The 144179-nt window shown below is 34.3% G+C and overlaps 6 protein-coding genes and 2 pseudogenes across 11 annotated transcripts; 5 read left to right on the top strand and 3 right to left on the bottom strand.

Annotated features, from left to right (window-relative positions):
• The first annotated feature begins 27083 nt into the window (after window positions 1–27083).
• On the top strand, window positions 27084–29673 carry LOC137839115 (uncharacterized; annotated as a pseudogene).
• A 3021-nt stretch (window positions 29674–32694) lies between these two features.
• LOC137806664 (elongation factor 1-gamma) lies at window positions 32695–35457 on the top strand. The gene is made up of 8 exons (XM_068606889.2): window positions 32695–32827; window positions 32922–32995; window positions 33122–33271; window positions 33358–33418; window positions 33611–33663; window positions 33818–33919; window positions 34240–34744; window positions 34903–35457. The coding sequence occupies exons 2-8, from the start codon at window positions 32984–32986 to the stop codon at window positions 35280–35282; spliced, it is 1263 nt and encodes a 420-aa protein (XP_068462990.1). The 5' UTR covers window positions 32695–32827; window positions 32922–32983; the 3' UTR covers window positions 35283–35457.
• Window positions 35458–40670: 5213 nt separating this feature from the next.
• Window positions 40671–43568, top strand: LOC137806663 (FAD/NAD(P)-binding oxidoreductase family protein). 3 transcript variants are annotated; one of them, XM_068606888.1, is made up of 7 exons: window positions 40671–41255; window positions 41346–41399; window positions 41477–41764; window positions 41925–42116; window positions 42214–42372; window positions 42710–42946; window positions 43031–43568. In XM_068606888.1, exons 1-7 carry the CDS (start codon window positions 40821–40823, stop codon window positions 43343–43345), a joined length of 1680 nt encoding a protein of 559 aa, XP_068462989.1. In that variant the 5' UTR covers window positions 40671–40820; the 3' UTR covers window positions 43346–43568. The 3 variants fall into 3 exon arrangements, 2 of the variants coding, with proteins under 2 accessions (XP_068462989.1, XP_090156313.1); XM_090300187.1 differs by having other exon boundaries at window positions 40711–41255; window positions 41502–41764; XR_016519434.1 differs by having other exon boundaries at window positions 40720–41255; window positions 42214–42594.
• Window positions 43569–44779: 1211 nt separating this feature from the next.
• On the top strand, window positions 44780–45814 carry LOC137839114 (uncharacterized). Its single transcript, XM_068648243.1, has one exon. It carries the CDS (start codon window positions 44780–44782, stop codon window positions 45812–45814), a length of 1035 nt encoding a protein of 344 aa, XP_068504344.1.
• Window positions 45815–57761: 11947 nt separating this feature from the next.
• LOC137806667 (RNA helicase family protein) lies at window positions 57762–111523 on the bottom strand. Of its 4 annotated transcripts, none has more exons than XM_068606894.2 (34): window positions 111176–111519; window positions 110978–111080; window positions 110682–110872; window positions 110465–110521; window positions 107795–107945; window positions 107312–107712; window positions 106494–106712; window positions 104529–104640; window positions 104157–104348; window positions 101917–101996; window positions 93106–93228; window positions 92905–92991; window positions 92438–92538; window positions 92062–92119; window positions 90052–90117; window positions 86266–86348; window positions 85971–86154; window positions 85653–85808; window positions 85470–85571; window positions 85225–85377; window positions 83086–83190; window positions 82853–82993; window positions 81369–81458; window positions 81232–81288; window positions 77000–77083; window positions 74216–74314; window positions 73993–74133; window positions 73534–73604; window positions 69066–69135; window positions 62152–62244; window positions 61077–61289; window positions 60520–60612; window positions 59548–59670; window positions 57762–58268 (listed from the first exon to the last, which is right to left on the bottom strand). In XM_068606894.2, the coding sequence occupies exons 1-34, from the start codon at window positions 111431–111433 to the stop codon at window positions 58191–58193; spliced, it is 4335 nt and encodes a 1444-aa protein (XP_068462995.1). In that variant the 5' UTR covers window positions 111434–111519; the 3' UTR covers window positions 57762–58190. The 4 variants fall into 4 exon arrangements, with proteins under 4 accessions (XP_068462995.1, XP_090156312.1, XP_090156310.1 ...); XM_090300186.1 differs by having other exon boundaries at window positions 93106–93191; window positions 111176–111509; XM_090300184.1 differs by lacking the exons at window positions 57762–58268; window positions 59548–59670; window positions 60520–60612; ... (1 more) ...; window positions 62152–62244; window positions 69066–69135 and adding an exon at window positions 72880–73057 and having other exon boundaries at window positions 111176–111521.
• Window positions 109035–109294, top strand: LOC137806668 (small ribosomal subunit protein eS27y pseudogene; annotated as a pseudogene).
• Window positions 111524–126371: 14848 nt separating the features above from the next.
• LOC137806662 (Cox19 family protein (CHCH motif)) lies at window positions 126372–133280 on the bottom strand. Its single transcript, XM_068606887.2, has 2 exons — window positions 133162–133280; window positions 126372–126803 (listed from the first exon to the last, which is right to left on the bottom strand). Exons 1-2 carry the CDS (start codon window positions 133245–133247, stop codon window positions 126695–126697), a joined length of 195 nt encoding a protein of 64 aa, XP_068462988.1. The 5' UTR covers window positions 133248–133280; the 3' UTR covers window positions 126372–126694.
• Window positions 133281–138730: 5450 nt separating this feature from the next.
• Window positions 138731–142862, bottom strand: LOC137806660 (uncharacterized). Its single transcript, XM_068606881.2, has 6 exons — window positions 142550–142862; window positions 141979–142173; window positions 141480–141596; window positions 141195–141344; window positions 139828–139886; window positions 138731–139231 (listed from the first exon to the last, which is right to left on the bottom strand). The coding sequence occupies exons 1-6, from the start codon at window positions 142724–142726 to the stop codon at window positions 139096–139098; spliced, it is 834 nt and encodes a 277-aa protein (XP_068462982.1). The 5' UTR covers window positions 142727–142862; the 3' UTR covers window positions 138731–139095.
• Between the last annotated feature and the right edge of the window lie 1317 nt (window positions 142863–144179).

The following is a 144179-nucleotide window of genomic DNA, read 5'->3' as shown; positions in this document are numbered from 1 at the left end:
ATATATTTCTAAATTCTTTTATATTAAATTATTTTATATTTTTTAAAAAAATTATTATTTATCAAATTTGTAAACTTATATTTTATACATTTAAAAAATCTTTCATAATATCACATCAATTAGAAACTTTTATAAATTTTCCTCACAAAATCTACTCTAAGATATTCTAATCCAAACAACTTCACTTTTCTCTCAAATCATTTCAAATCCACTTCCTCAAATCCCCTTCCCAATCCAAACACACCCTAAGTAAGTAGGAACTAGATAAATTTTAGAGTGTTGATATTTGAGTATCAAATGAAAAGATTAAGTAAATAATTTCTATAAAATAATATGTATTTATAGATTTTTGAGTAAAGATTAAAATATCCAAAAATAAGCTTTGTTACTGAATATTGTTAATCAATCAATTATAATAAAATTAGTTATTATGTATATATGGATATTCAAGTTGTTGGGATCGTAGATAAATATCTCTGCATATCTTGAAAGCAGGTAACATACCTCCAAATATTTTATAGTAGAATAGTATGGATAAAAAAAAGTTAGTATATGTAAACATCTAATTATAAGAAAAAATATAGTTATTTTCTTTAAAATTAGGTTGTTTAAAAAAAATATAATAAAACATACCATTAACATTAAAATATATAATTATTACTTTTATTATGTACGAGATAATATATTAAAATAAATAAATAATAACATATAAATATAATCATATTTAAGTTAATATATAATCATCACCTATTTTTAAATAAAATAAGAAAAACAAATATTACTTTATTAAAAAAAATAAGTTGTAAATCTCATTTATTAACCTTCAACACACCAGAGCAATGTTAAAAAAATATCAAATTATATATTTACCTTTTTTCATTACATTAAATTATATATTTATTATTGTTAAAAAATATACTTATACTTTATTAATAACATTATTTAAATTAATAAATATAATTATATATGATTATATTAATTAATTTTTTAATATAAAATAAATTTGTACGCGTATTTATTTTGCGCTCTTAGATATATGTGAGTTTGAGATATTTAGAGATGGATTTTAGTCTCAAAACATCCTTAAAGGTTGTAGTTGGTTGTTAAATCATTATTATACATTCATTTACACTATCAAAAGTCTTTTTCTATGTCACTTTCCCCTATTCATTCACACTCACCTCAACCTACTCATTCTTCATTATGTCTAAGTGTGTGCGTTGGAGATCTCACATTGATTAGAGATTAGAGGCTTTCATTGTATATAAGTGGGTGCAAACCTCAACCCTATGAGCCGGTTTTATGGGGTTGAGTTAGGTTTAAAGTCCTCTTCGTATTTGAGGGAGTGAATGTGTGAGGAAAGTTTATGGGAGTTTGTGAGTGATGTAATTGTTGTGAGGTTTATTTAATTTTTTTTAAAAGTGTAAAATATAAGTTTACAAATTTACTCTTTATTTATAAATTATTTTATGTACAATTGAATAATTTATTTCGATACTATTAAATAATTATTTAAAAAAATACGAGTTATTTAATATTATCAAAACATGAAAAAAAATCATAAAAATAAAATTATCTAAGCATATACAAATTTATTGTTATATTTATTTATACATTTTGAAAATTTTTTATATTCATTGATTTTGATTTAGATTGTATGTAGATACATAACCATGTAGATATTTTAGAGGACATTTTATAATAAAAAAAATATTATATATAGAGTGAATTGTACAACAAATTTATTTATAAAGAAGAAAAAATATATATAATAAAGTATGAAATATTATAATATGAAACCATGGATATCCACTCACATCATTCCTCTTGAACACTACAACCCTTGAAACAAACAAAGTCTAAATGTTCAACAGAAAGCACCTTCGTCCAATACCCCTCGCATCATTGTGTTACTATTATAATCAAAATGCTGTGAAAATTAAGATTTTAATCCATTTATAGTTAAGGGTGATCTTTCTTTGATTTTGTTTTTTATTTGATTTTTTTGAATTTAGTTTTAAAATGTTTGGGTTGGTTTGTGTGGCGACTAAAAACGTGTTTAATAGCATTCTGCAGGACAATTGAGAAGGTTGTTGATTGTGATTAGTTAGGAAACTATTATAGTTTGTCGCAACAATATGATAATTGGTGAGTGGTGAGTAACTCATTTGAAAACAAATGAGTTTCAAATGCAAGAAAAAAAATTCTTTTTTTTTTCAATTTTAGCTTTCAATTACTATTTTCTTGTTTTTGTTTTTTATTTATGAAGTTATTACATGTTTTGTTTCTAATTCATTTCATTTTCTGGTTTACATTACTATTTTCTTGTTTTTGTTTTTTATTTATGAAGTTAATACATGTTTTGTTTCTAATTCATTTCATTTTCTGGTTTACTTGATCTTCAATTTCTGTTTTCTTAATTCTTGCTATTAGATACAGTTGCATGTTTTGTTTTATTAATTCTTTCTATTAAATACAGTTTTTGCATCTTTTATTAATTTTTTTCTATTAGATACAATTTTTGTTTAATGTTTTTGAATTGAATTGAGAAATTGTTTATCCGACTTCATTGTATTTTGCTTAACCATTGATAGTGAAGGTCCTCTCATAGTTTTATGTTTTGAGTTGACAACTTTAATTTGATTGTATATTCTAAAAAATGTTATGAGCTTCATAATGACTTTATGAGCTTCTATGTAAGGTATAACTTCATATGTGTTGTTCAATATTTACAAATATGCTTGGAAGACTTCTGATTGATATTTGCTTACAATATTCACATCACGTAAACATTTACTTACAGAATGCCTGTGGTGCCATGAATTAGCTGGAAGACCTATTGGATTTGCTTTCGACATGTACTCTGAACAAAATTTAATACTTTATTCAGCTATGTATCTTTCAATCATTGAAGCTTCTGGACGATAATGATTTTTCACATAACCTTTCAAAATTTTCATATACCGCTCAACATGATACATTCATCTTAAGTACACTGGTCCACACAATCTAACCTCTCTTATTAGATGCACAACTAGATGAAACATGATGTCAAAAAAAGTTGGAGGAAAAAACATCTCCAATTCACACAAGATAACAACAATTTCATCTTCAAGTTCATCTAGTTTTAATGGATCAATGACTTTACAACAGATGGAAGAGAAGAATGAGCACAAACGGGTTATGGTATGTCTAACATTTTTTGGTAAGATCCCCCGAATAGCTATCGACAACAACTGTTGCATCAAGATGTGACAATCATGAGACTTCAACCCAATTAACTTAAAATCTTGCATTGACACTAGGCTTTTCACACTTGAGGAATGTCCTTGTGGCACTTTCACACCCTTTAGACATTGACAAAACTTACTTTTTCATCTTTTAACATGGTGTAACAGACTGGGGGCAAATATGTACGCTTACCCATTTCTATCGGTGCCAACTCACCTCGTATGTTCATCTCAATCAAATTCTCAACATGCATTACATCTATACAATGTTTGACTTCTAACCTCAACCAGTACACAAGTTCAAAGAAGATTGATTTTTTCTTCTAAATGTTTGTCACAAATGACTTTTTTTTTTACTTATCGAAGATGTGGACTATGTTATTTGCCTTTTCATAAACCTCAACACCAGTTAATGGAGTTGGTGGACCACTAGTCTCTTGATGTCCATTATGTTGAAGACTGAAGACTCTTCACATCTTGGCAAAGAGTGTGTTTGATGAAGAAAATAGTTTTAAAGATTGTTGTATTGTTATTCAAGGTTTATTGTAGACTAGAGGTTGTTTAAATATGCCTTTTGCACTATGATCTACCTCATATCTCAGAACCAAGGTGATGAGCTTAAGCACAAGGGTATCCTACAAAGTTTTCTCAAAATCTGTTTTAAGTTTTTCAAAACTAGTTTATTGCACAAAAAATAAATATGTTGTTTTAAAAAACAATAGATTCTTTTTGTAGGTGCAAATCTGATAAGCTTTTTCAAAGTTCTGTTTTGGGACCAAAATCAGTTGAGCTCTTTGTTACCGTTATAAACTAATCTGAAAGTGGTTATGTAACCACTAGCTGTATTTTAAAAAAATAATCTGTTTATTTAGACTTCAATCTGTTAATTTTATAACAGCTTTTAACTATTTTTTGAAAAACCGTTTTGATTTGAAAGCTATAAAAGGAGAAGTGTATTTCATATCAGAAGTGACTTATAAATCACATTTTCGAACACAGTTTAAAGTGTTTCCAGTGAAAGTTTGGAATCCTTTTTGTTTTTGAAAGTTTTTCTCAAAAACCTCAAGTGTGCATGTGTTATCAACTCTTGGTTTGAGATTCCAGGTTCTGTCACGAAGGTGTTGCAGAAAGTCAATTATGTTTTGGTTTCTTGAATTTGCAAATCAAGTGTTTTCATTCCTATAACTTTATTTTGTAAGGGTGTTTTGTAATTGCACTTCTTGATAGGGTTTCTTGAAGTGTGGGTGTTGTTGAAATAGTGTTTTTCAGCATTGTGTTCTTTGTTCTTGGAGGATTCAAGAACCAAGAATGTTTTGTAAAAGATTGATTTGTTTTTAGTGGAATTCACCTTGAGGTAAGGTGAAATTGGATGTAGTTCTTATTGAGTGAACTAGTAGAAAACTGTGTGTCTCTCTCTCTTTTAATCTCTAAAAGCAATTCTGGAAAATTTTATATACTGTGATAAAATCAATCTGTTGATTTTAAATTGAATATATTATTTTTCATATTTGGGTTGATTTGAAGATTGTTCATCAAGATTCTGGAAAGTTTCTTGTTTAAAAGATCATTGAATCTGTGAATACTAACATGATAATACAAGTAATAAGATATTCTAAATAATTGATCTCTGGATTCAGTTTCTTTTCAATACAAATTTTAAAGATTTGAAGTTGGAATTCTTGGTTTAGAATCTTTATAACTACTCCTACTTCTATTGCTGATTGAATTGCACATGATTTGATTTTGTAAAGTTGACAATTAAATCCATTGATTCTAGAATCAATATGTTTAAGTTTCTGAAAGTGCTTGTATAATCAGAAAATTAAATATGTTTTTCTCTGAATCAATATGTTCTTTTTGTCATGACTTCTGAAAAAACAGTATTCATTGCAAAAAAATTATAAGCTCAATTCACCCCCCCTCTTGAACTTATACACTAATAAACCCAACACATTAAAGGTTGTTTTCAACCTCCGGTAAGGATGATGACTTCTAAGAAACCTTTGAGTCGAAGATATACTCTTTTCCTTTCATGTTTCAATTGTTGAGAAGCGGTATCTTCTTCGCATATTGGACATGCTTTATGACCCTTAACATTATACCTTGATAAGTTACCATATGTCGGAAAGTCATTGATGGTGCAAAATAACATGACATGCATCTTGAAAGTTACATTGGAAAATTCGTCAAATACTTCAACACCTGATCCCACATTAACTTCAAATCTTCAATTAAAGGACTTAGATAAACATTTATGTCATTCCCTGACTGTTTCCGACCGGATATCATCATAGACAACATCATGTATTTTCACTTCATGCACAATCCAAGAGGTAAGTTGTAAATAACTAGTAAAACAGGCCATGAACTGTGATTCGTACTCATATTACCAAACGAATTCATTCCGTTTGTAGCTAAACCAAGTCAGATATTTCTTGATTCTTTACCAAACTCTGGAAACTCATCATCAAATTTCTTCCATTGAATAGAATCAGCTGGATGTCGGTACATGCCATCACATTTCCTCTCATCTGCGTGCCATCTAAGATTCTTAGCATCGTTTAGGTTTGCAAACAAACACTTCATCCTTGGAATGATGGGAAGATACCACATAACCTTCATTGGGGGTCCATGCTTTTCTATCTCTTCAATAGTATTATCATATTTTTGTTTCAACTTATAATGTGATAACCCATACCTCGGATAAATTTTCAACAATTCAAAATCTTTCCTGTATAATATACAATAATTAGGACATACATGAATCTTTTTATACTCCATACCCATTGGACAAAGAATCTTTTTGGCCTCATAATTACGATTAGGTAGAGTATTTCCCTCTAGAAGCATATCCTTCAACAATTGAAGCAATTATGTTAAGCTTTTATCAGTCCATCCATTTATTGCCTTCAAATTCATCAATCTTAACACCCCCGACAACCGTGTGAAGTTAGTTGATACAAGATACAATGGAGTCTCTGCATCGCTTAACATACTTCCATATCCATGCGCTTCTACAAAAGACTCAGCTCCCACATCACGAATCATGTCCTCCAATCGATCATCATCTACATCATCATGTATTGCATCATCCAGGGTGGACCCCACATATTCTTCAGTTACGAACACACGTGGTAAATTTAATAATTCACTATGTCATGTCCAAGTTGTATAAGAACGAAGAAACCCATCACATAGAAGGTGCTCCCTAATTATCTTAACATCCAGTATCCTTCCATTCAACCAGTTAACGCACGGACACCTGATCTTTGCTCCATCATGACAACTATTATTACGTTGTGCAAATTGTATAAATTCTTCTACTCCTCTCTCGTACTCATCACTTATGCGAACAAAATTAATCCAATTTTGATCCGTTATATTCTGGAATAGTCATTCAGGTGTTTTCTAATGAGTGTTCTATCTCACGCGTTTGTTGAGGGTCGAACACCCCCGGACTCAATGCCAGCATGTATCAATTGCCGAGGGTCGAACACCCTTGGAGTCAATACCAACACGATAATTTTATTATAAACTAACAACTAACATAGTATTATTTGAAGAAAAAGTTGTAGTTAAAGACGTTGTTGTTGTGTAATCTCTCATTCAATTTTCCTTTTCTTAGTACTATATTCAGTTGTTGTTAGATTTAAACTGAAACCAAACATATGTATGTAACTGAATATACTCTACGTGCATGTTGTTGAATCTTATTAAATACTAATGTGATTCAAGTCTTGAAAATGATTTAGAGTTACGGTAAACTGAACTAAAAGAAACAAGTGAAAAACTTTGTACTCAACTTGTCAAAATTTGACTCTCTTATAATTCAAAGTGAATTGCACTCTTAACAACAATTAACGGAAGATCAACAACTTCCTATAAAAGTTCAACATGACCAAATGAAACAAAATATTGAAAGGAAAATACGTCAAATGACACTTCATTAGAAGATTTATTACCTAGCAGTTCAAAGGTTCTACTAAATATAAGTTGTGTTATTATTTAAATTTTTTATTAATATGCATAATTACATCTTTATATTTCTAAAATATTATTAATTAATTTTTTTATTGATATTAATGTTTTATTTTATTTGTTTCCAGATCAAAATTCTTGAAGATACCCTTTATTGTTATTTTTTAAATAATTGTATAGTTTTTCAAGTAAAATTAAGTCCCATTTGGAATTGTTGTTTGAATATTTTAGTTTCTGACATTTTGAATGTAATGAATTTTATGTTTATTTATTTTAATTAATATTTTTTGAAATTTTAAATATGAATTACGTATTAATTATGACATCATATTTAACTGTCACAACTACACACTATAAAATTTTTAATATCATAATTTCTAATAATGATGATAAAATATTAATAATTAAGAACTAATTGTCATATAAAATTTGAAATTAAAATGATATTAATTAATATTATAAATTAATAATAGTGATAACTAATTTATCTTCATTCTCTTATATATTTGTGTTAAACATTATTATCACTCTTATATAGAATATGTAAGTGATAATTAATGAGATTATTGTCTTATATATTTATAATATTGTATTCTTGTTATTATTACTTAGAATTATTAGTGATAATTATTTTTGTCACAATAGAACTTAATTTTTGTAAGATTTAAAATTATTGTCATAAGTAAAATGGTGACAAGAGTACTAGTGACAATTTAATTATTGTCACAAGATATTAATAGAGACATATTTATAATATTTAGCAATATTTAATGAATATTTATATCACTAAAACTATTTTTTCTTGTATCTCCAAGCTCGTAAGGTAATAATCTTCAAAATGTTTTGGTGGTCGGTATTTCAAATCATGTTGCGTCTAGGGTCATGTTAACTTTGACATGTGATCGAGGGTAAGCTTACAGTGGGTTTCGAAACGTTCCATGTATAATTGGTGGGAATTTCTAATTTAAACTTATATAAGGGTTCGAGCGTTTTGTTTTGTGGTCGTTGGATATGACATGATCTAACAGTTACAAAACGTAATTATGTTTGAGTTCCCCACGGTTCCTTGCCTATAAATAAGAGTGCATTTGAAGTGAGGGACCAATCTTTTTCTCCGCATCCCAAATAGTGACTAGGTGTCGAGAATTCCCCTTTCCTCCAGGTTAGTGATTTCTTCCCTTAATAGTTTCTTTTCTTCCTTGGATGGGCATACCTCGACAGAGTCCGAGAAATCTTCAGCAATGAAGAGTAGTGAAGTCTCTGCAACGGGATCATGCCACGTAGGTGCTTCTGATAGGGTGTTGGATTTGGTTGTAAAATAGGTCGCGAGCCTGTTACCCTTATGATTTGGGTACTCGTGGGTGGATACACTACAAGAAAATAACAATTTAGTCATCGAATTCAGCAACCGGAAATAAGTGGTCGCAATTTGCGATCGAAATAGCCACCAAATACCCATAGTGTTAAATCTGAGACTGAAATAAAAACCAACTAAATTATTAATAATGTTAGTTAGTTTTGCGACCAAATCAATGGCGAAACATGAGAGTGACAAAATCATCGGTCGCTAAAGTGGTGGCTGTTTTGAATAAATTGGGGAAAATATATCTGCAACCGAATTAGCGACCGAATATATTTATTTTTTAGCCACCAATTTTTTTTTGGAGGCTAAACATAATTGTTTATTTTTGTCATCGAATGAGCCACTAAATTTGTTTATTTTTTTAGCAACCGATTTTTTTTTTGTCGCTAAATATAATTATTTATTTTTGCCACCGAATCAGCCACCAAATACGTTTATTTTTTAGCCACCAAATTTCTTTTGGTCGCTAAATGTAATTGTTTATTTTGCTACTACTACCACAATAAGAAAATCATGAAATAGAAACCAATTTTTAGAGACCAAAATAATTAGTTGCAATAATAACTAAATTAGAGACCATTTTAGAAATTAAAAAAAAAATTGGTTTATAAATTAATTTCTATTGTTGTTAAATAGTTTCTAAATTGGTATCTAATTAGCAACCAAGGTTTTAACTACCAACTATTTAGTTGCTAAATTTGGTAGCAAAAACCTTGGTTGCTAATTAAATACCAGTTTAGAAACTATTTAACAATAATAGAAACTAATTTAGAAACTGTTCTAGAACTAGTTTGGGGACTGGGAGAATGATTGACTCCGGGTGCTATTCGGTCGGTCTTCACGCCTTTAACACTCTAATTGTTTTGTGGTCTTCCTTGCCGAGTGGCTCCTCAGACGGGTGGGGTACTTGTAGATGGCACTCCAACGCTCAAGTCAGCGGGGTAGTAGTGTTCGATTGTCAGAGTACTATAGATAATGACATACCTTTCTCCTTGGAATGCGTGATATTTATATTACCTTGATGGGCCCTTGTTGTTGGGCCGAATTAGGGGGTTGGTTTGCGATTAGGGTTGAGTTAGGTCATTTCTTAACCATGGATTAGTCTTGCTAATCTGGTCAACCTTGACTTAAGCGCCGCATGTCGGTCGGCCACATGTGCCACGTGGTCGACCTTGTCGTTTGGGTTAGGGTTTGGTTTGCTGAGTCGGCCGAGCCGAGTACAACGGTCGGCCATCCCAGTACAGTTGCCTCCCAGGCTCGAGAGGTGGTACAACCGAAGAGTTTGAAGAGTGGGCTTCAGGCGGTTCATGCAATGATGAATGAAGTGACAGTAAGGGGCGTCTGATCGACTGATGTGACGCCCATTTATGAGGGGGTTTTTGGGCGCCAAGCGATATGGACCATTGGATCAAGCACATCCAATGGCTGAGATTTTGTGACGTTTGGGTTTCCGAGGTCCTTTCGGGCTATAAATAGGGACTAGGAACAGTTGTGTTCTACGCGTTATCTTTGGTTGAGCTCCGACACCTCGAACGAATCCAACCGATCTTGGTTACTTCCTTTGTTCGCCTAAAGGTTAGTCATGTCTGCTCATTTGGGTCCAACTTCTTCTTCTAAATCTCCTCCCGAACCTCCCTCCTGTTCGTCATCCTCTTCGTCCTCCTCTTCGTCTAACAAGGTTGCTCCGGCCGGGGAAGTTGGGAATGCTGTTACCCCGTCGGAGAGGGTGAGGGACGATGCTGGTAATGTGCCGGATAGGTCGGTCCCTTTGGAACGACCGCGTCCTCATGTGGGGCCTGCCTGGGTTGACCCCAAGGTGTGTGAGATGTCGTCCTTTTTTTACACGGACACCTCTGTGGCCGAGTTCTTGAACGACGTTCCTGTTTTAAAGGCTTCGGTCGAGGAGTCCTTGTTGGCATTTGGCCCTTGTTCTCTGGAGGACCGTGTATATAGGGAGTGGTCATCCACCGAGCCCCCCTTCTTTTTCATGTATAGTTGTCTTTTTGCGGACCTCCATGTGTCCCTTCCCTTTGATGCCTTTACGGCCGGAGTCCTTAGGGAACTCAATGTGGCCCCGACCCAGTTGCATCCCAACTCGTGGGCGTCTATGCAAGCCTTTCGCATAGTGTGTCGGACGTTTGGGGTGCGTCCTCTTCCTTCGTGTTTTTTGCATTTCTACGCGTCCCATCTGGCCAAGGTGGTCGGTTGGCATTCCATAGTAAGTCGGGTCGGTAGCGTGTTATTCAAGGCCTTTACGACCTCTTATAAGAATTTCAAAGAGAAGTTCTTTAAGGTGTACATGGAGTCGGCCGGTACACGCTACTTTTTTGACGAGGTTGGCCAGTCTCGGTTTCCTTTGTTCTGGACGAGGAAACCTACAAAGATCACAAACTGGCCACGACCGGTCTATCCGAGTGAGCATGAGCGATTGATCTTTTCTTTGTTCGATAGTCTCCCCAAGAAGCTCCCCGCTCGGCCGCTCATGTTGCTGTACACGGTGACCGATCGCGCGACGACTTTCGAGGGTATGTGGTCTACCGTTCGTTGGTTTTGTTTTTTCTTCTCTATCTGATTGATTTTTTCTGTTTCAGAAATTGCCAAGAGAGGAATACCGCAAGCGATCGGTATGTTGAACTCCTTCAAAAGCAAACTGAACGAGAAGAGGGGGGTTGCTGGTGCCAAGGCCCCCACCGAGGAGGCTGCCCGGGCGGGCCTCTCTAAGAGCTCCAAGAAACGTGGCCGAGAGGGGAGTAATATCGCCCGTACCGTGAGGGCAGCGGGGCAGTTGCCGACCCCCCTCCTAGCCGAACGGTGAGGGCTATGTCGCCGCGTACTGATGACTTCAATCGCCCAATTCCAACTGCGGTGGCCGTGCCCGTGACTACTTCGGGTGGCTCATCCCTGGTGTTGCTTGGGGGCGATCGGTCCTTCTCTTGGGCCGTTAGCTTTGACCTGCCTCCCGACCTCGAGGGGGTGATCGGGTCGGTCCCCGAGGAAAACCTTCTCGACAACGGCGTCGAGATGATCTGCCGCGGGTTGGTGCTGGTGCGCCGAGGCGTCGACGCTCGGAGGGGCTGAGTGGAGGATGTGTCGCGCCTCGAGCATGACCTTCAGAAGGCGGCGCACAATCTGAAGCAGGCCATGGAGGCCAACACAACTTATAAAAAGAAGTTGTGCATGCAAGCCGCGGAGCTAGAGCTGCGCAAGAATAGGCTGGCCGAGGTGGAGAAGGCCGATGTCGACAAGGCCGCGAAGATTGTGTTACTCCGGAAGGCTTTGGAGGCGGCCGATCGCCGGGCGGCTCTATTGGAGGAGGAAGCTACCGCCGAGCGTGAGGGGAAGGAGGCGACCGATGCCGAGGTTCTGAAGACATGTAAGATACCATGGTTTTGATCAACCAGAGCTTCGATCTGGTCGTTCGCCAAGCCGAGGTGCGCCCTCCACCTTCAGGTCGATTCGACTAAGAGATGGAGTTTGTCAACGACCGCTTGGTCCCTGCAGGTGACGGTCAGGCTGTTTAAGAGGCCGATCCTTCCACCGCCATTCTGAATGTTGAAAATTAGGGCGACGGCTCTTTGTAATTTTTTGGTTGTCCCCTTGGGGCTAGGGTGTTGTCCCCACTTTTGAACTTTTTAATGGAATATGCTGCTTTTCCTTTTTCTTTGATGCTTGCAAGTACGTTAGATCGGTCAGTGTGAGTGAGTTTGGACGAACGAACTTTAACGAGCCAATATCGCGAAATAACTAAAATGGGTTAAATACCGGTCGACAGGAATGCACCTTTAATGAATTAGTTTTAATCGAAGTAATGTCAGCGAAGTAACTGGAATGAACTAACGCCGGTCGGCTTGAGTGACCTTTTAATGAACAGCTTTAATCGAAGTAATATCAGCAGAGTAACTGGAATGAACTAGCATCGGTCGGCTTAAGTGACCTTTAATGAACGAGTTTTAATCGAAGTGATATCAGCAAAGTAACTGGAATTAACTAACGTCGGTCGGCTTAAGTGACCTTTAATGAACGAGTTTTAATCGAAGTAATGTCAGCGAAGTTGTTTGGGGCGTCGGAGGATATGCCGAGTGAGGCTTTATTCTGGCTGACGGATAATTGTAGGCGTCGGAAGGGCATGTTGGTTAGGGTTGCGTCCTGACCGAGCCTTGTGTAGTGTGTTTAGGTGTCGGGAGGGAATGTCGTGTGAGGCCTCATCTTGGCCGAACCATGAGGTGAGATGTTGAGGAGGGTGTGCCGTTTGAGGCTTTGCCCTGGCCACCATGTGTGGGCTTTGGGAGGGTATGCCGGTTAGGGCTACATCCTAGCCGAGGCGTGTGTGAGCTTCAGGAGGGTATGCCGGTTAGGGCTACATCCTGACCGAGCTGTGTGTGTCGTTCGCAGCCTGCACAATTCTTTGTAGAAAAAGCCTCGTTAAAACCTCTCCGAGCAGTGGTGTAGTCGGGCGAGGAAATAGTGCGTATATTTTATTCATGTTTATTGAAATAAAATTTTAGGTGCGTGGCATTCCACGTCCTTGGTACAATTTTTCCTGATAGTTGTCTAGATGATAGGCTCCTCCTTCTCCTACTTCTCGGATTCGGAATGGCCCTTCCCAATTTGATGAGAACTTGTCGTCCGACTTCCTAGCGTTGCTGCGCATTCTCCAGACGAGGTCGCCCTGGTGGAAGCTTTTGGGCCGAACCTTTGAGTTATACCTTCTTGACGCTCGGAGCTTGCACGCTGCTTCTCGTATCTTGCTTTTGTTGCGAAGCTCATTTAAAAGGTCGAGACCGACCGCTAGGCTTTCCTTGTTGAGGGATAGGTCGAAGAGGGTGCGTCTAATAGACGGTTCGCCGACCTCTACTGGTATCATAGCCTCAGTGTCGTATGTGAGACCGTAGGGGGTTTCTTGTGTGGTGGATTGTGAGGTACAGCGATATGCCCATAGTGTTAGTATATATGGCCTTAAACGAGAGGGGGGGGGGGGGTGAATTGGTTAAGAAAGATTTTCGTAAACTTTTAAGCCTAGAATACTTCAAGAAAACCTTGATTAAGAAATCAGTTTTTCAAAACATAAAGCAAAGGCACAATACTGGAAAAACAATCGGTTGTGTTACCGAAACAATCGGTTGTTTATACTAGTTATCAAATAACAAAACTTAATTTAAAGAGATAGGGATAGAAAGATTGCACACTGATGTTTATACTGGTTCACTCCAAACCCAGAGCTACATCCAGTCTTCTCAGAAACCCTGAGGAAATCCACTAAGCAATCACAACTTGATCTCTTACACAACAACCAAGAGAATGACCTTGAACACCTCAAGACACACACTCTCCTTGGCCAACACACCAACATTAAGATTGCTGATCTTGATCCCCTCAAGAACACACAACCAATCTCAGCAAACACAGAAACGAAACTTGTTTTTACAGAGTACAAGGATTAAACTTGTTGCAGAAGATAATCTGAAATCAATACAAGCATAATCCTATTCCACAACTTTGATCAATCACTCACTTTCAGCAATCTCAGCTCTTTGAAAAACTCAAAAACTCTTAGCAAAAACTAGTCAAAGATTTATTGTCAAATCTGTTTTTCTGAATTTATTCAAAGATGTAGTTTTTTTTATCAAATCTTAACAAACTCTTAAATTGCATTAAAAGATTGGTCAAAGCATTTAATGACTGGAGCGTAAGCAGTTAAATCATTTAATGCTCAGTCAAAGATAAAACAGTTTTTTTGTTATGGTCCCAAAACAAACAATCGGTTGTTTCTTCGAATCAATCGGTTGTTTTGGTTCTTAACAGTTCAACCATTTTAAAAATAGTTTTCAATCTTTTTCTCAAAACATCTAAGTATAAACAATCGGTTGTTTCGACAAAACAATCGGTTGTTTTAACTTAGTTTGAAAACATTTTACTTTCACAAAGATTGAGATGCTTATGCTTTAGATTCGATCAAGGGGTGGATTACAATATTCAAACTACCCCAGAACTATACTAAACCAGCACAGCAACACCAAGCACATCAAAGGCTTCAACATCCTTCATAGGGTTTGGATTCTTCAAATCTTGAACACCACTTGGTTCAACAATCTCTCCCTATTTGTTGAAGACAAATCCCTGGTGTTTGTGTTTGTTCTTATTGAATCTGAAGCAGTACCTGCAAAAAAATAGCATTTATACTACCCAATGCTTCTTACAGCGGCAAGTTAGATTTTTACATATTCCAAGCATAAAGCATGATAAATAATCGGTTGTTTACACGAAACAATTGGTTGTTTTAATCAGCAGCAACAGAAAACACTTTCATATTAGAGATTTTTAACAGATTATACAATATCAGAAAAAGATATACAAGAACCAATTAATTCTCCCCCTATTTGTCTTCACAAATAGACTTTAGCATGTATCAAAAAACAGATTTAGGAGAGATTATTAAGATCAAGAATACCTAACTCATTTCTTAAGAAGAAAAACCTCTATTTTGGTAATGGTTTTGTGAAGATGTTAGCTAACTGCAGTTTGGTCTCCACAAACTTCACTTCACAGTTCCCATTTTGTACATGATCCCTGATGAAATGATGCCTTATCTCAATATGTTTGGTCCTTGAGTGCTGAATCTGATTTTTGGTAAGATTGATGGCACTTGTGTTATCACACATCAAAGGAACCTTGTTGATTTGTAATCCAAAGTCTGCAAGTTGTTGTTTGAGCCACAAAATTTGTGCACAACAGCTTCTAGCAGCAATATACTCAGCCTCAGCAGTAGAGAGAACAACACATGCTTGCTTCTTGCTATGCCATGAGATTAGGCTTGAGCCAAGAAGGTGACAAATGCCACTTGTGCTCTTTCTATCTAGCTTGCAACCTTTCATTGCAACCACAAATTCTTCACACAATCTATCTTGTGTAGCACCAAAGATGATATCATCAACATAGATTTGCACAAGAATTATTTCTGCATTTGACTTCTTGATGAAGAGAGTCTTGTCTACCATTCCTCTTTCATATCCATGAGATAGCATAAAGTAGCTAAGCCTTTCATACCACTGCCTTGGAGCTTGTTTCAGTCCATACAAAGCTTTCTTCAACTTGAAGACATGGTTGGGATACTTATGATCTTCAAAGCCCGGTAGTTGATCTACATAAACTTCCTTATTGATGTAGCCATTCTAGAAGGCACTTTTGACATCCATTTGGAAGAGTTTAAAACCACTCATACATGCAAAGGCCAGCAGCAGCCTCACAACCTCCAATCTAGCAACAGGAGCAAAGGTCTCACCATAATCTATGCCCTCTTCTTGATTGTAGCCTTTGGCAACTAGCCTTGCTTTGTTCTTTGTGATCACACCATCCTCATCTAGCTTGTTCCTGAAAACCCATTTCGAACCAATAATATTCATTTCATTAGTTTTAGGGACAAGAAACCATACCTCATTCCTTGCAAATTGATTCAGCTCTTCATGCATAGCTTCAACCCACTTCTCATCCTTGAGAGCTTCCTCAATTGACTTTGGTTCAATTTGAGAGACAAAAGCTGTGTGCCTAAAGAAGTTTGAGATGGAGCTACGTGTGGAGACACCTTCTTTTATCTGTCCTATGATGTTATCCACTGACAGATCTCTAGGAATCCTCCACTCCTTGGGCATCTCACTCTGTTGCAGAATTTCAATCGGTTGTTTCTGCGAATCAACCGGTTGTTTTTCTGCACAGATTTCCAGCTTCTCAAAAGTGATGCTCTGTTCATCTTCCTCAACACTGGTCTTTGGGATCTGATTAATTCTGCGATCTACCTCATCAAAGACAAGGTGAACTGATTCTTCTACAGTTATCAACCTTTTGTTGTAGACTCTATATGCATGACTTGTGAGTGAATAACCTATGAAGATACCAAGGTCCGCTTTCTCATCAAACTTTCCCAAGTTTTCCTTTCCATTGTTGAGGATGAAACAGCTGCAGCCAAATACTTTGAGATGACTGATGTTAGGCTTCCTTCCATTGAAAAGTTCATACGAAGTTTTCTTCAAAATAGGCCTTATAAGCACCCTATTCATCACATATCATGAGGTGCTCACTGCATCTGCCCAAAAGTACTTAGGAAGTGATGATTCACTAAGCATTGTCCTTGCAAGCTCTTCAAGAGACCTGTTCTTCCTTTCTACCACTCCATTCTGCTGTGGTGTTCTTGGAGCAGAGAAATTATGCAGAATTCCCAACTTCTCACAGAATTTGCTAAACTTCTCATTCTGAAATTCTCCTCCATGATCACTTCTAATAGAACCTATGTTGCTGTTCTTTGTATTTTGTAGCCTTCTTGCTAGCTTTTTGAATACAGAAAAGGCATCACTCTTTGATTCCAAGAAAAGAGTCCAAGTGTACCTAGAAAAGTCATCAACAATAACAAGAGCATAATAATTTCCACCAAGACTCATAGTTCTTGAGGGTCCAAAGAGATCCATGTGAAAAAGTTCAAGAGGTCTCAAAGATGAAACAACATTTTTAATTTTGAAAGAACTTTTCACTTGTTTCCCTTTTTGGCATGCTTCACAAATGTGATCCCTCTCAAACTTGAGTTTTGGCAACCCAATCACAAGATCTTTTGAAATTGTTCAAATGATTCATGTGAATATGAGCAATTCTTTTATGCCAAAGCCAAGATTCATCTTGCTTGGATAGAAGACATCCAATTGAACATAGTGAAGAGATATCTAGAAGATACACATTATTAACTCTCTTACCTACCAACATTACCTATTTGGTGTTGGGTAGACAGATTTCACATGTATTTGTCTCGAACATCACTTGATATCCCTTGTCACAAAGTTGGCTAATGCTCAGCAGATTATGCTTTAGGCCTTCTACATAAAGCACATCATGGATTACCAAGATCTTTTTGTCTCCTATGGATGCTCTCCCAAGAATCCTTCCTTTGTTGTTGTCTCCATAGGTGACATGACCTTCTTGCTTAAAGGAGATATTCAGGAACTTTGATTTGTCTCCTGTCATGTGCTTGTAGCATCCACTATCCAAGTACCATAGTTGCTTGCTCTCCTCCAAGATTTCCTACAAAAGAGATTTTCAAGTACAAAGATTTGGTCTCCTTATGAATGTGGGTCCATCTGGTTTATACTCATAAATTAAAGCTTTATTTCCCTTAGGAATCCACTTCATAAGACCTTTAGGGACAACATGTTTTCTGATTTTACAAAACCTCACAAAATGATCTCTTTTCATGCAATAGAAGCATGTAACAATCAGTTGTTTTGATGGTCCAATCGATTTTTTTTCTGGCATTTTCGAAAATGATTTTGAAAATCTATCTTGTTTGTTTTGTGGATTAAAACCCAATCCAGCTTTTCCAAAAACACAATTTTGAGATGCTAGAACACTCTCAAAGTTGGATTGGCCTTTAGAAAGCTTATTCACTATTTTAACAAGATAGTGGACCTTCTTTTCAAGATTTTCGCAATTTTCACAAACTAGAGTATCACACTTGCACGAGGAGTTTTTGTAAATGATTTCTAGATTTTCAAAATCTGTTTTTGAATTTCCTAAATCCTCTTCCAGTGCCTTTACTCTGTTTTCAAGCCAGTTGTTCTTTTCTTTTAACCGATTGTTCAAGAGAGCCAATCGGTTTGCTTCTTCATGTGTTTCTTGAAAGGCTTGAAGCAATTGAGCATAATCTTCAGAGTTTGAGGAGTTTGATGAACTTACACTACTTGAGTCATCTTCCCTTCTGGCCATGAAGCAAAGATTGAGGCTTTTCTTATTTTTCCTTCTTTTCCTTCTTGCTTGACTCTTTGTCATTGCTTCCTTTGGTTCATGAGCAACCTTGAGTGTGTCCCACATATCCTTAGCAGTTTTGCACTTTGATATCCTGAAAAATTCATTAGTATCTAGTGCAGAAGCTATAATGTTTTGAGCAGACCGATCAAGCTGGGCCATCTTACATTCATCATTTTTCCATTTAGACAAAGGTTTTGCAATAAAAGAATTATCCTTTTTGAACTTTGGAATGTAAGGACCATTCTCAATTGAATCCCAAATTCTTTGATCAATAGATTCAATAAAGATTTTCATTCTTGCTTCCCAAAACTTATAATTCAATCCACAAAATAAAGGTGGTTTGTAGATTGAAGCACCTTCCTCAAAAGATAGTTTTCCAGCCATAGAAAAAGGTTTTTAGATCAACTTGAATAACTTTTAAAAACCAAGGTCTTGATGCCAATTGTTAGAATATATTGCCTTAAACGAGAGGGGGGGGGGGTGAATTGTTTAAGAAAGATTTTCGTAAACTTTTAAGCCTATAATGAAAATACTTCAAGAAAACCTTGATTAAGAAATCAGTTTTTCAAAACATAAAGCAAAGGCACAATACTGGAAAAACAATCGGTTGTTTATACCAGATATCAAATAACAAAACTGAATTTAAAAAGATAGGGATAGAGAGATTGCACACTGATGTTTATACTGGTTCACTCCAAACCCAGAGCTACATCCAGTCTTCTCAGAAACCCTGAGGAATTCCACTAAGCAATCACAACTTGATCACTTACACAACAACCAAGAGAATGACCTTGAACACCTCAAGACACACACTCTCCTTGGCCAACACACCAACACTAAGATTTTTTGGAAGTATGGGCGTATCCTTCTTGTTGTTAGTACTAGGGCCAACGCAACTTTCTCTATCATCTGGTATCTTGTTTAAGCTACGTGGAGCGTTCGACTAACGAAGTATACGGGGTGTTCCTTGTTGCTTACTTCTTGGACCAGTACCGAGCTGACCGCTTCCTCAGATACGGCCAGGTACACTATGATGGGTAGGTCTAGTCTCGATTTTTTTATGACGGCTGGTGATGACAAGAATGCTTTGAGCTTACCGAAGATTTCCTCGCATTCCTCTTTCCAACTAAACTTGGATGTTTTGTGGAGCATTTGGGCTATAGGCCTGATTCGCTCGGCGAGGCGGGGGACGAGCCTGGATAGTGCTATTAGTCGACCGAGCAGCTGTTGAATTTCTTTCAAGTTTTTCGGGTTTCTCATTTCCGTTATAGCCTTGCATTTGTCGGGGTTTGCCTCGACTCCTCTGTGGGATAACATGAAGTCGAGGAACTTACCGCCCTCTACGTTGAATGCGCACTTTTTGGGGTTGAGGCGCATATTGACCCTTCTTAGGGCGTCGAAGACTTCTTGCAAGTCTTTGATGTGCTGGCTGCACGACTCAGATTTTACCACAGTGTCGTCAACATAGACCTCCACGCTTCTGCCGATCATCTCCTTGAAGATCTTGTCCATGAGCCTTTGGTAAGTGGCTCCGGCGTTTTTCAGGTCGAACGACATTACCTTGTAGAAGTAGTTCGTGTCGTCGGTTGTAAAGGCTGTTTTTTCCCTGTCCTTGTGCTGCATGGTTATCTGGTTGTAACTGGAGTAGGCATCTAGAAAGCTCAGTATTTTGTGGTCGGCCGCTCCGTCTACAAGTCGGTCAATGTTGGGGAGGGGGTATGAATCTTTGGGGCACGCCTTGTTCAGATCTTTATAATCTACGCACATTCACCACTTGCCACTCGCCATCTTGACTATAACCACATTGCCCAGCCAGGTGGAGTATCGCGCCTCGGCGATGAAGGCAGCCTTAAGGAGTTTTTCGGCCTCGGCTCTAGCTGCCAGCCTCTTGTCCTCCCCATGGTTTCTTTTCTTTTGTGCCACCGGCCGTGCTTCCTTGTACATTGAGAGACGATGGGTGATAATTTTTGGGTGGATGCCCGGGACGTCGGCCGCCGTCCAGGCGAAAAGGTCTGCGTTTTTCTTGAGGGTGAGGTGGATGAACTCAGCGTCGGTGACCGCCATTGCTGTACCGATGCTTGTGTATCGCTCCTCCCCACTAAGTGCCGCTCGGCGCAACTCGTCTTTGGCTTTGAGCCTTGGCTCGATTTCTCTTGGGTCCAGGTCCGTCATGGCAACGACGTGCTTGAGTGGGGGGGAGTGTCTCCGAGGGCTTCTCCCTCGGCCAACTATCTTTTGTTTGGGTGAGTGGCTGCCTACGGCCTTCTTCCGGGTTGGCTCCACTCGCAGGCTTTCTGCATAACATTCCCTCGTGATCTTTTGGTCCACGTGGATCGTCAGAATGTCGCCCGACAGGGAGGGGAATTTCATTGCAAGGTGGTGTGTGGAGACGATCGCCCCAAGCTTGTTGAGGGACGACCGTCCCAGGAGGATGTTGTAGGAAGTGTTAACGTCTATGACCAGATATCTTATTCTCAAGGTCTTGCTCGCTTCTTTTAGGCCGAAGGTCGTGTATAGCTCGATGTAACCTTTCGTGCCTACCCACTCCCCAGAAAAGTCGATCACATGGTCGTTGTAGGGCATCATCTCCTCTACTGGAATTCTCATTGCTTTGAAGCTCTTCCAGTATAGGATGTCGACCGAGCTTCCTTGGTCTACGAGGGCCTTCTTAATGGTGAATTTGTCGAGGTCGACCGATATCACCATTGGATTGTCCTGGGAGGGGTCTATCCCTTTAAAGTCTTTGTCCGTGAATGTAATGGGTGGCATTCTTGGTCAGACAGAGACAAGGTTTACTTGATGGACGACGCGTAGGTGCTTCTTCCGCGCGCTATTGGAGCTGCTGCCTCCAGCAAATTCACCTGCGATGGTGTTGATGACTTCGCGGCCTCTACGGGTGTCATTTTTGGGGGGATCATCCCTCCTTCCTCGCCGGTCGCCGCGTCGGTCACCCTCCCGCGGCCCTAGCGGTGTGCGATCTCTTCTCCTTGGAGTTTCTTCTTTGCACGGGGAACGACGTGTCTCTCGGCTGCTCCGCACGAAGCGGTGCAAGTGCCCTACTTGGATGAGTTCTTCTATCTTGTCTTTTAGAGCTTGACACTCTTCGGTTGAGTGACCGGTGTTCTTATGGTATCGGCATTTTTTGTTGCGGTCAGCATTTTCAGAGCTTAGGGCTCTCCGGGGTGGTGGTATCAGCTCAGCGCTGAGGGCTTCTTGTAGTATTTTACCCTTGTCGACGTTGAGAGGTGTGTACCGCAAAAAAACGAGGTCCCCGGTTGTCCCGCTTGGGATCAGTTCGGCCAGTCCTGAGCCTTTCTTGTCGTTTTCTGTCGTCCTTCTTTTCCCCGTTTGCCTCAGTGCGGGCGATGTTTCTGAACTCGCGAAGTTCCTCCAGCTGCATGAACTTGGCTGCTCGGCGTCGGAGGTCGTCGAGACTAGCCGCGGGCTGCATGCACAAACTATTGGCGAATAGCCCGGGCCGCAGGGCGGTCAGCATGTGGTGCATTGCCACCTCAGGGATGAGGTTGCGAATGCTCATGGCGGTTTTGCCGAACCAGTCGATGAACATCCTTAGGGATTCCCCTTTCTCTTGGCGAATACCAACCAATGTTATGGACGTTAGGTGGTGGGGGCAGCTTGTCGCGAACTGGACGTCGAACTTGGTAATCAAGGTCTTGAAGCAGTCTATTGAGTTTGCGGAGAGTTTAGTGAACCAGCTTAGGGCTCCTCCCTTTAGTGAAGTAGGAAAGACTCGGCACAAGACCGCGTCGTCCGTTGTGTACAAACTCATGTGGATCGTGTATGCATCTATGTGCTCATCGGGGTCGGTCGTCCCGTCGTACCGGTCCCTGTTGAAGCCCTTCCATTTGTCTGGCAGGGGGTGTCCATGATGAGATCAGTGAAGGGGTGGTGCCGCTCGGGGCCCATAGTACCGGTAGTGTTCGTTGTCTTGTTGGGGTGAGATTCCCGATCCATCTCTAGGGTGAAGTCGTTCTTTACCTCCCTCTCGACCTGGGGGCCGACAATTGTAGCGTAGGACTTTCTGGCTTGATTCGTCATTATGAGGGATGGCACCCCCTCCACCAGCCTTTTCATACGTCTGTTCTCTTCCTGGAGGTTTTTTATTTCCTCCTCATTCTTCTTAGCAGCCTCCTCATGGGCTTTCTTTATCTCAACTAGCTTCTTCTGAAGAGTCATCATCATTGTTGTTGCTTGATCTGCCTCGGACATGCTTGTCATGCTGCGGGTTGATACCATCTACTGCTGTGATTTCTTCCTGCTCTCCTCGGCCCCACGGTGGGCGCCAATTGTTCTCGAACTAGTTTGGGGACTAGGAGAACGATTGACTTCGGGTGTTATTCGGTCGATCTTCACGACTTCAACACACTCCAATTGTTCTCTGGTCTTCCTTGCCGAGTGGCTCCTCAGACGGGTGGGGTACCTGCAGATGGCACTCCAACGCTCAAGTCAGCGGGGTAGTAGTGTTCAGCTGTCAGAGTACTGTAGATAATGACGTACCTTTCTCCTTGAAATGCGTGATATTTATATTACCTTGATGGGCCCTTGTTGTTGGGCCGGATTAGGGGGTTGGTTTGCGATTAGGGTTGAGTTAGGTTATTTCTTAACCATGGATTAGTCTTGCTAATCTGGTCAACCTTTGACTTGAGCGCCGCATGTCGGTCGACCACATGTGCCACGTGGTCGACCTTGTCGTTTGGGTTAGGGTTTGGTTTCCTGAGTCGGTCGAGCCGGGTACAACGTTCGGCCATCCCAGTACAGAAACCAATTTTTTTTTAGTTTTTAAAATGGTCTCTAATTTAGTTACTATTGCAACTAATTATTTTGGTCTCTAAAAATTGGTTTCTATTTCATGATTTTCTTGTAGTGTACTACTACTAATAATAATAATAATATTTTATTTTTATTTTAAAAAACTATAAAAAGATCACACTTTAGATATTCATGAGTAGTCATCCGTTTAAAAAATAATTAGTTGTATTACTGGTTTCCTTTTCTATTTAAAAAATATGTTTCAATTATATTTTTAATTTCTTAAATTTAAATAAAATTAATTAAATAGTTTTTTTTAAATATCAACTAAAATAAAAATTCTAAAAACATTACATAAAAAATATTATTATTAATAAAATTAATCCTTTTAAAAAAAAATTTATTTAACAATAATAGAAACTAATTTAGAAACCAATTTTTTTTAGTTTTTAAAATGGTCTCTAATTTAGTTACTATTGTAACTAATTATTTTGGTCTCTAAAAATTGGTTTCTATTTCATGATTTTCTTGTAGTGTACTACTACTAATAATAATAATATTTAATTTTTATTTTAAAAAATTATAAAAGGATCACACTTTAGATATTCATGAGTAGTCATCCGTTTAAAAAATAATTAGTTGTATTACTGGTTTTTTTTTCTATTTAAAAAATATGTTTCAATTATATTTTTAATTTCTTAAATTTAAATAAAATTAATTAAATAGTTTTTTAAAATATCAGCTAAAATAAAAATTCTAAAAAAAGTACATATAATTAAATTTAAATAAAATTATCTATTTAGAATAACTTTAATTTTATAAAAATAAATACATTTTCAGAATTAAATTGTAAATAATTATTAATATTTTTTTATTAATAGCACTTTTATCACTTGTTTCTAAAAAAAATTTGTTTAAATAAAAATTATTAACATAGGTAATAAGTATCTGCAAGTTAAAGACCATGAAATTTGTATTAGTATTAGTATGAAAAATAATTAACTAATTAAAATATTCATATTTATTGTCATGGGTATTGAAATACTTATCTAATATTCATTTTTAAATTTTATAGAAATGTGTTTGGCTATAGTTTTATTCACTCCTAATAATAAAAAATGTAATTAGATAAAACATTGAGATTGGGATGTTGATTCTAAATCAATTTTAGGACATTGAAGATGGTAAGTTTTACAGAGCCATTGGAGGTGAGGAGGAAGCTGCAGGTGGTGGTCGTGGTACGAACGGAGGCGAACGGAAGTGCGAGTGGAGGTGTTAATGGAGGTGAACAGAGGTGCGAGCGGAGGTGCAAGTGAAGGTGTGAGCGGAGGTGCAAACAGAGGTACTTTGATTCAACAATAAAAGAAGTTGTCCTTGCTAGTTCCCCTAGAAGTAAAGCACTAAAGCATCTTGCGCAAACACTAAACCATCTTGCACAAACACTAAACCATCATTTTTAGCAATTAAAGCTGCAAAAGAAGGTAATTTCTAGTTAATGTTGATTACCATCATTTTTTTCCTTTGCAAATGTAATTTATGTAGTGTTGTTACACAGGGACAACCATAATCTTCTTTTCTCCTTCCTCTCTCAATTTAATAACTTTGAACCCCAAAAACATTAAACTCTTTAAAATACTAAGAGAAATTAATTCCCCTACAATTTTCTGGTTTTTTAATCTATTAAGTTTTAAAATAATCAATTAAACTTATAACACTTGATATGGTTATTTGCACAAATAATTTGTTATTCCCGAACCTCTGAAATATCTTATAATTGATTGTTTCAAAGCAAACAAACACCCTATTTCAAACAAAATACCATCTATATGTTACAATTTGCTAATTATTTGCTTTTTGTGTTGTCTTCGAGTATTTAAGTATTTATTACTAAAAGATGAAAGTGTTGGTGTTTTACTTGACTCAGATTCTTGAGTGTTACAAGCAATGGGTAAGTACAAGAGAATGCTATTTCAAAAATTATTTTCATTCGTTTCCTACACTTCCTTTTGTACTTACTAACACAAACATGTGTTTTATACTGGTATCTTGCTATTGAATCAACAATTGATGTGAGTTTCTTTTTTTTTTCTTTCTTGCACTATTCATTTTCTGCAAGTGAGATTCCTCTGCATTTTTCTTTTCTATAATGTGTGTACGTCCTCTTCTTTTTGTCTCTACCATGCTCCTCTTATCTTCTTTCTCTTCCCTCTCTTCCACTACTTCACCTCATACATTATCTATTTCTTTAATTCACACTCATCTTTTTTAAAATTGCATAATGCATGAGGAGATGAAAATCACATGCTCTCAATAATTTGTGTTAGACAAATTTAGTTCTTTTCTTTACACTTGCTGAGAACAATATATTCCATATGTTAATAAATGATCCTTATTCCCCTTGCTGAGAAAATTGAATGTCAGACTCAACATTTAAGCCTAATAATGTAAGGCCAAGGTCATTGTGTTCTATTCAATATTCCACTATGAACATGCTAATTACATAAACCCAAAGTTCTGAACTATGCTTTAAACTATTGGAGATAATTATCTTCACTAGCCATTTTCCGAACTTTCTTTCAGTATGTTGCCTCAATAAATATCAGTCAAACCTGATGGAACATTCTTAAAATATTTTAACTTCATAATTGTTTCCATTTCCCTCTTTACTACCACTAACATGTTTTAGGGCATCATTGGAATGTAATTGTTACAAGTTTTGGCATTATACAAGTTTTAACTGTTTATTTTATTTAGTTATCTTTTTTTAAGAAGTCACTTCTGAATCCCATCCTAATTTGTAAATAATTAATATTGAGTTTTTGTATATTTATTTTATGAAAAAAAATGATAGATCAGTAAAAGTTTAATTGCTGAAAAATAATATATATCAATATATCTCATGTAGATTACCATCAAATGGAGCTCCTGTTATCAATAAATTAAGGTTTGTCGAAATTTCCTTTTAAATTTATAAGATAAAATTGTCTCTTTTACATTTCTATATATCATAATTTTATGTAAACTAAAAATTAAAAAAAAATTCCTTAAACTATAACTTCATGTAAAAACAAGTTTTGTCATTTGGTCCTCACAGACTAAAAATCTCCAATTGTGTTTATTGTTTAATTCTTTTGAGTATGTATTCATGTGATGATGGGCATTGGGTACAAGGCATTCACTAATCTTTGCCTCTTTCCATTACAAGCATGTTCATGTACACTAAGGAATAACTTGCAACTTTGGTACACCATTTAACTACTAACCTGATAATGCTTGTGGTTTGGGGATAACCATTTAGGTTCCAAACTTAATTGAACAGACATGGCATGAAATTCTTTTCTGGTCCAAACTTAATTGAACACCCTTCTCTCTCTTGGTGGGCTTGACAAGACTTTTTTGTGTTGTATAAATAAACGAATTAAACTTCTAGCCCAACAATAATAATCATATGTTTAGTAAAAGTTATTTTTATTAGTTTATTTTATTTTATATGGTTTATGTATTCGCAGTATTCAATTGTAAACTTAATAATGCTTCTTTTCTGTACTCTGTCTCTTGAACCCACAACTCATACGATTGATGATTGTCATAAATTTACCGTTGAAGTCACTTAAATACAATAAATATTTAAATGTCTATTTTTTAGTGACTATATGGTGACTAAACTTTTATGATTAGGCTGAAGCCAATTTTACTTATTTTAATGATCTTTTGATTCAATATGAATTTCTTCATCTCTCTTGTTTACAAGAAAAATATATAAATAGCAACATCTCTATATAAATAGTAGCACCTCCTCCCAAGATTAGTTACAAAGTGAACCAACAAAGGTATGCTTCTCTTCCTGTCAACCCAATACTTTCGTATTTGCATTTTTTACTTTTTCCATTCAGTGTCCTGTTTTCTCTTTCTTAAAACAAGTGTATACATTAGGAATTTTTTGTAGTCATATTGCATTAATGGAAATCCCCAAAGGTAGAAAGTGGATGTATAAAAGATTAGACAAAAACTAATATCTGACAGAGGAATTTAGAGAAGGAGTGTATGAGTTCCTACAATATGTTATTAGTCAAGAAAAGTTTCAAGAACAAGGTGAAATGTTAAGATGTCCTTGTATTAAATGTAGTTGTAAAGTTTTCAAGTATGTGGATCAAGTTGGATGAAATCTTTATTAAGAGGGATTCATGCCTAATTATTATTGGTGGACAAATCATGGTGAAGAATTGCCACAATCCCCCCAGTGGATGTTGTAGTTCATGTTATGGAACTTGTGAACAAAGAGAAGAATTAGGTCATTTCCATCAAATCATAATGGATCATGCGGGGCCCTCAAATGCACATTGCATGTAACCAGAGAGTGTTATTGGATCTAAGTACATGGAGGAAAATCCTGATCTTGAAACCAAATTTTTTTTAACATGCTTGCTACTGCACAAGCACCCTTGTGGGAAGGATGTGAGAATCACTCAGAATTGTCAACTTCTTTGGAAGCTCTAAGCTTGAAATCTGATTATAATATGTTTGAAGGATGTTTCAATAGAACGATCCCACTTATAGGGGAGACTATGCCCAAAGATCATCAAATGGTTAATAATTTTTTCCAAGCTAAGAAGTCAGTGGAAAAATTGGGTTTGGGTTGTAAAAAAATTGATTGTTGTCCAAAAAGATGCATGTTGTATTATAGGGAAAAATATCATAAAAGTATAACTAATTGCTTTTTTTGTGGAATGGAGCGATATAAGACAGTTACTAGGAGGGGAATTGAAAAGAAAATTGTTGTTAAGAAAATGTGGTACTTTCCCATCATTCCTAGACTTAGAAGGTTATACTTTTCAATGGCAAATGCACCTCACATGAGATGACATTGTGAGAATCAAAGGGACCCATCTATTTTGTCTCATCCATCTGATGGAAAAGCTTGGAAGATTTTGATAGAATGCATTCAGATTTTAGTCAATACCCAAGAAATGTCAGGTTAGGTTTATTTGCAAATGGGTTTAATCCTTTTGATTAATATGGAAAAAGTTATTCTTGTTGACCAGTTATCCTAACCCAATACAACCTTTTGCCTTCCATGTGCATGAAGAGGGAGTTTATGTTTTTAACAATGCAACCACTTATATATGACTTATGCATCTTGTGGACTGAAGGGATATTGACTTATGACGTGTCACTAAGGAAAAATTTTATGATGAAAGTTGTTTTGATGTGGACAATTAATGACTTTCCAGCTTACGAAATGTTATCGGGTTGTATGACTTCTGGTAGACTTGCTTGCCCTATATGTATGGAAATAACAAAGGCATTCTATCTTAGTCATAGCCACAAGATATCCTTTTTCGACTGTCATTATTAGTTTCTTTCACTTGATCATCAATTTAGAAAGAATAAAAAGGCATTCAAGAAGAAGTTTGTTGAGACTGTTCCCCCTCCTCCACGTTTGTCTAGTCTTGACATTTGGAATAGGGTTGCACACTTACCAGTTTGCACTGAATTTGAAGAACAATAAAATATTCCTGAATATGGTATTAAACATAATTGGAAGAAACAAAGTATATTTTGGAGGTTGCCATATTGGAAAACTAAACTTTTACGTCACAATATTGATGTTATGCACACAGAGAGAAATGTGTTCATGAATGTGTTTGACATTGTGATGGATATCAAAGGAAAAACTAAGGACACAAACAAGGCTTGATTGGATGTAGCACAAATATGCAATCGAAAAGAGCTTGAGTTGAAGGACACAAATATGCACAAATATTGCCAAGGCGAATCGGGCTGTTGAGAAGGGAGCCTCAGCCTATTGTGGTGGTTCCACATCTACCGCAACTCACTTTGAGAAAATGGTAATATTATTATATTTTTTCTATTTCTATATTTAATTTAAATACAATCTATTATATCTTTTTAATAAATTTATGTAGACTAAGGAGCTTGAACGACAACCAATTGCTTGAACGACAACCAATTGCTTGGGAGGTTGTAGAAAGAACGAAGAAATTGGAGACTGGACAATGGGTCAATGACAAGACTTGCGACCTTGCAATATGTTTGAAATTTAAGTTATAATTTAATTTTTACTATATGTTTTCTTCACAATAATCAATTTGACTTCATTTTCAGGAGAAATATAAGAAACGCCGAGAAGAAGCCCAACAACAGCAAATGCTTGAAAGCGCATCTTTGCAAAACTCTCATGTTGCCTCTATTGATGAAAATGAAATATACATTGATGTTGTTGGAGGTGGAATTAAAAAAGGGAATGTCTATGGTCTTGGTGTATTGAGCAAAAGGTTTAATAGTTCAACAAGTGCTCACTCTGCAGAAAGCCAAGGTCCAGTATTCCATCAAATAGAAGAAATGTGTGAGATTATTCAAAAGCTAAATGATGAACTTATGACAAAACATGTCAAGAAGCGAACACTTGAAGAAAAGATGGAGTTATTGATGAAAACTCATGAAGAGCAAAGTGAACGCATGCACAAACAAGATGAGCTAATGCGCAAACAAAATGAGCAGATGCAACTCATCATACAACACATTTAAATGAATAATCCCATATCAGGTTCTTTAGATCCTACTACCACTGGACATCATAAAGAAGACCACATTAGTGATGACAGTTCAGAAGAAGATTAGTTGTATGTCAAATTATATAATAGATTTGACTCTTTTAACTAGTTTTTAATAGTTTTCGTTGTGTAATATAATTTACTTTTAATTTGAGTACAACTTCTTAAACTATGTATTTGAAGTTAATTTCTATTTAGCTTGATTGAATTTTGAGTAACTATAAGCAGGTTTGAAATGTTTTTATAAAATGGTTAAAATACCATTTTAAATAGGTATTAATAATACATATAAAAATAGTCACCAAAACTGATTTGGTGACTATATTTACAAAGTTATTGTTTAGCGATCGAAATGGAAATCGTCGCTGTAATTAAAAAAATATTTAGCCACCGAAATCAAATCAATCCCTATAAAGGTCTCCATTTAGTCACTGAATTAGCCACCAAAATCAAATCAGTCGTTATAAGGGTCTCCATTTAGCCACCGAATTAGATACCAAAAGTTTTTTTTTAATTAATTATTTTAATTCATTAGCGACAAAAAATGGTGGTCGCTACACCTTTAATTTCAACTATCGATTTAGTCACCGATTTTTTTTTAAAAAGTTTGGTCGCTAATTTGGTTTATGAATTTTGGTGACGAAATTTTCTGTAACCGATTTAGCCATCAAAATTGCGGTTGCTAATTTGGTCTCTGAATTTTTGTGACCAAATTTTCGATTGCAAATTAGCGACCACTTTATAATTCGGTCGCTAAAGGCTTTGCGACTAAGATTTTCGCTTCCATCTTTATTTGGTGACTGTTTCGGTCGTAAATATGTTTAGCGACCGATTATAGTACTTTTAGCGACCGAATTGGGTGATCGCTAAAAGTGATTTTTTTTGTAGTGATAAGAGTGACCGAATACTTCTCATGGTATTAGTGGATGTCGACGGTGGACTCCTTCGTCGCCAACGTTCCATGTTGAGTAAGGATGCTAAGGTCGACATAATCTTGTTGAGCGATGTTGCACCATTGACAACGTTTGTCATGGCCAAGAGGGGTCATCCCAATACTTCTTTTTTGCTTACTCATGTTTCTTTACCGACCTCTATATTTCCTTTCTTTTCGATGAGTTTGTTATAGGTGTAGTTCAAATTTTGGATGTCACCCCGACACAACATCATCCAAACTCGTGGACGTAGCTAGAGTCTATGTGCTCTATACTACAATTAATAAAGAAATTTTTTTTATAACTGTTTTTTTATGACACATTTGGTTACCAATTATATCCTTATCAATATAATTTATTTTATTATTTTAACCTTTACATTATGTAACTATTTTAAATTTAATTAATTATTTACAATTTTTTTCCTATAATAAAATTATTAAAATTATCCATAACAATATAAAGAAAAATCCCCTTTTCTTTATAAATATATAATGATATTTATAAACCTATAATAAATTAATTAAAAAAATATTATAAATTTATAGTATAATAATGCTATATAAAAATATTTTAAAAATTGCAACTTCGTCCTAGTTTATAATAATGAATTATATTTACTGCGAGATTAATATATTTTAATTATTTTTACCTTTTATAATTATTTATACACACAATATAATAAATCCACGTTAGATACTTTAACCAAATAATTTTCAAATAATAACTTTGATTATCCTTTTAAAAAAATACAGTATAATAAATAATTTTTGCAATTAAACACGCACATTTAAAAAAAAAAGGAACTGAAAATATTTATAATATTTAATTCTTATTGTTTGTCTTAATCGTAAAATTTTAATGAGAAATCGCAAGCCAATTAGTAATTTCACTTTTAGAATAGGAGTGTAGGAAGAAAAGAGGTGAAAGTCAACTGAAGGGGCATATACTTCAATTCCAAATGGCATATACTTCAATTTTATCATTGCTTTGCCCAACTTGCACTGCAAACTCAACACCCATTATTCCTAAACCTACCATTAGAAACCTATGCAACTACTTCTGTAATTTTTTTTATGATAATAACAAATATATTTTAAAAAATTAAATTGTATGATAATTCTTAAAATAAAAATGTCACTAAAGATTAAAAAACATGAATACAGAAAAATTATTATAAAATAGATATTTTTATGAATTTTTTCATAGGATAATAATTAAAATAAAAATGTTATTTTAAATGTTGTTAATAAAACATAAATACAGATTTTTTATATAATAATAATGATTAAAACACCAACTTCTTATAACATTATTTTTTATAATGTTATAATTACTTAACACGACACTCCAGAATAATTATTATTTATTACTAGTAACATTTTTTTACAGATAATGAAATCAATACAATTAATTATATTCATAAAGTCAAAATTTGTAACAGAAGAATATGTAAACAAAATTAAAAAAAATCTTTATTATTGATAGTTTTTAATAATAAAATACTTGTAGTTATGAAGATAAAATCAGTTATAAAATATGTATCCAGAAAATTCTCACAAAAATAATAATAATAATAATAATAATTATTAATTCCTAGCGGAACACAGGGGAGCATCACATTTGTTTAATTTTACTATTATTATATATATATATTTATTTAAATATAAATTCATATATATTTGTATGTATGAGAAATATGTTGTATGTATGAGAAATATGTTACTGGGTTCAAAAGATTTGAAAAAGGAAAAAAGAGATAAAATAAAAGAGAAAAAATTAAAAAATTGTTCTACATTTAAAACTGTTTTGATAACTGTTTTAAAGAGAAGAATCAATCTCTCCTATTAGTTAAGTGATAACCAATAAAATAAAATATTTTTTTTATTAACTTTTAAAATTATAAAATATTCAAATAATCAAAATAAATTAATAAAAACCAAAATATTAATACTAGATTTAATTTCACTAATATCAAAAAATCAAATTTTTATTTATTTATTTATATATAAGAATACTAATAATTCTATTAATAAAAGTAGATTGATAATATTAGTGTGTGTGTGGAATGGGCCGACCCGGTGAGGCAATTACACAAAACCCTAATAAGAAGAAAGAAGGGAAAACAGTTGCATTGGATTGGAGTGGAGTCTTGTATTGGATCTCACACTCTCTCACCTGCACTAACCCTGCACTGTAAGATTTCATCTTCCTCTTCCTTCTCTTCTCTTCTCTTCTTTCATTTCTCTCAGATTTCATCTTCATTTCCGCTTTTCTTCTCGATCACCAGGTCCAGATCGCAACTCTACACCAGAAGAGGGGTCACTTTTTTCCTTCAACTGTTTCAAAGCCATGGCGCCGCTGGTGAGTCTAAATCTCCCTGTTCAATCAGTATCGATCTTGCTTTCAGATTTTTACTCAGTGATCGCCGAACTTGCACTCACTCACTCACTAGTCCACTCCATTTCTTTCTATTTGGACTCTTTCTAGATCCTGCATGGTGGCAAAACAAACAAAAATTCCTACAAGACGCTCATTGCAGCGCAGTATGCCGGCGTCCAAGTTGAACTTGCTCCGAATTTTGAGATGGGTGTCTCCAATAAAACTCCTCAATTTCTCCAGATGAATCCTATTGGCAAGGTCTCGTCTTTATCCGCATCTCTGTGCTTAAATCTAATTGAAACCCCACTTTCGTTCATCTCATCTTTGCTTCATTATTCTTCCAGGTTCCTGTCTTGGAAACACCCGATGGTCCAGTGTTTGAGAGCAATTCCATTGCTCGCTATGGTAAGCAATATCATGTATAAATGAATAAATAAATAGCCTGTCTTGTTCTGCTTTTCGAAATCCCTATACCATGGTTTAAGGGTTTGCATGTATTAATTCAATTATGTTCATTTTTCTTTTAATTCTCATCATGGATTCGATATATCTGAGTATGGGGATTGTTTATTCTGATGTTGAGGTGCTTTTCTGCAGTTGCCCGGCTGAGTGGTGATAACACTTTGTACGGTTCATCTTTTTTTGAATACGTAAGTCTATTTGCGTCCTAAAATTATCTCTAATGTTTATTGTTCTAGAGTATTCACACTGTGTATATGACTTCTACAAATTGCTGCTTTTATTGCTATTAGTTTATTATGTGTTCGTATTTTTTATTTATACTTCATTATCTTAACGTTTCAGGCCCAGATTGAACAATGGATTGATTTTTCATCACTTGAGATTGATGCCAACATTATTAAGTGGTATGCCCCAAGATTTGGACGAGGACCATACCTTCCTCCGGTCAGTTGTTTACTTTGGATTTTTAAATACCGAAGAAGTTTGTAATTTAGAAAATTGATTCGACAATTCCATGCTGTTTTCCTATGCAAAATGTCAGTTGGGTTCTTTTGTCCGGATGGCAAAATTATAGTGATGATTTGTTTTAGTTCAATAGGAAAATAGATAGTTATGGTGAAATTGAACGGTGGATTGAAAATGGGGATGTGTTTAATACATCTGCCCACAGTTTGTGTTATTTGTTCTTCAATATTTTTGGTCCTTTTTAAACATTATATTATCCTGATATTTTGGCCTGATCTTAATTATGTGTCTGAATGAAGGCCGAGGAGGCTGCAATTTCTGCACTAAAGAGAGCTTTGGATGCTTTGAACACTCATCTTGCCTCCAATACTTACCTGGTTGGGCATTCTGTGACCTTGGCTGACATCATATTGACATGCAATTTGTATTTGGGGTTCGCAAACATCCTTGTTAAGAGCTTCACCTCTGAGTTTCCTCATGTTGAGAGATACTTTTGGACCTTGGTCAATCAACCAAACTTCCGAAAGATACTTGGGCAGGTCAAGCAGACTGAGGCTGTTCCACCTGTTCAATCTGCAAAGAAGCCTTCCCAGCCAAAAGAAACTAAGGCCAAGGCTAAAGATGAACCAAAGAAAGAGGCCAAAAAGGAGCCAGAAAAGCCCAAAGAAGAAGCAGAAGAAGAGGCACCTAAGCCCAAACCCAAGAATCCCCTTGACCTTCTCCCTCCAAGTCCAATGATACTGGATGAGTGGAAAAGGCTGTACTCCAACACTAAATCAAACTTCAGGGAGGTTGCTATCAAAGGTATCGTTTCTGTATTCCCTTTGGAATCATTGTTTTGAATTTTTCCCAAGGATAATGATAATAGTTTATGATCATTACAAAGTGATTATGAATAGATTTTAATTCGTTTTATGTCATTCAGAGGCAGGTCATTTTAAATCCTTCTTTTTACCTTGCAGGATTTTGGGACATGTATGATCCTGAGGGATACTCTCTCTGGTTTTGTAATTACAAATACAATGATGAGAATACTGTATCTTTTGTGACAATGAACAAGGTTGGTGGATTTCTTCAGCGAATGGATTTGGCTCGCAAGTATGCATTTGGAAAGATGCTAGTGATTGGATCAAATCCACCGTTTAAGGTGAAGGGGCTGTGGCTTTTCCGTGGGCAAGAAATCCCAAAGTTTGTGATCGATGAATGCTATGACATGGAGCTTTACGAGTGGACGAAGGTTGACATATCCGATGAAGCTCAAAAGGAGCGTGTCAGTCAGATGATAGAAGATTATGAACCTTTTGAGGGCGAGGCTCTTCTGGATGCCAAGTGCTTTAAGTGAAATTTATTCCTTGTAAGAGTCTGTTGCTTTTGTCATGTGTCTTCGTTTTTGGTAGGGTTCGGTTTCTTTCATATGTCTTTTACAGTGAAGAAGTTTTAGCCGTACGATATTTGAGCCACATCGAAACTTTATTATATTTAGTTTTTCTTCCTTAATTTTAATGATAGCAAGACAATCCAAAGTGCCATATTTTTTATGTTGGGTCTAGAGGGGTTGGTGTTTTTCTCCTTCCCCCTCAACAAAAGAGCCAAAACAACGTGATGTTGATAATGTCAATGCTATTTTCTCCCACCAACTGCTATTCACACCCGTTGCCCTTGAAACAGGGGTAGTACAAGGAGGAAAGGTAAAGAGGGATTTTGTGATTTAATTAATTACTTGGAATCTTTTTAGAAATGTGTTGAATTATTCTCTTCATATTTTGGGATTGTAAGTCCAGATTTTGGTGCACCACATCTCGTATGTTATGGTGGTCACCACAGAATCCATCTATTTTTTTAGCAATGCTTTAGTTATTTATTTTATCTACCTCTTCTCAAACTAAGAATAGATTTATAAAATTATATTGAGCTATAAAAGAATAGAAAAACTCTCAATTGTTGCATGTTGAAGCCTTTGTAAATGCCTCGCATGCTTGAGCTAAGACCATGAAGTAGAAGATGAGAATCTCGCTTCTTATTCCTTTGGTCTTTAAAAACATTTGAAAATAATTTTGAAGACTTAATGACAGACGTAGGTTATATAGCTTTTCGAGGTCTCAGAATTATTTTCTATTAACTTTGATCTAATGTGATGCGACTTGGGGTTACTTGTGAGAAAGTAAGTTGTCACACAGTGTTTAGTCGAATTTTGTGTGACTCAGCCCAAGGGTGTGTTAATTTGTAATTTTCACTTCATTAGAATCACTTACGATATTTTTTTAATATATTTTAATTTTAATGTAGATGGAGACCAAATTATGCGTAAAGTTTAATCTTGAGTCAATTAAGGCCTGTTTCTGTTGTTTTGTTAAGTAAAAAAAAACAATGCAGCTCATAGAATATATTGAAATTGATCTTTTTTTAATCTCACTATTTCTCCTATATTTTGATGTACCTCTTTAAAATGCATATTTTCAATTTATTTCTATCAATTTCATTGGCAATTCGATTAATGTTTAAATTTACTTTTTTGTGTTTATAGTTTGGTAAATGTGTGTAATTTTAATTCTTATTAAATTCACAGTTTTGTTAAAAATTAAATAAATTTAATTTATCAATAATATATATTGTTTGATTTAAAAAAAATATGTTAAATTATCATCATAGTAGTGTAATGTGTATCTAAGTTACTAAACGGTAGAAAATAGAAGAAAAACAATAATAGAATATGGTTAATCATGTTTCAAAAAATTTAAAGAACTTATTTTGATATTGTGTGAGACGATAACTTATGTGATAAATATTTGTCATTAAGATTTTAAAAATATTGTTTTTGCAAAAACTCTTATTCTTTATTTAACACAAACTAAATAACATACACACAAGTTAAGAAGGATTATTCAGTATTTTTATATTGATTTATTTAATAATATAAATTATGTTAAGTTTTTCATCAATTAATCAAGTTTTACAAGATAAACTATTACTGTGAAATACAATGAAATATTATTCAGAGTCACTTTAATCTTGCAAAATTTTCTTTAACACTTAGTCACTCATGAATACAAATTCTGATTATTCTTTCGGTTCAGAATCAGTCATGATCAACTTTATTTAAATATTATTTCAACAAATTATTTTTTATTTAATTCAAATATTCTTTCAACAAAGATTTGTAAAAATATTCTTACTCTTGACTTCACTCAAAATTATTTTAAAATAGTAAATAGTTAACCTATGTAAGTTTCTCTTAAAATATTTAGAAGGAGAGTTGTCCTAATAGAGTACGTGACACCTCTAAATTATTTTGTATAGTAAGTAGCTTTTATTGACACTAAAAATATTATAAGGTAGAAATGCTATTTCATGGCAAGAGTGAGATCCCTATATTAACTTGTATTCAATAGTTTTGTATGCTATTCTATTTATATCTATTATAAATATGCAAATTGAATCTGTTGCTCACAATAGATTGGATATACTCGATAATGTACCTAATTATATTTATGTGGATAATTGAGTGAATTTTGTAACCCTTTTCTACTATCAGTGATGAATACAGAAGTTACTTGTTGATTGACAGTTGCTAGTTCACATATTGCCTTTTCGTACAAATTTGATGAGTTGGACAATGTTTGCTACTGTGAAATTAATTCTTATATTTGCAGCAGACTAAAATGGTGTATGTTGATATTTTTTTATTCGATGGAAGAGAGGTGTATACTGATATAAAATACTTGAGTTTGAGTTTTACATATAAGATGATAAACAATAATTAATGTAAATAAAATAATGTTTGTTGTGTACAAGACCTATTTAGATTAAAGCACCTGACCATTGTTTAAAAACCTTAAATCATAGATCATTCATGTTTTTGGTCATATGAAAAAACTCAAATCAGTAGATTTAAAGGTTTTGGTTTTGGTGTCGTTCATTTGAAGGTTCATAATTAACCTTGTTAGTGTTGTTCGGAAGTATTGATGATTGTGAATAAAATAAAATTGAGAGATTTTCTTTTTAGCATTGTGGCTAAATCATTTTTATTTTATTGTTCTGTAGGATGGAAAGTATGGACTCATTGGTTCAATCAATTCTCATGGAAGGGATTTTTCGAATTGCCTTTGCGGATTCTTTCTCCATTTCCATTGGTTCTTCCTGCACTTTGTATAATTTTAAAATTCAAAGGCTGCTAGTTGATTATGGTGATTGTTTAGGGTTTTGATTTTGTGGGTGACTTTATTTTGAATTTGAAGGGTGTTGGTTCGTGGTTTTTGGGTGTTTTGTTTGTTAGTGGTGGTGAATGTTGGTAGTTGAAGTGATTTTTTTTTTGTCTTTTTTCACATATCTTTTTATTTATTTTGTTTGTGTATATCGGATTGCACAATATAGAACATCTCCATTGTGTAATATACATATTGGATTGTACAATTCGAAAGTTAAATCCAAATTTATGATGAACTTTTGGATTATACAATTCAGTTTGTGATTTAAATTTACAAATCAAATTCTACAATCTGGATGATCTTCCAAATTCAGACTTAGTTTTTGAATTTTATAATCTGACATGTAATTTAAACTATATTGCATTCTAGATTGTACAATCCTGTATGTATTTAAATTATATTACATTATGGATTGTACAATCTAATATGTAAGTCTGAATCCGGTGTGGACATTCAAATTGTACAATCCGGTATGCAATATAATTTAAATTACTTTTGTTTTTTTTTAAAATTAAAATTAAATTTTTTTTTTTATAAATTTGAATGTTGTAGGCCAGTCATTTGTTCAATTATGGTCAGGGAATCAGAAATGTGGATAAATATATTTAAAGAAGTAGAAAAAAAACTCTAATATGAACCAGTTAATAAATTATAAAGTTAGTGAAGATGAATTGGTTCCAACAGATTATGGTAGTCATTTTACAACTAATGAGGTAAATTATATTTTCATTGATTTTGTTATAAGTTTGAGGTGTGATTTATTGGTGTTGACATATTTTTAGGTTTTTATTCTCGAGATGACTTACTGGAATGGGTGCATAGGGTGACATTTTGACTTAATTGATTGTTAGATCTAACACCAGAAATGTAAGACAAGGTAGAAAGAAATCTATGTTGTTAGGTTGTGGGAAGGATGGTAAGTATAGAAAATACAAGCCTGATGTGGAGATGAGTGTTACAAGTACACGAGAATGCAAAAATGTAACTCTCCTTTTAAATTGTGGGGTAAACTTGTTGGGAAAGGTGAATGTTGGGTATTGAAGGTATTGCATGATACTTTGACTTTCTCATTAGTTGGTCATCTATATACTAGTAGATTGGAATCCTATGAACATATCATGCTTGTTGATATGATAAAAATTTTAGTGAAACTGATCAAAATATTACTTCCTTTGAAAGAGAATAATGAGTACAATGTGACAACAATTAAACAAGTGTATAATGCTAGATATGCATATAGAATATTAATTAGAGGTCCTAGAACTAAATTGCAACAATCAATGATGTTGCTTGACTATGAATACTACATTCACTAGAGTAGGTGTCCTGAGTCTTATATGGTTGAGTGATATTTTTTTGACCCATCCCGATTCAGTTAAATTATTGAATGCATTTAACATTGTGTTATTGATGACTGACATTTACAAAACCAAAAAAAATATAGGTTGTTTTTGCTTGAGATTGTTGTGTGACATGCCAAACAAACAACTATAACATGAGTACAAGAAAAAAAGAGAATTTGAAACTCCTCACGATCACACTGAGAATCATCTAGTCTGATTGTGTATGACATGGATCAGTGTCGAATAAAATTTAAATGACTTTTGTCAATAATTTTTTAAAGATTTACAAATTCACGAATTCTTAAATTTATATACTTTTAACTTTTAAATTTTAGGATTAAAGATTTATCTTAGAGTTTGGTTTTTAAGGTGTACCATTTAGGATTCTAAAATCGTTTATAATTAAATTAATTTTACACTTTAAAGAATATATTACGAAGTAAACTTTAAGCCTAACTCAACCCCATAAAATCGACTCATGAGGTGAGGTTTGCACTCACTTATATACAATGAAATGTTCTAATCTCTAGTCGATGTGTGATCTCCAACACCCCCTCACGCCGAGAGTGACAACTCGTGCGTGAGATAACATATTATGGGTGGTCCGATAACGGGTGACCTGATAAGCCCAACAAATACTCGTTAAGATAGACTCGAAAATAGCTCTGATACCATATTAAGAAATGAACTTTAAGCCTAACTCAACTTCATAAAACCGACTCATGAGGTGAGATTTGCACCCACTTATATACAATGAAATGTCCTAGTCTCTAGTCGATGTAATCTTTAGTAGAATTACTCAAAATTTATTTAAATTATTTCAATATTATTATTGATTTTAACTATTTACTAATTATTTCATCATTCAAAATAGTAAAAATAAAATAATTTTATCTATTAGAAAAATAAAAAAAAACTTCAAAAATTAAAGTTGTGGTTACCATACACTAAACACGATTATCAAGTACTCTGCTCATTAAGACTTCAAGTACTTTTGTTCATAAAAATCGTTTACATGTCTCACGACTTCACTATTACATGTACTCTACTCGTGCTCAACATTCACGATTTCTTTGCAAATTTATTTATATTGAAGTCGAGTAATTTCGCCTACACATTACACAATATGTTAAAAATATAAAAAAATATTGATTATAAGATTATATATTGATGTGGATATTAATTTATTTGAAGTTTATTTACGAGGAGAAGAAAAGAAAAAGGAAGGGGAGGAAGTTGTGCGTGACGTGGCTAATTTAAGAACAAGAAAAAAAAAAATGAGGTGAGGTAAGATGAGAAAGGAGAAGGGAGAAGTGAAAAATTGAAGTGAGGATGTCCATGATGATGGCTGCACCTAATCTGGTGAGATGTTACAGTTCATTCAGAAATGGTGTGAGGCGTGAGAGTCATAAGTCTAAGTGGAGGTGTAAGGCAGATGGTGAAGCTGATGTGATTGTCATTGGGAGTGGCATCGGTGGACTGTGTTGTGGAGCACTGTTGGCAAGGTACGAGGAAGATGTGTTGGTGGTAGAAAGCCATGACCAACCCGGTGGTGCTGCCCATTCTTTTGACGTCAAAGGTTTCAAATTTGATTCTGGGCCATCTTTGTTCTCCGGCTTGCAATCACGGGGTCCTCAGGCTAATCCTCTTGCTCAGGTTTTGGATGCCTTGGGCGAGACCCTTCCATGTGTCACTTATGATTCATGGATGGTTCACATACCTGAAGGTCAATTCTTGTCACGCATTGGCCCTACCGAATTTTTCAAGGTTTCTTCTGCTCTCCCATGCTCCACATGCATCCATTTTTTCTCTCTAAACACACCTTAGTATTGTATAAATTGTCTTCACTTCATGCAGGACCTTCAACAGTACGCAGGTCCAAATGCTGTTGATGAGTGGCGCAAACTTTTAGTGAGTTATCTTGTCTTTCTCCCATCCTAATATTGTTCAAACAGCCCCCAGTTATCGTAATTTTTTTGACATCACAGGATGCTGTGCTTCCATTATCTGCAGCTGCAATGGCTCTTCCCCCTCTATCTATTCGAGGAGACTGGGGTGTGGTTTCCACTGCTGCAGCTCGATATGCTCCTTCTCTCTTAAAATCCTTTATTCAGATGGGACCTCGGACTGCTCTTGGGGCCACAAAACTTCTCAGACCTTTCTCCGAAATACTTGATGATTTGCAGCTCAAAGACCCTTTCATACGGAATTGGATTGACCTCCTCGCATTCTTGCTTGCTGGGGTCAAAGCTAATGCTGTGCTTTCAGCAGAGATGGTTGGTAACTACTCTTCTTTTCATTTCTTAACATCTTCTTAAGCAATGGGATAGGAAGTTAGTGATTCACTGCTGGTTGAAGCCTTAGTGTACTAATTAGTGAAACCTTTGTAAATTGTTACTGAAGTTTCAGTTTATGAATGTCCAAACAAATTTTCAGGTTTACATGTTTGCAGAATGGTACAAACCAGGATGCTGTCTTGAGTACCCCCTTCATGGAAGTGCAGCTATTGTGGATGCTCTTGTGCGAGGACTAGAGAAATTTGGGGGAAGAATTTCCCTCCAAAGTCACGTGGAAAAAATTGTTGTTGAAAATGATAGAGCCATTGGAGTTAAGCTGAGGAGTGGTCAAGTGAGTATGTTTTTGATTGATAAAAGGCACAAAGATAAACTTTTATTGGTTAGCATCTGCGTTTTAGTTTTTAATTGAATATTTATGTATTCTGCAGTTCCTACGTGCTAAAAAGGCTGTTGTCAGCAATGCATCGATGTGGGACACCTTAAAATTGCTACCTAAAGAAGTTGTTGCAAAGTCTTTTTCAGATAGGATTAACACGACTCCTCAATGTGATTCATTCATGCATCTCCATTTAGGATTTGATGCTGAGGTTTGCCATTTTGGTGACTGGTTTATTTGTTTGTAATGTCTTTCTCTTGAAGCAATTGATAAATAAAAGGGGAAGGTCCATGTTACAGCCAAAGTTTTCATGTCTTTGGTCTCTTCCCTAACAGCATTCCAAGTAGTTGGTAGTTCACAAAACACTGTTTCATCTGTGATTTCTTCACTGAGAATTGGTATATTTCCTCAAAGTTGTAGCAGCACAACACAAGTAATGTCACTCATGCTGGTTGCATCTTCAAGTTTCAAGTAGCTGTCTGTCATCATCCGCCGTTTAAACTACTTAAACTGAAGTTGATAACATGTTCCAATATCTGATTGACCAGGATATACGCAGTGATCTGGGGATTCATCATATAGTTGTAAATGACTGGAAAAGAGGAGTTGATGCAGACCAGAATGTTGTGCTGATATCAATACCTAGTGCACTCAGTCCTCATCTGGCCCCACCTGGGAAACACGTGCTACATGCTTATATGCCAGGAACTGAGCCATTTGACTTGTGGGAAGGACTTGATCGTAGGAGTGCTGAATACAGAAATCTGAAAGCTGAAAGATCAGAGGTATGCATATGATATGTGGAGAATGATATCTATGTATGGTTAGCAGTAACATAGCATATATGTGTGTTTGTTGAGTTGAATCAGGTAATGTGGAAAGCTGTGGAGAGAGCAGTGGGGGAAGGTTTCAGCAGGGAGAAATGTGAAGTGAAGTTGGTTGGAAGTCCACTGACACATCAAAGGTTTCTTCGGAGGAACAGAGGAACATACGGGCCAGCTGTGCAAGCTGGCACAGATACCTTTCCTGGACATTCAACTCCCATCCCACAGCTTTATTGCTGTGGAGACTCCACCTTTCCTGGCATTGGAGTCCCAGCAGTTGCTGCCAGTGGTGCAATTGTAGCTAACTCATTAGTCTCAGTATCTCAACATTCCAACCTGCTTGATGCAATTGGCATATGAGACCAAGAAACAAACTTTTCTGTGGCTTTCGAAGTTCCAACCTACCTCTCTCTTCTCACTCTTCACTTGTAAGTTGTAATTGGAGTTCTTACTAGACTAAATCTCAATTTTTAAGGCTTCACAGAAATTTCATCTGTTGGAAAAAATATGCAATACAATTTTGAAAGAAAAATTAATGTGGAATTATAAGACAATTGATAATAGATTTGGCCACTTATGCTCACATATCAGGTCTGCTGTAGATCTTTTACTCAGGAAAAATATGTTGAAGTCAAGCCCATCATGAAATGAAATTTATAATGATAATAAATTATTAATAAGAGGATTCCATTTCTTTTGAACTTTGCTTTGAAAAGGTTATTAAAAGAACAAGACCTTATGATATACATTAGAACAAATGACAGGGAATATGGATGAAGTTTGAGAGGAATCCACCTTAAATATGTTTAGGAAGTCGGTTCTTACTTTTAGTTTCCTTTTGTTACAAAATGTGTATTAAGCAATATGCTCTTCTTCCTTTGTTAGTTTTTTTATTTTATTTCTAACACACTGGTATTTAGTGTTTTCTTAAGATAAACCCTTTACTACAATTCAACAAATAGATGGATCCTGAATCACCCTACACAGCCCTAGCAGCCTTGTGTTGATGGTAATAATGACCATATCTAGGTTGCAAGAATTGAGGCAAATGATGTTTGGGAGGCTGTTGAGGAGGAATAAGAAATTATTTTTTCGCCCATCCAACAATAGGCAGGTAAAAAATCAGAAGGAGATGAAAGCAAGAAAAGGAGAATGAAGGGCATCTCGTGTGCCAACTCCTCACAATACTAGAATTAAAATATTAGTGCTTTGAACTTAGGTCCTGCAGTTAATGTTCAATAAAATTTGTCCACCCAAGGTTCTAATGGACAACAACAATTGTTCCGTTGACTTCATCATTGTCACCTTTCGTCATTTGACTTCTATAGTTGCCAAACATTGTTTCTTACGGTTAGATAGTGTTTTTGTAACTGCACATAAATGTACGTAACTGCATGTGACTTTTTATTTGTCTTGTTTCAATTGTTTAATAAATATTTTTAAGTAACTGCTCGTATGCATTTAAGAGACAGTTGCTGTAAGTATTATAAATGTAATTGTTAGCAAAGATAATAAAATATCTTCGGTTTTATTTCTCAACGCCAACATTTGGTATCAGAGCTATCTTCTTGAGGGATCTGTGATGTTAGTAGAGTTCATCAATGCAAGGAGAGTCCAAATTTTCAGTAATGCACCAGCAGTCTTTAATGGAGATAATTATCAGATGTGGATCGTTCGTATGGAGACCTACCTAGAAGCATTGTATCTATGAGAAACTATAGAAGAGGACTATGAAATTCAGTCAATTCCAGAAAACCCTACTGTGGCAAAATAAAATCACAAAAGGAAAAGAAGATGAAGAGATCAAAGGCAAAAACATGCCTATTTGTAGCTGTATCTCCTATGGTATTCCCAAGGATAATGTTCTTGAGGTCAGCAAAAGAAATCTGGGATTACCTTAAGGTAGAATGTGCAGGTGATGAGAGGATTCGTGGAATGCAAGTGCTGAATCTAATCAGGGAGTTTGAACTGCAAATAATGAAGGAGTCAGAATCCGTAAAAGAGTACTCTGACATACTTCTAAGCATTGTCAACAAAGTGAGGTTGTTTGGATTTGTGTTAAATGATTCAAGAATTGTGGAAAAACCGTTTGTAACAGTTCGAAAGAGGTTTGAAGCCACCATAACAATCCTGGATAACACAAAGGACCTATCAAAGATTTCTCTTGCGGAGCTCTTAAATTCTCAACAACCAAGCATTACAGCAGGTATAAAAAGAAAACGTTTCACCTTGCCAACATGCCATCCACCATTCAAATGTTGGAGAATACCTGACGCCAAATGTTTCAAATGCAACCAACTTGGACATGAAGCAATGCTATGCAAAAACAAAAATCAAGTGGAAGAGGCAGATGATCAAGTTACTGATCAAGAAGAGGAAGATCAATTGTTCGTAGCCACTTGTTTCTCAAGCAGAGAATCAAGTGAGAGTTGGCTGGTTGACAGTGGCTGCACCAACCACATGACACATGACAAGGAACTCTTCAAAGAATTGAGAACCACTGAGATTAAATGGGTGAGGATTGGAAATGGTGAACACCTGACAGTAAAAGGAAAAGGCACAGTAGCTATCACAAACTATAAAGGTACAAAAATCATTACAAATGTTCTTTTTGTGCCAGAGATTGATCAAAATCTTTTGAGTGTTAGTCAATTATTGGAAAAAGGCTATAAAGTGATGTTTGAAAATAAACATTGCTTAATCAAAGATGTTGATGGCAGAGATTTGTTTAAAGTTGAAATGAAGGGAAAGAGTTTTGCTCTCAATCCAATGAGGAGGAGCACATGGCCTTTAAAGAAAGTGTCACTAAAATTTGGCACAAAAGACTAAGGCATTTATCCATTATCAACACTCTAGAAGAACATGTAGATGAAGAATGACAGAATGAACTAACAAATGATACACTGATTAGAGGAACAAGATCACTCTCTAATGTATATCAGAGATGCAATGTGGCTGTTTGTGAACCTGCCGGATACCATGATGCAAAAAATAATAAACATTGGATGGCTGCAATGAAGAAGGAGTTGTCAATGATTGAGAAAAACAGAACTTGGGAGTTGGTTGATAAACCACATGACGGGGAAATAATAGGAGTGAAGTGGGTATTTAAGACTAAGTTAAATCCTGATGACTCAGTCAACAAGCTCAAAGCAAGGCTAGTAGTAAAGGGATATGCTCAAGTGTTCGAAGTTGATTATTCAGACACATTTGCACCTGTTGCTAGGCTTGACACAATCCGATTGCTTCTCGCTCTCGCTACTTAAAATAATTGGAAAGTATTTCAGTTGGATGTCAAATGAGCTACTGTAAATCAAACTCTCTGGTTAAGGAAGATCCTGACTGATTTAAATATGGAGCAGAAGCATAGCACAAAGATTTTTGTTGATAACCAAGCTGCTATTGCAATCTCTAACAATCCAATTTTTCATGAAAAAACTAATCACTTTAATAACAAGTTATTTTTTGTAAAAGAAATGCAGAAGATTGGTGATGTGTCTCTTTGTTATTGTAAACCTGAAAATCAACTTGCAGATTTGTTTACCAAGCCACTTTCACCTAGCAAGTTTGAATTCTTAAGATAAAAGATTGAAGTTTGCAGTTCAAAAATCAAGGAGGAGTGTTAGATATTGTGTTTTTGTAACTGTATATAAATGCACGTAACTGCATGTGACTCTTTATTTTTCCTATTTCAATTAAATAAATATTTCTAAGTAACTACTCATAAGCATTTAGGAGACAATTACTGCAAGTATTATAAATGTAATTGTTAGCAAAGATAATACAATATCTTGCTATGTTTTATTCCTCAACGTCAACACTTACTACGCTCTCATGTTAACATTGTGACTATCTGCCACCATCACCACCACCGATTCTACTTCAAAATCCAAGTTGACCCATTTCTTGTTCTTAATTTTTATCCTTTAAACGATTATTGTGCATTGATTGATTGTATTTAATTGTATGTTTGATTTTGAATAATATATATATATATATATATATATATATTGTTTTTACTAGGGTCTAGAAACAAAACTCCTTTTTGTTGCAAATTTCTCGGTCTTCCTGATCCTCTCGGTCTCCTCTCTCGGGTTGGGCTTTCAGTCCACTCTTCCTTTGACTTGAGATTGAGCTTAAATGACTAGTAAACTTAATTAACTGGGTTGGATCAACTGGATCTCTCGGCTTTTCATCTCGGTCTCCTCTCATGGGTGAGTGTGCGTACCTGCAAGGCGCTCCGATGCCAAAGTTGGAATTAATTTTGTATAATTATAAGATAAATTCACTCTACTTATCTCTTGGGTTGAACATCTATTTATAAGGCTCTCTTATCAGGCTTAAAAGCTACTTGAGTTTTTTCTTTTTGCATTTAATATTCTTTAAACACACACCTGTATATTTGAGTCTGTTTTATGGGTTTTGTTACAGTAACTAATTTAATTTTACTTATTTATTTTTTGTATTTAACCTTTTGGTCTGGCCTTTCGATTGACCTTTCGGCACAACCTTTCGGTTGATATTTCGGCCTAGACAGTACTCTAGCCTCCCGGGCATGAGGATTTTGAAAAGACGTCATGCCTATTAAGAAGGAAAAAATTGCATTTAAAACATATCAGTAGAAATATATTTTGGAAATGATTTTGATTTTGTATTAAATGCATTTTCGTATCAAAAGATTGCCTCGTTTCGCGCCCTTTTCTTGAATTTGCCGGTTGACCTGACGGGTTATAAACACCTGATCGTTAGATGTAATACATTTCAACGGTTGTGATGTTGTAATGTTTCATATGGAAGAGTTTTACTATTGCTATAAATACTTAGTTTCATATGATCTACCTCATGCTTTTTTGTATTCTTGATTCCGAAAGATTTAGCCGAATACTCTCAGAAGGTACAATGTCTTCTTCAAGCTCTGTTTCCGTTTTTGATGAATTTATGAGGTTTTCGAGCGTGGGTAATGAGTCTACTGGGAGAGTGATGAAGACTAATACAAATATTGATTCAGTCTCTTCATCTGCTACACTTTGTTGTATGAAAGACTCGAATGATGCGTCTATGGATGTTGAAGTTGAAGAAAGAGCCGAGAGAGCAGAAGGGAGGATAAGTCTTCGTCTCGATTATGATTGGTTAATCCTAAAGTCTGAGAATATTTTTCTTGGTATTGTTCTTCTTCAACCCTTAGAAGTTTTCTTTCCAACATTTATATTTATTCTCCTAATGCAACTGAAGAGATCATTTCTTTTTTGGCGCGCCAGAGTCGTTGACAATGTTTGTCATGTCCATGAGGGTGACAATTGTGATTTTTTTTCTATTTTTATGAATGTATTTTCACTGACCTTCTTGTTAGATTTCCCTTAGAAGAATTTTAAATGGGTGTGCTTCGATTTCTCAACGTTGCCTTTACTCAACTTCATCCCAACGGTTGGGCTTCTATGCAAGCTTTTAGCATTTTCTGTAAATTTCTTTCGTTGTCTCCTAGTCTGAAATCTTTCTTGTATTATTATAGTTATCGACCTGGTTGTCCTTGATTAGTAAGTCAAAATTTTGTTTTCTTAAACCATTTACTTCTTCGTATAAGAACTTCAAAGGTGGTTTTTTTTTCAAAATTATGATCGAAGGCAATGGAAGAAACTATTTCTTTGATGGTGATGTTCCAAACATTCCTTTCTACTGGACCAACTCTACTTTGAAGTTCAATTCATGTTCGTATCATTCGATGAATATTGAAGGCCGTCATGCTCTTGAAGTACTTGATCACTTATCCCATAAGATTCCTACTCGCGCTTTGTTACAGTTATATACTTCTAAAAGACCACGAAAAGATTTCCTTGATAAGTATTTTTTCAAGTTCTTTCTTTATAACAAGAGATTTTTAACTTTGCTAAATCTTTTGTTGACTTTCAGGTTTGATGACGACAACTATTTCGAAACAATGTTCTTATTTCTCAAAAATTGTGAGCAAAGCTGGAGGTTTAACTCCTCGACCTAAAAGAGAAGTTAATCATGAAGTAGAACTGGATGTTGTCGAACCCATTTCTCGGGTAGAGGTTATCGCTGAACTTGATAACTTAAAAAATGTTAAGGCTGGTCCTTTGAAGAGGAGCAAGAAACGAGACCGAAGTGTTAGAAGATCACATTCATCTTCTAGACGTCATCGTCATGCTGTTGGGAGTTCTTCTCGGCCTTTTCCAAAAACAATTTTTGTTGCATCAACATGTTTCTAAGAGTTTGTTCAGACTAATCTTGATGGGCCTTCTCATCATATGCTAAAGACATATGATATTCCTTCCTTGGCGGATTCAATTGTCGAACTTGCAAATCGCATTTTATTAATCGACAATATTAACAAAGAAGGAAGTGCAAATGGTATTTTTTCTGCTGAGTTTAAGATATTGAAAGCAGAGTTATCCGAGTTGGGTAAAAAGCTTGATTCTTTGATTGCTCAAGTTAAAGAATTGTCCAATGTGAATGTCCAATATGAAGCCGAAAAGGAATCACTCAAAGATGAGATTGCTAATTTGGCTGCCAAAAGATTGAAATTTCATGATGAAAACCGACAATTGAAGGAAAATTTATCTAATTTGTGTGTCGTAAAACAAACTGATGCCGAAACTATTCATCATTTACAAATGGAGATAAGTCAACTGAAATTAAATGTGTCTGTGGTTGAAGGCTATGTTATTGAGCAACATAAGCTAGGTTTCGACAAAGCCCTTCAGCAAGCCACTTATTTTTTATAAGATTCCTTTAGATGAAGAAAACTTTGATGTCGGCAAAGATTTTTACAATGGTGAGTTGGTTCCGATTGACCAAATCTCTGACGAAGATGCATAAGAAGGAGGTGCCCATGGCAATGCAAATGCCGAGAAGTGAATTAGTCTTTACTTTTGATTTTTTGTAATAGCTCCTGATTTAATAATTATCGGGCTTTTGAATGTGTTTTATCTTGGTCTTTTTATGACCTCTTTTGATTGTACTAACTTAAAGCATTTACATAATTTGACCTTTCGGCATAATCTTTCGATTACTTCTTTTAATTATCTTGTTTCTGATTTTGTTGTTTTGATTATATAATGAACCTCTAACATTGAATAAAAAACTTAATTTGTAAATTTTTCATATGTATTCAGCTTTCGGCTTTAATTTGACCTTTCGGCATGGACAACTTTTGAGAAATTTCTACTTTGGATAAAATATATTCTTGTGAAGGATTTCTTCTAGATTGAAAATATCCTAAACCAAGAGTTTTCATGATTTATATGTAGTATGCTCTCACGAGAGATTTCACCTGGAATGAAAACATCCTATCCTGAGAGGTTTTTGAATTAATATGAAATATGCTTTTGGGAGGGATTTCACCTGGAGTGAAAGCATCCTAGGCCGAGAGGTTTTTGAATTAATATGAAATATGCTATCGGGAGAGATTTCACCTGGAGTGAAAGCATCATAGGCCGAGAGGTTATTGAATTATACTCTCGGGAGGGATTTCACCTAGAGGGAAAGCATCTTAGGGCAAGAGGTATTTGAATTAATATGAAATATGCTCTTTGGAGGAATTTCACTTGGAGTGAAAGCATCCTAGACCAAGAGGTTATTGAATTATACTCCCAGGAGGGATTTCACCAGGAGTGAAAGCATCATAGGCCGAAAGGTTTTTGAATTAATATGAAATATGCTATCGGGAGGGATTTCACATGGAGTGAAAACATCATAGGCCGAGAGGTTATTGAATTATACTCTCGGGAGGAATTTCACCTAGAGGGAAAGCATCATAGGCCGAGAGGTATTTGAATTAATATGAAATATGCTCTCTGGAGGGATTTCACCCGAAGTGAAAACATCCTAGTCTGAGAGGTTTTTGAAATAATATGAAGTAAGATTTGTTGTTCATGAATAACTTCTTTATACATGATTTGATTTTGCACGAAATTTTCTTTATACAAAGAAAAACATCCATGTCATGGCTTTATACACAAAATTGATGTCTTTACAATGTATTTAATTAAAATAAAACTTCAAATGACTTGCATTCCATGTTCTCGATATGATCTTTCCATCTAACGTTTCCAATAAGTAAGCTCCATTTTGTAGATTCTCTATTATTCTGAAAGGATCTTCCCAATTAGGTGCTAGTTTACCTTATTGTGGATCTTTTCTAGCATCAGTTCTCATCCTCCACACTAACTCTCCTTCAATGAAACTTTTTAGTTTGACTTTAGAATTAAACCTCTTGCATGCTCTTCTTTTTGCTGCTTCCTCTTTTATCTTTGCTTTTTTTTTTTTATCGAAGTTCTTCAATTAAATCTAGAAAAGTTCTCAAAGCATTCATTATTGATATTCCAATCTTCTATTTGTCTTCGTAAAGTTGGTTCATTTACTTCAACTGGTATTGTGGCATTAGTGTTATATGTAAGATTAAATGGAGTTTAACCAGTTGTTTTTTGAGGTATGCACCTGTATGCCCATAAATCCTTTTGCACTTCCAAGTCTTCTTTTTAGTTGGCCGAAACTTTGTTAGCAGACTCTGCTTGTCCATTTGTTTGCGGGTGTTCAACATAGGTTGTTACTAATTTAACTCCTAGATCTGCATAGAATTCCATAAACTTTTTATTAGTAAATTGTCGGCCATTATAAGTTATAATAGCGTATGGGATACCAAATCTACAAATTATATATTTCCACACAAATATTTGGACTTGTTGAGCTGTTATTTTTGTGAGAGCTTCAACTTCTATCCATTTTGTAAAGTAGTCAATGACTACAATTAAGAACTTGGTCTGTCCCCATCCTAAAGGAAATGAACCAAGAATTTTCATTCCCCATTTGACAAATGACCATGGAGAAACAATTCCTTGTAATTCTTGAGAAGGTATATGATTAAGACTACCAAACTCTTGACATTTCTTACTATACGGTTTGATGGTTTGAAAATATTAATAATGTTTTAATAATTCATTAGGACACGTATTTTAATCTACATTTATATATTTAATAAATTTCAGTTCATTGTATTTTATGTTGATTTTCAGGTGTGTAGTGATTGTGGTTAATTATCACTTTCATTTTGTATAACCTGAAGATCAATGTAAATTCTCTTTAAAATTTTGTGAAATATAAAAAATATTAATTAAAATTTTTGTACTAATCAATTATATGTCACATCCTTGATTATAAGAGTAGGATTTATATGCATTTAGTCAACACATAATGAGAGTGATAATATTAGAAGTAGTAGAGACCAAAAAATTATGTTTAAATATTTCATTATTAAACAAACTATTTATAATTTATAGGCTAATTTCAAATTATTGTGTTACAATATTTCATGGATATGTTCAATCATTCCATTTTAAATCCATTAACTTTGTTATATCAACATGAAGAACCTACTTTTACCAATTTTTACAATATATTAGGCTATATGACATTTAATATTGACTTTGTTATATCAACATGGACAACCTATTTTACCATTTTTTTACAATATATTAGGCTATATGACATTTAATTGTTTACAAACTTCGTTATTTAATTTTTCTTTTCACTTTTGGCTTTTAAGTTTCAAATTTTTTGACATTTACAATACTTATTTACACATTTTAATATATTTTTTATACTATTTTTTATTGAGTTATAATTGTCTTCATTTAGATTAAAAAAGGAAAAATTTATGCTTTCGTATGATATGGTTGATTCTAGCTGGCTATACTACAAATTTCATTTATTGAGGTTGTTTAATTAAGGTAAACAAAAAAAACAAGCAAAATTGAAAAAAAGAATAAAACAATAATTATACCCATAACCGTCATCATAAGGTTATTGACAACAACGATTTTATACAAAATCGTATTCGTATTGATGTAAAATTTAATAAATATTTAAATGATATAAAGACGATTCTATGCAAAGTCGTTGTTATATGTGCAACGTGTGACAATGATTCGTAATGGAAATCTTTGTCGTAGGTGTATATATGATGACGATTTTGCATAGAACCAGTATCAGAGGTTATATATACGACAATGATTTCAGTCACTATTGAAAACATCCTTTTTTTTTAACATGGAATCAATCAACTATGGTTCTAAAACTATTATTAAAATGCACTTAAAACTGTTGTCAAAGATGACTTTTTTTAGTGGTGATTGAATCCTCTTAATGCCTAACCAAATTTGGAAGATGGTTAAATTTCTAAGAACCAACAACAATTTAGAATTATGCTTTAAGGAGTTTAAATTTTTTTATATAGATAATGGTATAATATAAGTTCTTATGATCTTTGCATCTATCATAAAGTGGACAATTGTGAGTTCGTCTACTTATTGTTGTATATAGGCAACATACTATTGCATCAAGATAAGACTAAGAAACAAAAGGTTAAATTCATTACACGGTAGTGAATTTGAAGCAAAGGATTTAGACATAACAAAGGTGATTTCAGGATTAAGGTAAAGATGGATAACCCAAAAGAAACTCTTTTTGTGTTAAAGGAAGTACATCCAAAAGATGCTAATATATATTAGGATGGAATGTGCTAAGGCCGTGAGCACAATTTTGACAATATATACATCTTGTAAAGCTCAATATTTCTTAATATGGTTAGAAAAAGGAAAACGTGTTCCTCATGTTACTAAAATGAAGAGTTTGATGTATAAAGATATGCACTCCTAAGCAATTAGTTTGGTTAACTAGGTAAGTGAACAAACTTGGGATGGAGCATTGGTAGACTATGAAGCAGATCTTGAAATACCTAAAGACAATTAAGGATATTGGAATTATCCTCAAGGGAGATTTGCAATGTATCATACTAAGTCTTTGTGTAACTTAAAGCTACTCTATAACCAATAATGACTTTGTCGAGCATGAATATGGAGTATATGGCATTGGTGGTGGGGTGAAATGGTGAAAATGGATTTTCTAGAATTCGAAGTTTGGAAAAACACTTCCAGAATAGGCAATCCAGAATGTGTTTGAGGTAGTTTGATTGAATTCCATAATTACATTTCAAGAATTGAGCGATAGGTTGCGGAACAGGTAATCCAGAACTTTGTTTCCATTTTGACATTGTATTCCAGAATGAGCTTTTTGAAATTTTTTGGTATGCATACTAAAAATCGATTTTTGGAATAGAATATGAAGCATAAACAAGACTTGTGAAATAAATTGTCCATAACCTAATATAAAATTATAGAATTGCTTTTTCTGGAATAGAGAAAATGCATTTTGGAATAGTTATTTTGACTTTCAAAAATGTAATTCCAGAATAGAATATGAAGCATAAGCAAGACTTGTGAAATACATTGTCCATAACTTAATATAAAATTATAGAATTGCTTTTCTGGAATTGAGAAAATGCATTTTGGAATAGTTATTTTGGCTTTCAAAAATGTAATTCCAGAAGTGTAATTTTCATTCCAAAATTACATTTCCAAAAGTCAAAATAACTGTTCTAGAAAACCTATTTTGGATTTTCTTTTTCACAAGGTACTAGGGATTTTGCATGGGAATTTGCCCTTTTTTGTTTTAATTTCTAACATGTATTTAATTATTGCAGAAGTATGATATTATCCTAGGGTTTCACACGAGGATATCAAATGAGATTGATGTGGGTGTGGGTAGGGAGTGGGGCTAGATGATGTTAATATTGATTAGTCAATATATTGTAATGCATTAAATAATGAATGTAAGCCACATGAATGTAGGGACGTGTTTATGATAGATGAGGTAAAGGTAAAAGATCCAAACTATTTACATATTATTTGTAAAACGTATTTGATGAATAAAATTTGAAATTGTGATAATATTTTGTGGGTACTTGCTACTAGGGATGACATGTTGAAATAGGCGAGAAAAGTTGCATTTGATTTTAGCTTTGTTACTATTATATTATGGTCAGATACATGGAATGACCAACGAGGAAGGATGATATACATATTATTAGGTTGTGAGAGAATAGGTAAATACAAATGAAATAAAAAAAAAGCTTAGAGACTACTAAAAGTGAAACTAGAAAATGTGCATGTCCTTGGAAAATGGTAAAAGATAGTAAAGGATGCATGGTCACAAAAAAATTACTTTGTGGGTCTTATAATCATGACTTGACATATACGTTGGTAAGTCATCTATATATTGGTAGGTTAACAACTAATGGGAAGTTCATGCTTGTTAACATGACAAAGAGTTCAGTGAAGCCTAAAAACCTAAATATTTTGCTAACAATGAAGGAGCACAATGAGAAGAATGTAACCACCATAAAACACATTTGTAATGCCATGACTGTGTATCAAAGATCAAAACGAGGTTACAAACTAAATTGAAACAATTGATAATATTACTAGAGTGAGACATGTATGTTCATTGGTGTAGGTTCAATGAGGGACAAATGTGGTGCAAGATATATTTTAGATACACCCATAGTGAAACCATTGAATTCCCTATTAGTGATGGATAATACCTAGAAAACTAATAAGTATGATGCCCTAACTTGAAGTTTTCGGTATTACTTCAACGAGGTTGACCTTGTCTACTCCATTTGTGTTACTCACATTTGGGCATGGAAATAAATTTGTATAGGCCCTTGAGAGACTTAAAGGATTGTTTTGAGAATTGATGCATACCCTAGGGTCATGGTGAGTGATAGAGATATTGCTACCATGAATGCAATAAATTTTGTGTTTTCTGATGCTTCTAATCTTCTATGTCACTTTAACATTAATAAAAGTTTGAATGCAAAATGTAAATGTTAGTGCATCCAAGAGAGACATGAGATCAAGTGATGGAAGCTTGGGGATCTGTGTAGATTGTGAGAATGTAGACGCGTTTCAACATTGTGTCCAGGTGTTTGAAGTTGTTTGTTCTTCATGATCTATATTTATTAAATATGTGAATGATACTTGGTTAATTCACACAAAGAAAAAATTATTAAGGCATGGACAAGTTGGGTGATGCACTTAGGCAACACAATAAGTAATATGTATGTGCATCTGTTGCATGTCTTTGTTTTCCTTTGTAGGGTTAAGGTTGCATATTGGATTTACAAGCATAATATTTGGTTTCCTTTGTAGGGTTGAGGCTGCACATTGAAGTCTAAAGATGATGCTTTAGAGCTCCATGAGAGACTAATGCTTTTATAGGATTTCATAAACAAGATGATTTATCTTGCAACACAATATAATTAAAGCTTCATCTCAAAAGAGTCTTGATGTGGTGGATCATGTCTTTAACATGACAAAGTACAAAAAATTGCTTGATTTTATGTCTAAATATGCTTTACAACATATTGCGAAAGAGAATGATCAAGTTAATATGTTCGGTTAAATAAAACTCATTGTGGGTGTACCCCTAGATATACTAAGGCCTTGTGCTTGTGAATTGACTTCCTTTGGTGTAGATAACATCCCACTACAATTAATGCATGTGATATGGACACGTATGGTATTTCAACATCATTACTTACCACATTATTCCATAACTGTCTTGCCACATAGTCCTCATAACTACCTAATAATGATCTATCCACTTGACCTCCAAGATAGACTTCATCCTCCACATGAGTCTCCTCAACTACAACATAATCTCCAGGCAATTTCTTCCTGCACCATATCAATTATAACCTGCACCCTATCATTTTTCAAAATTTCCAAAATTATCCTTATTCCGAATTTAAAAATCCAAAATAGTAAATATAATTCAAAAATAAAAAAATACATTCCAAATAAAAAAATCCAGAACACAAAATTAAAAATGCATTCTGAATACAAATTTCCAGAATTAAAACATGTGTTCCGGATAAAAGATTTTGGAAGCAATATTTATTTACACCTTCTTCTAAGGTTATTTTCGTCATTTTGAAAAGGTATTTTTGTCATTTTCAATACCAGGTACATGTTGAGGACCTTCCACAATGTTAATAACACCACCGCCCTCTCTTCTTCAAATAGATGCAGTCCAACGTACACAATTGACTTGAGAACCTCTTCCTCTAATTCTGGTTTTCTGGAGACTTTATGGAAACATATTCTTCAAAAACACCAATTAGCCATTCTATAAGGCAAAAAAAACACGAAACTCAACTTCCCCGACAAAGAGTGTCTCAAATCCCTACACCACCGACAACCACCCAATGTGCAACCATAATGATCAACCAAACTCAAGGAACAAATGCAGTGAAACACAACCCAGGTACTAGAACAGTGAAACAAAATACGCAATGAGAGAAGATGGAAAACCTATTTCTTATTTAAAAACTAACAATGACATTATTATCATTTCATAACAGTGATGTACAGGTTCAAATTTAATGAAGATACCGGAAACATAAGTCCTATTTATGAAATGTAATGTGACGTCTTATGGTTATGCTCAGGCATCAAATGCCAAACTAAATGACCTTTACGTTACAAAAATTAATTATTTATCAATTTAGCTATTGCGTTGAATTTTTCTAAACTTTAAAAATTTCTATAAATTAAACATTAATTGTTATACTTTGTCGAATTAATTTATTTAAACATAATTTTATTTGAAAATAAAATGTATGAACTAAATAAAATTTACTGTACATAATCAATTTACCTCCCTCTTCCACGCACCCACATACATAACTTTTCTGGCCTACAAATATTCTTTTAAGCAAAATATAATTACAGAGAAGTTATTAATTTGTTTTCTAAAATATGGAATAATTTTTTTATTCAAATTATCAGAAGGGAAGAAACTAATAAGTTTTTCATTTGTGTTTGCAGATCTAGTTTCGGTTTAGGAAAATAAGTGAAAAACAGATCAATTAAATCGAATTGATTGAATCGGTATCACATTATCCAGCTACTTATTTAGCATTTCACGAGGTATTATAATATGAACATTGCAACCACAACAGTCCTTCCTGACAATAGCAGGTATCGACACCTCCTAAATAAATAATAGTAGTAGCAACTGGTGTATACTAGAATAAAATATCTGCCTGTCTAGAAATAGAACTTGCTATTTCCTTGCACAGGACATAAAAGCTAAAGCGCAGGTCTGATCAACTTTATGGAGCTTTATGGTTGAACTCGTTTGTCAGAGTTTATAATCAACAGTAAAGAAATAGGAAGGTTCAAACTGAATGACAAGCAGATTACACGAGGTAGAAATTAGCCTCCTAAACTAGATAACCAGAGCATCTTTAAGTGGTTCACATGAGTTGACAGTTGATACTCAATCATTGTTGCGTGCTCCCTTCTTCCAAAAGCAGAGTGATCATTGATTTAATGATCTCATTATTCAGACCAGTTGCATTCTGAAAGCAAACACAAACCCAAGTATTATTCTCATATTGAAAGAAGTAACAGGTAGCTATAGATAGCATAAGGCGTCAAACAATGCATTCACAGTTTGATAGAATACTTAAAATGCGGCTAATTATGAAGAGCTAAAATTAGCTCAAAATTCAGGGAATTGGGGGAAACGGTAGACACTGATAAAACTCGTTTTATCGGACTGGTGAATACGTGTGTGATATCTTTAGGATATCATGGCATATTTGTTTTCCTATTTTCAGTTATTTACTTTTTTAATCTTTATCCTTTAAAAGGGAGATTACCGATTGTACATCACAATTAATATACAAATTCTTTTTCTTTCAACTCAGACCATCCAGTTTGGTCACATATGATACCAAGGATGCAGATTAAGCTATGAGAAAGTGTTTTGCAAATGAAGTTATGACAATTGGTCCAACCTTTATTTGGACTATCCAGATAGCAAAACTAATTTGCTTTATTAGCAGAAAATGCCAGTATAGATTTTCCTCATGGCTTTTCATTGTTGTTTCTTTTGGTGTTTAGCCCCTTAATGCACAAAAGATGTTCTCTTATTTCATTCCGGAGTGTTGTGAGAGATAATTTAATTTTTTTTTCTTCATCCTCATTATTATTAAAGGATTTTCTGTACACTCTATTTCACAGTTAAATTAAGTAGATTTCATTTTGTGGAAAAGTGAATATATTTCACTGATACAATCATGAGATATAAATAGGAATAGGAGAATAATTCTGTGCATGAATCTGACCAAAAAATCAGGAAAATAGTTATTCATATAACTGCTGTAGCTAAAAAGAAGGAAAGACACATTCTAGTTACATCAAATCCTATTATTAATAGCATAAATCAGACCACAATATTTCTGATTGATTTCAATGTCAAATCTCTCGACTCTGATTTCTTTCCTTAATTTTCAATAGTCATATCAATATTAGTTCCAAATCAGAATTTTGACACGCTTTATTTGCTTATCTTTAGTTCTTCTATTGATTTGATGTGTTTCTTCGTAGTACATATACCTTAGTACGTGGTATAAAGAGAGCTCATAGTTATTCCATTGAAAAATTTAAGATGTCTATTGCTACAAAGTTTGACATTGAGATGTTTGATGTTTTTAAAATCAAACTTGAACTCCTTTATAGGTGGGAGGTATATAGAATTTTGACCATTAAACTTCAGTGGTAAAAAATGCTTCGGAATTTGAGCCACCCACCACATAATATCATTGACTAAGGAAATAAAGCTTAAAATGGCACCTGTGGCTTTCTGATCAGCTCCTTCAGAATGGAGTGGAGAGCTAATCGCAGCTCCTTGAACAAGACAGCTACTTGGGCAGGTGCTGTCAATTTCAACCATCCATCAATGATGACCTGACCAGTCTGTCACAAAAAGCAAAGAAAATTAAAAATAAGAAACAAAAATTACACTTCGGAGTGCAGTTTTAAACAATCTAAGCAAAATACCTGTTCCCATTAAGAAAATACTTATTGTTTGAAGCATCTCTTTGGTTCACCTAACTTCAGATGCACTTTCTGAGTGTCCCCCGAAGTCATTATTTTAAATTAATAAGAAATGTTTCTAACAAACACCCAAGCACTTGGGAACCCATTCACAAAAACTATTAGGGGGATCGAGAGAATCGAGAATTTAAATGCTCCACCAAACATCTATTACTCAATGTGAGACTTATATATTCTATAATACCCAATTCCCTACCAGTTTCTTATTCAATTAATAAACTGGTGAAACTAGAAAACAGGCTCCTAAACTATTTGCCAGATTATGATTTCAATCTACGATTACCTGTGAATCAAATGACTACTCAAAATAACTTAAGTCGGAAAATTTAGGACTAGGTTTGAATGACAGCAAAGCCCCCTACTAACCTACTACAAAAATTTCAAAAAATTGGTACTTTTTCAATTATCTCCTCTATTTATTGTATTGGATTCTTTTTCTTAATATAAATAAATCACCTGTGCTGCCCTAGACATGGTTTCAAATCAATGTTTGTCTTTTAGTTATAATTTATCATAGCTAAGCTAATACTAAGAAACTAACAGATTGCAAGCTGTCCCTAACAGACTAACAAAACAGAATAAATGTGCTGAAAAAGTAAAGTATGGCTCATGTAGTTTGGGTTCTAATAATCTCAAGTATTTCCTCTCAAAATTTAGTCCTTTTTCCATTGAATAAACATCATTCGTTGCGAAAAGAGTAACATGTACCTGATGCTGGACGTTGATTGACCCTCCGAACAGCAAAATGGAGTATGGAGATATGACTGAAGTGTCTCGAAGAAATACTTTGTTTGTTTCAACCTGACAATTTCACCAGTAAACAATAAGTCTAAAATCTTAAGAATTGAATTGCAAGTAATTCTGCACATATATACATAATTTGTGCAGAATCATATGCATGATAACTAGTACATTAAACATTATAATAATAATTGTATGAAACATGAGTGGCGAATACATCAAGTAATACTAGCTAAGGACCCAATGGAACATTAACAAACTTTTGCAGTGCTAAATCTAACACCCATCAATTCTGATGATCAAAATTACCAACTCTTTTTCTCAAGGTCAATAAAGATAGCCACGATTTCCTTATTGTAATTTTAGATTTGTAAATACCATAATAATAATATTACATTGATTTCAAAGCACCGAATTGGATAAACAAATATGAACAAAAATAATAAATTTTCAAATTGTGTGGTAGAAGAAATTTGATGCTAAAAGGAATTAATAAGCTGCTCCAGCCAAAAGTATCAGCAAACCTTTTCAAGGAAGACAAGAAAGGGGTACTGGAATCCTTTTGAGTTACTGTTGATAGATGAAGGGTGAATATGAACCTCCCTTCTTCCATCAAACCAGACTGTTCGATGAGAATTTGCATAGCTAGAAGACTGCTTAAGGCTGCTGAGAGCTGCTGCAGCAATGCCTTGTTCACCAGCAGCTACATTGGGGTATAAACCTGCACATAGTATAGCCTGCAGGAGTGCACTTAGAGATTTTCTATGAAAAAAGAATGGAGGTGAGCAAGGCTGTCAAACATGAGAACTAAATTAAAATAGTGGAAGTTTTGTAAACTCATAAAAGAATCTAATATAAATAACATTTAGAAATATATATAGCATTATGCATGAAACACAATAGTAACTTCACATTTCAATTCCATAATAAAGAAAAAACTCATCCACTTTTGGTTCCTCTCATAGTTAATAGCAGATAGCGGGGTGGTCACCTCCCAAAACCACTACAGACGGATACCAGTAGTAGGATTGTTATGACCCAGATGGTCTAATACATAAGCAGTCTAGGAATACTAGACAACCCCTAACGCTCCTTTTCAACTACTACAAATCAGTGGGATTACTTGAAGCAAATTTACAGCAAGAACAATGTAGCCATATGCTTTCAACGTCAGATTGACATTGCCAATTATCAGCAAGGATCTATTTCTGTTTAGTATTGTTACTCTGATTTTCTGAATCTGTGGCAGAACATCTGCCATTTTACACTCCGATGTCCCTAAGAAGTCATTATGTGATATTCAACACATTTATAAGGTCAACAAATCGGATCAATTTCTTAAGAAGCTCCGCCCATATTAGATTATGATTTATAGATATGTTGTATTATGCATTTATTGTTGTCACGAGCTTATGTAAGATGGACTTTGCTGTGTGCAGTCCATACAGATAGTTTTCAGCATCTTTCCATCTATCTTTCTCTATTTCAACATGAATATAGAAAGTCAAAATGACTGTAAAGAATATCAATTTAAAGCTTAATTAAACGAGAAGCAAGCATTAACTAAAAGTTGTAATCAAGTTAATATGAGAACTTTACCTTAATAACTGACGAATGATGCACATATATATTAAATGGTTGCGATGCATCAGAAAGCCAATTGTCAAGACTCCCTATTTTTTTTCCATGTTTCTGAAGTGAGCCAGATCATGTATAAGAAATTTTTCCATACAAAGAGGGCAATCTCACATATAATATTAAACAAAATGTATAAAGCACATATCTAGCATCGATAAAATAAACAGACTAGTACCATATAATAAAGATAGTTCACCTGAAATGGGATGCAATATTGTAGATAGTGAAGTATTTCAAGGAATTTAATTTAAATATTTGAATGTTCTTCTTTCCCATGAATTTATCGTTTTTATTTTAATTCTGAAGTGTTATATAAATAAGTTTTAACCAACCTAGGAGAGTCTACATGATAAAGCTTAGAACAAGAGCATGTTATCAAAATCCTGCGATTCATTATTCAAATCTTATGGTTCTATACAATTTACCAAAACAAATTCGTAGCTGTCAAATTGATGCTTGCGACTTCTAACAGTTACAAGAGATGTCAATCGAAATAATGACAAATTCTCTAAACTTTAAATCAGTTGTGTAATTGTATATTTTGTAACCTTTATTCTACTTTTAATGTGGATAAATGTATATGTCAACTACCTATTACTTTGGGTTGTGAATTAGCACGTCAGCTTGTAATTAGAGACTACATATGAGATAATTCTCCAGCAATTGGTGTGATTATTATCAATAAAATATTCTTGATTTCCTTACATAGTTCAATTTTGTATTAGAACTCCCAAACTTGGGAGTCCTGTTTCCATTGCCATGTTAACCACCGCCATGCTCTTGTTTGTCATCGCCATTGAGGTTAGTGGTGGGCCAGAAAGGTGTGGGCCACTCCGGCGACCATATCCAAAGGTCCTAACCCTAAACAAACATCTCCTTGCTCTCAACCATAATTGCTTTATTTAAAGGTTATGCAGTTATTACAGTTAAACTATTATGCATGAGTACCATAAAAGAATTAAAGGATGCTGAAATGGTTGAAATTTCACTGTGAAAAATGCAAAATATATTCCTCAAATTAGGTTTTAATTTCATAATGGAAGTTTTAAAATACAACTTTGAACATTATTTATTAAAAAACACAAATATACTTAGAGAATTAATCAATGAAAGTAATAAAGAATCTATATCCTTAAAAAAGTGACACAACTAGTTCACAAAACATCTGAAATAACAATATTAAAAGGTGACTATGACTCATGACGAACAGTGCCCAGCAAAGAACCCTGAACATGTTTTCTAATTTGGCATGACTCCATGAACAATTGCATATAATATGAGGGATCATTTCTAATTACTTGTCCAACAACACAAATATCCTTTAAACTTAAGAATAAGAAAATAAGTATTAAAGGAAAAAAAAAAAAGGGTAAATCCCTTGTGTATATTGAACACATAGGATTATGTTTATATAGGAAAAGAAACATATGGGCCAAGCCCATTACATAAATATGAAATATCTAACAATATCTATAATATCTAACACTCCCCTCAAGGTGGTGCATATAGATCATATGTACCCAGTTTGTTACAAATGTAATCAATCATAGGCCCTCATAAGGGTTTAGTAAAAATATCCGCTAATTGATTATTTGAATTAACAAACTCACCCCGATATAATATTTTTTTGAATGAAATGACAATCAATCTCAATATGTTTGGTCATTTCATGAAAAACTGGATTTGAGCTAATATGAAGAGCAGCCTGATTATCACATATAAGTGTCTTTTGAGTGACCTCTCCAAATTGCAATTCTTTAACTAACTGTTTAAGCCAAATAAACTCACAAATAGCTGAGGCCATAACTCTATATTCTGCTTTTGCACTAGATCTTGCCACAACACTTTGTTTCTTGCTCTTCCAAGAGATCAAGCTATCACCAACGGAGACACAATAACCGGAAGTTGATCTTCTATCAGATGGAGATTCTACCCAATCAGCATCTGAATAACAAACGATTTCAGTATGATTATTATGACCATATAACAAACCTTTTCCAGGAGAGCCTATAATGTACTTCACTATACGAATGACTACATTCCAATGATCTTCACATAGAGAATTAAGAAATTGACTCACCACACTGAACGCAAAGGAAATATCAAGACGAGTAATAGTGAGATAGTTCAATTTTCCAACTAAGCTCATATACTTCTCAAGATCTGAAAGAGGCTCCCCCTGATTGGGTAGAAGCTTGACATTGGGATCCATGGGAGTATCATCAGATTTCAAATTCATCAACCCAATTTCCTCCAAAATATTCAATGCGTATTTTCTTTGAGAGATAACAATACCATTATTAGATTGTGCTACCTCAATCCCCAAGAAATATCTGAGTTTGTCAAGATCTTTGGTCTGAAAGTGTTGACAAAGGTGTTGTTTTACTTGTGAGATGCCATGGTGATCATTGCCTGTAAGAACAATGTCATCAACATATACTACAAGATAGATACACCCAGCCCTTGAGTGACGATAAAAAACTGAATGATCTTCTTCACTACGAGTCATACCAAACTGTTTTACAACATTGCTAAATTTTCCAAACCAAGCCCTAGGAGACTGCTTGAGGCCATATAAGGATTTACGAAGACGACATACCAATCCAGCAGATTCCCCCTGAGCAACAAAATCTGTTGGTTGCTCCATATAAATTTCTTCATGCAAATCCCCATTAAGAAAAGCATTTTAGACATCCAGTTGATAAAGAGGCCATTGTTGAAGCCATAAGTGAACAAAAGCCATCTTGCCACTGGAGAAAAAGTATCACCAACTTTGATAGCAAAAATCCACCTACAACCAACAACAAATTTCCTAGATGGTAAAGGAACAAGTTCCTAAGTTCCATTATTCTGAAGCGCATTCATTTCCTTTGATAGCCTGACGCCAACCAGGATGAGCTAAGGCATCACCTCTAGATTTTGGAATGGATACAGAAGAAATAAACGAAAGGCAAGTATAAAAGGGTTGAGATAGTCTATGGTAACTCAAAGCAGTATAATGTGGAGAGGGATTACGGGTAGAACGTATACTTTTACGGATAGCAATAGGATGACCAGGTTCAACTATCGGAGCCGGGGGGATGAGGTGTTGGCACCAGAATAGAGTCAGTTGATGGACAATGAGACAATTGACGATGACTATACACCTGAAGAGTTGGTGGCGGTGGTGAATCGTTAGGTGCACTAGGCACAACAAGATGAATATTAACTTGATTAGATGAAGACATAGAAGGAGAAGGACAAGACTTACAATAAAGGGAAGATTCACTGAAGGTGACATTTGCTGAAATAAAATAACGGTTTAAAGGTGAGAAACATTTATATCCTTTTTGTGATCTAGTGAACCTTAAAAAGACACATTTGTGTGACTTAGGAGATAATTTATCAAGACCAAGACTAAAATTATGAACAAAGCATGTGGACCCAAAATCTTTGGGAGGTAAAGAGTGGAGAGGGTCATGTGGAAATAAAATAGAATGAGGAATTTTGTCATCTAAAACTAAACCTGGCATGTGATTAATGAGATAACATGTACTAAGTGTTGATCAAGAATGATCTTGAAGCTTTGATGTCGCCAAATCCATGGTCTTTGATGGAAGGTTGAAGTTGTTGTGTGTGTGGGTGGGTTTTAGGTAGAATGATGTGTAATCCACTCTTTGTTTGAATCTAAAACAGTTTGGAATCAAAACCTTTTTGAAAAAGATTGTTTTATGAAGAAGTGGAATAACATGTTGTTTTGTCGTTTCAATCGGTTGTTTATCACTTATAGGTTTTTGAAACTGTTTGACTTGGTTGACTTTGCTGTCAAACCATTGAATTGGTTGTCAAACTTAAATGTTTTCTAACTGAATCAACTTTAAATATTTAAAGAGGTTGTTATATTCTCTTAAAGTTTGATACAGTTTTGAGACATTTTGTGAAAGTGTGAAAACAAATTTGAGTTTTCAAGATTTGCATTCAAGCTTTTGGGTTTTCTCAAAGAAATGGAATAGGATTGCTGTAATCTTTTGATTTGATATTCGTAATACTTTCTTAATCTATTGTATTTTTTGAATATTGGTGTGTAAGTGCATAATCAGAGGTTGTTCCGATTTTTGTGGTGTTTGTGTGCCAAAGGAAGTGTGTGTCTTGAGGTGTTCAAGGTAACTTCTTTGGTGGTGTGTTTGTAATCTGGATTTTGATTGCATAGTAGATACCCAATGGTCTCTGGGGCTGGATGTAGCTCTTGAGATAAGAGTGAACCAATATAAATTGCTTGTGTGCTTTTCTCTTACCCTAAACTCATTTAAATTCTGCTTTCAAGTTGTTTTCAATTCAGCTAATATAAACAACCAGTTAATTCGCGAAAACAACCGGTTGATTTTCTGTAAATCAACTTAAATAGTTTTAATTGATTGCTTTCTGGATTTCTATATCTGCGATTCTACTTTGAATTTCATTATACCTTCAAAGTTTGCGAAAATCTTTCATAAACAATTCACCCCCCTCTTGTTTAAGGCCATATATTCTAACACTAAGAATAACATCACCCCAAAAACGCTGAGGAACATCACCATGGATTAAAATAGTACTAGTTGTTTCAACAAGATGTTTATTCTTGCGCTCAGCTACCCCATTTTGTTGATGTGTATAAGCACATGAAGTTTGATGAAGAATACCATGAAAAGCCATAAAATTTTAAAAAGAATGAGAAAGATACTCACGTCCATTATCACCGTGCAAAATTCGAATGGAAATTCCAAATTGATTTTTAATTTCATTTAAAATATTTGAAATATAGAAAACAACTCAAAACAGTTTTTCATTAAAAATACCCAAGTACATCTTGAATAATCATCAATAAAAGTAACAAAATACTGAAATCCTAAATTAGACTTAATACGACTTGGTCCCCAAATGTTAGAGTGACCTAAGGCAAAAGGAGATGAAGCACATTGTGAGACACTACTAGGAAAAGAACTACGAATGTGGTTCCCTAACTGACATATTAGACAAACTTGGAACAAGCTACTGCATCTTGGCAAGACTAGGATGACCCAACCGAGCATGAATGAGAGATGCAGAATCCATAATCGCGCCAACATATGCAAAGATATATAGTTGATAAAGTCCATGAGACTCACATCCGGTGCCAATCATCTGTCCCGAACTCTGGTCCTGTAAAGAAATAGAATCTTTGGCAAAAGAAATAACACAATTAAGGGAACGAGTGAGACGACTAATGGATAATAAGTTAAATGGAGACCCAGAGACATATAGAACATTATCAAATAAAGAAGGAAAAAGATTAATAGTACCAACACCATGTGACGGTACCCTATATATCCATTAGTCATGGTAACCGAAGGTAAATAACCCGTAGTAGATAGGGAAGAGAAAAAAGATTTATTACCAGTAATGTGATCTGTGACACATGAATCTAGAACCCAAGGGCCAAGGGAAGTGGAGTGAGTGAGGCCAACAAAAGATGTACCTGAACGTGCAACAGAAGCCGTGGAACTAGGATTCTAATGATCCTCATACCATTTAAGAAATTTATTGAAAATAGCAGACTGGCCTGGGGTATCAATTGAAGTATGGTCCATAGTAGAAGGTTGCACATGGGGAGTTTGAGCAACCGCAACAAATTTAGGAGGACGACCATGTAAGGCATAACATATGTCAATTTTGTGGCCAAGTTTTCCACAATTGTCATACTTGTGACGCCTTTTGCCTGGCTTGTGAGAGCGAGTACGATCATTATGCTAAGAGACTAAAGCAGAAGAGTCATCAACATGAGACAATGGTGTGTTTACCTGGCACACGCAAAAGGGTAAAACAAGTGGAAGTAAAATTGGGCACGATAGGAGATCCCAAAATTTGATCACGAACGTGAGAATAATCATCAGGAAGGCCATGTAAACTCAATAACATGAAGAACTTGGATCTTTGTTTTAGTTCTTGAGAAGGAGTGGGGGCAAGAGGTAATAACTCATTAAAATCATGAAGAAGAGCATGATGTTTACCTATATATTCCGCCATTGTACCATCAAGATGTTGAGTATCATTGGTGTATAATAATTTTGCTAGTTCCCAAACTTCTGAACATGTCTCATAGGTACGAAAAATTTGTTTTAAAGATGAGTGAATGATAGATTTGATAACAATGCATAATTGAGAATCAATTTTAAACAAAAGGAAAACCTCAATTTCAGCAACATTAGGATGGGTAAGATGATCAACATAATCTTGACTCTTAAGCCATAATTTAATATCTGATGCCCAAGTGTCATAATTGGTTCCATCCAATTTGTAAATGGAGAGATGAACATTGACATAATTAGTATAAATAGATGGATTTGACATAATGATCGCGGAAGAAGCAACAGTGGCAGCAGTAGCGGAAGAAGCCATACAGGATAAGGACAAATTCAGTCACCGGTTAATTGGCGGCAACAACAAAGATGAAGGCTCCGACAGCGTCTCTGGTGGAGGCTCTGACAATATTCCGGAGACGTCTCCGGCAAGGGTCCAACGACGGCTCCGACGGCGGCTCCAACGAGGGTCTGGCGTCGGCTTCGGTGAGGCTTTGATGGGGCCTCGACGAGGGTTCGACGGCGACTCCAACCAGGCGATGGGGCGGTGGCTGGAAAATCCCAGTGAACAGTGGGTTCACCAATAAAAATTGAACCCTAACCCTATGCTCTAGATACCATATTAAAGGAAAAGAAATAATAAGGTAAATCCCTTATGTATATTGAACATATAGGGTTATGTTTATATAGGAAAAGAAACATATGGACTAAGCCCATTGCATAAATATGAAATATCTAACAATATCTAATAATATATAATTATATCTAATAATATGTAATAATATCTAACAAGAAGCATACCTGATAATCTTTCGGAAGAGTGATGAGACCAATATCTGCTAGCAAAGTTCCAAACTGCATCCTCATCTCCCTGACATCAAATACACTAGCTATTGAAAAGAGTTGATAAAGAATATAATTTACAAAGAGATTGAATTAACAAGCCATCTTATGTTTGCTTAATGTAAATTAGTACCAAGGGTTGGAAGGTCAAAATAAACTAAACATCAAAATATCATAAATATGCTATGCATTTGCCTAATGTATCCTCATCTATATCCTAGCTTGTGGAGTTGGCAGTTCCATTTTATCAGGATTCCTATTGATCACTCTTTTCTAGAATCTATTTGGTCTGTTATAAATAGAAGATGAAATGATCAGGTTAGGACCTTTATCCAAGATGCTATGATTGGTATTATTAACAAAATATGGTTCAGCAGGAATAAAATGAGGTTTTGTAAGATAGATTATCATTACATGAAGCAAAAACAATTACAAATCTAATCTTGCAGGTAACATTTGAGTTGGTAGCATAAATAACAACATTGACGAATTTGGTATAATCAAAGTCTTTGTTGTATCTGAACATCCTAGGAAATCTGTCAAGATTATTCAAGTTAGCTAGATGCCTCCAATTAATATTTGGTGAAGTGTAACACTGATGGAGCAGTTGGAGGCAATGTTGTTAAAATGACGAGTATACTCGCACAATTCAACGAGTTTGGAGGACAAGCCGAGGTGACTGGGATGGCAGATCAAAATCAGAGGGGATTAAAGCGAGTTGTCGCGCGGCTGGTGGATAAAAGGATCGCCAGAGCTTTTCTATCCTCTACTCGACACATGAATGACCATTTTTGGTAAAAAAAGAAGGTTGTTACTTTTTGCACCATACATGTTATTTTCATTTGAATGAGAGCATAATGTGTAGCTTCTGGTGTTGATTTTAGTGGAGGTGGGGGCTAGCTGAGCTCCAATAAGGTGCATTGGAGGTCGTGGTTGTGAATGGAAGGTTGGTTTACGTGATTGAGGTAAGAATGTGTGATTGAATATGGGTTTGGGATGAAAATGGCGACGAAGGTAGTGTGTCTAGAAATTGGGTTCCGAAAAGACCTTTCGCTCAATCCGAAAGCATTTTTATTTATAGTTTGAGGTTTAAAATTATGGAAAGTTCATTTCGGAAGAGGGAAATTGCATTATGGAAAATGGAATCTGGAAGATGAATTTTGGCTTATGAATTTTGGTTTCCGAATTACAAATTTCCTCTTCCGAAATTAGGATTCCAAAATTCATAAGTAACCTTCGAGATTTTGCTTTAGGTTTATTCTTTATTAATTTTATGTTTCTGACAGGATAGATGAATAAACTAGGCTCATAGACTGAATGTCAATTGAGGTTAATATGTAGGAGGAGCTAGATTATGTTTGTCTGGAGCAATCAATATCTTATAATGCATTGGATAATGAATGTAGGACACATCTGTGTGTTGAGGCATTTACAATAGATGACATAAAGGTAAAAAACTATTGACATGTTTTGTATTTGTCAAGTGTATTATGAGAATCATAGTTGAAATTCACATATGCTATTGTAGCTTTTTCCTACTCGTGATGACTTGTTTAAGTGGTCGAGGAAGGTTGCACATGAATTTGGTTTTGTTATTAAGTTATTGTACATGGAAGGAGCAACGAGGAAGGATGACCTATGTATTATTAGGTTGTTGATAAGTGTCTAATTTCAGTAATATTTCATATTAAAATATAGAAACTTATGAAGATTTATTACTAATTTACATATAAAATAATCTCTAATTTATGAATTTATACTTTTTACATTTTTATGAGTTTTATTTGAATAAGAGTATTTTATTCCCAAATTTGGTGTTAATTGCAGATTTCTAAGGAAGATTGGAAATTTGGATTAAAGATGAATGATTTGAGCTAAAAAGATAAAGATGGAAGGTCCCAAAATGGAAAAAGATGGAAAGAAAGATTGGGCATTTTTTATGTTTTATCATTTAGCCCATTAACGCGACACAGGAAGCAACTTAAACCTAGAAAACTAGGATAAATAGATGGCTAGAGGCTCAATTCTAGTGTGCCAGATTGAGAGGAAAACACCATAGAGTGAATTGTAACCCAATTGGGAGAATGGAAGGTGATAGAAGTATGCGTGGCTAATTCTACCCTTTGGGATTGGGAGTAATCTGCTCAAACTCTTATGTATTGAGGTGATATCTTATATATTAATATTCAGTTCTTATTTGATTAATGGTATTGTTTTACTTTTAATTTTCTGTGACAAATTGAGAATCTTAAATCTGACCGGGAGGTATTTTTAGGGTTTGGACCTAAACAACAATACTTAATATATTTGAGTGCTAGGAATAGACTTGAAATGTTAATTGCTATTAAACGTCTGAGTTTCGTTCTAAGTTGTTCTTATAATTATGGGAGGGATCGATAGTTAGGGGCCATTAAGGATTTTATATGCGAGGAATCGATATAAATGATTTTTATACGGGTATCAATTTCAATCAAAGAACTTAATATTGACATGCTAATCAAAATACTTGAGAGTGAGAGAGATGAAACTAATCCTTATTTTTCCAATTGAAACAACTAATTCTTTGTCTGTTTTCTTATTGATCAGTGCCAACACAATTAATTCAAAACTCTTTTAATTGTTCTGTTTTTATATTTAGCGATTATTGTACTCGATAATTCACTATTCCTTGTGGGATCGATATCCGTCCTTAGGGACCATTATTACTTCTGACAAACACGGTGCACTTGCCGTAAAAAGTAATCAGTTGTGAGAGGAGGTAAATATAGGTAATATAAGGACTTACAAGTTACTGAAAGTGGAACTACAAAAAGTGATTGTCCTTTTAGATTGCGAGGAATATTAGGTATAACAGTATTAACTGTTATTAGGTATAACAGTCTTAACTGTTTACATTTACTTTGTATTACTACTGCACTGGGTACTATTAATACCCAGCCTTCCCTGTACATTTAATACTGAATCATATAATAAAGATTACTCATTCTCTATCTTTCTTCTCTCTAATCTCTCCTTCTCTCTATACTCTTATAAGGAAAACTAGTATATTTAAGGCTTGCAATAATGTCCTATACCCGGTTATTTGCCTCGTATTTGTGTAGCTAGCATCTTCCAACCGCTCGTACATGTGGGTCAATGCCACTGCCGCCCATGCGAATCCCTTCGTAAGCCTCAAATCTACAAAAAGATCCCAGATTGGAAACACTAACTGAGGTTGCACTCTTATTTGCGAAAATAGTGCAACTAACTAGGTGGAGCAAATATGTTCTAGCAGCAACCTCCCTCAACCAACTTAGACAGACATGACCACCCCAACAATGCCTAGTCTCATCGGCAGTTGCGCCACGATCAACACAAAGTAAGTCAACCTACAAATATCGTTGCAATTGCATCTAAGGTCAGGTATGTGTAGAATTGCCCAATAACCGGGAGCTGCAACAAATTAGACACATCATCGAATGAAAGGTGTTTGTATCTGCATGTCTCCTCTTTACAAAGGCAGATGAATCTACGTCTCACCTCTCTACAAAGACACACGACAATCCTTTGTTTGCCGTAACATAGTTAACACCAACCAGATCACCTACGCCAGACAAGTCTACTGTAGCAATTATGCGCTCATGTGGTGCTCCCAACTTAATCATCTTTCTCCTATGAGAAACCACTTTAAGTTCACAACAATCCTACAATACCTAATGAATATCATTTTAGAATTCAATTTTACTAGATAACAGACAAAATGTTCCAATTGCATTACAACATTATTACTTACCACACCATTCTATAATTGCCTTGCCACATGGTTGTCATATGTAACAAGTAAAGACTTATCCATAGCCTTCATCTTCCACATGGGATCTCCAACACATCCCTTAACACCGAAACCTGTCAACTCATGCGTGCAACTATATATTTATGGGTGTTCCGATAGTGGTCCGATAGTAGGTGACCTGATAAGATCAACAAACTCTTGCTAGGATAAACTTTAAATTACAAAACCAACTCATAAAGTGATGTTTGCACCCACTTATATGCTATCAAATGTCCTTATCTCTAGTCGATGTGGGATCTCCAACATTAAGTGTTTCATCTTCAATGGCTAGCACTAGATTAGTCTTAGCTATCTATAATTCGTCATTCGAGCATTCCATTATGCTAAAGGAAGTTACAAAAACTCCTTCTAATCTCTACTATGAATAACTGAATCCTCTGTTGAGAGATTCAGAAAAACGCTGTAACAAAAGATTTTTCTTTTTCAATTCATAGGTTCTATAAATCTACAGCAATCAACATCGAGATAAAAACAGATGAAACAATATGAAGTGGTAGCTGATCTGTTCTCCTAAAAGTTATGAATACATGAGAAACAAATGCAAACTAACCTCTGTAGTCACTTGAATGAGATGCAGCTAAAAAGAAATAATACCTTATCATAAACATTACGGAGCTGCTCAGAAAAACTGAATTGCAGAATTTCTGTGCAGCCTTAGTTCCTTTCTGCAGGTTTGAAATTATAAAGCAATTAAACCTGTGTTCTGAAAAAACAACATACTAATAATAATGTGCAGAAATGTGACAGTTTATATGGATAACAGTGTATATTTTTACAGCTTACAGTTAAGTATATCCACCGCTAGATAAGTAAATCCTTTTCATAATCACGATAAGTGATAGTATTTATCCAAGCATGTTCTCTACCCTCCCTCCCTAAATCCAACAATAAATACCATTTATGGGCAATACAAACAGTAGTAATTTCTTCCTATAGGGTTGCTTCATGTGCATTCTTAGTTTGTGCACTTGAAAAAGTAACAAATAACTTGAAAATAATACTAAAGATAAAATTAAAGGATGCGTAAAAGTGAAATTGCAAATACATACTGACCTCAGTCAAAATCCTCTGCCATTTTTTATAAGCTGTCATCATCAATAAGTGATCAGATTGCCGATCAATATCATTTGTGTTGCAAGGCCCGTCTACCTTATCATTCAACAGTGTCAATTTTGCTCTTTCAACATTTTGCTTCTGAAGATAGGCATAGCAGCTTATTTAAAATCTAATATGAAGTAAAGCTTGGGAAAATTTTATGAAAGCGCAGATAGAGGACCTCATCCTTAGGATATACAAATGGAGACTTGTAACTCAGAAATGCAGCAATAGAGAGGATAGGAGACAAACAGCCAAATATTGCCCCATACAGCAGCATCTGCAATTACAGAAACAATTCCATTCGTGGATGGTTCAGCATCCCTTATATCACATTTTTCTCATCATCAATGAAGAGAAGAGCAGCATAGAAATCGACATAGTGAGCACCAATTTTTCAGTAAATTTGATATATGGCATTATCATTTACCAGAAATTATTTTAGCAGAAACAATAAACATCTTATAGATAAGACATAAAAATTACAAGTGACTTCTGTAATTTAATTTAATGTGCTGGTCTTTTTGTATTATATTTATTAATCTTTTATTTATATTATTATATATATAATGCTTTATTTAGTGTATTACATATTATGCCGTAAATAGTCTTTATATCTTTTAATACCATATACTTGTTATTATTACCATTCCTTAGTTATTTATATTACATGTTTTGTCCAAGCTTTATGTACTGATAAAAAATATTATGCTTTAGATGAGAAAAAAAGAAAGCAATTGGACTCAAAATTGAGGCACAACAAATTTAAACCAACAAGTAGTAAACTACCCTAAAACTCTAAGACCCAACCATAAGACATAAGCTAGCATCCCCCTCCCCCATAACATAGATGGAAGAGTAGGAACCTTGTTCAGCAATGGCGAAGGATGTAGTCTCACAGAGCCTTGTCTAACAACAACAAAAAAGTAGGAGTGGCCACAAAGCCAACAATCTGTCGCAATTTTCTACAATTTGTCTCACAAATGGCTCTGTGATGGCTGCAAGAGCCAAGTGCTCCATGACAAGTGCTTTAGGAGTAGAAAACAGGTCGCTCCACTCCACTACTCTGCAATTACGACAATTGAATACTATGGCTAATATGGTGTAAAAGAGAAACCAAATAGTTGCAAAAATGGTTACATTAAAGAAACATATTGTAGTAACATCCACCTTCAATCCTCCTTTTCCTTTAAAAAATATGCTTCATGTTGCCAAACTATCTAATAACCTCTTGTCTAACCATAAGATTACTCAAGATTTAAATTGTGTAGTGATATTTTTTCTCGTTCCCATTGTATTTCTAGGATCTTGTCATAGGGAAGACGACTGGAATTGCCAAGGAGCAGGACAAGTTATACTACTTATTGCATGAAGAAAATAAAGTGTGTGCTAGACTACAGTCACTCCTAATCTTCAGCAAGGCCCTTAATCTTGGTCATCCTCTCAGATATTGCTTGAACACAAACATCTTGTCATCCTCCATTTAGTACCCTAAAGTCCTTATTTCATGTTTTATTTACAAAAATATTTGTTGAGTGTTTTCATTGTGATGTTTGTTAGTTTGCTAAACACCATAGGAAAACAATTTTTCCCAATAATAATAGAAGTTCTAAACCTATTGATCTTATTCATTCAGATGTATAGAGCCCTTCACCTATTCGTAATATCTCGGGTGCAAAATGGTTTGTTTCATTTATTGATGATTGTACTTTGGTTACCTGGATATTTCTCATGAAAAATAAGTCTGAAGTTTTTCACTTTGTAAACTTTTACCGAATGATTCAAACACAATTTGGAAGCCCAATTAAGAGTGCATTCTGATAATGGAAGAGAATATGAGGACCAAAATCTTTCCAAGTTCCTCAAGGAAAATTGAGTTGTTCGTGAATTAACCTGTATGGACGCTCCTCAAAAAATAGGGTTGGAGAAAGGAAAAATCGTCATCTTCTTGAAGTTACTAGAGCTTTACTCTTCCAAATATTTGTTCCTAGATATTACTGAGGGGAAACCGTCTTGATTTCCACTTATTTGATCAATAGATTACCCTCTCGGGTCCTAGAGGGTGTTAGCTTTGTTCAACTTATGACCACATTCTATACTTCTATTCCCATTATAACTAGTTTTCAAAGTCATGTCTTTGGTTGTCCTGTTTTTGTCCATGTTCATAGTCCTTATCAGGGTAAGTTAGATCCTTGGGCCATCAAATGCGTCTTCATCGGTTATGCCTCTAACAAAAAGGGTACAAATGTTATCACCCTCAAATCGTAAAGTCTATGTCTCCACGGATGCCACCTTTCATGAAACAGAGTCCTTTTTTCCTAATTTTCAGCTTCAAGGGAGTGTATTCAAGAATCTAAGGTCCTTGGGTTGTCTCCTTTATCTTTGTTGCAGGATTTCACTCTTATGGAGAATGACAAAGACCCTGCATCAACATAATTTACCAGAGAAGAATAATGAAGACAAATATTTTAGGAAACGATATTAGGGAAGACAACAAGAACCCATCCCGGTTGAACAACAACTTCAATTGTTCGAACCAGAGGTAAGAACTCATACCCATGAGACACTTGACGACAACTTAAATAGCGTTTTTGAACCTACTTTAGATGATTTACCTATTGCCTTGAGAAAAAAAAGAACTTGTGCCAAGTATCCTATATCTCAAATAGTGAACTAGTGCTACCGTGATGTGGCTCATGCACCTAGTTCTAGCAACACCCACTTGTGTGGCTTGTAATCAATTAGCACAGGAAGAAATAATCTCAAGCACATTTACAAAAATTCTTCTCTTGTTTCTTACACATGCCTTTCTCTCATTTTCTTGGAATCTTTATCATCTTAAATTGACGAAAACATCGAAAAGCACAACATAAAAATTGACAAATTCTTAAGATATAACAACATTGAATAACAAACTTTGAATTTAACATTAGAAGAAGAGAGAAAAGAGAAATTTGCTTAACACCTTCCCAATTAATACATCCACAGGTAGTTTTGCCAAATGATGCCCAAGAGGTGTCAGCTCTTCATCCCCTTCAAGTGCACCAACCTAAAACAATGTGGTTTCCATGAAAGCAAACATATGCAAAAGATAAGAAAACATTTCGATCTATCATATTATATAATGCTACAAAAAGGATGATTACACTGACTATTCCCAAATGCATGACACTAGGACTAGGCACATGTGCTTATGGAGAAAGTCAAATACTAACTTGGGAAAAGAAATATGAAGTGCTATATAATAAGGCAATAGAGATCACTATAAAATAAAGTTCTTAAATTTATCTAATAAATAGAAAAGAAACAAAAAAACCTAGCTAAAAAATGAGGTACGCAAAAGCGTCACTATATAAATTGCAAACCTAACTAGGTTGGCATTCCAAACTATATCAATCATTTCCAACATACCTTAAATTTATAAGGCATCTTAAAATTCTGCCATTTAAGAACAGTATTAGCACATGGTGAATGCTGAAAAAATAAATATGATATTCTGCCATTAATGAGAGAGCAATCTTGCAGCCTGTTTTGCTTTAAAATAAGATATGTATAATTTATCAAAGTGGGTTATCAAAATCAAACCTATAGTTTTTATAAATTGAAGGAAATTGTGAAAAAGTAAAAAAGAGGTATAGGATTAATCCCCTATGTACAATGAACAAATAGGGTTATGTATTCATAGACAAGAAACATACAAAATGTATGGGCTTAGCCCGTTACATCTAAAACTCCCACCTCAAGCTGGTGCATATAAGTTGTATGTACTAAGTTTGTTACAAATATAATCAATTCTAGGTCCCTATAAAGATTTAGTAAAAATATATGTCAATTCATCATCCAAATTAACAAACTCAATCTTGGTCTCTCAAGATACAATCTTTTCTCGAATAAAATGGCAATAAATCTCGATACATTTAATCCTTTCATGAAAGACAGGATTTGAGCTAATATGAAAAGTAGCTTGATTGTCACATATGAGTATCATTTGAGGGACCTTTCAAAATTACAATTCTTTAAGTAACTATTTAAGCCAAATAAGTTCACAAGTAGCAGAAGTCTAGATCTATATTATGCTTGTGGACTAGATCTCGCCACAACATTTTCTTTACTGATCTTCTAAAAGATCAAGTTATCACCAAAGGAAACATAACATCTGGAAGTAAATCTTCTAGTAGAAGGAAATTATGCCCAATCAGCAACTGAATAACAAAAAACTTTAGTATGGTTATTGTGACCATATCACAAACCTTTTCCAAGAGAACCTTTAATGTACTTCAATATATAATGATTGCATTCTAATGATCTACAAATGGAGAATTAAGAAACTGACTCACCACATTGACTACATAAGAAATGTCAAGACGAATAACATTAAGATAGTTTTAATTTTCCAACTAATCTTTTGTACTTCTCAAGACCTGAGACACACTCCCGTGATTAGGTATAAGTTAGTACTGGGATCCATGGGTGTGTCAACAGATTTTGAATTCATTAACCCAGTGTCCTTCAAAATATCCAACTCAATCCCATAGAAATAATTGAGTTTGAAAATATTTTTGGTCTGAAAGTGGTGCAAAAGGTGTTCTTTTACATGTCCAATGCCATAGTGATCACTTCCTATAAGGACAATGTCATCAACATATATTACTAGATAGATACACCTAGTGACGATAAAAAACTGAATGATTTGCCTCACTGCGAGTCAAACCAAATTGTTAAACAATATTGCTAAATTTTCCAAACCAGACCCTAAGAGACATACCAATCTAGAAGACTCCCCATGAGACACAAACCTAATGGTTGCTCCATATACATTTCTTCCTGCAAACCCCATTAAGAAAAACTTTTTTGACATCTAGTTGATAAAGAGACCATCATTGAAGAGAAACCATTGCTATGAGAATTTGATGAACAACATCATTCAAAAAAGATTGAGGAACCTCACCGTGGATTAAAATTGTGAGTTATTTCAATAAGATATCTATTTTTGCACTCAACCACCCCATTTTGTTAAGGTGTATAAGCACATGAGGTTTAATGAAGAATGCCATGAGAAGCCATAAAATATTTAAAAGAATGAGAAAGATACTCAGACATTTTCATTGTGCAAGGTTAGAATAGAAACTCCAAATTGATTTTTAATTTCATTGTAAAAAGATTGAAATGTAGAAAACAATTGAGAGTAATTTTCCATTAAAAACAACCAAGTATATCTTGAATAATCAGTAATAAAAGTAATAAAATATTGAAATCCAAAATTGGACTTAACACGAGTTGATCCCCAAATGTCAAAGTTATGTAAGGCAAAAGGAGACAAAGCAAGTTGTACGACGCTACTGGGAAAAAACTAAAAATGTGTTTCTGTAATTGACACGACTCATAAGACAAACTCGATAAATTGAACAAACTTGAAATAAGTTGTTGCATATTGACAAGACTACGATGACCCAGCTGAGGAAGGAGATAGAGAATCCAATACCATGCCAACACGTGCAAATGTTCGTAGGTGATAAAGACCATGCAACTCACATGAGTAGTACCAACACCATGTGATGAGACCCTAGAGCCATTTTACAAAGGTAAATAGTTCGAAGTAGAAAGAGAAAACAAAAAAGATTTGTTACAAGTAATGTGATCTGTGGCATCTGGGTATAGAACCCAAGAGCCAAGAGAAATGGAGTTAGTGGGATCAACAAAAGATGTACCTATGTGTGCAACAAAATTAGTGGAACTAGAGTTCTGACAATCCTCATACTATTTAAGAACTTCATAGAAAATAGCAGATTGTCCTGATGTATAAGATGAAATAGGGCCCAAAGTAGACGGTTACAAAGGAACAAATTGGACAAATGATTAGATTAAGGAGGACGACCATGTAAGGCATAACACATGTCAATTTTGTGGCTTAGCTTGTGACAATCTTCATATTTGTGATGCCCTTTGCTTGGCTTGCGAGGGTTATTGCGATCATCAAGCTGGGATACGAAAACGGAAAAGTCATTAGCGGAAGCATGTGTATCAATGGTTGGCTTACCTGGCACACACAAAAGCGTGGAACAAAGGAAGTAGAATTAGGCACAACTAAGGATCCTAAAATCTGATCATGGACATGTGAATAATCATCAGGAAGTCCATACAAGCCAATAACATTAAAAACTTTCACATTTGCTCGAGTTCTTGAGGAGTGGAGGCAGCAGGCAATAACTCATTGAAGTCGTGAAAAAAAGCATGAACTTTACCTAAATATTCAGTCATTCTACCATCAAGACATCTGGGGGCAACAATATTGAGAAGATTTTGACAAAACACCATAAAAACGTTGAGTATCATTGTTGTACAATAACTTGGCATGTTTCCAAACTTCTAATCATGTCTCATAAGTAGAAATATTTGTTTTAAAGATGACAAAATAATAGACTTGAGAATAATGCATAATTGAGCATCAATTTTCAACCAACGGGAAATCTCATTTTCAGCAATAGTGGCCTCACTCTGGGTAAGAAGATCAACATAACCCTGACTCTTAAGGCATAGTTTAATGTATGACGCCCAAGTATCATAATTAATTCCATCCAATTTGTCAATGGATAGATGTCCATTGACATAATTAGTATAGATGGACGGATCAGTCGTAGTGGCAGTAAAAGAGACCATAGATAAATAGTAGGGAGATAAACCTTAAAAGAGAGAGAAAAGCCCCAAAAAATCAACAAAGTGCAATTAAGATGACAAGGGCATATCCAGAATAAGGACGATAAGGTGTTTTCAAGCCTAGTAATCTTTGCTAGAAAAGGGTTTAGACACGCCACCACGTGTGGAAGAAAGCAGGGCGGTGACGTGGTGTGGAGAGGCGTGTCGAGGCTTTAACTCTCGTGCTTTTTGTGGTGTGATGGTCGCAAGGCTGGGACGATATAAAGGGAGGTGTTGCAATTCCAAACGGTGATGGTGAAAATAAAAATCTGGTGAACAATGGGTTCTCCATGAAGTCAAGGATTAATGCTCTAGATACCATGTCAAAATAAAGTAAAATAGAAGTATAGGATTAATGCCTTGAGTATAATGAACATATAAAGTTGTGTATTTATAGATAAGAAACATAAAAAAAGTATGACCTTTACTTATTACAACTAACAAAAATCAAATTATTTTGCACATATAATGAAATCAATGACACAGTATGAGACCATAAATTACCTCATACAACAAAGATATTGCTGAATCCATTGCTTCAACCTTTGGAGGTTCCAATGCCTGATAATGGAAATATATTGAAGAAAATTGTACAGAAAATTTGATCACGCATCATATTGTCTTAAAATAAAACAGTTTACCTCCAATAAAAAAGGCTTGATATATCCAAAAGACAGTAACTTAATCTGCAAGCACAATTCAACTAATGGCATTCGAAGCATCTCTGGAACCTTGCAAAGCAAAATATAATAAAAACATAAGACAATAATTTATATATATACATATATGTGCGTGTTGTAAATAGCAAATTATTAGGATAAAAATATTCTTAATACCTCCATAGTGATTAGGATAAAAATATTCTTAATACCTCCATGGTATTATTAAGATAAATATTCTCAATATCACCAGAGTAATTAAGAAAAAACAATATCTTAAAAATCTTCATATTCATTTTAGCATATTTTAATTTTTTTTAAAGGTTTTGATTATTACAAATATAAAAAATTGAGATGATGAGAATGTAAATGGTGTGATTGTTATCAATAAAATAACACTTTTTTTTTCTTACATAGGAAATTAGAGAACCTATCAACGAATTAGAAGTTTTTCGCATGAAAAAACCTACTCCGTATAGTGTTTTATGAAGCACTAAGCGGATGCACTTAAATGACAAATGCTTGTATTGGACTATAAATAGAAGACCCAAACCAAAAGGGGGGAGACTGGGAGAGAAGATATTAGGACCACGAAGTTGGGAGCTCTACAAACATCAGTTGTGCGACTCATGAGTAGCTAATCCTCCTTTTGTTGGGATTGGATGTATCTTTGTAACTTTTTTTATAAACTCCTTGCTACATGTATATTTAGATTTATGCTTTCCAATCTTAGATTTAGTTTTATGCTTGATGGTTGAAAGTAAAAGAATCTATATTCATGATCTTGTAAATGGATTCTTATTGGAAAATATTATCTTTTTTGAACTAAGCTAAACCATCCCAAATCTGCAACAACTAGGAATGTTGAACTTTTGGTTATGAAAAGTTTTTCTCTTAATGCGAAGAATCAAATATGATTAATCAAGGGATTGATTGATTAGTTTTAGATTCTTAGGTGGCCATGATTAAGGAATTAACTTGGGACTATTTTTTGTGGAACTTGGAAGGTTGAAACATATATTTATCCGTATAAGCAAGAGGCTTTAGATTAGTTCTCAAGTACATCTAATATCATTGCATTTTATAACTTTGGTACTCTAATTTATCAAATCAAACTTTGCAAGTCTGTGAACAATGTTATTTGTATATCCTGCAAGTTTTAGTTAAGGAAATGCGTAAATCACTACTATTTGCTAATCTCTAAAGATACGACAACCCCTTTTTAGTTGTACTACACTTGCAAAGAGAAATCATCAAATGGTAAAATGAAAGATAAATAACATATTTTCATCCTTAAAAAGTGGAATAAAACAAAAACATAATGCTTTCATGAATATATGTGTGTGTGTGCATGAAAATAAATATATATATTTTGAGAAAGGTATATACTTTCATGACAAAAGACAAACTAAATGAACCTTTGGGTATCCTCTGAAATTTTAAGCATTTCATATAAAATTATATACCTGATATGGACGCATGAGTTTTTCAAATCTATGACGAGTGTACAAACAAAAGCAATTTCCAGGTTTTACACGTCCTGCTCTACCACGACGCTGCATTGCATTTGCTCTTGAAATCCAATCTTCTACCATGCTAGACAATTTCTAGTATCAACCATAAAGGCAATCAAACCATGTTGATAAAAAAATATATTTTACACAATTGCCTTGTATTGAATATAAGAAAGAAACCATACCTTTTGAGGATTGTAACGATTCTCTTTATGCTTTCCACAATCAATTACATATACAACATCATCTATTGTTATGCTTGTCTCTGCTATATTTGTTGCTATAACAACCTACGACAAGAACAAAACATATTTTTTAGATATTAGAATTGTTAGAAGAGAGAAACTATGTGCACGTTGAGCATAAAACTGCATTAGAATCACCACGAATGCATGATAATATAGGCATAGTGCAGTCATTACACATGACTTGAGAACCTTGTAAGTATCGAAAACAAAAATGAGCAAATAGGTTAGGGAGAATAGGAAGAACGGAGAAGCCACGGATCGTTGGGGGATCAAGATTCTTCTCACTAAATCGATGAATCATACATCACGTCAATCCTAAATGCATTTTGTGGGCTCGAGCTTTACTACCAAATTAATTGACCCAACTCCTGTAGTTGGGCTTTCTGGTTGGGTTTATAATGACCTAATTTAAAAAATATTGGAAGAAAGTACTATCAAGAGGAACTTATCAATTGAACCATCATTTTGTAAGGACATCAAAGAATGTTGAAGCATATACCAGTTCCAAAGGATGATAGAAAATCAATGTTTGGTGTTGTTTTTCAAATGCAGCAAAATTTGATTAAAAAGTCATAATGCAAAGAATATGAAGGGGGCCAAGTACGGGTTATTCAGATGAGGTAAGAAAAAAACAAAAGACAGGCAAGAAGAGTTATACTTAAAAAAGCATTTTGAAGCAAAAGGGATTGAACAACCAAATTATTACCAAAGACATTTTCAAGAAAAGTGAGAGCGAGGATGCATGTCTAGAATTCTTTTCAACAATGCTATATCCATTAATGTAGCATAGAGTGAAGAGTTTAAGCCACCATCATACCATGAAATTACAATGAAAAATTTAAAGAAACAAATTTAAAATGCCAAAGATAATTTGAGAGTACACAAACACTTCTGAAAATAAATTGGATGATCTCCTTGGATAGTTTATTGACTATATTATTTTTCACTATATATACATGAGTCTATAACTATTACGTATATGCATAAATTGTGCAGTGTTACGAAATCCACTATCCACCCTCACTCAAACCTATTTTCCATCCCCATGAGACGTGTGCATCAATTTGGAGTGAGGCTAGTGCCCATTACACCAATGACACAATACTTGTACGACATGTGCCAAGATCTCAGTAGACTTCTTGCTCCATGATGATTTGAGGTTCCTATGTATGCTTATCAAGGGTGGATTCATGCTATCTTAGGTCATCTTAATGAGCTCCTTCCATCACTTGCAATACGTATTTTTGTAACCCTAGCCTTACATGGCTTGCCACAAAAGTACAATGCTGTCCATGATCAGATTTTGGGATCACAAGTAAACCCCACTATGAATTTTACATCTTTTGCGCTTCTTCGTATTCCTCAAAAGATAAACATGAAAAAACATACTTCGTTTGCAGGGGAAAATATTGCTTTTGCATCATACGATAATAGTTTTGAACCCCTTCAAACAAGGAATTCTAAAATTTGTCCAAAATATGAACAATGTCATTGCATTGTACACGTTATTGATAAGTGTTGGAAGCTATATGGGAAATCCCTCATTCACCAAATATTGCTCGAACATCTAGCATTGAGTCACTAGTTGCTTCTGCATAACCAGCTGATCAGCCTTGTGTGACTCTTACGACATATGAAGACTTTATCAAATGGTGTAAGACTCACTAATCTACTAGTAACACTACCTTGGTGACACACACTGGTAATTCATATACTTGTTTCTCTCAATCTCTTTCTATTAGCCCTTAGGTAATTGACTGTGGTGCAACCAATCATATGTCTAGTGATCGTTCTCTTTTCCCTTCCATTACTATTATTGTCGATGGTTCTATTTTTACGTACCATATGCTAATTACAAGACACCAAAAGCCCTTCACTAGGTGAAGTTGGTTACATAGATCACATGACACCAGTTGTACTCAAGCCATACTCAAGCTAATTACAGAGTACCTATTTATAGACTGCTGACTCAGCAGTCATTTACAAACTAAATGAACAGTTACACTGAGTGAAATATAACTAACACATCTAACAATACAAATATAGGATCATAAACATATTACCAATAAAACTCACCTTACGTATATTTCCTGGAGGGCGTAAAAACACCCTTTTCTGTTCACTTGGCACAACTGTTGAATGCAAAGGGATAATCCATTCAGAAGATGGCCCACCAAATTGGCTACATGCCACCAACTTATCATGTAAACAGTTTATTTCAGACATTCCCTGGAATGACAAGTTATAAGGAAAAATATAACTATTTGCACTAAAAAATACATGTAAACATATCAACTCAAGGGATAACCAAGTAGTCTTACAGGTAGAAATACAAGGATGGCACCCTCACTACAGGTTTCATCAACGAAACATATTAGATCTTCAATGAGTTCATAATCAATGACATCTTCATTCAATCTTTTCTGAATGAAAAAATATTGAATGGTCAAATTAGAGTGCCAATTTAAAATGCTATACAGATTCACAGCTTAAAAGGGATTTACCATATTTTGTTGAGTTTGTTCGCTGTATAATTGATAACAACTTGGAACAAAGTATGGATTAATTTCTCTTTCAGAAAGCAGAGACTCATCACCCCAACCAGATAAGAATAGATTCTTCTTACCCCTGCTTTTTGTCACAACATCTCTCTGCAAAATCTAGATTGCAATGCTTCATGAATTAGAGGAAGGAAAATCCATAATAAAATATAATTCAGATGGCGTATGCTGCAAATAATAAAAAGTATAAAGAATAAATAATAAAGCGATTAAATCACAGTCACAGACATCTAACAGTAACTAAAGTTGATCATAGATTACCTGCCCTCGGGCAGATGTCCCATGTGTTAATGAAGCTGCAGAATCTGAAGTGAGTCGATAATCAATCTTATCATATATATCCTCAAGAAAGTATGTGGTCACTGGATGAGTTCTGCCTTCAGCAGAAACTACAGGGCAATTGCTGAAGTATCTTGAAAATAAATTTGAATCAACAGTAGCAGACCTGATCATTATAGTTGCATATATGACAGATGAAGTTAGGCCCAAACGAAATTAATATAAGAAAGTTTAGTCCTGTAATTCTTGTAACAATATAAAACACATATTTGCATACATTAGAATGATCTTCAGTTTTCTAGATCCTTTACTGGACTGCTTCTCAATTAGATTCTTTAGGACAATTAGAAGAAAATCACCCTGTAAGAAATGAAAAGGAAAATACATGACATTAATATGTTTAAAAATATAAGATTAGAAACATAGACTAGTGCAGAAACGGAGGAATACTTCAAACACCACAAAAAAATATAAAATCATTAGCTTAAAAAAGCTCTTAAATTTCATGACAGAAAAAAAAGTTGAAACTAGCTTCTTTAATGACTTTACTACTTATAGAGTTCTTGGAGAGATGATAACTAATATTCTTCGTGGTTAGGAGCATGGGACCGGTGAAATTTGATGGATTGATATAAATAATGTGGTGCATTAAGTTTGGAAAAAACAAATTGTTGAAATCGAATAGAGTGTGCAGTTAATTTATAGAAAATTATGTAAAAACTACAGTGTGGTAGTTTTGTAGATGTATAGTTTCTCTGAGCAGTTGAAGGATAATATATCATATTTGCAATACTCATTTATTGAACAGTAAAACAGGCACACCAAATGGAGATATCCCCATTATACATTGTTATAGATATGAGCTTTGCAAATACATTTTCCCACTATATGCAGATTTTGTGCATATCCTTGTCAAGAGCAATGGACTGTGCATATCCCATAATGTTTTAGTTCCTCAACCCCAAATACCTTAAATGATAAGCTTACATCGCTAGCAAATTACACGTCATTTACATGATAACATAATTTCATTTTGCATTCTTATCATCAAACATCCTACCATATGTTTGTTTTCTTTGTAAGGTATTCATTTTGACAGCGTTTAGAAAGAAACCATTTGGACAAAATGGCCAAAAAAGCTTTTTCAAATAATAATGACTAAAAAGATCAATTTCAAATATAAACTTAACCGAAATTTGTGGACTAACCGTATTTAAAAACTATATTTTTACAATATTATTTTACATAAATTTCAAAAATGGATTGAAATTGGTTTATTGTTCCATGCCCCCTTTTATTCAAATTAAAATGAGATGAGATTAGAAAGTATTATTCCCTTCTTGCTTATTAGTCTTTTCATAACGCGTTATATTCATAAATTCGTGATAAGTTTTCAAGTAACTTAATAAGGACTTAAAGGTCCACTTTGAAAATTTTCACCTGGTACACCTGAACACAAAGCAAAACCTTGTGTGGAAAGGGTTGTGGGTGACAGCTGTGAGAGGAATATGGGAACAAAGAAACCTAGTCATTTTCAAGCAGGGGAAGCCTGATGCGGAAGAGATCTTTCACCGGGCACAACTCAACTCTTGGCTTTGGTTGAAAAACAGAGTACACAATTTTAATTTCTCTTTCTCAGATTGGATCTTAAATCCTGAACTATGTGTTAAGAGTTATATAGATAAGAGTCATACATGAATCACTCTGCTGTCAAGAGACAACCCCTGGTTCGGTGGTAGATTGCTCGACTACAGGCATGGAGTATGGAGTTTGTTCGTTGTCAAGGTGGTGCTGTTGAGGATGTTTGAGGTTTGTGTTATCAAAGCCCGGTTCTGCTTTTGTAAGGAGGGGTGAAGGTACAGGCTGTCAGGTAGGTCCTCCTCAGTTTGGCTGAGCTGGTGGTTACTATACCGGTCCAGGCCATCATGGCTTGTGATTTCGTAATTGCTCTTGTATGAACTTTGGAGGTATCGGCATTGTTGATATGCTGGTTCTGCTATATAAACAATGCACTTGGCTTATGTTTTGGTTTGAGACATATGCTGCGTTCTATGGTCAAGCTACTGATATGCTTGGAAGATGCATGGTGGTATGTAGTGGTTCAGGAAGCAAATGCAGCAAGGTCTGGAGACCCTTTAGTTTTTGGCCTATTTGGTTATGATGTGCTGCTGTTAGCATGTTTCCCCTAGTAGGTCTCCTTCATAACCAGGATTCTGGTTTGTGTTATGCTGGTGTTATGCAGTCGCAGGTTTTGGGACTGAGTTTTTTAAATAGTTTTAAGTTTTTGAGTTAAGTGGTGTGCCGCTTAACTTTGATCTAATTGTTGAATGCTTAATTAGGAGGTTTTATGTATAAGGGTTGGAACACCCCTAAAGTGTTTCTTTTAAATTATATTAATTCGTTGCTGATCAAAAAAGAAAAAAAAAGTAACTTAATAAAACAAGATATAATGAACACATCATTATAACTTCAAGTGTTTGCTTTTTTAACAAAGTAAGAAATATAAATCATAACTTATTATAAAGGAACTATTAGTCAATAATAAACATATTTGTAAGCTTTAATTTGAAATGATAATATATTTGTCAACCAAGGAAAGAGCTAGATCAATTTATTTAAGAAATATCAAAGTTAAATTATAATTTAATGATTAATATATTTAATTAAAAAAAATTATATATTCATGGTAGATAAAGTCATCATTAAAAGTTTATGCACACAATTCCTATAATACCTTTTTACAACCCTAGACCCATAAAATGTCATGATTGGCTGAATATGCATGGTGTTGAAAAATATAATATAGAACAATTCATGTATCTTTACCTAACAGCTTAAGCTTTTGGGATGGTTGGTTTATGATATAATGAAGCCTGAATGACCCAATAGTCTAGGCTTTTGATCCTTTTTTTCTCCCTGTCTTCTACTAGAAAAATAAAGGTTTCTTCAATCTAGATGGCTCAATACAAAGTTTAAATTAAGAATGAAATTTCCTCTTTCTCATATTTATAGGTGTCAAAACCCGGCTACTCATTATGTATTTTAGGAAGTTTTTTATTTTATTCTTGCTATAATACTATTCTTTATTACAGGGGTATTTTGTTATTAATACCAGGATTATGTACTTAAAAACAGCCCCATAATTATAGGAATTTGTTTCCTTAGAATTAGCTCTCTATATTTCCTAAAATAACCAGCAGGCTCATGCATTTATAGGTCCAATGTGTCCACTCAAAATCAACTAGCAGACATACTCACCAAAAGCATTGAACTGCTTTAACCCTTGAAAGAATTAATATCCAAACTAGGAATGAACACTTACTCATCAGCTTGAGGGTGAATGTCAAAATCGTGCTGTCATTATGTATTTTAGGAGGTTTTTTATTTTATCCTTTGCCATAATCTTATTCTTTATTACATGTGTATCTTGCTACTAATACCAGGATTATGTATTTAAAAAAATCACATAATTACAGGGATTTGTTTTCCTAGAATTAGCTCTCTATATTTCCTAAAATAACCAGCAGGCTCATGTATTTGTAGGTCCAATGGCCTCATTATTCAAATACAGAAGCAATATATTATTCTTTCTAAAATTGAGAATAGTGAATGGAATCATTATGTTCATAGCTCTCGTACTTTAGTGTAAAAGAAATCTGTAGTATTTTATTTTTTCATGCTATTAGAGTCTGCTGCAAATGATTGATATAGATATTACATAGGGTGTCAACCTTGTTGGGATCATGTTTTATAGTAATGCTTTTGCATATTCTACTTTTGATAAGAAAAAAGGGTAGGTGGTCTGTGCATTGTTTACATTTCAAGCCTAAAGGGATCTAGCATAGCATGAGAGGCCATCTTGGAAACATAACATATAATCAGTCATTTGTCGTTACCTAATTGCTTACTCTTTTGGAATACTTGATTCACGATACATGGTGATCAAAGTCATCTTAGCGAGAACTTCACATATCCAATCACCCAGGGTATAAATAATGTGAATTATATTCAATGTAAACTTTACAAAAAGCTTGTCTATAGCATATTAATTTATTCAACTCACCAACAAAGACCTCTCATGAACTTCATCAACTATGATATGAGTAATGCCCGACAAGTTTTTATCCCCCTGGAATATCAACAAGGTAAACAATAACTTGAAAGTTAACAAAATAAAACATAAGAATGATTTATAAACAGTATAATTACATTTATGGTAAAATTCCTCTTATCCTTAATGTAAGACCCTTCCAACAGAATCACATCAACCAATAAAAGTAATTAATTGATTTTGTTCATTTTTTAAAGAAATGTTACCAATATATCAAATTTACTCTCATTATTAATGACTTTTAAAATTCCCTTCACTATTCTTTAACAAAAAAACACATTCATAATATTTAAGAGGCAAGGGAAAGATATATAATGTTTTATTGAAATAACTTATAAAAAGGACCATGAATTTCTTATAAAATGTGTCTTATATTAAGAACCAGAGTGTACTACTAACTAAATGTGTATCGTAGGAAAATAATATGGATGGCCAGTCAAAACCAGGATGTCTTACAATGAAACAATGTCAAGAAAATAAATAGTGAACTATCTCTTTTAAAAGCTTCTAGGATACTGTTACACAGTTAAGATCTCATAAAATTTAAAGTAATTTTTCTCCAATAAAAAACGAAGAATATCAAAAGACCATGTGTTGGAGATTCCACATCGACTAGAGATTAGAGCCTTTCATTGTATATAAGTGGGTGCAAACCTCAACCTCATGAGCCGATTTTATGGGGTTGAGTTAGGTTTAAAGTCCACTTTGTAATATGGTATCAGAGTCATTTCAAGCCTATCCTAGCGAGTATTTGTTGAGTTTATCAGACCACCCGCTATCGGGCCGTTATCGGGCCACCCATAATATATAGTCCCACGCACGAGTTGGCAATCTCGGCGTGAGCGGATGTGTTGGAGATCCCACATCGACTAGAGATTAGAGCCTTTCATTGTATATAAGTGGGCGCAAACCTCAACCTCATGAGCCGGTTTTATGGGGTTGAGTTAGGCTTAAAGTCCACTTCTTAATACCATGATATAGCAAACTTAATACAAAACAAAGCAATAATAAAAATATTCAGACATTTAGCATTGTAATGGACAACACATTTCAGATTCTAAACCAATCTCTCCTGACAGTTTCCACCTGATAGTATACAATTCGATCTCAATGCAAATCCTATATATTAATTTCTCAGTGACCACCAGTTATCACCAGCCCACCATAACTTTGTTTCTCTTTTATAATCAGTTACCATTACTAAGTATATTCAAGAAGAACTATCCCATCCAGGGTGGAACAGACAATGCTTGATGAGAAGAATCTAGCATTGGTTGCTGCTGCATGTTTCCTATTAGGGGACTTTTGATACAAGATTTCTCAGTTTCCAATTAATCTGAAGTTAGGAATGTGTATTTTTCCTGTTTAGTTAACTATTTAGAAAATAATATTCTCAAGAAACCTATTTTCCAAGAAATAATTTTTACCTGGAATTCTCACAAAATTGTTCTCATGGGAGATGTGTGAATCATACATTCCCAATTAAAAAAAAACAGTTTTATTGTCTTAAAAATATCACGTTACCTTTTCTATATCATTTAATGTGATAATATTTTAAGTTAGGGGAAAATTCTATTAAAACTAAACATAAAAATCTTTTATTCCAAAGAAACATAAATATTCCAAGATATATAAAACCAAACAAATTTAAGTCAGTCCGAGAAATCATGATTGTGAAAGATACTCAAATTCATGGCTTTATGGTCATACTTACTCCCCCATTTCTAAGATGGCCACTATTTGTTTGTTTGATCATATCTAATGCTGCCATGAGCGTTGCCCAAATAAAGCGGTTACACAGGATTAAATAATGTCATCATGTTTTGACAAAAAAAAAACAAAAAATAAAAATAAAAACAATAAAAAATTAGTCATTCTCATTTTCGATGCAATAATGCATGTATCAAGTTGAAGACAACAAGAGGTATAAACCTGTTATACTATTTAACAAAAATAACCTACCATCAATTTTCTTAGAACGATCCCTGTTGTACAAAACAAAAGCCTTGTTTTCTCATTCCTAACAAGAAAATAAACAGTCAATAACTTAATACTTCCAACTAAGAACAGAACAGAAAGAAAAACATTATTTTTGTTGCCCCATGGGGAATGGGATATGTGAAGGGTGAAAACAAAAAAAAGCATCAGCATTGAATTTCCTTTCCATCTAGGTAACAATTTTACACACAAAAGGTCCAAGGTACTGAAGTGGATACTGGTTTGTATTGATAAATATCCTCAACTAGTATAAAAATATTTAATAATTCAAAGTCAAAATTCAAAATGAATGAATGAAGAAAACAAAGCAAGCAATTGAGTATAAATGAAAAATGAGTACCTGGCACTGTCAAGACGAACTTGATAACCAATCAAAGAACCATCTGAACCTGGTGAAGGTTCACATCTCTCATCAGCAACCCTTTCAGCGACAGAAATAGCCTAAAACATGAGGCATAAAACAAAAACTGAAGGTAATAACAATGCAGAAAATCATACATTAAATTTGGGAGTATTCACTAAGTTTCTAGAGTATCCAACCAATCCAAGATTATTTTTAGTTTCAATTTGACAGCTTCATATAGTGCAAGTGTACAGTCAGTAAGAAAATTCAAAACGCAGTATTCCTCGTCAAACCTTGATGACCAGGAAAAACATGCCCGCACATGCACGTAGGGAAGGAACCAATGTAACGAGTAAATACCTATTCATTAATAATATGCGACAGAAGACTACCAACTACAGCTGAAAACTATTGTAGATATTGTATATATTGACAAATATGTGAGCACAATATATTGAACCTACCGCTATTCTCCGTGGTTGTGTGCAAATAATATTACAGTATCCACCATGTCCTGACTCAATCATGTCATCCAATATAAATTGTGGAACCTACATTAAATGGCAGTCAGAAAGGAAACTGTGCATGCACTGACAAATGACAGAAAACAAGAATTTTAGAAAATACAGGATGAAAAATATCACAAATTGTAGTTGATGTGTTACCTGAGTTGTTTTTCCTGAGCCTGTTTCTCCGCAAACAACAAGTACATCATGTTCCTTCATCAATTGCAATATGTCACCCTTCCGAGCTGCAATAGGAAGAGTAGCTCTGAGATTCAGCATATCCTGAAGTAGATAAATTATCCAGCTCAGAATTGATTAATTTTCCATTTCCGTATAGAATAAGTCAATTGTTCTGAAAATCTTACGAAATATTTTTTGGCTATCATTTACTACACATATTATACATTAATACATATAGAACCTTTTATAAGCTTCCACATCATAGCCTGAGCTTCAAGTATTTGATTCTTGAAATTGCATCAATCCTTGTGATCCCAATTCCCATATTATATTGGGCTTTTGCACAAGGAAAATTTGAAAGATGCATTGTATACTAGAATATTGCATGACAAGTTGGGAAAACAAATAAAACCAATCTTGTACCTTTAGCTAAAAGCTTAAATTTTTCAAAGTTTCTTCTTGCTAAAGCATAGCCTTAGCCTATATGAATAAGCAATCAAGACATCAGTTCTTGCCATGCTAACCAAAGGAGATAACTAACCAGTGAGAGAGAGAAACAGAGAGAAAGAATTTAGGTTTTGGGTACATGGATGAACAAATTAAAGACTTTTGGGTAGAAGAATTAGGATCGATTGTCATTGCTATGACTTTGATTAGCTCTAAGAAGCAAAGTAGGATTTCAAAGTATTTACAAACAAAATGAATTGAATGATTTTATTAATTAACTTGTGATTACAAAAAAAGAAGTTACAGAGTCATTCTTTTAGAGCTCTAGATCTAACAAACTTCCGGTCATTACAACAAATTCAATAGCTGTTCCACCCTTAACCTCTACTAATCCACCTCCAATCGAAACCCTCCTCCTCAAGAAAACTCTTGTTCATTTGTTCCTACCAATGTACCTGTCACATTCTCCAATCAAATTACAGAGAAGCTTGAAGATAAAAAAAAAAACTTTGGATGTGGCATCAACAGGTTGAACCTGTCATTAAGGAGCATTGTTAGTGACAGTTTGCACTTTCTCCTTAAGAATCATCGCAGTTTCTTGCAAAGAATATTGTGATGTTAAACATGTTAACCCAACGTCTCTTTCTTGGGAAAAAATAGTTGGTATGCTTATTGTGTGACTTAGGTCTTCCCTTTCCAGTTTTATCTTATCATGTATTCTTGGCTGTGCTAGTTCATATGAAGTTTGGGACAAAATGCATGCCTATTTTCTTCATAAGACTAGGAGAAAGGCTAGATACTTCCGCTTTGAGTTACATCATTCTTCTTTAGATAATTGCATGCTTATTAGGCTTCTTTCTCATATTAAGTCTCTTATTGATTGTCTTCGTTCAGTTAGAGAACCAGTTGCGTTAAAAGAATATTTGGATTTGATTCTTGAAGGTCTTCCCCAAGAATATGATATTGTTATAACTCTTGTTAATAGCGAATCTGATGTTATTACTATTGAGGAAGTTGAGGGTTTTATTATTGCATAAGAATTGGCTGTATAAAAATACAAAAAAATAATCAAAATTCTCTTATTATTGTTCAAGTTTCATCTACTACTTCTACCCATCTTCTTGATCAGCAGATTCAACACAACAATATTGACCAAATTTCCCCTTTTCAATAAACTGAATTTTGTTGTTGCTAGAGCTCAAATATAAATTCCACTTCTCAAGTTTTCAGGCTTCAGAAAGCCATTTATGGTCTTAAAAGCAAGCTCCGCGAGCTTGGTTTAGGTTTAAGAGACTCGAAACTACCTTACTAGACTTTGGTTTTAAACACAATAAATTGTGATCCATCTCTATTTATTTATTTCATAAAAAACGTATTATGTACTTACTTGTCTATATGTTGATATCATTATAATGGGAAACTCTATATCTCTTGTTTTGCATCTTATTAATAAACTTGACTGTTTCTTTTCTCTCAAACAGATGCATTCCTTGGATCATTCTCTTGACATTGAAGTCCACCACAGTCCAACGGCTCTAGCTATGCCACAAACAAAACATATAAAAGATATTCTTGCCAAAAAAAAATATGCTTGAACCTAATCCTATATCTTCTCCTATGGTTTCTGGTTCTAAACTATCAACACAGGGTGCTGATTTTCTTCTTGACCCATCTTTTTATAGGTCTATTGTTGCGCTCTTCAGTATATTACTATTACTAGATGAGATATATGTTCATTTGTTTACGAAGTGTGTCATTTTGAGTCTGCTCCTACGAAATCTCATTGAGTTGTTGTTAAATGCATCCCAATATATCTTAAAGGTACTCTACATTGTGGTCTATGCATCTCTTTTACTATACCACATTAGCCATTGTATATTAGCACCTTTGGTAATACTGATTGGATTGTTGTAAAGGATATTGGTTATGTTAACCATGCCCTTATGGCACCATTGGTTGAGTATGTTGCTCGTCTTGTTCTTGATATCTAAAATGCCATACAAAATCCACCCAAACCATCACTACCACCTCTTATCACCTATCAACTACTCCAATGCTCCAATGTGAGTCCTTTATCAAGTCATTCTCAGTCATTACTCAATATTCATGGCTCCTGATAATGATGACTTGAGTTGGTGCAATGTTATCCGAAAAAGTACTCACTCTACCCGTAATCCACATCCTATTTACAATTTTTCTTAGCTAGTACATGTTGTGTCCTTCGTACTTCTTTTCTATTTCCTCTATATCTTCTATTACTATTCCTAAAACTGTGACAAAAGTACTTGATTATCCTGAGTAGCAACAAGCCCTGATTTGGAGGGGGCGTGTTAGAATAGGTACAGAGTAGGCTAAATAAGCTTTATTCAAAAGTTGTTTTTTTGGTAGTATTACGAAGTGGACTTTAAGCCTAACTCAACTCCATAAAACCGACTCATGGGGATGAGGTTTGCACCCACTTATATACAATGAAAGGCTCTAATCTCTAGTCGATGTGGGATCTCCAACACACCCCCTCACGCCGAGACTGCCAACTCGTGCGTGGGACTATATATTATGGGTGGTCCGATAGCGGCCCGATAGCGGCCCGATAGCGGGTGGCACGATAGGCCCAACACAAACACTCGCTAGGATAGGCTCGAAATGGCTCTGATACCAAGTTGAAAGGAATAGAAAGAAATAGATGGAATGTATTTCTGATGTGTATTACAAATGTGATTACAGTCTCTATTTATAGACTGTTTTACAACCTAATTAAGGAAAAAAATAATAGGTAATGAAAGACAATTATAATGGTTGTTTAAAGCTGTACAAATCAAATCAAATCAAATCACTAACAAATCTGTCCTAATAAATATAAAATGGAATAGGCACTTAATTAGAGCATAATTCTCCTGATTATGCAACAGGTAATACTTATTTGCACCTAGGATTACTTGTCTTTTACTCTTTGCTTTGTCACTATTGTATGACAAAACTTATGTATATAGGTATATAACCACCAAAGAGCAACCTCTTTCCAGCTCCCAATATATCATTTTCTCAAGTATTGAAAATTCAAGTGTTTTCTTCCCATAAAGCGGAAGATTAACAAAAAGGGATTTTGTTCATGAAAGATTACACCCATGATGATAAAGACAAAAATTCTTGGAATGATAAACTTAGCATCCACTTTTATTGGAGGATAAAATACACATTTATAAGCTTTAGGATCTAATTTCCTGTTATTAGGATTATGAAAGTGAACAAAACCAGCACATCCAAAGACTCGACACTAAGGGGGTAAAGGGAACAAAAAACAACAAAAACCCAATAAGAATAACATAATTTAAGTCACAAGTGGGTAACTATTTGATGAGGTATGTGACAGTTAACATAACTTATTTCTAGTAGGTTTTGGGCACAAACATTTGAAAAAGGAGGGCTCTAAGTTCTAACTACTTCTAGAAGATGACGATTCTTCCTTTTTGTAACCCCATTTTGTTGTAAAGTGCTAACGCATGTTAGTTCATGAACAATACCATCATGGGTTAAGATGCATAATGATGTTTTTCACAACAAATATCACATTTGAAAGACCAAACAAACTCTTCAGTAAACAAATAAGGGAACAAGTATTTAATTATGTTCAAAGAGGAATGCCCAAGTCTTTTATGATGAAGCCATGTTTGGGAATTGAAGAGCATGAGAAAGGTAGTCATGTGATTAGATGCTTCTGAATCAAGGATCCAAGCACACTGAGACATAAGGCCAATAGTATTGAATATATTCCACATCGACTAAAGATATAACCAAATTATAGTATATAAACGGATATAAACCATACCTTACAACTCAGTTTTATAAGGTTATGTTAGGTGTTGCATAATCAGGAGAATTATGTTGTAATTAAGTGCAAATTCCATTCTATATTTATTAGGACAGATTTGTTAGTGATTTGATTTTATTTGATTTGTACAGCTTTAAACACCCATTATTTTTTGCTTTCATTACCTATTATTTCTTTCCTTAATTAGGTTGTAAAACAGTCTATAAATAGAAGACTGTAATCACATTTGTAAGACATATCAGAAATACATTCCATCTATTTCTTTCAACTTTATTACAGGTGATGATGAGATTGAAAAACAAAATTTGAGGGAGAGACTAGCTGCTCAATTTGAGATGAAAGATCTTGGGAAGCTGAAGTACTTCCTTGGGATAGAGGTTGCTTACTCAAGACAAGGCATCTTTATTTCTCAAAGGAAATACATCCTTGATCTTCTCAAAGAGACAGGTAAGTTGGGTTGTAAGACCACTGGAGTGCCAATAGAGCAAAATCATAGGATTGGGAATGATAAGGAAAACCCAAAAGTGGAGAAGACACAATATCAAAGACTTGTGGGAAAACTCATTTATCTATCACACACTAGGCCAAACATAGCCTATGCAGTTAGTGTGGTTAGTCAATTTATGAATGATCCAAGAGAAAGACACTTGCAAGCAGTAGATAGAATTATTCAGTACTTAAAAGCCTCTCCAAAAAAAGGATTACTATTCAAAAAGGGGGAAAACTTATCCATGAAAGTATATACTGATGTTGACTATGCAGGATCGATTGTTGATAGGAGATCCACCACAGGCTACTGCATGTTCTTGGGTGGAAATCTGGTGACATGGAGGAGCAAGAAGCAAAATGTAGTTGCAAGATCAAGTGCAAAGGCAGAATTTAGAGTCATGGCTCAAGGGGTGTGTGAACTATTATGGATGAAGATCATACTTGATGACCTAATTTTAAAATATGAAGCTCCTATGGGCTTGGCGTGTGATAATAAGTTTGCTATCAATATTGCACACAATCCAGTTCAACATGATCGAACAAAGCACGTAGAGATAGACCGACACTTTAATAAGGAGAAGTTGGATGATGGTCTTATAGCCATTGAGTACATCCCTTTAAGACTTCAATTGGCAGATATGTTTACTAAGGGACTTCCCACAAAACAATTTGAAGATCTTACTTGCAAGCTAGGAATGATAGATATACATTTACCAACTTGAGGGGGAGTGTTGTATAGTCAGGAGAATTATGCTATAATTAAGTGCAAATTCCATTCTATATTTATTAGGACAGATTTGTTAGTGATTTTATTTTATTTTATTTTATTTGTACATCTTTAAACACTCATTATTTCTGGCTTTCATTACCTATTATTTCTTTCTTTAATTAAGTTGTAAAACAGTCTATAAATAGAGACTGTACTCACATTTGTAAGAAAGATCAGAAATACATTCCATCTATATCTTTCAACTTTAGGTTTAAAGTTCACTTTCTAAAATGGTATCAAAGCTTATTCTAGCAAGGTTTGTTAGGACTATCGTATCACACATTATCAAACGTCTACTAGACCATCAAGCATCTAGTCCCCTACTCGAGATGTCCAGATCTCACATTAACTAAAGATATGGCCAAATTATAGTAAATAAATGGTTGCAAATATCACCTTACAAGTCAGTTTTATGAGGTTGGGTACGCCTTAAAATCCACTTTAAAGGACCGGAATTAACTCCCAAATTAGTTTGTACACTTTTAATATTGGTATCAAACTAAAAAGTTCAACCATGGACTTACAATTCTAAAAAACAGTAAAAGCTTCATATTAAAGTTTTAGAGGATACAACCAATTAAATCTTGAAAAAGCATCAACGAAGGACACAGTACAAATATACATTGTTAGATAGAATATATGAAGACCCCCAAAGATCACTAAAAACAACTCAAAAGATGAATTATACACAGTCTCAGACAAAGAGCAAGGTACTCCATGAGATTTTCCAACACAACAAGATGAACAAAAATCCACATTTTTATTAGATGGATTTATTTTACAATGAGTCATAACATGTTTCAACACATTAGCATCTAGATGACCAAATCTAGCATGCCACAAATTGCTAGATTCGAATATATTTGTTACAACAAAATCGGATGTAACAACTGAACTGGAGGTAGTACGGTAAAATTAAGAAATCTTTGACATAGCTTGAGATGAACAATCCTGAATCTTGAGATTAGGGAAGGAGTATAGACCATCAATTCCAACGGTGCCTCGAAGAAGGACTTCTTTGGTTGCCTATGATTTAACATTACAATAGTAAGGAAAAAACTAAAAATTAACAACATAATCAAGAGCAAATTTACTGACACTAAGTAAGTTTTTTGGTAATTGAAGGGACATTCAATAAATTGTGTAAGTAAAGTGAGAAATTAGGATTTGTAGGGTTTTTGAGACAAGAAGAACAAAACCATGAACTTTAAGACCTTCACCATTACCAATATAAATTTCATCAGGCCCTTCAAAGTGATTAAACTATTGAATATTTTGTGATTTGCCTGCCACATGAAAAGAGGCTCCTAAATTGAGTATCCAATTGGAATTACCATTTCTTGGGCTGATGAATTAGTTATCATAGCACTTGGGTAATTTCGAGTTGTTACAAAGACAAGTAGGATTGACCAGATGTTTGATTTAGAAGGTGGGTTAGACTTACTAGTAGAAAACTGCAGAGGTTGATTCATAGTAAGGTCATATAGGACAACAAATTCAGGAGGTTGATACGATGAATCAGCATGATAGTAACAAATACTAAAAGTGTGTCCATATTAAAGACAAATCAACATTGAACGTTGTCCAATTATCGACCACAACCACCGTGGCTTCGAGCACCACAATCAAAAAAGGAAGAGTGGCTAAATTTTCCACAAAAATTGTTGCGAACTTGCAAGCTTGAAGAGGTTGGATTTTCATAGGACTGAGTAGTTTATCGAAGGAGGGGAAAATTTCCTCTAAGTGGGATTCATGGGCAAGATGAAGAGCCTCAACTTCTATGATAGGAGGTGTTTCAAATTTGCTTTCAATAACAAAAATAACTAAAGCATATTCTTGTAGAAGACCATCAAGAATAGCATCAACATATTCATCATGCTTGACAGGACATCCGATTCCAGCAAGTTCAACTGCAATGGACTTACTTTGTCCCAAGAATTCACGCATAGTCTTGTTAGTGGGCAAAAAGATCATTGCAAAGCTATCTAGAACACACCTTGGTTTAGGGAAAGAAGAAATCATGAATATGTTCCCACACCTGATAAGAGTGAACAACTCCAAGAACACGAGACAAAAGAGACTTTGAGAGAGTTGATAGAAGCCAAGAAAGCAAGATTTGATCTTGGACTTCCCATTCTTCATAGCTGGATTAATTGTTCCAAAGGCACGATCATCGTCAAAAAGGAAACATGGAGGAATCACAGAATTTACAACAAATCTATGAAGTTTATGTGACTTATAACGGGTTCAACTTGTTTTTTATGGAAATAATTGGCATCATAAAGTTTTTCAGCTATAGAATTGGGAAAAAACAAGGAAGCAGATGGGAGCGAGCTTGAACTAACCATTGCAGACCAATATTTGGCTCTTGATACCATATTAGGAAGTGAGTTTAAGCCTAACTCATCCTTACAAAGTTGGCTTGTAAGGTGAGGATTGCCTCCACTTATATACTGTAAATTAGCCTTATCTCTACTCAATGTGAGATCTCTAACACACCCCCTCACAAAGAGACATCTACATCTCAAGTGTGAGACTAGATATTTGTGGGTGAAACAATAGCAACCCGAAAGCATGTGGCACAATAAGCCCAACAAACCTGGCTAGGATAGGCTCTAATACCATATCAAAATTTTGATATGAAGAAAAAACAGAAGAAAAAAAATTAACAAAAGACCTAAATATTATTTCACTTGTACATAAAGACTACACAAGCAGAGTATATATACTCTAAATAGCTTACACAACCATAATAGAAAACAAAAAAGTCAACACCCACCATCCAGTTGAATAATTGAATATGTACATCACTAATATTGTGGCAACTGCATTGATAACGCAATTGTTTGTGTTGTGATCATCAAAGTGGGGCAAACTATTTTGGCCACCATTGACCTCGACAATGGTGGTCAACAGTGGTAGTAGCGACGTTTAATGTGGCAATGGAAACAAAACTCCCAAAATTGTGAGTTCTGATACTAACTTTAACTTTGAAAGAAAATAAAAAATTATTTTAATAATAACTATCACACACCAATTAGATTCTTGTCATCTATGTTTGTAACAATAAATTTTTCTTAAATAAGGAAACAAAAATATGTTAAAATGAATACGAAAATCCAAAAGATATTTTTTCCTAATTATTATTGACGTATTAAGGATATGTTTATCCTAATAATATACTCTTTACAATAATGCTATACAGCTTCCAAAAAGTGACAAAGCCAAAAGTCAAAATACAAAAATATGCTCAAACCTGGTATCTTGGTGTTCTCATTTTAATATATTGCTCCTGTCTCAAATCACCACTCTCCATTTCCTTGATATAGGTTTCTCCTATACAATGGAACACTAATTTCATGAAGGAGAAACTAAAAAAGAAACAATTACATGTATAAGGAAAAAAATAAGCATTAACCACTAGGACTTTATCAACAAATCATTTTTCATTAAAGGTGTGCAAAACCATCATTATACGAAGTCAGTATCTCAACCTGTATCAACCATTTGCAGCACACCAAGAAGTCTATGAAAAGAAATAAAAAAAAAAACAAAATACATGATAGTGGGCGGACCAAACCAAACCCACTATGAAAACTTAAAGTTAGATAGACTGAGTCTATATCTAACAAACTCATGACTCACAATAGTAGGCATATGCTCCCACCAAGTAAACATATCAAAAGACCAAAAGTAGCTAACCTATCAGCACATCTATACCTTTTCTAAACATATTCTATTTGTTATACTAAACACTATTTAATTACTATACAAAATCAGATGACATTATTGAGTATTGGGTTTGTAATGATCTTTCAACTAAAGTTGATGTATTTAGCCAAACCATACAATTTACCAACCAATGTAATGCACGTTGCCAAAAATGGCTAGGCAGCTTTTACATGTAGTTACTATGACAATCATATATCATGGTGATGGTATTAAAATCAAACAACCCCAAATTAGCATTTAGGATTCAAGGATGTGGATGCTTTACGAGAATTAATCAAGTGCCATTCATCACCTTTTTTGAAGAAAACAGTGTTAGATTTCTTTTAGAAAGGGCATTTTCATCATAATAATTTTCCCCCATTAAGTTAATATGTGATGTCAAGTATTAATAAAGGTGGTTTTCTTTCAGAATTGAATTTACAACAGCTCCTATTTCCAACATGCACAAGATAGATAAGTCTGTTTTTTATCCAATATTTAAGCCCAAGCAGCTAGAGATAGGAACATGTTAAATAAATAATATAAAAAATCATGCGCATGTCCTAGAGTTGTCATAGTAACTCAACCTAACTCACTTATGTTGGCTCACCACAGGATGCGAAAAGGAGAGTCAACCCAACCTGGTTCACCTTTCTAATGAGCTAGAAAAAAAACATAACCTGGTTCAACCTACCATAGGTTTGTATTAGAGATATTGTATAAGCTGTGTATTCAGATTAATGCATATTTTACATTTTCTTTCATTTCAATGTAGTTACATAATTACATTACATTCTGTTTAGCTTTTCTATTTTAGTTAGTTACAGATTACAAGTTAGCTACAGGTGGTTACAGTGCTGACTCAGAATTGTATCACACTTAGAACTAGATATAGCTATCTGTTGTAATCACAGTTTTCATGAATTAGATTTAAATTTTCTCAATCCTCACATACTTTTCTTTTCTTCTCTTTACTCCTATCTCTCTTTCTCCTAAAAGTTGGTTGGTTCTCCTAAAACATACAAAAAAAAAGAAGGAAAACTAGTGAGGAAAACAGGAAAAAGAATAAAAAACCATTATAATGATGCAAATATTACCGTTCCAAACTTTATAACCCCAATTTTATGAAAAAAAGAAAAGTGGGTTAAGTGGGTCAACCAAACTTCAACCTACTTTGACCCATGGATTAAGGGAGCCAACTCATTTTAACATGAAAAAAATGAGCCAACTTTTGACCAACCCCGCCAACTGTTAGTCAGGCTAAAGCATCTTGACTCATGAACCACAATTCACATTGACCTGTCTACTGTGCCCCATCTAACATCTTAAGATTATAAAAGCTAGTTCAGAATAAAAACCGTCAGGATTTAAAGGATCATTAACAGATAATATACTCCATCAAAGCACTAATAAAGTTCCTTCTACAATACCCTTCCTAATAGTGAGCATATTTCCCAAAGGCTTTCTTTTACAAAGTACTAAAACACTAATAAATGGTTGCAAATCACAACAGAAAGAATTTAAACATAAAGGCAGCCAAAGAAATAAATGTATTTCAAAATCTTAAAGAGCCATTTGGTTTAAGAAAATTATTTCTGCATGCACTTTCTTTCAAGTTTTCAAAAATATAAAGCAAAGAGTGACAACTTTTTTTAATTTTCTTTTATCATTCTTTGTTTTCACTTTTTTCCTATTTAAACTTCAGAAAACAGGAAACATGGTATAAACAGAAAAGAATGGGAATAAAATTCAAAATTATATTAAATAAGACATGGATGAACCTACTTTGAGCAAATTGTTGATGATGGGCAATGGTTGAACATTTATTTTCATAGAGTTCATCAAAGTTTTGGGGAGACTTATAATCTGTAACATCAAAACATGCAGTTGCACCAGAACTATTATCCTTTAATAACGAATCCACAAAACCTGATCTATGATCTTTCTCACTGTCTTCTAGATTGCTTGATGATTCCCCTGTAAGTTATGAAATGTCATATCTTCTATACAAAACTTCGTATATATGGTTAAATACCTAACACCAATAGCTTGATAATACTTATATTAGAGATTGATAAAAATTAAAGTTTTCAAGCAATAAAATGTATACAACTAATTATTTACAAACAAAAAATTGATTAGATAAAAAAAAGCAACCTTCCATCCACTTCAGAATAAGAAATGCATAAGGTTCTGAAATTGTGAGATGAACTGGGATCTCAGGAAACAGTTTGTACAATGCATATGCTGCCACTTTATTCTGTGCATCCTGAAATCAGGTAAAGATTTGCAAACAATGTAAGGAAAGATAACAAGAATTTGTTAACATATAATTTTATGTCTTAAATATGTTTTAGTCCACCAAATTGGAGCACTTTCTTTTGGTCCTCTAGTTAAAAAATTTCACTTCCTTTTGCGAAATGCAATTTTTAGTCCTAAGATTAGACAATGTTCATGATGTTGATGATGTGGCAAACGCTGGTTTACTTAGCGTTTGCCACGTGGATTTAATTGAGTCACATGGTTTTTTGAAAATTTATTAAATGCTTATATATGTTTTTAGTCCTCCAAGTTGGGGCAATGTTTCTTTTGGTCCTCCAATTAAAAAATTTCTTTTTTAACAAGCATGAGCAACACCCAAATCACACCCTATAAAGAGGTGTTAAGATACAAGCTCAGTATAGGTTGTTATATCTAGACATACTTTCTCTGGGAAATGGAAGGGCCCAAACAGGATATAACAACCTCAATGCCCAAGAACCATTTAACTAGTACTAAGTATTTTGTTTGAACTAGACTATGGACATGGAATATGAGCCACTAAATACCATAAGAATAATTACTATTAAATATACAGTACAAGATATAGTACAAAGTCTTATTATTTAGAAGAAACAAACACCCAATTGATTAAATAATAGATTGTGGGAGGTGTGTCACTCTAGAAGTGAAATGGAATTTGATAGTGACGTAGAAAGGGTGTGATTTGTCTCAACTAGTTGACAAAATTTGCATTCAGCAACACTATTTTGTTATAGTGTGTTAACAAATGAAGTTTAATGAATAATTCCCTACAAGGAAAAAAGGTTTGAAGTAAGGATGGCAATCAATTACCCAATAGTTATTTATGATTTTGTAATCATTCTTTTTTTATTATAAATCAATCAATTACCCGATAGAGAAAACACTCAAGCACATTAGGAAATTTTCTTTCTTAGTTTAACAAAATATATTATATACATTATGTTATGTAAATCTACTTAAGGATCAACATATCTCCCACCCACCCTCCCACTATAACCTGTTTGGGGCGCATCCACTTCCATGTTGCACTTGACTATTCTGCTTATATCAAACAAAACATCATGATCTTCCCCCATCCTCCCCTTTCCACACACACAATAGGCACAATTTACATGTCTATAGAAGGTAAGGAAAAAAGAGGAAGGGGTGAAGGAAATAAATGGGCTTCAGGACCCTCTAGATTCTTGGGTGAAGGTGGAGAGGGACAGGTAGCAACTGAATTAGAGGGAAGGGACAACAGAATGAAAAACATAACAGAATGGACATGTGATATAGGGGAATTGCAGGACCTATTCAGGAATCATGCAAGAAAGCATTATTAGGCAGTGAGGGTAATCAAAATGGGGGAATGAAAATGGGAGGTTTTAACTGATTAGGAAAGTGGTCTCTCAGACTTGGGAAATTTCTTCTTCTCTGTTTCATCATTTTGCGAGAAATGTTGCTCTGTTACATTGTCATTTCAATTCCTTGACAGTTCCAGAAATTACCTTGAAAAAAGAACTCATTCTCAGTCCACAGAAATCATCAATATATATTTCTCTTTCTTCTATTTTTTATACTGTTTTCTATTAATACATATATATATATATAGAGAGAGAGAGAGAGAGAGAGTTTAGAGTATAGAGTTCAATCTACTTGACCTTCTGAAATTTTACCTACAGACAACCTATATTTCATGCCAGAAAAAAACAAAAAAGAAAAAGTTGCCTAACAAAATAAGTTCTGATCCCTCTCAAGTACCCAAAAAAACCTTCTATATCTACAGAAGCATGGAGATGACAAGCTTAAGGCAACTTCATTTTGATTTTGATGACTCACCTCAGCAGATTCAACAGTTTCATTTTGATCAGGCAACTGAAGTGTGACCAATCCCCCAGCTTTTCGATTTTTGCCCCTCCCACTGGCTTTACGCAATATACTTACAGTATAAGAGAAACTCTTTCCTCTACCAACAATTTTATCGAACTTTGGAGCCTCCCACCCTGATTTCTGGCATAGTTGATGAAGGACAGCCTTTGGAATCTTTTGAGGGTCCCCCTAACAGTATGAAAATTATAACATGCAGGAAATAACTACTGTCAGATCATAGCAAGAACAAACACAAAAAATGTTGACCACCTAATTCTAAGAAACAACATAGTTATTTCAAAATCACTATTTTATGAAGGAGAATTCACTAAGCTGAAGAGGAAAAAGATTACAAGGAAAGGAAGGTAAGATTAAGGAATCTTCCTAAGCAAAAGAGAAAATCAGTGGAGCAAACCTGCAGAGTTCCTAATCATAAATGTCAGTGAAATCACATTTTGATTTTCACCAAAAGCCAAATATCTAATCGTATCCCAAATCAAGAGTTTTAAATTTATATGTAAGTTCTTATGGCATTTTACTGGTTTCAAAAATCGAAAAACTATATGCATAAAGGTATATAGCATGAAAATCAATGAAAATATCCCATCCACCTTGATTGATATATTAACTTTATTTGAAACAAATATCCATGCGTGAATTTTCCCCCTCCCTCTCTCTACCTATACACAATTATTGCATTTCCTCAAACTTTTGAGAGCAACCGGAAAACACAAACAGCATTAAACTCCATTCATCAAGAAACATCAAATGCAGAGCCTAAAAATTACCTTCTTCCAAATGCCTTCTAGTTTATCCAAATTTTTCTCAGATAGTCTTCTAATTTCTTCTTGTTTCTGTACTTTCAAAATATCAGGAGGTAATATTTCACTAGATGAATCATCTTCCAAGAAGAAACCACCAAGCTCAACATCTCCAACCTCCCCTTGAGCTGAATTTTTTTCCACAGGTACAAGTGGTGAACCAGACTTAACAAGATGCTCCACCATGCTATGGTTCTCAGGATCACTTGCATCAACTTTTGTTTCGTCAGAAGCCAATCCTTTGATATCACATGGAGTTTTTTCTTTAAAGCAATCAACAGGCTCATGACCTGTGGATGCTCTCTCAGATTTGAAGTTACAACTGATTTCATGCTCATGTTCTAAGGACAAATTGTCAACTGATAATCCTGATCAATGTATTAAACAATCAAATGAGACAATTACAGTTCACAAAAAAAATATTGAAATAGAAAATGAAATCAAACTAACCTAGAGCATCCAACTCTTGCTTCAGTTTACGGATGATATGGCCTGCCTGCTCCTGGCGTTTTTTTTCCCCTTTTTCTTTGGCTTTTGTAGCCTCTAATCTTGCAGCAAGATACTCCTTCGCAATCACATCATAAGGCCTAGGTTCACAGGGCTAACGAGACAAGAGACAGAGGTTAGCTCGTAATCAGAGGTTAAGCTCCTTAACTTCGCAATAAACAATGTTACAACATAATTCCACAGTTAATAGGAACCAAACAATATGAAGATATTGAACTTTCCATCCTCTAATGAAGATGGAGACCTATAAGATTATCAGCATATCATACTACCCAGAAAAATTTACTGTCTAAGTGAATAACCACTTAAAGTAAGAAGCTCCATCAATTCAATGTCATTAAAAATGGCATATAGGAAAAGCCAATGAACCTAACCGTTTATTGTAGAAATTATCATGCATTTAATAAAAAACAACTACTAGATTGATAAGAAATTAAAGCAAGAATCAACTATAACCAAAACATGATGTAAAAACGAAAAAAAAAATGACTATTGAATACCTATAACTATGGGTGTAAACTAGAATTTGTAATACCTAACCAAAAGTTATACTCCCTCTTATCTCTTTTTTTTTAAGAAACAAACAACTAACTCATTAGTACCAACGAAAAACATTTAAATCAAGGCTTACAACTTAATTAAGTTTTAAGTATCTGATAAATTTGAAATTTGAAATTGAGTCCCTATTAAAAAAATTTGTTCTATTGAATGCTCTAAGTATTTTTTTATTTTCATAAGTACCCTGCAATTTGATTTTTGGCGCCTACAGGATGGCGTGACCATTACTTTTATCTTCTCGTCTCCAACTCATCAATCAATTTGCTCCTTCCTTTTCCAATCACCTCCAACTCACCGATCAACCTGTTAATTCCCTCTCAAGAGCAAGTTCACTAACAAGTTGGAGGAGATTGGAAAGGGAGGCGCGTGTTGATATGCAAGTTGGAGACAAGAAGAAAGAAGTAATGACTATGTCTCCTTGACGGAAAAATCAAATGACAGAATACTTAAACGAAAATAAAAAATATTGAGCACTCAATAAACAAAAAAAAATTGGTATAGAGTTAATTGAAAATACTCAAATTTATAAGGTACTTAAAACATAATTAAGCCTTAAATCAATTAATTTTAATTAAAAATATCATAAATCAAACTCTTTTTAGCTCCTCCAAATTCTTTTACCAATATGGTTCTTCAAAATGATAGTGATTTGCCAAATCCTCTTGCTAAGATTGAGAAGAACAAACACAAACTCAAGTGTCTTGTTCAGTCCCCAAACTCTTTCTTCGTGGATGTTAAGTGCCAGGTTGCTTTAACATAACGACTGTGTTTAGCCACTCTCAAATTGTTGTTGTATGTGGGAACTGTAAGACTGTCTTGTGCTAGCCAACTGGTGGACAAGCAAGGCTAACATAGGGATGCTCCTTTAGGAAGAAGGGAGATTGAAGGTCGTCATCTTTTTTTGTTTGAGTGGAAAGTTTCATATTTGCCTTCTCTTGTCTTAGTTATGATTTGGTTAATTTTGTTATATTGGATGAGTTGAGCCCACACATTATCAAGACATTAAGGATTTTAAAAAATTAATGGTAAGTGATTTTACGCCTAACTTAATCTCGTAAATTTTACTTGCAAGGTAAGGATTACACTCCACTTATATATTATAATATTCATAGTTGATGTGGGATCTCTAACACACTCCCTCACGTTGAGGAATGAACACCTCAAGTGTGGGGAATTAGATCTTTGTGGGTAGCCTAACAGGAGCCCAATAGTGGGTGGCACAATGGCCCAATGAACTTGACTATGATAGGCTCTGAATGGCTTTGATACCATCTTAGTGAGTGGGTTTATGCATAACTCAACCTTAAAAAACCGTCGGTTTGTAAGGTGAGGATTACACCCTACTTATATATTATAATTTAGTCTACAAACATGGGATATGCAAGTTGCAACAAATACCTTTAGAACTAAAATATTTAAAGGATGGAATATATAGGTAATGAAACTAAGGGTACGCTTGGACAAACTTCTCCATTAAGGACTTCTAGGAGAGAAAAATAAAAGAAAAAGTATTAATTTCTCCGTAAGTTAAAATTAGTTTATGCACAAGCTAATTTGCTAAACTTCTCTTGTATAAACTTTCCCAATTTTTATATTCATCTTGTACATAAACTAATTTCAACTTTATGGAGAAGTTTATCCAAATGTGTTCTAAGTTAATCATTCTTAATTCCAAGTCTCCTTTTTTTCCCACCAATGATTGTGGCTTATATTGTTAAGCAACATGACCAAGTGTCCATTTGGTGTTCCTCGTGCCAAAAACTACTCCAATAATTGTCATTAAGGATGAACAAATCAACTTGCAGAGAGAATGAGTAACTGTCTCGCTAAGATAGAATCCACCACAAAATAAGAGTATAAAAGGAATTTACCAAATAAAACATCAGACAAATGGGTCTACTTTTCTAGTAATTAGGACCAAAAATAATACACTCAGTATTTCTATTATAAAAAGGACCAGAGGGGATACTAAACAATGGAAATAGATGGGGTTGAGCTTGGGATCAACATCCAAAATGTTTAGGCATTGTTAATCTTCAAGAAAGAGAGAAATACCTTTTTTGTGGCTCTATTTCCAATAAAAATGTCATCTTCCCAAGTATCAGATTCATCCTGCAAATACCACATTATTAAGGCTCTCAGATTAATTAATTTCAAATTCCTATTTTAGGTTATGCTTGGAAGACCATTATCATTTACACGAAAAACCTAATACATTCAAGCACAACCTACAAGAAGCATTCATAGGCAGTGATGTACGGACTCAAATTACCTCTTCCTGTAGCTCCACGTATTGTCTGATCCAATCTGCCTGAGATGGTAGACAAGAATCTAAAGTATCATCATCCCACTGTCTCTTGATTAAAACTGATGATTCTGGAGCATCTTCATTAGTTCTAATAGATGAATCCACGGCCGGAGTTGAATTGTTCGGTTGATTTGATATAACACCAACAGAACCCCCTAACAAGGCATAACAGTTATATGATCACCGACCAAAAGTCCAAAAAGTGGATGAACTCAAGAATATTATTATTATTTATATAATAAAAGGGATTACTAATACACCTTCGTTATAATTGGATGTTCCAGTAGAAAACTTGAGCGGAAGTTCATTTCCCGGCAAATTCAAACATAACCAATCAAGAGCTAATTCAAACGTAGCAGCTTCCTATAAATTACAATGAAACAGAGAATGAATTTTAATGTCGAAAAAAAATTGAAATTCCATAGTTCCATGCTCAAGATGGATTGGAAGCATCGTACCCTGAGAGCAGAGAGAGCGAGCTCAATTTGATGGTTGGTGAAACCTTCGCAAGAAAGTTTATCGTAAACGGCTTTGAGCTTCTTTGCCTTTTGGGCCTTGGTTAGAGTATCGTCCGTCGCAGTGGCACTGACAGCCGCAGGAGTTGAGCGGCCTGAGTTGAGCAAGAGGCGGCGGAGGCGGTTCTCATTTTCGGCCGAAATTTGAAGCCTCGGACCTGATTGCGCCTTTGCATTCTGTTTGTTCTTTTTCGGCGCCATCTTTACTTCAATGTGAAATGTGTTTTGCACGATCAAACATTTGAGTTTTTCTTTCCCTTCCAATGCGCCATTCGCCAGTTGGGCTAAATTTTTATTTTTTTTTCTTTTATCCAGTTAATAAAATCCATCATTAAAATTTAAAATGTTAAAATTTCGACTCTCAACTTTTAAGATCAATCGAATATTGTTCTTCAATCAAATCAGAGTCATGTCAGTGTGATTTACTATTACATTACTGACTATTTCACTTCGTTATTTAGTAAAAAAATAACTGCTATTATTTAATTTTAATTGACAAGTTATTAAATATTGTATTTTTTAAATAAAATGTAATTGTTATTTCTTTTTGTATTGGACAAACCTCAGACATCGGCATTAGAGATCGCCATCAGACACTCACATCGGACATTGGACATTGGTGATCTGGTCGCGATAATGGGTCACGTAAGCGGGGTCCCATAAATAGTAATGAGCTGACACCTAGATATAAGAAAGACCTAAATCACAGGAGGGTTCGTGCATATGATGTGTATAATACATTCAGGTCTACCACAAGTAAGTATTCCCTGGAGGCGTCAAGGCCCATGAGCACTAGGGTTTTCAGGGAAAGCTGCATGCATGGCACATGAATAACTAAGGCACCTATAGAACAGATGGCCTCGCAGCGCTGGTGCATGAGTTGGTACCCTGGAGGTCATACTGTTAACATTTTGCACTCCATAAGAGGAAAGTCTTGTGCGGCGGTTGCGCTAAGATTGTGCAACACACAACAGGATGTCTTCCTAGTAACCCTAATTTCACTTGAGGAAAGGTCCTCGTGGGACAGGGAAGTTAACCTAAAAATAGCCTATAAAAGGGAGTTAAGATCCCTAGTAAATGTACGTCGTTTCTAACACTGAAATTGTTTTACTTATTCATTGTTCCTTAGCTCAGTACTGACTTGATCGTCGGAGTGCAATCAACAGATAGAGTCCCCTCTGTTTCAACGGAGTCGTTCTCTAATAACCAAGTGTGAGCACATAAACCACCGTGAGAGGAGGAGTCGCCGCCCATCTTTGAGGTCAACAACGGTTAAATCAACCGACGAGAACACTTTTTATCTATTATCATTTTAAGTTACTTTTTTTTAATTAGGAAAAGAGTATTTGAGAATTTGATTAGGATAAGATATCTAGAATGTAGAAAAAGTTTATTGAAGGTTTCATCCATATGAGAGAATTTTTATTTTTTTTAAAATGTTAAAAATGTAAATTTACAAATTTACATGTATCATTAAAAATAATTGAAAGAGAACAAGAGATATTTTTTATAAATTTTAATTATACAAATTTTATATAATACTTTTTATACAATTAAATAATTATTTTAAAAAAAATACAAATTCATTAACATTGATAGAATATATAAAATTGTCATAAAATAATTTATAACTTGTCAGCACAAACACAAGCTCTCTCAAGACACTATTCTTTAGGTTAATATTGTATTCACTCCCTGCTATTTGTTACTTCGACCTTATAATCAACATAAATTTAATTTCAAATTTGCATGTTGCCTTTTCCTTTGATACAACTCTCAAAACAAGGGTTACATTTGTCTCTCACCCAATGGTAAAATGTATATATCTTGGCATGTTATCTTTCATGAAGATTTGTTTCCATATAATTTGCTTGAATATAAATTTCATTCTTATGTTACTAATATTTTTGCATCAAACTGCTCAAATCATGTTCTTATTGTGCTTGACTCACCTACTGATATTCCTACTCCTCTTTTTCATCTTCCTTTTGACCCTCCTTTGTCTACTCACCATATTATTCCTTCTCCATTGGTGCCAACTTTGTTCACTAATAATGATACTGTAAATCATCATCCAATGACCACAAGATTAAAGGCAGGTATTTTCAAACCAAAAGTTTTTAATACTAAAACTGCTTTACAATCTCATGTCCATACATCTGTCAACGAAGCAATATCTTCTCCTTCCTAGTTTCAAGCAATGAATGATGAATACATTGTTCTTCTCAACAATCACACTTGGTCCCCCACACCTCTTCTAGTTGGTGTTAAATCTGTTGGATACAACAAGATATTTAAAAACAAGTATCATGTGGACGGTTCCTTTCAAAGACACAAAGCACGTCTTGTAGCTAAAGGATTCAATCAAACAACAGGTTGTGACTATAATGAAACATACAACCCCGTTGTAAAGCCTTTCACCATTCGCTTGGTGTTATCACATGTTGTCTCTATCGCATGACCTATCCATCATATAGACGTGAATAATGTGTTTTTGAATGGCGATCTTAAAGAGTATGTCTATATGACTCAACCACCAGGTTTTGTGTCTCACTCTCCACACCTTATTTGTAAACTTCATAAAGCTCTGTATGGCTTAAAGCAGGCTCCCAGATCTTGGTTCCAAAAGCTAAGTACAAACCTTCGGTTTTCACTCTACCAAAAGTGACACGTCTCTGTTTGTTCAATTCACTTTTGCATATACTATTTTCGTCTTCATATACGTTAATGACATTATTATCACAGTTTCCTCCTTATAAGAAATACAAAAACTCATCTCCAAACTCAGCTTTTGCTTTGCTCTCAAGGATCTTAGCCATTTCCATTACTTTCTCGGTGTTGAAGTTAGGCACCATCATCATGGTGGTCTCCACTTATCGCAGAAAAAATATATCATTGATCTTCTTCACCGCACCAGCATGCAAGCTGCCAAACCGCTACCCACACCCATGCAACTAACCTTCATTTACAGAAAGATGTTTCTTCTGCTATGCATGACCCCTTTATGTTTCGGTCTGTTGTGGGAGCACTACAATATATTCTCATCACTCGTCCAAAATTGTCATATGCAGTGAACACAGTATGCCAATTCATGCACAACCCTCAAGAACACCACTGGAAGGCAGTGAAACGCATTCTTCGTTACCTTGCTAGCACGAGTTCTCATGGCTTGTTTATTCAACATAGTCCTACCATAGATGTTCGTGCTTTCAATGATGTTGACTAGGCAGTGACATTGATGATAGGAAATCTATTATTGATTATTGTGTTTATTATGGACTCAATAACATTGTTTGGTCATCACACAAACAACGTGTTGTTTCACGTAATAGTACTTAAGCAAAATATCGTAGTATAGTTGCTGCTCTAACTAAAGTCATCTGGCTACAATCTCTCCTACATGAGCTCCATATACCATCTAAGCAACCACAGTTGTTCTCAGACAATCTGGGAGTTGTACTACTCAGTGCAAATCCTATACTACATTCATGTTCCAAACATTTTGAATTAGATATTCACTTTGTTAGAGATTATGTTCAATAGAAAAAAATTGTTACTTCACCTTCCTGTTAGGTTCCAAGTAGCTAATATACTCACTAAGCCCATCTCTAGACTTTCCTTCTTAGATTGTAGACGTAAACTTATGGTTGGTGTTCCACCCACATAAGTTTAAAGGTGTTAGAATTGTAGGCCTTAAACAAACAGGGGGGTGAATTGTTTGTAAAATATTTTCGCAAATATTGAAGGTATAGAGAAAGCCAATGAAGAATCAAAGAGAAAGAAACCAAGTTAGCCAAGAAACAAATATGTTTTATTTTGTTTCCAGAAAATCAACCGGTTGTTTTTATCAACAGTTAATAAAAACAAACCAAAACAGATTTAAATGAGATTAAGGATAGAAAGAATCACACAACAAATTTATACTAGTTCACTCTTCTCCAAGAGCTACATCCAGTCCCCAGAAACCACTGGTATTCCACTAAGCAATCAAATAACCTTGATTACAAACCACACACCAAAGAGCTGAGCTTGAACCCTTCGAGAACACACACCTCTTTTGGCAAACAACACACCATAGATCACATAACACCATCTGGATTTGCACAAAACACATTTACACAAAAGTACAGTATGTTAGAATATATGGCCTTAAACAAGACGGGGTGAATTGTTTAAAGGAGGTTTTTGAAAGCTTTTTCAGGTTTAATGAAATTCTATGTATAAATCCAAAACAGGAATCAAGTTGGTTTAGAACATCAACAATTATACAGCAAAGCAACAGAAAAACAATTGATTGTTTCTTCAAAACAATCGGTTGTTTCTTCAAAACAATCGGTTGTTTATATCAGTTGAAAAATCAAACAGCTTAAAACAGAATTTAAAGGAGTTCAGAGTAAGAAAGAATCACACAAACAGTTTATATTAGGTCACTCTTAAGTCAAGAGCTACATCCAGTCCCCAGAAACCACTGGGTAAACCATTATGTAATCAAACCAAATTACAAAAACACAACACACCAAAGTAGTGACCTTGAACCCCTCAAGAAACACACTGTTGAACCAAGTGGTGTTCAATGTTTTGAAGAATCCAAATCCTTTGAAGGATGATGAAGCCTCTGCTTTGTTTGTTGTTATTGTGCTGGTTTTAGCCTTGTTCTAGGGTAGTTCAATGTTGTAATCAACACTTAGATTAAATCTCAAAGCAATTAGCATCTCAATTTTATCAAAGCAAAATTATTTTCAAACTAAGTTGAAACAACCGATTGTTTTGTCGAAACAACTGCTTGTTTACACTTAGGTGTTTTGAGAAAGTTTGAAAACTGTTTTTGAATGGTGTTTTTGTTAAGTAACAAAACAACCGATTGATTCGAGGAAACAATTGATTGTTTGTCTTAAAACCATAACAGAAAAACTGTTTTCTTTGACTGAGCTTTAAATGCTTTAACTGAATATGCTCCAATCATTAAATGCTTTGACCAATCTATTTTAAATGCAATTAAGAGTTTGTTAAGATTTGATAACAAACTATATTCTTAGATATATTCTGAAAAACAGTTTTGATATATTAAGAATCTTGAAACATAGTTTTGATCAAAGAAGAGTTTTTAAAAGTATTCTGAGATTGCTAAAGAGTTGAGAGATTGATCAAGGTGCTGAATAGGGATTCTACTTGTATTGATTTCAGATTTCTATCTGTAACAAGTGTAATCTTTGTAAACTGCTGAACAATTCGTTTGTGTGTGTTGTTGAGATTGGTTGTGTGTTCTTGAGGTGTTCAAGATCAGCAATCTTAGTGTTGACCAAGGAGAGTGTGTTTCTTGAGGTGTTCAAGGTCATTCTCTTGGTTGTGGTGTAAGTGATCAAGGTGTGGTTGCTTAGTGGATATCCTCAGGGTTTCTTAGAAGACTGGATATAGCTCTAGCTTTGAGTGAACCAGTATAAACAACTGTGTACAATCTCTCTATCCTTAACTCTTTAATTTCAGTTTGTTTGTTGTTTGCTGGTATAAACAACCGATTGTTTCGAAGAAACAACCGATTGTTTTTCCTGGTATTACAGCTTTGCTTGCTATTTTGGCTAACTGAATTGCTGAATTAATTGGTTTCTGAAATAAGTTCATTCTAGCTTGGAAAAGTTTATGAAAACCCCTTTAAACAATTCACCTCCCCCCCTCTAGTTTAAAGCCATCTTTTCTAACACACACTACCTTTGGCAAACCACACCAAGAGTATTGATCTTGACCACCTCAAGAACACACAACACTCCTTGGCAACACAACACCAGAAATACAGAAGGTTTAGAAAGGATTACACTTGATCATAGTACAATCTGAATTGAATACAATTGCAATCTTATTTCACTCTCACTTGAAAATCCAAAGCTTGATGTGAATCTTAAAATCTCAAAAACAAATCTGTCAAACTGAATTTCTTAAAACTTTCTCCTCCTTTTTGAAAACATAAACAAACCATTTATATTTTTCAAAGATTGGTCAAAGCATTTAATGAAGGAGCGTATTCAGTTAGAAAACTTTTAAAACAGATTCACCATTCAAAACTTAATTTTGTTAGGATTTTCAAAGAAACAATCGATTGAAATCACGAAACAACCAATTGTTTTGGTTTGAGAGTTAAGTCAACCAAACCAAACAACTTTCAACCTTGTTTAAAAACTCCTAAGAGTAAAACAACCAGTTGATACGACAAAACAACAGGTTGTTTTTCACTTAGTTGGAAAAACACTTAATTTAAAAAAGGTTTTAATTCACATTAGTTTTAGATTCAAAATGGGAGTGGATCACACTTTATTCTACCCAGATCCCACCCAAACACAACAACAACACCAGCCTTCCATCAAACATCTTAGATTTGGATTCTACAAAGCACTTGATCACTCTTGATCAACTTCAAGAGAGAAAAGGATTGATCACACCTGATACAATCACAAATTGAATTCAAAAGTTACAAAAGCAATCTTATTCCACTCTTTGAAAAATCCAAAGCTTGAAGCAATCTTGGAGAAACTGATTTGAGAGATTTCATCTTATATCATTACTATCAGGAGTGTAAAAAAGATTATTTAAACTCCAAAAGGTTGTTAAAAACATTTAATGCAAGAGCCAAATCAGTTTAGAATCAATTAAAACAGATTTACCAATTTGTTAAGGATTTTCAAAAAAACAACTGGTTTGTTAAGGATTTTAATAGTTGATGAGGGGATCTCTAACACACCCCTTCACGTTGAGGAATGAACACCTCGAGTGTGGGGAATTAGATCTTTGAGGGTAGCGTAACAGGAGCCCAATAGTGGGTGGCACAATGGCCCAATGAACTTGACTATGATAGGCTCTAAATGGCTTTGATACCATCTTAGTGAATGGGTTTATGCATAACTCAACCTTAAAAAACCGTCGGTTTGTAAGGTGAGGATTACACCCTACTTATATATTATAATTTAGTCTACTAATATGGGATATGCAACAAATACCTATAGAACTAAAATATTTAAAGGATGGAATATATAGGTAATGAAACTAAGGGTACGCTTGGACAAACTTCTCCATTAAGGACTTCTAGGAGAGAAAAATAAAAGAAAAAGTTTTAATTTCTCCGTAAGTTAAAATTAGTTTATGCACAAGCTAATTTGCTAAACTTCTCTTGTATAAAATGTTAAAATTTCGACTCTCAATTTTAAAGATCATTCGAATATTGATCTTCGATCAAATCAGAGTCATGTCACTGTGATTTACTATTGCATTACTGACTATTTCACATCGTTATTTAGTAAAAAAAATAACTGCTATTATTTAATTTTAATTAACAATTTATTAAAAATTGTTATTATGTAAATAAATTAGGCTCACTTCGGGACCCAAAATAGCAAGATAGGTTAGAATAGGTGTCTATAGCATAATATGGGGAGTAGTTATCATTTTAGCTCGTGTCTAGTCCTTTATAAAAGAAATTTGACCTAGTTTCTAGAAGGACAAGTCTAAGGTACGGTTTTGACTTAGTCAAACTCTAAAGGCAACCCTCACACTTTTACCATCCTATTCTTGCCCTTCTTGTCCACCAAGCCACCCATTCCTATAAATAGAGTGTCTTACTCCTTGTATTTTCAAGTTCAATTATATAGAAGAAGGAAAACTCTGCACAAATTGTGTGAGGATTGCTTCTCTAGCAATAGGTCTTATCTTGAGTGAGTTTGAGAGCTCTCAAGTGGCGACCCTCTACACTCATCTTGGAGGAAACCACACTCCAAGTGGCGTGTCCACTCTCTTTTCATCACCATAAGTTTTTTTTCCTTCATCCTTTCTTCCATTCTCCATTACACCTTTATCTTTGTGTTGGTATTCTTGTTTTGCTTCATTTCCATTTTGGTTTCCTTCCATATCTTGTGTTTCCTTTCATGTCTTTTACATTCTGCACCATACATCATGTTCACTCTATTATGTGATTTTCCTATTTGCCTTTGGAAGTGAACCTTCACACTTACTTAACCACTTGGTTAACTTCGTGTCCAGTGGGGATCTTTCCTAGGTTTCACCATATTATTGCTAAAATCTCAATCATAAGTAAAGTGTCACCTCTAAAATGGAACCATCTAAAATCAATTCACATCATGTGGTTATCAAAGCTTTGGTTTTTTTTAGCATATTTGCTTTGAGTTGATTTGGCACTTTACTTTTCTTGCACCTTTAAATTTTTGCCTTTACATTCAAGCAAATTTAAATTCAGCCTTTACTTTCTTGCTTTTTCAATTCGGCATTCTCTTTATTCAATAGTTTTCCATTCGCTTTTGAATGTTATTTTGTGTCCAGTTTTCTTTCTTACCTCTCGGTTAGTTGTTGGTTGGGTATGGTTGGTCTTTAAATAAAGACCAACAGGTTTTCGGAAGGGGAGTTTTTAGTATTAGATTTTGACAACATGAATAGTCCTGTGAGAAAGGGAGGTTGTTCCCTTTGAAGGATTTTCTTCCTGTAACAATGAACCACAACAAATAGAGGAATTTTCAGAGTTCTATCTCTGTCTTTGTGTTTCTTGATTTCCTTTTACTAGGTTCCTAACATCATGTCACTAAAGACTCAAAGATTTTCTCACACAAACAACCCTACCCTGGCAACAATGATCTTAAACTAGGTAATAGTCAAGGTATGTACATCTTACACACAGGGTCTGGTATCTATATTGCTTCACACACGCATATTGTTTTTAACTTCACAACTTGTTGCATGTCCCTACTATAACTAAGAATCTCATAAGTGTTGCTTAATTTTCCAAGGATAATAACGTTTATTTTAAGTTCTTTCTTAACTTATGCTATGTTAAACATCAGAACACTCATCATATTTTACTTCAAGGAGTATTTAAAGATGGTCTTGATGTGTTTCCTCCATTCACCGATTCCAATGCCTACACTGTTAACTATACTTCTTACAAACCTTTTATTCCTCAATTACAACTATGGCACAATAGACTTGGTCATTGTAATTTTTCTACTATTAAACAAATATTGAATGCTTGTAACATTTCTTATACGTCTCACAAATATTTATGTGATTACTGTATTCGTGGAAAGCATCACCAGCTTCCTTTTCATAATTAGAACACACAATACACTAAACCTTTACAATTAATTTTCATTGATATTTGGGGTCTTGCTCTTGTTTGTGCATCAAATGGTGCTAGATACTATATTTCCTTTTTAGATGCTCATACTAAATACACGTGGTTATTTTTGTTGCATCATAAGTCTCAAGCTTTAAATACTCTTATTTGTTTCAAACAGTTTGTTGAAAATCAAACAGGATTTAAGCTTTGTGCAATTCAAACTGATAATGCTAAAGAATACATATGATTTAAACATTTTACTTAAAATTTTGGAGTCCTTCATCGCTTTACTTATCCTCACACACATGAGCAAAATGGCTCCATTGAACGTAAGCACAGACACATTTCTGATAAGGGGTTAACTCTTCTTGCTTTTGCATCTCTACCCATTAAATTTTGGGGTGAAGCATTCACCACTACCATACATATCATAAATATATTGCCTACCCATGTTCTTTTAAATAAATCTCTGCATGCTTTAATGTTTCAAAAAGAACCTGATTATACAATGTTGAAAACCTTTGGTTGTGCCTGCTATCCGTTACTTCGGCCTTATAATCAACATAAATTTGATTTCAAATTTGCATGTTGTCTTTTCCTTGGATACAACTCTCACAATAGGGGTTACCTTTGTCTCTCACCCAATGGTAAAATGTATATATCTCGGCATGTTATCTTTCATGAAGATTTGTTTCCATATAATCTGCTTGAATATAAATTTCATTCTTCTGTTACTGATATTATTGCATCAAATTGTTCAAATCATGCTCTTACTATGCTTGACTCACCTGTTGATATTTCTACTCCTCTTGTTCATCTTCCTTCAGACCCTCCTTTTTCTACTCACCATATTACTCCTCCTTAATTGGTGCTAATTTTGTTCACTAATAATGATACTGTAAATCATCATCCAATGACCACAAGATCAAAGGCATGTATTTTCAAACAAAAAGTTTTTAATACTGAAACTATTTTACAATCTCATGTCCCTACGTCTGTGAACGAAGCAATATCTTCTCCTTCTTGGTTTCAAGCAATGAATGATGAATACATTTCTCTTCTCAACAATCACACTTGGTCCCTCACACCTATTCCAGATGGTGCTAAATTTGTTGGATGCAAGTGGATATTTAAAAACAAGTATCATGCAGACGACTCCTTTCAAAGTCACAAAGCACGTCTTGTAGCTAAACAATTCAATCAAACAACAAGTTGTGACTATAATGAAACATACAACCCCTTTGTAAAGCCCTCCATCATTCGCTTGGTGTTATCACGTGATCTCTGCCGCATGGCCTATCCATCAAATTAACGTGAATAATGTGTTTTTGGATGGTGATCTTAAAGAGGATGTCTATATGACTTAGTCACCAAATTTTGTGTCTCACTCTTCACACTTTGTTTGTAAACTTCATAAAGCTCTGTATGGCTTAAAGTAGGCTCCTAAATCCTGGTTTCAAAAGCTAAGTACAACCCTTCAAACCTTCGGTTTTCATTCTACCAAAAGTGACACGTCTTTGTTTGTTTAGTTCCCTTCTGCATATAATATTTTCGTCTTAATATACGTTAATGACATTATTGTCACAATTTCCTCCTTATAAGAAATTCAAAAACTCATCTCCAAACTCAGCTTTTGCTTTTCTCTCAAGGATCTTGGCCCTCTCCATTACTTTCTCAATGTTGAAGTTAAGCACCTTCATCAAGGTGGTCTCCACTTATCGCAGCAAAAATATATCATTGATCTTCTTCACCGCACTAGCATGCAAGTTGCCAAACCGCTACCCACACCCATGCAGACTAATCTTCGTTTACAGAAAGATGTTTCTCCTGTTATGCACGACCCCTCTATGTTTCGCTCTGTTATGGGAGCATTACAATATATTCTCTTCACTCATCCAGAACTATCATATGCAGTGAACAAAGTATGTCAATTCATGCACAACCCTCAAGAACACCACTGGAAGGCGATGAAACGCATTCTTCGTTACCTTGAGCACCGACCAGTCCTTGGGCGTCGTTTGACCACTACTAATGATGGGGCCACGTAAGGTGGGTCCCACAAGCGGCATGGGTCAATGTCTCGCGAGGCACGTGAGCCAAGGTACCGAAGAGTGGTCAAACATCGATCACCAAGATGTGTTGATTTGTCCTCGGCATTGTAGAGAGGTCAGACATCGGTCTCTCGAACAGCAAAGCTGGGCCACAAGAGGTGGATCCCAGACTACACACCAGTTATCAGTTAGGGAGAAGCCTAGGTCACGAGAGTCCATGTGTGTGGTGTGGATGACGCGTTCAGGCGTAACACAAGTAAAGAGTCACTGGAAGAGATACGACCTGTAAGGGTCACGTTCCAGGGGTGAAGTTGCACGCATGGCACGTGAGCAGCTAGGGCGCTCCCATGACGGGTGACCCCAGAGATCAGGTGCACGAGGTGGCATCCAGGTGGTCATCCCGTCAGAGGTCGCACTCCAGTTAGGGAGCCCTACGCGCTAGGTTGCCCTAATATTGGGTAATAGCGACACTAGGGCCCATCCTTAGAAAGCCTATTTTGGGTAGTGGAAACAGTGGAAACCCTGGACTATATAAATGGTAGTAACAAACCTAGTAAGGTACGCTATTCATTTGCGCCGCTTCACACACACATATTACACATGAGCTTTTTACAACTTACTTTGGTGTTTCCTACACTGACTTGAGCATCGGAGTGCAAATGACCTCTAGGGCGCCCTTTGTCTTTGTGATTTCAGGTGTTTGATCGTAGGAAAGGCATGAACGAAGGCACAGAAAATCGGGCGTGGGAGTATCGCAAGACGTACGAAGGCCCTCAAGTCAACCGGCAGGAACGTTTCTAGAACGAGTTCTCATAGCTTGCTTATTCAGCACAATCTAACCATAGATGTCCGTGCTTTCAGTGATGTTGACTAGGGTAGTGACATTGATGATAGAAAATCTACTATTGGTTATAGTGTCTATTATGGACTCAATAGCATTGCTTGGTCATCACACAAATAACGTGTTGTTTCGAGTAGTACTGAAGCAGAATATTGAAGTATAGTTGCTGCTCTAACTGAAGTCATCTAGCTACAATCTCTCCTACTTGAGCTTCATATACCATCCAAGCAACCATAGTTGTTCTCAGACAATCTGGGAGTTGTATTACTCAGTGTGAATCCTATACTACATTCTCGTACCAAACATTTTGAATTAGATTTTTACTTTGTTCAAGATTATGTTCAACAAAACAAAATTTTGTTACTTCACCTTCCTGTTAGGTTCCAAGTAGCTAATATACTCACTAAGCCCATCTCTGGACCTTTCTTCTTAGATTTTAGACGTAAACTTATGGTTGGTGTTCCACCCACGTAAGTTTAAAGGGGGATAATAGACAATTAGTTGTTACAGAGTTAGTTGTTAAACTGTTTATGTTATCTCTCCCTCTTTATCACCCACATTTTGTATATATAATTACATCATGTACTCTTTCATAATGTGAACTTTCTTTTCTATATCTTTGTTATTCTAATACTTTCACTTTGTCCTTGGTTTTTTGGTTTGCATGAGAGAGTTGCTTTCCAGTACCGCTACACACCACACCATAGTTTCACAATTTGAGTCCACATTTTCATTGTTAGATCACTACATCGTCTCCCCCACTACTCCATCATTGTTAGGGTTCCAGAATGGTCAAGATTATGAAGTTAGGGTTCCAAAATGGTTAGCATTCTGAAGTTATTATTCTCACAAAATGTTTCAAAATGAACATTTTGGGAACATATTCAAGAATGTTTACTCTGAACATTCTATAAATGTTTCCAAAATGATCATTCCAAAACATGTTTCAAGATTTCGTTTTCAAGTTTTTGGTTTTTTCGTTTAGATTAGGAATTTAATAGATTATATTCATATTTTTATTTGTGTATTTTCAAATCATCATAGTTAGACAAGATGAGGTAGTTCTCAATCTAAACAAGTGCAACCAGTTGCCTCAATAAGACAAAGAGAATGCGGGGAACTTAACTTCATTCTTGAGGAAGACCACGAAAAGGAGAAAATTGAAGTCGATGAGCCTCGGGTGTTGGGTGTTGATGACCTTAATTCCATTTAAGATATGCATATCTTGCATTATTGATGTGGGTTGATTTTAAATTGACACATATTTTAGGAGTTTAACTTTGGATTATGATTTTTGAATTAGCATAATACGGTGAAACTTAAATAAGATTGTCACTGGACACAAACTTAACCAAGTGGTTAAGTGTGAATGTTCCCTTCTATAGAGTAAAGAGAAAAACACAATATTAAGGTGAAGATGATGAATGTGGAAATGAAAGAACAAAAGATAACAGTGAGTAATTAAAGACCAAATTGAAAAGAAGAGAAATTAACCAATGGAAAAGAAAAAGGGTGTAAGGAATAAAAGGAAAAGATGAAAAGATAAAAGGAGCTTATGGAAATGGAGAAGGTGATCACGCCACTTGAAATGGTGAAGAGTTCCAAGATGAGTAGTGAGGATTCATCACTTAAAGTATACTCTACGCAAAATAAGACTCAAAATTATGAGAGCACTCATAAACTCACTTTTTTTTTATAAAGTTTTCGTGTTAGGCATCACTATGCAACTTGACATCTCAGCTAAGCTGACACACTCATAAACTCACTTAAGCAGAGTTTTCTTACTATATTAATTCAATGTGTAAATTCAAGAGGTAAGACACCCTATTTATAGGAGAGTGCCTTGGAGGACAAGAGTGAGAGGAGGGGGCAATAAAGGCAAGAAACCTTTTAGAAACTAGGTTAACCTAGTGTGCCACTCAAGCTAAGGTCAAAGTTCTAGAAACTAGGGTAAAATGAAGCAAAAGGGGCAGTGATGAAGGGTTTCTATAAGTAGGGTGAGTTGGGCTTGGCATAAGCCCAGATTATGCTAAGTACACCCTAATCTACTGAAATTAAAAGTAATGAAAATAGTTTGTGCTCAACTCCAATTATGTGGACTTTGCTCCTGGTAATCCTCTAAGGAATAATAGGCTCTAAAGCACTAGCTATGGACTAATCCTGACCTAACCCTTAGTCTTGTGTCATGCTCCTGGTCATCCTTCTGAAAGGTTGGGCTAGCTCAATGGTTATTAATAGAATATTTATAGGCTTCATTAAACCATTTATCATATCAACAAACATTGATTTATCATTATATGTTAATATACTATCATAGGTAACCTATCAACATATCTGACAAATCGTGATTACTTTTTATCTGTTTTTCTTGCAGCCTAAATGCATATTCACATGTTCTACTTCCACTAGCAATTACTTTTAAGTCATTCTTATATTATTTGTATTTAACTTCTCACTAACAACATAATAATATATGTATGTCTTCATTTTATTGTTTATGTATTACATACAAACTTAATATGATAATAACAAATCTAAAATCATAAGCAATATTTCTTGTTTATTCCAACATCTTAGGTGGAGAATACCTACAGCATATTACAACATTATATTTTGTCCACTTTGTGTGACAAATTTATTGTATTAAAATAATTATACGCTACAAACATTTGGCTCGTCTATTCTGAACGTGTCGCTCTAAACCCTAAATTCATTATCCATTATACAAAACAAAATCCATATGAAAATCATTTATATAAAAAAAAAATAATGATATTGTCAACCTCATTTAATATCTCCACCTAAAATTCTTATTCTCATGTAAAAAATAGCAAAATTGAATTGTTATTTTTATGTTCTAAAACACATAATTAGAAAGATATGAAAATAAGTATTTGAAATTTGTCAAACTAGAATACATATTTCACCTTCCAAATTACGTGTTTCAGAACCTAAAAATAATTATTCCAGGATACACTTTCCGAAATAACACATGAAAATGACTTCTGCAGATCATTTTATATACAGAAACACTAATTTTAACCGATAGAGAAAATAATTTCACTTTCCTATTTTTTCTCTTCGATAAATGCTAATTAAAAAGTTTCTTGAATAATAATATAAAAAGTGATAACTACATTTGCATCGAGACCGAGGAACACGGTATATTTGGATATTAAATTACTGGTACAGAAATTGTTGAAAAAAGATATAAAACATTGGTACAAGTTCTAAGAATTAGCTTGTACTCTTATTGTTGATTACTTTACTTCTTACTGTGAAATATACATCTAAAATCTATAATATCTTGAGTACATCCATGCATGAGGGAAAACCAGTAACAGAACAGTAGCCCTTCATTCTTGTTTCTTTTTTTTCACTCATCTCAACTACTCTTCAATTAATGGGTTGAGTAGCGTTAGCTATGGACACAACAGTTGCAAGCTCATCATTAAATAAACTCAACCCTTAGGCTTTTGCTTCAAAAGTCCGGAGAGGGAACCGCAGTGAGTTGAATTATAATTGCATTTTGCACAACAAGAATCCAGCAGTTCAATAACTTTAAGGCACCTGTCAAAATGAATGCCTTTTAGAGTTAGATGCAATGAAAACACAATGATCTTCCCAACTGAGTACTAAGTATTTAAGAAATTACATGTAATATAAACTGCAGAACATGTGTTGGACATAATGCAAGCTTAAATTATGGTAAACTAAAAAAAATGAAACTCGATATATATTTTAACAGACTGGCCCGATGCGTTAATCTATGGTTGGAATTGCATTGCGGCAAGTAAGACGTTAGCATTTGGCATAAAAACAGACAAAAAAAATTCTTTGCAATTGTCACTTTGCAAACTACAAACTACCTTACCGAATTAGATTTTGATTTTTGAACACCTATTTGGAAAATTACGAACAACTCAATGAGAAAAATCATTAAGGTAACATAATACTTAAATTCTAAGACAAAAGGAATACAACTGAAAACCCAAACATCAAAAGGATGTGAGGCTTGACTGAGAGACCACAACGAGGAATGAAAGCTCTAGCATGCCTTTCCATGCCAACATGTTTCACATTCTAACCGGAGATAAGGTGCCACTTAACTATTTCAAATTTAGAAATCCCAAACGGTGATTAAACAAATGAGGAGACTCGTCAGATTACATACAGTGGATTCAAATACTTAAGATAGTACTTAGTATAGACCATGCAATTCAAATCCAACTCCAACAACCTATCCCAAAATCAATTTTTGTATCAAGAAGGAACCATAACTGAAGGTTATGACATAATTTAATGATCAACTCAACTTGCTTACAGAGATTAAATTGATCAACAAACAATAAAACAATTTAGTAACAGTAAGGGAGGAAGTGGTATTTGACCAATGCCAGTGGCTTGTATTTCGGAATCATGAAGTGATGTAATGCACAGTTTCGGGTGATGACAAGTTCAAAACAAAGAGAGATTGCTATTTAGGTTATGTGAGGCACCAAAACTCAATATCCAATAAATGTGGACTAAGAGACATATAATAGCATTGTGGGAATAGGAAATAATAGAAAAATGAAGAGGCTTGCAAGGTTTCCATGAGGAGAGGAACAAAGACAACACCAGTTCAGTGCATAGACCCCACACGCCAACTAGATTATTGAAAATCAAAAATCTCTAAAGAATGACCCTAAATACCCACAAAATCAGATGAGACCAAACATCTGGTCCAATGTGTAACTCACAACCGAAAAGTTGTCACATCCACACTAGGAATGAACTTGGTGAGACAAGCAACAAAGCAAACAAAGCCTTGAAGGACAGTGCATAGACCCCACATACCGACAAGCGTCAGAGAAAGACAGCACGCATAAATGAGTTTTCCCACCAACATTCTATATCACTCAGAGTTTGAGAAAAGTTCACCTTAGTCTATCTTTAACTTTTGATTTGGCATTGAGCTCTTCTCTTTTACGTTTTTGTGGTGGTTTGCGGAAGCTTCAATGGTTTGTAGATGGACAAGGCCCTACTAAGAGATGTGGTGGCCTTGGAGGTGCATGAAGAGTAGGAGAGTGAGAGAGGTTCGGCCAGCTCTCATTGGTAGGTAAAAGGGTTGAAGATTAATGACCTAAATCTAGAGAGATTTTAGGCAACGGAGTAAGAATGGCACTTTCGCAACATTTCATTACTCAAATCAATCTTGCAAATACATGAGCCAAGCACCTCAATTTATAGTGTTTAGAGGGCTGAAAATTCAAAAGAAAGTGGAGGGAAATTCAAATGAATTCCCTCCCAAAAGTGGAGCCTAAATGAGCACATGGGGAAGGGTGTGTCTAGTTTGTATTCTCACCCCCTCCATGGGCTTCCTAGACAGGCCTAGGTAATTTTAGAGGTTTTTAGAAACTCTAAGTTTACCTAGGTTGGTGTTTTAGGTGCCAAAATTAATTCTAAGAAAAATTACAAATAAAGTTCTTATGCTAATTTTGACAAGAAATTAAAATCTAATCTACACTAGAGTTTATGGCATGTAGAATGTGTCCTCTTGACCCCTCTTTGACTATAACTCTAGTGGTTGCCTCAATTTGACATTTTGGTGGCCTTTCAATGGATTGGTGTTGGGGCCTCTTCCATCAATAGGACTATCAATGGGCTTGCAATTTGCCACACCCGTTTCCTCCAAAATATCAAGAGCATATTTTCTTTGTGAAATGATGACTTCTTTTGATTGCATCTCTTCTATATAGAGAAATTTTTTTAGATAGTCTAGATCATTGGTCAAAAGTGGCTGAATATGCTTTTTTAATTGAGTAATTCTAGAGATATCATTTCTTATAAAAACAATATCATCAACATAGACCATAAGACAAACACACTTCCAAGGAGAAGTATGACAATAAAATACTAAATGACCTGCCTTGCTCTATTTTAATCAAAACTTTGCACAATATGATTAAATTTACGAAACCAAGCTTGGGTGATTGCTTCAAGCCATAGAGTGAGCAACGTAATTTAAAAACCAAACCAAACCAAACCAAACTCCCCCCTGAGCAACAAATCCAAGAGGTTGCTCCATGTAAATTTCCTCCTCCAGATCACCACAAAGAAATACAGTGATAACATGAAGCTGATGAAGAGGCCAATGGCAAATGACAGGCATAGCAAGGAAAAGACGAACAATACTCATCTTGGCCACAGGAGAAAAAGTATCATAGTAGTTGAGGTCATAAACCTAAGTGTATCTCTTAGCTACAAGAAGAGCTTTGAAACAATCTACCTATAGGACCAATCTTAACAGCATACACCCATCTAGAACCCACATGCTTCTTCCAGGATGAAGAGGCCCAAGCTCCTAGGTACCATGTGTTCAAGGGCATGTATTTCATCAGTCATGGCTTGTCGCCATCCAATGTGACCAAGTGCCTCAAGAACATTGTTAGGAATAGTAATGGTAGACAAGGAGAAAACAAAAGAGGAATGTGAAGGAGACAAACAATGATAACTTAAAAAATTATAAGGATTACGAGTGAATCTAATACCTTTTCTAAGAGCAATAGGTCAAGCATGATCAGAGTGAGGAGAAGGCAAGGAGGACGAAGGATCCATGGTATGGGAATCTAGTGGCAGAGGATCTGAGTCACAAGGATCTTCAAGCAAGGATGAAGGAGTTATTTGTGTCAAATGCTAAAATGTGAGAAGATGTGGTGGAACAATGTCATTTGCACTGAGTTTGAGATGAAGTTTGAAGAGAAGTAGGAATAATCAATGAATCACACAATGGTACATGAAGGACCTATTGAACAAATGAACAATGTTCCATGGAGGACAAGAAAAAAAGTGTCCTAAAGAAGGTAACATCAACAAACATATAATATCTTCTAATTGAGGGTGAATAATATTTATACCCTTTTTGGGAATGAAAATATCCTAAAAACACACTTATTAGCCATTGGATAAAACTTGTCAAGACTTTGAGAGACATTATGAACAAAACGAGTACACCCAAACACACGATATCTTCCGTTTGCACACATAATATTTACCCTCAGGCTCGAAACCTCTCGACTGACACATTAGAATCTCTTCGTCCAGGTCGCCATGGAGAAAGGTCAACTTAACGTTTTTGTTTATCTAATTTTTTTTATAGCCAAAGAGAATGGATGCACATCAAGTTGAAGCAACACGTTGTTGCCTTTATATTACTTGGTCTCTTTTGATGTGAACTTGCTATATGTTTATGTGAGCATCTCATCTCAATTGAGATCATCGTATAAAAAATGACATTTTCAGTTTCAAAAACATAATCTCTCTATTTAAATTTTATTTCATTTAATCACATCACGAATTTCATTATGGTATCATTTCTAATTTTTGGGTCTGGACCTGATGATCTGCTAAAATTCACAAGATTTCAACGAAGACATTGTTAATCTAGATTCAGAACAACAAGACTCTCTCCTTGGGATTTGAATCTAGTCTTGTCCTCCAATTTAGATTCACTTCTTCCACACTTGCTAGAATGTGTTCATTGTTGAAAAATTTGGGTAAAAATGCCCAACTCATGCCATACTTGAGCCTAATCATGTCAACTTCAATTTGGCTACACAGTTGCAAAACGAAATGGGATCAATGTCTAAGTATCTTAACAACGTCAGGCTATTATTAATTTGTTAATGTCTACCACAGATTTTGTTTCTCTCTTGATAAGCTAGAGGTGCTTCTTGAATCACAACGTCTTGCTCAAGAAGCCAAAATTTAATATGAACCCTATTGCATTAGAGGCATAGTTCCTCCTCCATCATAAAGGCCCCTTTTGTGACTAAGGTGGTGGTTTGATCGACTATATTAATATATGTTGAGATAGTAACTTGTTTCATTGTTTCTATTCCTTATTTTATTTTGGTTTTCATAGGTGATCTTAGTATATTGAACTATATCTAGGATATATTAGACGTCGTTTGCTAGTAAGGTCATCTAATAGTTGCAGACATCTTCTGATAATGGGATAGTCTGATGACTCATTGTTATGTCATTTGGTGAACTAGTAGTTTCTTGTATACATTCTGTTATGTTATTTATTGTTGTGTATTTCTAACTAACATGTAGTCATTTTGTAGCCCTATACAAGCCTAACTTGTACTTGTAAAGGTATCAACAAAGTACTGATTTGTAACACATATTGGCACAATAAACAAGGCAATTATTCATCTTTATCTTGCTTTATTTATTCTTTGTTCTGCCTTCTCTATTGGTGTGATTCACAATTAGTATTGTTCTATTTCTTTCATTGTTCATTGAGCTCATTTAGGCACTAGGTGCATAACAAACTGGTATCTGAACCAGTTTTCGACCTCATTTCGCGTTTGTGACAAGTTCTTACATATGTGTATCACATCCAAGATCAAGAAGTTTAATGAAAAAACAGTTCCAACTTACGGAGAATCAAGATGAGAATCTTGCTCAAGGAGCAATGGGTACAAACACTTCTTTTCGGAAGGACGTTGCACATAGAGAGGCAAACTCCAAAGCAGATGGAGAAAAATGCTCATTCGATGATCCTTCTATTGCTATTAAACGAGGTTCTTTATGAGGTTGTGGAGGAGATGTCAAACAAACTACTTACTAATAGTTGACAATCTCTAATAAATCTATTGGAATGCTAGCACGCAAGCTTCCAGCTACAAACTCTAGCATACATTTTCCTATATGACTGAACCTAGTCTTCCAATCAAGGTAGAAATCTGGTATTTCTCCTTGGTGCAAGTGTCCAGGTCAACCATTTAGAGCTCATTAATGAAGGATATTATATGCTGTAGCAAATTAATATTTTTACTTGTTACTGCACCGGATAATGGTTACATGTATTTGAAAATCATCAACCGTAAAAAATTAAGAGGCAAGACCTAAGCAGTTGTCTTACATGAGTACAAATACGAAAATCACCCTCAGCAGCTGAAACCATTGACAACTCTGGTTCCCCCACCTTTTTTTTGTTCTGGGGCCCTACTTAAAAAAAGAATCCATTATTGTAAGTAAGCCCCCCTTTTGCCTTGAAAGAATTGGGTTTCCCTGCGCCCTGAATCAATCAAAAAGCTTCTTCTTTTTTAATTCATCCCATTTTATTTGGGCAAGAGGGAGGCTGTGAGTCACCTGGGCTACGGATTTGTCGGTTGGTTGATTCTCAAAATCACAGAATACGCCAAAAGTTATAATCAAGCAACAAAGGAAATCATTTAAAAGTTGGCATCTAATGTTGAAATTTCCTTCTCTTCTACTTCCTGAAAATCAACAACGTCGAACCGTATTCTAACTAAGATATAATCTCTGTATTCTAACTAATATATAATCTCAAATCTTAAATTAGCAATTTAATCTATTAGGTTCTATTGTTGAAACAACCTGAATACAGATACGTAATTTTTCATTTGTAAGGGATCTAAACAATACTTTACACAGCTAACTAATTGGTAGTTTTAGCAGCAATCATTTCATACACTTCTGGCTACTACCACCAACTAGCAAACAAGAGAGAGTACTTGCAATCACAACGAAGATACTAACAAAATGAAACAAAGAAAGAGTGTCATTTTATCTTTAATTCGTTTTTCATCTTCAATATGCAACTTGTGGCTACCATGATATAAATGTTCTTCGAGACAAACTAATGAAGCAGAAACCCTCAGTTTTGCGCGACTCCTAGTTTACACCTACGCTTCAATTGACACTTTATTTGGAAAACTGTGAGGAAATTCTATGAAACCATCACAGCAAAAAGGAATAGACAGATGGGATTTTGGATACTCGGTTCCACATCGGTAACATATGAAACCTAATGGTTTCGCCGTTCGAGAATCAAACAAAAGTTTAAATTGAAACAATATTATAAGGAGAAAAGATGAGAGATGCAGAGAGAGAATTGGTTAAAGGCACATACTTTTGGGGAAGAAAGTTGTTCTTGGAGAGGCACGCTTGAATGTCACAGGCCTCTTTCTTGCACGGCTCCTTGCTTGCCTGCGCCATTGCACCTCTCACAAATATTTTATGTATTTATATTTATATATCAATTGTGTTTTAAAAGGCTACTCTCTGTGTTTGCTTCTCTAGAGAAAATAAGAGCAAAAATATGAGAAAGCTCAAAAAAACTAAACATATAATCATAAAAAAGAAAACAGAGAGGTCAAATTCTTTTTACATCAAAGGAAAGATTTGTGATACATATTTTTAATATAATGACATAAATGTTAATAAAATATTAATGACTCCAAAATATAATTAACTATGTTTTTATATTTACATTATATATATATATAAAATAATGTTAATTGTTTTATTAGTATACTTATTTTTTATTATAATAAATAAATTTAAATTTTTTCTTATTTTATTTTTTCTATCTCAATTCAAACAATGTTATTTTCTCAAAAAAAATATTAAATTTATGTTTTCAATCCCTACTTTAAAATTAAATAATTTTAGTTGAAATTATTTGAAATAGTACTTTATATTTGTTCTTATCCATTGTTGGAATGTCTCTAACTACTGATGAAATCATTTTTTTGCCTTGTAAGGAATTTTACATTTTTAGCAAATTGAAATATATTAAATTAAATTAATTTTATTTCAAAATTATAAAATGTTTTGTCTTTATAAATAGTTAGAATTTTTCATTCAAATATCCTTAAAGTATATGTAGGAGGCTTGTGTTATGGATATTCTATTCGAACAACATATTAAATCAGTAGTCTTACCACTTAAGGTTGATTAGTAACTACAAATAAAATCAATATTTTGTTTGCTTTCTTAACTAGCACGACAATTTTTAGACATAGTGTTAGTTGTTTTAACACTTTGAAACAATAGTACAATAAAACATATTAGTTTATAACTGTGTTTCTTGTGAAATAATATAATTTCTAAATTAATTTATTTCAATAAAAACTATTTTTCTCTCTAGTTATAATCTAGTTATAAAATAATATAATTTCTAAATTAGTTTATTTTAATAAAAATTATTTTTCTCTCTAATTGTAATCTGGTTCTAACCCTTTATATAAATATAAGCACATGATATATGTATGCAAAGCAATATTAAACACTTTAATGTTTACTTGAATTTTGTATCATCAAAAATTTTAATAAAGAAATTATCCAGTACTCTTAAACAGTTAGACTTTAGATTATCTTAATCTTATTTATTTGAAGTAAATTATTGATCAAAGATATTTAACTATATCTGTGTTAATATTTTCATTTTTAATTTATGAATTTGAGAATAAAATTTATATTAGTTAATAGCAAACCCACATTAAAAAAAATCTAGTAAATAAAATCGACTTATATCTTTCTTTTGTAGTTATAACACTCCTTTGATTTTTTTTATGGGTGGGTTATTTTGTTCCTTCATATGCATTCTAAACTCAGTTAACCTATTGATTAGTAAATATAAGAGCTAAAAAAACTAAATTATTTAAAAATTTAAATTATTTATTTAATTTATCTTTATTTTAAATATGATAATTAAAAAAATCTTATATTTTAATTCGTATTTTAAAAGCTCTATACCGGTTATAATTTTCATGATTTATTACAAAGTGGACTTTAAGCCTAACTCAACCCCATAAAACCAGCTCATGAGGTTGAGGTTTGCACCCACTTATATACAATGAAAGGTTCTAATCTCTAGTCGATGTGGGATCTCCAACATGATTTATTCAAATAAAGTATAAACATCGAAAATAAAATTAATTTAAAAAAATATATATTATTATGAAGAAAAACAAATAATGCTTAATTTTTAAAAAATAAATTAAAAAATTAAATTTTGAGAATTAAATTATTGAAAAAATTTAATTAAAACATAATTTACTCAAAATAATAATATAATAATATATAAAATCAATCAAACAAACAAAACTCGTATGACAAGTTTTGATGTAAATAAGGATGAAGAAAAACTTATTAAAAAGGAGAAGTTGAGACAAGAAAAATAAATACAATAAGCATGATAAAAGGAAATAAAGAAGGAGATTCTATAATGATTTCATGAAGACTAACAAGAAAAAAACTTCAAACTTTGGAAGAGAAAATTAAAGGATTTGTACTTGAGTAATTTTTTAATCTTTAGATGAACTTGGGCGATGTAAGAACTTCATATGTTGAACTTGAGAGGCATGAGATGTCTTGAAGTTAGAAGTATCTTTTAGAGCCTCTAACTAACACATGTCACTTTCAAAGTGTACATGGAATATTTTGACTCTTTCCTAGTCTTGTTGTGTCTCTTTGAGAGTAGTTAGGTGTCTCACATGTGACTTCTCCAAAAGTCATCACTTTTTTTCACTTGTAATGTAATCATTACATCTCCTATATTCAAGAAATTACCCTTGTGCACTTCGTAATTTTAAGGGAATAAGATGTGATAATCATTGTTTAGTAGAGTTAACTCTTGATTAGCAAAGTTAACTTATTTTTGTTGCATTTTCCACTTCTTGAATGAAATTCCTCTCTATGTAAAGGAGTCTCCTCCATTTGTAAACACAAGATATCTTGGAATTGAATGAAAGTCCCCTTTATGATTTTTTAGGGAGCTTGAGTTTTCTCTTCTCTTGTTTTGGTTCTTATCTTAAGCGGTGAATTCCATTGCACTTATCCTTTGATTTTTGGGATTAAAGGTGACATGTTCTTACTCCATTCTCTTGTCTCAATCCATTTTCTAATTCTTTTTCAAAATATTATTATTTTACATGTTTTTCATGGGTTTTTGGTGGCATACGAATTTAAATCTCCATGGTTACATGCCTTGACAAATTTCTTCTTCTTCTCCAACACGTCTTGAGTTGGTCAAGATTTTTCTAGCATCCTAAGCTCCACATTAAGTGGTATTAAAATCTAGAAGATCAACTCATTTTAAGGAAGTGTTCATCACATTTCAAGTAAGTCTTCTTCAATAATGGGTATGAAACCTATTTCTAATTAGATGTGATTGTTGTTTTATTTCTTAAATAACCATTTGGTCGAACCATGGTTATGATGTTTACAAGATGTTTCATCATGTGAAGTACATTTCTATTTAGTCTTAAAACGTCTAACATTAACTTCTTAGATTGTAATTGAGAGTAAAATCCATTATTTTATATGAGATTCACATAATTAAATGAAACTAGACTATAATTAGAATCATTGCTTAAATCAGCTTTTTAAATACATTTTGCTCTCATTTTAATCTTGACCGTATGTAGAGATTTTAGACCTTATTAATGATAACTCAAATGAAGAATTACAACGTGTTAAATTTGAAGAGTCTCGCTAAAGAAGGACTAGACGGTCTCCCAAAAGCGTCTAATGTTGAAAAAGTTACTCTGAAGAGAAAGATTTGAATTTGGTTATCCTTTGTAAAAATGTTGAAGTTTTCCCATAGAAGAATTATGTCACTTTGAATATTGGAAACCTTGGTTGTGGAAAAATTATACACTCCTTGTGTTTAAAACCATTAGACGGTCTTCTTGAAGTCTCTACTGATAGATGTTCCATTATGGGAAAGGAAATTAATTTGGTGATTCTATTACATTTTGAGTAATCAAGAAGCGAAACCAATGCAATCTTATGCAAAGAGATTCTACAATAAAAAAACTCAGGCAAAACGCGTAAAAAACAAATCAAATATCCTTTGAAAGTATTATTCACGTAAATCTTCTACAATATCTCTCACAACAGCGTTGAGCCTAATTACAGTCAATGCACAAATCTTAATCAAGTTTGGAAACAATACATTTGAAAGAGAAGCCATAATGAGATATAAAGAGTGATAAGGAAAGAAAATATTTACTTAAAAACAAAAAAATGAAACATTTGATCATTGAAAATAATATCATGAGATAAATTCTGAATTTGATTTTGTGCAAAGAAAAAAATATTATAAAAGAAACTTAAGAGGAAAAGCAAAGACATCAACTTCATAACCAAATAATGCTTTTATACTTAGATTTATTTTTCTTTTGTTTTCGTCTTCCTCATGGAAGGTTAAACCTTTTAGGTTTATTCCCTTGTAATTTCTCATTAAATTCAAAAGCTCTGTTCAGTAAAATTTTGTTCTTCAATTTTTTGTAACAGATAGTTTTAATCATATGGTCTTTTTGAATTCAAGTTTCTATCAAATGAATTATTTTTTAACGCTCGTTGAAAATTCAGTTCTTTTCTTTAATTAGAATTCTTAGTTGGTTCGTTTAGTTTTGTTAAGTTTAGGAAAATGAAAGGTTAAGATTTGTAATGGTTAGTGCTTCTAACTTTCCAAACAAGGTCCTTACATGGAATATGAAGAGACTAAGTCTTATTAGGTTGATACACATGATTTTTCAACCAAGAACCTTGTTTTTTAGAGTTAATAAGTATCTATTTTTTCTTATAAAGAAAACAAATTTTCTATATTTTATTCAACAAGAAATATTAAGAGAATTCTTTTTTATATTTTCTTTTAATTTCTTATGCATTCCTCTTGCAAATCTCTTTCCATAAAATTGTTTTGTGTTCTCTCTTGAGTTTTTGTAGTAACTTCATCACCTTGTTACATAGGTTCTCCTTTAATTGGGATCACATCAAAGCTTAAATAAAAGGAAGAGATGGATAATTTAAGACAAGACTTGTAGTAAATAGGTATGATGTTCAACAGTAAAAAAATATATTATAGAGAAGTATTTGTTCTTGTGGTTCGTATGGTGACTGTTTATTTGACAATTGCATTTGCAGCTAAAAAAGGTGGTTCATTCATCAATTAGATGTGAAATCTTCATTTTTACATGGAAAACTCATTGAAAACGTTTTTGTAGAACAACTAGGAACAAGAAGTTTACAAGTTAAAAAAGGCACTTTATAAACTCAAACAAGCAGCATATGTCTAGTATAGTCTTATAGAATGCTATTTCATAAATGTGAATATGTGCATACTCTCTTCATCAAAGCAAATAAGGGAGGCAACATGCTAATCGTAAGTTTGTATGTTGATGATAATCTTTTTTATTCAAAATGATAAATTAAAGTTTGCAAAATTTAAAACTCAATGAAACATGAGTTTGATATGAGAGATCTTGACAATATGAAAAATTTTCTTGGTTCGAAAATCATGAAGAAAATAGGTGAAATTTTTACTACTCAAGAAATATCCCACAAAGTGTTATTAGAATTTATAACAGATCAAAGAAACTTCAAGCTTTCCAAGGATGAAGAAGGAATTAAAGTTGATAAGAAATATTGCAAATAAATTGTGGAATTTATCATGTTTCTAACGACTAGAACTATGATGTTTGTAGTAAGTGAAGGGTTTAGGTATCTGGAGAATCCCACTAAGCTTTATTTAAAGCTAGCAAAAAGATTGTTAAGATTTTAAAAAAGAACATCTGAGTAAGGCATCTACTCTAAAAAGGGGAGGGAGTAAGTGATAGAGTTATTGTCAGTACATTATGTTGGTGATCTGCATTATAAAGAAAGCATATAATGGTCATCTAAAAATGAGCTTGAAATAAGTCTACCACCAGTGAGGCAAAATTTATTGTTTGAATAACTTCAACAATTTCCACGTCGCACCCATCTACAAGATGAGAGTGTCTTCTCTAATACCATAGTGAGTGACAGCGTCCTCGGAGACCGGGAGCAACATCATATTTATTATTATAACTCCATGTTTTAAATTTTCAGATTCAGACCTCTCGTTTCGGCAAAAACGGTAGAGGATCCATTCCCCAATCAAAACACCTTTATAGGTGAACTTATAAAGAAGCAATATCATTGAATGCTATAACGATAATTACAAACAAAAAATAAGCACTACTCTCTCCCAGCCCACTCTTGTGCAGAGAATGTATAGACATGGATTAAAATGTCAATCGAGGTAGAAAAGCGTCACAATCTTCCGCAATTTTTTTGCTTCTTGACAAGTTTCCATGAGCAACCTACTGTCATGGAAAGCAAAGCAAATCACTTGCTGCACGTGCGAGATGATATCCATATTGCATAACCTGCGTGTGAAAAAATGGAAGGTAGAATAATGCACCAATTTTACAGAAATAATAAAATAGCTTTCTGAGAAAAAATAAATTAGTTGGCCACATTGGCAATCAACACTAAACAGCTTATTCATCGAATTCACATTAGCCTACAAACTGAACTTGCACTAGAACTTGACCAAGGCCCAGTTTGGATTATAGCTAACAACAAAGAACCTTGAAATTGAAATATGTATTAAGTTTTAACTTGTTAAAAAAGCACCTTTAAATAACAGGTTCTACGAGAAAATTAGACGACACACTCAAAAGTTCAAGTGCATAAATTATTTCACCTCTTTGTTTTATTTTATTTTATTTTATTCTCTAGTGGATGTTGATAAACTTGCTTAAATTGGGCCAAAAAAAGTGACATTCTACATTCAGATAAAAAGCAGAAGTTTTTAAAACAACATTGGTATGCATTGTTTCTAGACAGATTCGACTGTTCTGAAGTTAAGATGTGTTGTAAAAAGGTAGTTTTCACCGTTGTTAGTTAAGAATTGAGATTACAACAACAGATAAACTTTTACTTTCTCACATTACACAAATAATAAAAAGCTACTACAAACCTGCTGGCTTCTATTAGAGGTAGATGATCATTGTGGGGCTTTTCTATGACATTTTTCACCTGCATATTCAACAAAATCATAGAAATAATAATCAGTTACTAAAAAACTGGACCAGTCCGCTAAGTAACACCAGAAAACCAGGGAACATTTTAATAGACATACAAAACTGGTTTTTTCTATTTTGGATATTTAAAAAAACTAAAAACTTGAAAATGATGTTTGATCCTAAAAATCCAATTACACAAGACATATCCTACAAAGAAGCCTTTTTCTTCTAAAAAATCTTCTATAACAAAAGTACAGAAATGCTCAAGATCACAGGTGCCTTTAATTAGCTTGTAAACAATCATATATTATATTTATTGCTTCATAGAAAAAAAAAGATGAAAGAAGAAAAGGAGAGGATAATGTATCTTTAAAAGCATGAAACACACTCAAAGACAGACAAACGAAAAGTTCACCAAAAAAAACACAAAAAGGAACAAGAAGCAAACTGTTGTCAGCCAAAAAAGAATGTATCAGGGCTGCTCAATAGTCAATATCAATATGATCTAAGACATATCAAACATGACAACCCTTTTTGAACAAGCATTGGCTGAGCAACAAAGATAAATACTAGGCACGAGAATTTGAAAGATAAAAATGAAGTATTATTGATAATGAATTATAGCTAAATCAGAGAAGGTTACTTTACAGTGTAACATATACGAGAATAATAGTACAACTAATGGTGTAAAGCTCCTTGCAAGATGGACACTAATAGAGACTATAGCAGCTATTTTGCTGAGGAAGAACCCAGTTTTCAGCACAGAAACAAATGATATTATCAGTTTGAACCTACAGTATTGGAGGTCGCCAAGAGGTTCTGTACTTTCTGTTGAAAGAACATGGATTTAGGTAAAACAGGAGAAAAAGGAGAAAATAGAGACTAAATATCGTGGAGAGATGCAGCCTTCAGATGTCATGTATTAAAATGTAACAGTATGATTGTAAAACCCAAAGCACAAACTCTTACTTGTACTAATTATATCATTGGTCACTCAGTGGAGAGGGTATGCCTTGGCACAACAAAAAGGTTGCCACTTGCTACCATATGATATCATAATCACAAAATAGCTAGCTCTCTAACGGAAAATAAAATCTGAGTAGTGCATGGAAAAAAAATAGATATGCAATAAAGGAATCCCTTTTACAACAGGGTAAGTAGATATCAGATAGAGAGACAGAACGAACATATGTTCAGCGAAAAAACCTACCACAATTAACAATAAGCAAAGCAAATGAAATAGCTTTTTTCTTTGAAAGCTATATAAAACTTATATTATAACCTTTAAGAAAGTGTATAAAAAGTTCAAACTAAATCTTACTTTGGACAATAGCTCCTGACTCTCGGGAGGCTGTTTGCTTAAACTTTGTGGTAATATAACTGTAAGCAACTCTGGTTTCTCTGCCCTTAAAGCACCTCGGATAACCGCAGCATTAGTCCCAGATGCTCCAGATGTAAATATATGATTTTTCTACAAACAGAAGGACATGTAATTGAGACACAACCATTGGAATTTTTAACAAAAAATCAAGACTAGTATTGAATAAAATTGTGTCCTACTACAAGCAAACATAACATATTCTCAAGTAAAATAACAGCATCTTACAGTTATAACCATAGCATAGCTAAGAATCTCAATTAGTTCCTGGTAAATGAATCCCATGTTCCGTGTTCCAAAAAAGCCAATAGCTCTCGGTCCTTGCTGTTGAATGGCCAATAACTCCTGTACAAAACAAGTCCAAGTTCAAAATAATGTACAACTTAATGTCGTCATGCAGACAACTGAGGTTGCAATAATTTAAGATTATGAACATTTGTAAGTTGTGTTAAAATGAAATGTCAAAGTAAAAAGACAGAGCCAATAATATTCAAGTAATATGTGGTGTTAGGAAATAAACCTAGTTAAGACATTTCGATATTCTCGAGGAAAAATCCAGTGTAAAAGCATTTTATACTATCATCAAACAATGTATTACCAAATTACCAAAGAAGCTTTACTATTGCAACCATTACCGATAACCTCTAGCTCTTCAACGATGTATCAACAAGAAATAAGATAATTAGGTTAAAGTCCATATAAGTTCTGCAGCAAAATGGTTACAAACCTGCAGATAATCAACATCAGCAACAGGCTTGAACTCTGTTACACGAATTGACCCAGATCCTTCAACAACTGTCTGGGCCTGAGTTGGAATTTGTGTTGTTACTTCATCTTCGGAACCAAATAAGGCCAACCCCTTCTCCAATTCAGAATTTGGGCTGTACGTATCTCGATCTCTATTCATATGTCCATAAAGCCACTATACGAGTACATAAAAACAGAGTCCCTGGTAGTAAAAATTAGTGAACAACAACTGCCCACAAGCCACAATGGCGACGATACAAGATCAAACTGACACGAGCAGAACAAAAGGAGAAAATAATAGCAATACTAACCTAATGACCACAAACTATTCCGCAACATGAAAACACAACTACACTAGAGTTCACAGGTGTATGTATTTTAGAAGGCGAGCACTAGATACAAGGAATTATCAATGAATCGAACTAATGCATGACATAATATTAGGTTTGAGTTATGGATTTCGAATAAAATTAAAAAGCAAAAGGTTTTGACGCGATAAAATAAGAAGGTTGCATATATATAATTTTTGAGAGATGAAGCAAAAGAGATACCGTCCGTCTTGAGGGGAATGGTTTGGGTATGAGGTTCTTGCAGGTGAAGGTGAAGAAGGCATTGATATTAGGGTTTGGTATGGTGTTGAAGGAACAAGAATGGGGAGAGAGGTGAGGGGTGGTGACAATGGAGGAAGTAGGGCATAGGTTGAGAGTTAGAGACACTGTTGCACTCATTCCTTCTTCCTAATCCTCCTAAACTACTATCTCTTCGCTTTTCCTTTTTCCTTTTCCTCGATTTCTTCCTCACCTTTTCTATTCTACAAATGTTACCCTTTTCCTTCTAAAAAACTGCAAAGGCTGAGAACCTCCCAACTAATAACCTGGGACCCACTTCTTGTTCCACTTTGTTATCGTACAAATATAATTTAATTATTTTTCATTATAACCTACTATCAATATTCTTAGTTTTAATACTATTAGAGTCCCCATATATTGTGAATCGCATGACACACATTTGATATCCGTGGATAGAATGAGATTGCACACGAATAAGCAATAGCTGTAAAATAGGATAAAAAATAATATAATACATCGGTTCTTAGAAATAACAAGTGTTATATGTTTTTTTTACTCAGAATGACTCATATTACATCGCTTAAGTCATGTAACCAATGTAATATATGACCCATATTAAAAAAAATTGAATTTTTTTCATAAAGAGTGGGTGGTCATAAACGTCACATAGGTAACCAGTTTTGTATGTGTTAGTATATGTAGAGAAACCTACATCGGTTAAGCAATCTAACCGCGATGTAATATATGGTTTTTATTTAAAAAAATTGATTTTTTTTCATGAAGAGTGGGTGACCATAAACATCACATAGGTAACCAATTATAAACACACGGGTAACCAATTTTGTGTGTGCCAGTATATATGGAGAAACCTACATCGGTTAAGTCATCTAACCGATGTAATATATGATTTTTACATCAATTAAGCCATCTAACTGATGTAATATATAGTTTTTATTAAAAAAAATGATTTTTTTCATGAAAAGTGGGTGACCATAAACGTCACATAGGTAACCATTTACAGACCCACATGTAACCAGTTTTGTGTTTGTCAGTATATGTGGAAGAACCAGTTTTGCGTTTGCGTTTTGCGTCAATTAATGTTTCTGTGTTAACATGTTTCATATTATTAATATTTTTATTTTTATAGTCACATACCTATTTATAAGGGATTTTTATTATAACTGTTTTTTTATGTTTGTTTATATTTTATTTTTATTAATATTTTATTTACTAATTTATTTTTTTATTTTATTGTTATTTTGGATATTTCGATTTTTTCCTTTTTTTATTCATTTTTATTTTTTAATTCTATTATCTAAAATCAAATGTAACTTCCTTCCAAACTTTCCACTTTCCTTCTTAATCCCCTTTATCTTTCTCCATTTTTCTAATAATTAATTCTACTATTAATTAATTAACCAAAATAAATCACTCACAATATAGTGTTGCATTCATTCTTCTTATATTATTAGGTAAATTCCTACACCTTAGAACCTATGATATGCATCCAATTTTTTTTAAATTACCATTTATTTCATCAAAAAGTACATTTAAAAAAACAAATTCGAAATAGAATTAAAAAATTATAAAAATAAATTATATATTATGTATC

This window comes from Phaseolus vulgaris, chromosome 3 (assembly GCF_051622355.1).
Source record: "Phaseolus vulgaris cultivar YP4 chromosome 3, ASM5162235v1, whole genome shotgun sequence".
NCBI lineage: Eukaryota > Viridiplantae > Streptophyta > Magnoliopsida > Fabales > Fabaceae > Phaseolus > Phaseolus vulgaris.
Note: the sequence above shows the minus strand (reverse complement) of the source record. Positions and strands in the feature narration are given on the sequence as shown.

Bases quoted from the DNA above. Each gene is read 5' to 3' on its own strand.
- LOC137839114 (XM_068648243.1), top strand. From the start codon at position 44,780: ATGAAGAGATCAAAGGCAAAAACATGCCTATTTGTAGCTGTATCTCCT.
- LOC137806667 (XM_068606894.2), bottom strand. From the start codon at position 111,433: ATGGCGCCGAAAAAGAACAAACAGAATGCAAAGGCGCAATCAGGTCCG. The intron at 90,118-92,061 runs GTAGGTTATTTT...TTGATATTCCAG, and splicing joins TCGTTCTAAGAAAATTGATG to GGGGATAAAAACTTGTCGGG. The intron at 81,459-82,852 runs GTATATAATTTT...TTGCTTTGCAAG, and splicing joins AACTCATGCGTCCATATCAG to GTTCCAGAGATGCTTCGAAT.
- LOC137806663 (XM_068606888.1), top strand. From the start codon at position 40,821: ATGTCCATGATGATGGCTGCACCTAATCTGGTGAGATGTTACAGTTCA. The intron at 42,117-42,213 runs GTGAGTATGTTT...TGTATTCTGCAG, and splicing joins TTAAGCTGAGGAGTGGTCAA to TTCCTACGTGCTAAAAAGGC. The intron at 42,373-42,709 runs GTTTGCCATTTT...CTGATTGACCAG, and splicing joins ATTTAGGATTTGATGCTGAG to GATATACGCAGTGATCTGGG.
- LOC137806662 (XM_068606887.2), bottom strand. From the start codon at position 133,247: ATGGCGCAGGCAAGCAAGGAGCCGTGCAAGAAAGAGGCCTGTGACATT. The intron at 126,804-133,161 runs GTATGTGCCTTT...TCATTTTGACAG, and splicing joins AACAACTTTCTTCCCCAAAA to GTGCCTTAAAGTTATTGAAC.
- LOC137806664 (XM_068606889.2), top strand. The intron at 33,272-33,357 runs GTCTCGTCTTTA...TTATTCTTCCAG, and splicing joins AGATGAATCCTATTGGCAAG to GTTCCTGTCTTGGAAACACC. The intron at 33,920-34,239 runs GTCAGTTGTTTA...GTCTGAATGAAG, and splicing joins GAGGACCATACCTTCCTCCG to GCCGAGGAGGCTGCAATTTC.
- LOC137806660 (XM_068606881.2), bottom strand. From the start codon at position 142,726: ATGAGTGCAACAGTGTCTCTAACTCTCAACCTATGCCCTACTTCCTCC. The intron at 142,174-142,549 runs GTATCTCTTTTG...GTACTCGTATAG, and splicing joins CATTCCCCTCAAGACGGACG to TGGCTTTATGGACATATGAA. The intron at 139,887-141,194 runs GTAAGATTTAGT...TTGAATATGCAG, and splicing joins GTCAGGAGCTATTGTCCAAA to GTGAAAAATGTCATAGAAAA.